Here is a 144179-nt window from a genome sequence, read left to right as displayed (position 1 = left end):
GGAAATGGATTAGAGTTACATACCAGTATGACTTTAGGTTTAGCTTAATACAGATACTGAAGGTTACATATAGTTATATTTATAGATATATGTTTATACACAGGTTGGTATACATGCATATATTATACTTTCTGTCAGCTGAGAGGGTCCACAAGTAATGATAACCCCTAGCAACTAGCATACAATGCACACAAAATTTGCTTTCTAATACCCTAGTCCAAAAAGAAAAAAACAAAAAAACCCAAAGCTTCTTGGATAAAACACTGTTTCTAAGACTAAAGACAGAGCTTAATGGCCAAAGCTAGAAGAGGCAAGAAACAAAATATTTTTATTTTTTTAAGTAGTATTATACCATAACCCAAACTAAAAATAAATATCTATACATTTATACCGATATAAATGAATGATTAAATAAATATAAATAAGAACAAGTAAATCTCTGTGCAGAAGAATTTTCAAAAATTTGTGTAGACACTCCACCCACAAAGAGGGAGAGTGTAACTATATTATAACTGACATATCTGTGTATCTCTTGTATATATATATATATATACACATATATATCCCCAGAGACACACAGTCCTTGGGTCAGTGTCTGGATCATAATAATTACCAATAAAAAGGAATACTTGTGATGATAGGTGACATAATTGAAATATAATCATTAATATTAATTATTTAATAATAATAAATACAGAGGCACTGGTAGAACCACTTGGAAATCTGTTTGATTGTACCTACCAAAGCTAAACATTTGTATAATCTGTACCTCAGCAATCTTATTCCCAGGTAAATCAAAATATAGATGTAAAACCTTCCAAATGTGCATATTTTATCAAATGGCATGTATTAGAATGTTTATAATAATATTATTTATAATAGGCCAAAATTATAACTATCCAAATGCCCATCAACAATAGAATGTATGAATAAATTGTGGTATATTCACAATCCATGGAATAGCATAAAACAATGAGACTGACAATCTACAACTACATGGGACAATACAAACAAATTTCACTAACATAAGTTAAAGAGGCCAAATATAGGGGAAAATATACTATATAATGCCAATGATATAAAATGCAAAAACAGGAAGCAATGCATGTTGTTAGAACTCAGTATTCTAGTTATTATTGAAGGCCGATGGGATTGATAGTGACTAGAAGTAGACATAGGGGAGTTCTGGGTCTCCTGGTCTGGATGCCGATCACATGGATGTGTTCAATGTGTAAAACCCTATCAATCTGCAAACTTAGTAGCATTTTTATATAGTTTTTTTAAAAGATAAAAACATAGAGAGGCACTATGTTGTAATATAAAGGACATTGCACGTATGGAAGATATCACTAAGTAGCTGCAAGAGCCTAAGCAACTTCAATTCTGAAACTGAATTTCTATATTTACAATATGTCACAGGGTTATTGTAAGGATTAAATAAAATCAAAGTACAAAAATTAAATCAGTATTAACCATGACTGACTATGTAATGGCTTTCAGACTGCTGAATTGTATCATTGATGTGGAGAAATGAGTGGTATATTATTCATTTTCAACTACATTCCAATTTTTTTTATCCAGAGAATGATTATGTCAAGCTAAGTCATCCATGCGGTCCTGTACTTATGAACTCATGCCACATGGTATGACTGCCAAGTGAATGTAAGGTGAAATAAGATAAAAATTGCTTCCTTATAGTGTCAAAGGATTCTGATGCTATTTGGGGCACTGTGTCATGGCGAGAGGATTATTATGACTTTCAAGATGACCATGTTAAGATTGCACCTGGAGAACTTAAAAAAAAAAATTGGCAGCTCAGAAGCCTCCAGCAGTACATCAAGTGGTAGGAGGCTTAGGATTCAGTACAAAGAAAGATAACCTATGAAGTTCCATACCTGTAAGAAATAAAGAAGAATGATGGGTTAAAAATGCATACAGTTTTGCTTTGTCAATGAGAATGAGTATAATAGCCCATAAATATCAGAAAAGCATAAATTCTAAAATAAGAGAAGAATAAATAATTACAATCAATTGAATAAGGTATATCTGAGTATTAGAATAGCATCTTTAAGAATATCAATTTATGTTAAACACCAGAAAGAAAAGTCTGAGACTAACAACTGTTCAACTATGGAATATTCATTTAAGGAAGACAGTGTGAGTTCTATTTCTCAAGACAATGCAGACAAAAGCAGGCTAAGCAGCCGGGATGACTTACAGGTAGTAATACTTTGTAAATGAGATGTGGGTTTGGTTTATCATCTAAAATTCTGAAATTTGTCTCGTTTAAACTTATACTAAAAGATACTTAATTTCAGATAATTTAAGGTTTGGTTTTGATTTGTGCGTTTGGTTTTAGCCTGTTTTGTTAACAAATGTTGGTATCTGAGTAGGTGGATAAGAAAGATAAAAGATCTGTTTTATGGAAGATGTTAATGTATCCCTGTAGTGTCATTAAAACCAATGCTACTTTAAAGTGGTTTTTTTTTGTAAAAAGCAGGGTTTTTTTTTTCTATTTCCAACTTTTAAAACAGTACAGGACACCTCGTATATAGACAATAAATATTTTTGGATAAATGATAAAAAGATTGAACTTAGAGAAAAACACACTCCTAAATTAGGCTCATTATTCAATATAAAATGAACAAATTATTATGCCATGCCAAATCCAATTTTCAGCACCATATTGAATCTTAGCTTTTGTTAGGGTATTTAAATGCTGTGGAATAAATCCAATTTTTATATATTTTGAAACCAGTTATTTTGTTTTATTTTGTTCCTTAAAACTCTTTGAAGTTTTTTTAAATATTAGTACAGTATTAAATATTCTATGTGGAAATTAAATTACAATAATAATTTCAAAGTCTACCAGCCTCTACCTACTTAATATTTTGTAAATGTAAGTGACAATAAAGAATAAGACTATATTGGTTAAAATAGACAGGTTGCCATTTTGTTGGAATACCACTTTCCACACAGAGGAAATCTGTTTTGCCAGATTCTTCTGCAATCTCCCTCTATAAGTGAACGTTATGCATATAATGCAAAGTATGATGGCAAGGATGAAGCAGATTTCATCAAAGACATATTAAACCTTAGGGGATAATTCCATTCTCATAAAAGCTGCATTTGTTTACTCTTTTGCTGTCTTCTGGATTATAAATTATCTATTATGTATCATTGATATAAACATTCCCTTAAAATTTATATATTAATAAACAACACATTTTTGTTTTTTATTCAAATACTTCAACCTAAATCGTTATTTCCAGGATTTCTAAGCAAAGTCATTATAGTGGGAGGCAGAGGGAGACATTTTTTTTCTTCCAAAAATTGTTATGGCTAAGACTCCACAAACACAAACACAGGCAACAAAAATTAAAATAGGCAAATGGAACTATATTAAACTAAAAGATCTCTGCATAGCAAAAAAGAAAAGAAAATCAACAAAGTGAAGAGACAACCTGTAGAATGGGAGTAGATATTTGGAACTTATTCAATCCAACAAGGGACTAATATCCAGAATATACAAAGAATTCAAACAACTCAACAACAACAACAAAACCCTCAGTAATCCAATTTAAAACTGGGCAAAAGAAATTCAAAGAAAAAATACAAGTGGCCAACAAATATATGAAACATATATTCAGTATTACTGGTCATCAGGAGATGACAATCAAAGCCAAAATGAGACATCATTTCACCCCAGCTAGAATGGCTATTAGCAAAAGGGGAAAAAAATAAGAAATGCTGGTGGGCATGTAGAGAAAAGGGAACTGTTATACACTGTTGGTGGGAATGTAAATTATTACACCCACTATGGACAATAGTATGGAGGTTTCTTGAAAAATTGAACATAGAACTGCTATATGATACAGCAATCCCATACTGTATATTTATCCAAAGGAAAGGAAATCAGTGTATCAAAGGGATGCCTGCACCCTCATGCTTATTGCACCACTATTCACAATAGCTGATACGTGGAATCAACATAAATGTTCATCAACAGACAAATGGATAAGGAAATTGTGGCAGCTATACACAATGGAATAGTATTCAGCCACAAAAGAATAAAATCGTGTGGAACATCACACACGGGGGCCTGTTGTGGGGTGGGGGGAAGGGGGAGGGATAGCATTAGGGGATATACCTAATGTTAAATGATGAGTTAATGGGTGCAGCACACCAACATGGCACATGTATACATATGTAACAGAACTGCACGTTGTGCACATGTACCCTAAAACTTAAAAGTCTAATAAAAAAAAAGAATAAAATCATGTCACTTACGGCAACATGGATGAAACTGGAGGAATAAGTCAGGCACAGAAAGACAAACACTACATGCTTTCACTCATACTTGGGAGCTAAAAACAATTTTGGGCACAAGAAAGTAGACAGTAGAATTGTGGATACTGGTCACTGGAAAAGATGTGGAGATAGGAGAATGGAGAGAGAATGGTTAGTCAATACGAAATTACAGCTAGAGATAAGGAACAACTTCTGGTGTTCTGCAAAGTTCTAGGGTGAATATGGTTAACTATAATTTATCATATATTTTCCAAAAGCTGGCAGAGAGGATTCTGAATAGTCACAATACAAAGAAATTATAAATGTATGAGGTGATAGATATGCTAATTTCTCTGATTTGATCATTGCACATTGTATACACATATTGAAATATCACTATGTATCCCATAAATTTGTACAATTATTATGTGTCAACTAAAAATCAAAGAATTGTATAAGAGTTTAGGAGAGCATTCACAATGCAAAAAGTTGGAAAATGAGGTTTTTCTTGGCTCATCCTGTTCTCCTTTGAGAAGGTCATCGTCTTAATAAGCCCTCCTCAACCAAGAGTTCCTTAAAAGTTAAGGCCTAAAGCCCTAAGGAATTCATTGTATATAATGAGTTAACTTTTCTCCTATGTTTCTAAATGGTGTTTTCTATAAACCATACCTGGGAGAATTGACAAAATACTCATTTCCTATGGGGCTTAATTCTGATGCCAAACAATGGTAGAGAAAGCGTTCTCTAAATCCATGTGGTTCATTTTAAGCCTATTCCCTGATTGCTCACAGCATCAATTCATCTCTCAGCCATTGAAACCTTTTGATACTTCCAAGAACCTGTACCAGCAATCATACATAACAGTTCCATCAGGTGTCCTTCCAACTCCCTGGGCCCTGCCTAGTTTGTTCAGAGTTTTAATTATGAATGAATATTGAACTTTGTCAGAGGTTTTTTTCTGTAAAGATAAAGATGACTGTGGGTTTTTCCCCCCTTTCATTTTGTTAATGTGGTGTGTAAAGCAAATTAAGTGGAAACCAGACCTTGAAAAATCGCTGATAAGACAAAGCCAGTTAAGCATTGAAATTAACCTTAACCTTGTTTAAATTGCAAACAAAAGTAGAACAACTTGGACCACTATATTAGTCAGGGTTCCCCAGAAGGACAGAACTAAAAGGGTAAATGTATCTATGAAGGAGAGTGTATTAAGGAGTACTGACTCACAGGATCACAAAGTGAAGTCCCACAAAAGGCCATCTGCAAGCTGAGGAGCAAGCAAGTCAATCCAAGTCCCAAAATCTCAAAAGCAGGGACGTGGACGATGCAGCCTTCAGTCTGTGGCTGAAGGCCAGAGAGCCTCTGGAAAACCACTGATGTAAGACCAAGAGTTCAAAAGCTAAAGAACTTGGAGTTCGAAGTCTGAGGGCAGGAAGCATCTAGCACGGGAGAAAGAGGGAGGCCAGAAGACTCAGCAAGTCTCCTCTTTCCACCTTCTTATGCCTGGTTTATTCTAGCTATCCTGGCAGCTGATTAGATGGTGCCCACCCACATTGAGGGTGGGTCTGCCTCTCCCAGTCCCCTAATTCAAATGTTAATCTCCTTTGGCAACACCCTCACAGATACATCCAGGAACAATACTTTGCATCCTTCAGTCCAATAAAGTTGACAATATTAACCATAACAACCACTTTTCATAAATGTTTGTATTGGAGAAAAAGAAAACTTTTCTAGCTCAGCCGATCAGAAGCAGCCAACTAAATTTACAGTTATATAACTAGGTACTTTCTAGCGGGAAAGACAAAATAGGGAAACTTTATAACTGTAACCAATCAAATATCATCTTTGTTTTACTTCTGCATTCATCCCATAAAAGCCTGACTTCCTTCAGTTTTTTTTCTGATTCAGAAATCATCGTTTGCTCAAATAAACTCTTTAAAATGTTTACTGTGCCTCAATTTTCTTTTAACAAATGTTTTCACATTGATTGATTTGTGTATATTGAACCATTCTTGCATCCCAGAGATAAATCCAACTGGTCATGGTTTATAAATCTTTAAATGTGCTGTAAAATTTGGTTTGCTAGTACTTGATTTAGCATTTTTGCATCTATGTTCATCAAGGATATTGGCTTGCAGTTTTTTCTTGCAGTATATTTATCTGCTTTTGATATCAGGGTAATAGTATCAAAACTAAGGAAATTAGTTTGGAAGCATTCTCTTCTACTTTTTCAAGAGTTTAGGAAGTATTGGTATAAATTCTTTGACTGTTTGGTAGAATTCACCCGTATAGCTATCTGGTCCCAGGCTTTTCTTTGTTGGGAGATTCTTGATTACTGATTCAATCTCCTTTTTAATTGTTGTGCAATTCAGGCTTTTTAGTTATCCTTGATTCCACTTTCATAAGTAATATGTTTATAAGCATTTGTCTACTCCTTCTTGATTTCCAATTTGTTGGCATATAATTGAGTATAATAGCCCCTTGTGGTCCTTTTTAGTTCTGAGATAGCCATTATAATATCGCCTCTCATTTCTGATTTCATTTTGAGTTTTCTCTGCCTTTTCCTTTGTCAAGATAACTAGTCTAGTTGATTTTGTTTATTTGTTTCCAAAACTAACTCTTAGTTTTATTGACGTTTTCTAATGTTTTTCTAGTCTCTATGATTTATTACTGCTGAAGTCTATGATTTATTACTGCTAAAGAATAAAGTCTATTATTTCCTCTCTTCTGCTACTTTTGGATCAGTTTCTTCTTTTTTTCTAGTTCTTTGAGGGGTGAGGTTAGGTTATTAGAGATCTTTCTTCTTTTTTAATGTGGATATTTATTGCTCTAAGCTTCCATTTTAGTAGTACTTTTACTGCATCTCATAGGTTTTGGTATGGTGTGTTTTCATTTTTGTTGGTCTCAAGGTATTTTTTAATTTCTCTTTTGATTTTCCATTGACCCAATCGTTCTTCAAGAGTGTGTTGTTTTGAGTCCATGTATTTGTGATTTTTCCCACTTTCTTACTGTAACTGATTGCTAATTTCATTCCATTTTGGTCAGAAAAAAATATTTGAATACATACTGTCATTGTGATACAGAAGTTAAGAAGAAATTACTTAGGCAGATAGTGAGGGTAAGAAGTCTTTGGTAAGGTTTTCCTTTTAGTAAAAAGCAGTCCCAAATTATTTTCCTTTCTAACAAAGAGCAGCCTGTAAAATCGTGCTGCAGGCATAGATGCTGGCAGTTGTACCAATCACGTTCAAGATGGCGACTCCAACTTCCCTTCTCTTTATCAGTCCCATGTGCACTAAGGAGCAGACAAGATGGTGCCAGCCAAGGGGAAAGTTCATTTGCATAATAAAATTAGGGTGACGTGGCCAGCCTTTCCTATGTGCTATGTAAAGAACCAATCTGTGAGCCCTCTGTAAATCAGACATCACCTCCTCAAGTCTGACTCTAAAATCTGGCACATTCACCTCTGGCCGGTCTTTTCCTCTCGTAAGTCTCCTCTCTCTCACTAGAGAGAGGGCTGTTTTTCTTTCTTTTTCTTTCCCTTGCCTATTAAACTTCCACTCCTAAACTCCTTTTGTGTCTATGTCCTAAATTTTCCTGGTGCGAGACGATGAAACCCGGGTATTTATCCCAGACAATGTAGACGCTTCAGTCGGTTAAGACTTTTTTGGAATTAGCATGTGACCTATCCTGGATAATGTCCCATGTGCACTTGAGAAAACTGTGTATTCTTTGTTATTGGGTGGAAAGTTCCGTATATGTCTGTTAGGTCCATTTGGTGTATAGTGTTGTTCAGGCCTGCTATTTTCTTGCTGATTTTGTGTCTGGATTATCTGTTAATCATAGAAAGTGAGTTACTAAAGTCCCCTATCATTGTTGTATTACTATCTATTTCTCTCTTCAGTTTGCTTTAGATGTTTAGGTGTTTATATATTGGGTGCAAATATATTTACAATGTTATACCTTCCTATTGAATTGACTTTTGTATCATTATAGAATAAACTACTTTGTTCCCTGTGACCAAAAAGAAAAAAAAAAAAGAAGCTTTCCTCAGGTTTTGCCTTTACAACCTCCTAGATTTTGCAGCCTGATAACTGGATCCCAAATCTTCCACAAAGGCACTTTTATCTTTGGATGGCTATCAGATCATACTTTAAAAGGACATATGTGAGATGGGAACCTCTTATTCCACCATCTTGCTGACATCACTGTTCTTACAAATGTAATTTTTAAATTTCTTTTTTTAATTTACAAATTTTATTCAATGCAATAAATACTTTTCATGTTAGTAAAATATAATTATATCGACAAGAGTGTAGATTTTAAGCAATTAACTATGATTTCACTGATGTTAATTTAATTCTGGGGGCTCAATATATAGATTATATTGTTACATGACATTGCTCAAATAACTGTGGCAGACTGCACATGCAGGATGGCGATAAGTTTGATTTATTCTTATAGATATGGTTATTTTTTCCAGTTATCAATCACCTGCTGGTATTCTTTAAGGAAAAATTTGAAGCCTATGTCTGAATATGTGTAGTGAACAGTGAAGGAATGGAAGTTAACAATACTTTGGGCTGATTTTCCAAAGTGAATTTTTTAAATTATTATTATGCTTTAAGTTTTAGGGTACATGTGCACAATGTGCAGGTTAGTTACATATGTATATATGTGCCATGCTGGTGTGCTGCACCCATTAACTCGTCATTTAGCATCAGGTATATCTCCTAAAGCTATCCCTCCCCCCTCCCCCCACCCCACAACAGTCCCCAGAGTGTGATGTTCCCCTTCCTGTGTCCATGTGTTCTCATTGTTCAGTTCCCATCTATGAGTCAGAATATGCGGTGTTTGCTTTTTTGTTCTTGGGATAGTTTACTGAGAGTGATGATTTCCAATTTCATCCATGTCCCTACAAAGGACATGAACTCATCCTTTTTTATGGCTGCATAGCACTCCATGGTGTATATGTGCCACATTTTCTTAATCCAGTCTATCATTGTTGGACATTTGGGTTGGTTCCAAGTCTTTGCTATTGTGAATAGTGCCACAATAAACATACGTGTGCATGTGTCTTTATAGCAGCATGATTTATAGTCCTTTGGGTATATACGCAGTAATGGGATGGCTGGGTCAAATGGTATTTCTAGTTCTAGATCCCTGAGGAATCGCCACACTGACTTCCACAATGGTTGAACTAGTTTACAGTCCCACCAACAGTGTAAAAGTGTTCCTATTTCTCCACATCCTCTCCAGCACCTGTTGTTTCCTGACTTTTTAATGATTGCCATTCTAACTGGTGTGAGATGGTATCTCATTGTGGTTTTGATTTGCATTTGTCTGATGGCCAGTGATGGTGAGCATTTTTTCACGTGTTTTCTGGCTGCATAAATATCTTCTTTTGTGAAGTGTCTGTTCATGTCCTTCGCCCACTTTTTGATGGGGTTGTTTGTTTTTTCCTTGTAAATTTGTTTGAGTTCATTGTAGATTCTGGATATTAGCCCTTTGTCAGATGAGTAGGTTGCGAAAATTTTCTCCCATTTTGTAGGTTGCCTGTTCACTCTGATGGTAGTTTCTTTTGCTGTGCAGAAGCTCTTTAGTTTAATTAGATCCCATTTGTCAATTTTGGCTTTTGTTGCCATTGCTTTTGGTGTTTTAGACATGAAGTCCTTGCCCATGCCTATGTCCTGAATGGTAATGCCTAGGTTTTCTTCTGGGGTTTTTATGGTTTTAGGTCTAATGTTTAGGTATTTAATCCATTTTGAGTTGATTTCTGTATAAGGTGTAAGAAAGGGATCCAGTTTCAGCTTTCTACATATGGCTAGCCATTTTTCCCAGCACCATTTATTAAATAGGGAATCCTTTCCCCATTGCTTGTTTTTCTCAGGCTTGTCAAAGATCAGATAGTTGTAGACATGTGGCATTATTTCTGAGGGCTCTGTTCTGTTCCATTGATCTATATCTCTGTTTTGGTACCAGTACCATGCTGTTTTGGCTACTGTAGCCTTGTAGTATAGTTTGAAGTCAGGTAGCATGATGCCTCCAGCTTTGTTCTTTTGGCTTAGGATTGACTTGGCGATGAGGGCTCTTTTTTGGTTCCGTATGAACTTTAAAGTAGTTTTTTCCAATTCTGTGAAGAAAGTCATTGGTAGCTTGATGGGGATGGCATTGAATCTATAAATTACCTTGGGCAGTATGGCCATTTTCATGATATTGATTCTTCCTACCCATGAGTATGGAATGTTCTTCCATTTGTTGGTATCCTCTTTTATTTCCTTGAGCAGTGGTTTGTAGTTCTACTTGAAGAGGTCATTCACGTCCCTTGTAAGTTGGATTCCTAGGTATTTTATTCTCTTTGAAGCAATTGTGAATGGGAGTTCACTCATGATTTGGTTCTCTGTTTGTCTGTTATTGGTGTATAAGAACACTAACATACCAGAATCTCTGGGACACATTCAAAGCAGTGTGTAGAGGGAAATTTATAGCACTAAATGCCCACAAGAGAAAGCAGGAAAGATCCAAAATTGACACCCTAACATCACAATTAAAAGAACTAGAAAAGCAAGAGCAAACACATTCAAAAGCTAGCAGAAAGCAAGAAATAACTAAAATCAGAGCAGAACTGAAGGAAATAGAGACACAAAAAAAACCTTCAAAAAATTAATGAATCCAGGAGCTGGTTTTTTGAAAGGATCAACAAAATTGATAGACCGCTAGCAAGACTAATAAAGAAGAAAAGAGAGAAGAATCAAATAAACGCAATAAAAAATGATAAAGGGAATATCACCACCGATTCCACAGAAATACAAACTACTATCAGAGAATACTACAAACACCTCTAGGCAAATAAACTAGAAAATCTAGAAGAAATGGATAAATTCCTCGACACATACACCCTCCCAAGACTAAACCAGGAAGAAGTTGACTCTCTGAATAGACCAATAACAGGCTCTGAAATTGTGGCAATAATCAATAGCTTACCAACCAAAAAAAGTACAGGACCAGATGGATTCACAGCCGAATTCTACCAGAGGTACAAGGAGGAACTGGTACCATTCCTTCTGAAACTATTCCAATCAATAGAAAAAGAGGGAATCCTCCCTAACTCATTTTATGAGGCCAGCATCATCCTGATACCAAAGCCGGGCAGAGACACAACCAAAAAAAGAGAATTTTAGACCAATATCCTTGATGAACATTGATGCAAAAATCCTCAATAAAATACTGGCAAACCGAATCCAGCAGCACATCAAAAAGCTTATCCACCATGATCAAGTGGGCTTCATCCCTGGGATGCAAGGCTGGTTCAATATATGCAAATCAATCAATGTAATCAAGCACATAAACAGAACCAAAGACAAAAACCACATGATTATCTCAATAGATGCAGACAAGGCCTTTGACAAAATTCAACAACGCTTCATGCTAAAAACTCTCAATAAATTAGGTATTGATGGGATGTATCTCAAAATAATAAGAGCTATCTATGACAAAGCCACAGCCAATATCATACTGAATAGGCAAAAACTGGAAGCATTCCCTTTGAAAACTGGCACAAGACAGGGATGCCTTCTGTCACCACTCCTATTCAACATAATGTTGGAAGTTCTGGCCAGGGCAATTAGGCAGGAGAAGGAAATAAAGGGTATTCGATTAGGAAAAGAGGAAGTCAAATTGTCCCTGTTTGCAGATGACATGTTTGTATATCTAGAAAACCCCATTGTCTCAGCCCAAAATCTCCTTAAGCTAATAAGCAACTTCAGCAAAGTCTCAGGATACAAAATCAATGTACAAAAATCACAAGTATTCTTAAATTTCTTATGATAATGTGAATGCTCTTCAAATTCAAGCTGATTTTTTGGTATCAAATGTTTCCCAATAATGATCTCTAGTTGGAAAACTGCTTGCAACTGGCTTGCATAACACTAAAAGGGCACAAAGGTCACATAATAATTTTCCAGTAAATGGGAAGACAGAGGTTCAGCACTACCCCTAAGATACACCCTCCAGATAATTTTACCTGGCCACCTCCTCCTTTTGTACATTTGACTCTATCACCTTATGGTGCTTCAGTGATTCTTAGTCCCCTTAGCATTCTTTCACAGCCCACTTTTCTCCATGAAGTATGTTTGTAGCTGGTTACTTAAATAGATTCCCAAAAGACAGAGCACCTTCTTGGCAATGCTCAGTACCACAGAGGATAGCAGTAAATACTGGGTAATGCTGAATACTCTGCTGCCTGTGGCGACTGTAGATTGCAACCCACAGTGGGAAGTATCCATCAGTAGGTATGGGAAAGGTGATAAGGTGATGAAAGAGGGTCTTCATTCACACTACACTCCACCCTACAAACCACTGTAAAGACTGAGAAGGCAAATATTTGCTGGCACATGTGTAACACATTGACTATGCTGCAAAGCAATTACACATTAGTACAAATCTTTGCCTTAGGCTATTACAAGAGCCACTCTTCCTAATTATCTCTTGTTCAGTTCTTTGACATGGTTTCAGTGTTTTCAATCCAACACTATATAATAAGAATGCCGTTGAATACTACATATTTTTTTAAAATTCAGATTCTTCGTTGAATGATATTGTCAAAATGCACTTCTCACCACTTCCAATATTGCATTTGTAGTCCAAGACTTGCCTTATAATTGTAGTAGACTCCTATTGCATCTAAACCCACTCCATCTTGCTACAGTTATATCTACAGCCAGCAGATTAGCAGACTGATTTAATTAAAATATAAATCAGATACTACTACTCCTCTTCTCAAAACCCTCTAATCTACCTACTTAGAATTAACTAAAACATTATCATGGTCAAATGGCCTTAAATAATCTAATCTCTGCCTATTAATTCAATCTCATTTTCAACTACTTTCCCCCAAACTCATAAAGTTTCACCCATTTTAGAAATACTCAATACTCCTTTCGGTCCTTTGCCTGCCATCTTTTTTCCTCAATTCTTCCTATGGTTCACACACTCACTTCATTGAATTATCTCTGATCATGTGTCACCTGTTTGATGTTCTATCTAAAATAATCATCCATCACTTCTTCATTCTCATATTTTGGTTTAATTTACTTTGCCATCTGAAATTATATCATAAATTATTTCTTTACTTTTTTGTTGCATGAATCACCCACTGAATGAAAACTGCCTAGGAAACATTTTCTATCTTATGTGTTATCCTCCATTGCTAGAACAGTATCTGCTACATAGTAAGCACTCCATAAATACTACATCTTGCTTATATTCAATATTATTTCATGAATCGGTCTTATCCTGCACTTCTCAGAATACGTTTTTAGGGTCTGAGCCCACTATATCACCCCATTAAGATCTGATGTGTAGGTGTGCATTTACTAATTAGAATAACTCAAAAGAAAAAATATTTTAATCAAACTTGTTTTTGCATTATATAGTATCTATCTCCTAACCTAGGCTTCTCCAAATAAACCTGACCTGCTTATTTAAATTTTCTACAATTGTAGACAATAAAACTGTCAAGTCCATCAATAAAACTACAGCTTTTAAGCACCATTGGCTACGTACAAAGATCTAGACTAAGAACCATTCCTAAGTTATCAGGGAAATGCAAAAGTTTTATTTTTTGGGATTTTGCTAATTGAATATGTAGAAAGTTAAATAAAATAATTATTTGTATCATGTATCAATTACCTGAAAAAAACGTCAATAGTACTTCTGTGTTTCTTATTTACTCTCAGTAGTTGGCATATGTGCTAAGAGAACATAGTATTGGCTGAGCATAAAAAGCTTTCATTGAAATCTGCAGAAACTTTATGAGTATTTAACCCTATGGCATATGATCTAATACAGTTACAGCCTGTCAGTGGAGGAATGAGCTTTAAACATTATTGGATTGTCCATATTCTTTATCCTTCCTTAATGGCAAAAGAATACATATTTTTTTAAAGCTTAAAGATTTCTAATAAAGAAAATTTTTAAAACTTTTCATTTATTTCCCTGGCTTCTTAAACTAGGCAAATTAAACACAATATAACCTTAATTTCCACTCAGCTCTGATTTTTATTTCATGTCTTCTGGTAGCTTTGGGGTTGGTTTGCTCTTTTTTCTCTAGTTCCTTTAGTTGCAACATTAGGTTGTTAATTTGCGATCTTCTAACTTTTTGATGTGGGCATTTAGCACTGAAAAGTTTCCTGTTAACACTGCTTTAGCTGTGTCCCAAAGATTCTAGTATGTTGTATCCTGTTCTCATTAGTTTCAAACAATTTCTTAACTTCTGTCTCAGTTTCATTGCTTACTCAAAAATCATTCAGAAGCAGGTTGTTTAATTTTGATGTAATTATATCGTTTTGAGCAATTTTCTTAGTATTGATTTCTATTTCTGTTGGACTGTGGTCTGCGAGTGTGGTTGGTATGATTTTAGTGTTGTTTAATTTGCTGAGGGTGGTTTTATATTTTATGTGGTAGATCTTAGCGTATGTGTCATGTGAAGTTGAGAGGAATATGTATTCAAAATTTTGAGTAGAGTGTTCTGTAGATGTCTATTAGGTCCATTTAATCAAGTGTCAAGTTCAGGTCCCGAATATCTTTGTCAGTTTTCTGCCTCAATGAAATCTGTAATATAGTCATTAGGATGTTGAGGTCTCCCGCTACAATTTCATGGTTATCTAAGTCTCTTCATAGGTTTCTAAGAACTTGAATGAATCTGGGTTCTCCTATATTGGGTGTATTATATTTAGGATAGTTAGGTTTTCTTGTAGAATTGAACCATTTGCCATTACGTAATGCCTTTCTTTTGTCTTTTTTGACCATTGCTCGTTTAAAGTCTATTTTGTTCAAAATTAGAGTAGCAACCCCTGAATTTTTGTTTGTTTGTTTGTTTGTTTGTTTGAGACAGAGTTTCACTCTTGCTGCCCAGGCTGGAGTGCAATGGCACAAGCTTGGCTCACCACAACCTCCGCCTCCCAGGTTCAAGCAATTCTCCTGCCTCAGCCTCCTGAGTAGCTGGGATTACAGGCATGCACCACCATGCCCAGCTAATTTTGTATTTTTAGTAGAGATGGTGTTTCTCCACGTTGAGGCTGGCCTCAAACTCCTAACCTCAGGTGATCCACCTGCCTCAGCCTCCCAAAGTGCTGGGATTACAGGCGTGAGCCACTGCGCCTGGCCTGAATTTTCTATTTTTTTATTTGCGTGGTAGATTTTTCTCTATCTTTCACTTTGAGCTTATGAGTGTAATTGCGTGTGAGATGAGTCTCTTGAAGACAGCAAACAGTTGGGTCGTTCTTCTTTTTTCAACTTGCCACTCTGTGCCTTTTAATTGGGGCATTTCATTTAAGGTTAATATTGATGTATGCAGATTCGACCTTGTCATCATGTTGTTAGCTGGTTATTATGCAGACTTGTTTGTGTGATTGCTGTATAGTGTCAAGGGTCTATGTACTTAAGTGTGTTTTTGTGTTTTTTTTGTAGTGGCCGGTAACAGTCTTTCCTTTCCTAGTGGTAAAGAATTCCCTTAGCACTTGCTTTTCTGAAAGGAACCTTATTTCTCCTTCAATTATGAAGCTTAGTTTGGACATGAAATTCTTGGTTGGGATTTATTTTTTTTAAGAATGCCCAGCATAGGCCTACAATCTCTTCTGGTTTGTAGGGTTTCTGCTGAAAGATCTACTGTCAGCCTGATGGGGTTCCCTTTGTAGGTAACCTGTCCCTCCTCTCTAGCTGCCTTTAACGTTTTTCTTTCATTTTAAACTTGGAGAATCTGATGGCTATGTGTCTTGGGGATGATTGTCTTGTATAGTATCTCAGAGAGGTTCTCTGTATTCCCTGAATTTGAATGTTAGCCTCTCTGTTAAGACTAGGGAAATTTTCATGTACAATATCCTGAAATATGTTTTCCAAGTGGCTTGCTTTCTCTCTTTCTCTTTCAGGGATGCCAATGTGTTGTAGATTTGGTCTCTGTACATAATCCCGTATTTTTCAGAGGTTTTGTTCATTCTTATTTAGTCTTTTTTGTTTTCTGACTGAGTTATTTCAGAGAACTGGTGTTTGAGCTCTGGGATTCTTTCCTCAGCTTGGTTAGTTCTCCTGTTAATACTTAACAATTGTATCTGAAATTCATAAAGTGAGTTTTCCAGCTTTATCAGATCAGTTTGGCTCTTTCTTAAAATGGCCATTTCATCTTTCACCTCCTGTATTATTTTATTTCTTAGAATGTTTGGATTGGGTTTATACTTTCTCCTGAATCTTGAAGATCTCCCTTCCTATCCATGTTATTAATACTATATCATTTCAGCCATTGTAGCCTAGTTAGGAACCACTGCTGGGGAACTAGGGTAGTTGTTTGGAGGTAAGAAGGCACTCTGGCTCTTTCAGTTGCCAGGGTTCTTTTGCTGGTTCTTTCTCATCTGTGTAGGATGATATTCCTTCAATCTTTGAACTGAAGAAAATTCAGAGTCAAAAGATCAATGAAGCTAGGAGTTTGTTCTTTGAAAGAACAAGTAAGATAGATAGACTGTGAGTTGGACTAATAGAAAAAGAGGGAAGATCCAAATAAACACAATTAGAAATAACAAAGGGATGTTACCACTGATGCTACAGAAATATTTTAAAAAATCAGAGACTACTATGAACATGTATATGCACACAAGCTATAAAACCTAGAAGAAATTGATAAATTCCTGGAAACATGCAACCTCCTAAGATTGAGTCGTGAAGAATTTGAATCCCTGAGCAGACCAATAATGAAACTGAATCAGCAACAAAAAGCCTACCAACCAGAAAAAGCACTGAACCAGATGGAATGACAGCTGAATTTTACAAAATGCATAAAGAACTGGAAACTACTGAAACTATAACAAAAAATCAAGGAGAAGGGACTCCTCCTTAACTCATCCTATGAGGCCTAAATCATTCTGATATCAAAATCTGGCAGAAACACAACAACAAAAGAAAATTTCAGGGCCAATATCCTTGATGAACACCAATACAAAAATCCTCAACAATATACTAGCAAACCAAATCCAAAAGCACATTAAATAATAAGTTCACCTTGATCAAGCAGACTTTATCCCTTGGATGTAAGGTTGGATCAACATATGTAAATCAATAAACATGATCCATCAAATAGAACTAAAAACAAAGAGCACATGATCATCTCAATAGAAGGAGAAAAGGCTTTTAATAATTAGGTCCCTTCGTGTTAAAAATTCATAACAACTAGGCATTCAGGGAATGTACCACAAAATAATAAGAGCCATCTATGAAATACCCATGGCCAACATCATCCTGAGTGGGCAAAAGCTGGAAGCATTCCCCTTGAAAACCAGAGCAAGACAAAAATTTCCTCTCTCACCACCATACTGGAAGTCCTACCCAGAGCGATCAGGCCAGAGGAAGAAATAAAGGGCATTTAACTAGGAAGAGAGGATATCAAACTATCTTTTTGCAGATGATATGATTCTACACCTAGAAATCTCCATAGTCTCTGCCCAAAAGTTCCTTGATCTGATAAACAACTTCACCAAAGCCTCAGGATACAAAATCAATGCACAAAAATCAGTAGCATTCCTATACAACAAGAATTTCCAAGCTGAGAGTCAAATCAAGAATGCAATCCCATTCACAATAGCCACAAAAAGAATAAAATAACTAGGAATACAACTAACCAGAGAGGTGAAACATCTTTAAAACAAGAACTACAAAATTCTGCTCAAAGAAATCAGAGATGACACAAACAAATAAAGAAAAATGTTGCATGTCCATAGATAGAATCAATATTGTTAAAATGGCCATATTGCCCAAAGCAATTTACAGATTCAATGCTGTTTCTATTAAACTACCAATGACATTCTTTATAGAATTAGAAAAAAAAATTAATTCATATGGAACCAAAAATGAGCCCAAAAGCTAAGGCAATCCTAAGCAAAAATAACAAAGCTAAATGCATCATGTTACCCAACTTCAAACTGTAAGTGTTCAGTAACCAAAACAGCATGATACTGGTACTGAAACAGAACATGAACGAATGGAACAGAATAGAGAGTCCAGAAATAATGCCACATACCTACAACTATCTAATGTTTGACAAAGTTAACAAAATCAATCAATGGGGAAAGAACTTTCCATTTAATAAATGATGATGTGATAACTGGCTAGACATATGCAGATTGAAACCAGACCCCCTTCTTACACCGTAAAATTAACGCAAGATGGTTATAAACTTAAATATAAAACCTCAAACTATTAAAACCCTGTAAATACTATTCTGGACATAGAACCTAGCAAAAATTTCATGATGAAGACATCAAAAGCAATTTCAACAAAAACAAAAATTGACAAATGAGACCTCATTAACAAAAGAGCTTCTGCACAACAAAAGAAACTATAAACAGAGTAAACAGACAACCTGTAGAATGAGAGAAAATATTTGCAAAGTATGCATCTGACAAAGGTCTTATATCCAGAATCTATAAGGAACATACACAAATGAAGAAGCAAAAAAACAAACAATCACATTAAAAATTGGGCTGAGTATATGAACAGATACTTTTCAAAAGAAGAGACATAAGCAGCCAACAAGCATATAAAAAAATACTCAAGATAAAAATCAGTAGAGAAATACATATCAAAACTACAATAAGATACTATCTCATACCAGTCAGAATGGCTATTACTAAAATGTCAAAAAATAACTGATGCTGCTAAGGTTGTGGAGAAAAGAGAATGTTTATACACTTCTGGTGGAAATGTAAATAGTTCAGCCATTGTGTAATTCAGTTTGGAGATTTTTCGAAGAACTTAGACATACTCTTTGATCCAGCAATCCCGTTATTGGGTATATGCCCAAAGGAATATAAATTGTTCTACCATAAATACATCTGCATGCATATCTTTATCAACAACACTATTAATAATATTAAAAACATGGAATCTACCTATATATGCCTATCAGTGGTGGACTGGATAAAGCAAATGTGGTACACACACACCATGGAACACTACACAGCCATGAAAAACAATGAGATCATATCCTTTGCATCAACATAGATGGAGCTAGAAGCCATTATCCTAAGTGAACTAACACAGGAACACAAAACCAAATATTGTATGTTCTCACTTATAAATGGAAGACAAAAATTGAGTACACATGGAAACAAAGAAGGGAACAACAGACACCAGCACCTACTTGAGGGTGGATGGTGGAAGGAGGGAAAGGATCAAAAAACTAGCTATTGGGCACTATGCTTATTACCTGGGTGATGAAATAATCTATACAACAAATTCCCGTGATATGCAATTTGCCTGTATAACAAACCTGCACGTGTACCCCTGAACCTATAATAGAAGTTAATAAATAAATATATAAATAAAAATAAAATAAAAAACTAATACAAATTTTAATAATAAAAATAGAAAACTTTAATTTTCAAGCATTATCATTAACTTAAATTTTGAATTACATTTTAATATAATGAAGTTCTCATGAGATATTGAGATTCATAGACATTTTTCCACCAACATTAAACAATTCCAGATTGCTGTGCTTTTTATTTTTTGTTCCGGTTATATGACATTTTTTAATTAAAAATCATGTTTTTTGTTCACAAGTTGAAAAGTACAGAACGTATAAAAGAGAAAAGGAAATTATAATCACCATCTAATGCACTAATGAGTGTGTAACTTCTTACAGTGTTCTTTATATTCATACTGTTAAATAATATGAAGATTATTTTGTTTATATGCATAAATAAAACATGTATGGCTTTAAAAATATTTTTGAATTGTTATAGCTAGATAACATGTGATTTTAAAATGTAAATTTTAATGACTAAATTATTGTATTTTATAGTTTTACCATTCTTTATCTCAACATTTGACTTTAATTGGAAAATTAGGCTGATTTTTATTTTTCTAAATAACACTGTTATACACATTTCTATATTTAAACTCTGAATCATAAATGAAAAAGTGTATTAGAATAAAAATGAGAAAAAATTACTGAGTCAAAGTGTTTACATATTTTTTATACTCTTGATGAAGATTGCTAAATATATATTTTAAATGTTGTTATCATTTACATTTCCAATAGTATTTATGGGAACAACCATTTTACTTTGTCACAACACTAATTATTCTTTTAAAATTCATATTTTTGGTCCAATAAGAGAAGTTGTGACTGATTACACTTTTTGTTTACTACAGAGTCTTATCATTTTCTAACATGTTCACTGGCCATTTTTAATACTTTCTTTGAGTATGAAAATTTCCTGTTCATTATATTTTCCATCAGGTTGTTTTCTTTTGGGTTTGAAATAGCTACTTGTGTGTGAAGAATAAGATTTTGCCATAAATGTCTCAAATTTTTTCAGGTTATAATTTGCCTTTACATTTTGTCTTTAAATGAATAAGTGAAAAAGACAGGGAGGGGAATCATGCCGATTTGAAGTGTTGTAGTTAAATACAAGTAGTTTATAAAATTGAAGTGGATAAAGTATTTTAAAAATAACATGTCTCTTGCTTATTTTTTCATCAATTTCCTTTTTCCTTTTATTTTTCCATATATTTGTACAATAAATGTTTATTAAGTATTTGTTCAGTGAGTCCTAAGTTAGTGTCATCTTAAAATTCTAAACAACATAGGAAAGAAGCTTTGATGTGATATAGCAAGATATGTATCATCTAAATCTCTGCAATATCTGAGATGTGTCCCTGGCCAGATACTTTAGTTGTAAGAAAACTGATTGAACAGGAGGAGGACCCTTGAAACCAAAATTCTGATAACTACAAATTCTCTGTGTACCAATGAAATGAATAAAATCTATTAAATCTTGTGCATGCCCTAAGATAAGCATACAGTTTGAAGGAGATATGAAAAGATGAAAGGTCAGGAATATGACCTTTACTCAATGGTAAACCCTAGAGTGGCAGGAATTAGAAGGCAGTGATAGCAAAGGGGGAGCTATACAAGTAACGCCCCAACTCTATTCATTTTTAAAATGTCTTGTTTATTACAGTTGTTAATTTTTACTGATGTATTTTCAGATTAACTTACTCTTTCTTTTAAACTTACTTTTTCTTTGCCATGTCCTTTTAAGTGTGAATCCCTTCCAGTGTATTTTGTTCTTTGATTTTTTTTTTTAATATCCAAACCTATTTTTAACTTCTAGAATCTCCATTTGGCTATTTTTATTGCTTTTATTACCTGCTAACATTTCCCACTTCTCTGCTGAAATATTAATTGGTTGAAAAAATATTCTGTTTTAATTCATTAAGGATAGTTATAATTACTCTCTTAAAATCTTTATTTGTTAGTTCCAACATGTGGTTTATTTTGTGGTCAGAATCAATATTTTCTCTTGAAAATATTGTCTGTTTTCTTGGTTCATCGTTGAACAATGTTTTATTATGCCTAGGATATTATAAATGTTAAGTTGTGAAGATTCTTGATTCTCTCATTTTTCTCTAGTAAACATAATTTATTTTGTTTTAGCTACTAATTTTCTTGGTTGTGCTGGAACTGCAGATTCTGTTTCTTACGTAGGAATTCTGGTCTCAGTTTATGTCTTCGAGCCAGTTACATACATGTGGAGTGCAGGGGTCTACCAAAGATTGGAGATCTATTCTGTGGTTTCTTCCTTTACAAGTGTTCCCTATTCTCAGAGGCATTGACCGTTGTCCAGATTCAATTTCCTGGTTATCCCAGCCAGAAAGACTCCATGCCATGGCCCTGCCATGGCTGGTTGCATTATACAGCCTGCATCTAGGCCTAGACTGAAAACCACAGAGCTGGGGAGTTACTTGTATAGCTCCCCCTTTACTATCACTGCCTTCTAATTAGAATGGTAAAACTACTTGTTTCATTGTAACTATTGATATGGTCAGGGTTGATCGTATCATCTTGATATTTGTTTTTTATTTGTCTCAACTATTCTTTGTTCTTTTTTTCATTCCTTCTTTAAATCAATATAGTAATGTCTAGTATTCATCTCCATTTTTAGCTAATTTTCTGTGTTTCTTTTTATCATCATTGCTTAGTAGTTGCTCTAGCTTAGGGCTGATAATTGCATCTTTAACTTATCACAACTAATTTGAAATAATATTATAATGTAAGAACCTTACAACCGTCTATCTTATTCTTTCTATTGACTGTGCTATTGCTGTCATAAATTAATTATAAATGTGTTATAAACTCCAAAATATGTTATTATATTCTCTTTTTGCAGCCAATTATTTATTAAATAAATAAGTTGAAAATATTGTTTACAATTACCCATATATGTACCTTTATGATATTCAGCATTCTTTTGTGTAAGTCTAAGTTTTCTTCTGGTATATTTTAATTGTTTGAAAATATTTATTTTAACAACTTTCTTTTTTTTTTTTTTTTTTTTAGAGGTTGTCTCTCTGTGTCACCCAGGCTGGAGTACAGTGACATGATTTCAGCTAACTGCAACCTCCGCCTCCCTGCCTCAGCCTGCCGAGTAGCTGGGATTACAGGCGCCCACCAATACGCCCAGCTAATTGTTGTATTTTTAGTAGAGAAGGGGTTTCACCACGTTGGCCAGGCTGGTTTCAAACTCCTGACCTCAAATGATCCACTCACCTCGGCCTCTCAAAGTGCTGGGATTATAGGAATGAGGCACCACGCCCAGCCAATTTCAACAACTTTTATGGTGTGTATCTTATGTTAGAAAATTCTCTCAGCTTTTTTTAGTCTGAAGAAGTCTGTTTCCCTTGTATTTTTAAGTTATTTTTGCTAGGCATATAATTCTAGATTAATAGGTTTTTGGGTTTTTTTTGGTTTTAAAAAATATTTCATTACTTTAAAATGTTATTCACTTGTTCTCCGGCTTGAATAATTTCATATTAGAAGTCTAGAATTGTTGCCTTCGTTCCTGTCTACCTAATGTGTCCTTTTTCTTTTGGCTGCTTTTAAGTTTTAATCCTTATCATTGGTTTCCAGCACTTTAATTGTGATATGCTTTGGTGAGGTTATCCTATCTGAAATAATTTGTGTATATCCTATGGGTTTGTAGTTTTCACCAAATTTGGAAAATAATTGACCATTATTATCACTTCAAATACTTTTATACAGCCCTGTGGAATTGCACCCTACAATTTTGTGGCTTGGAATTTAGCAACAGGCTCGAGGAATCCTTATGGAGATTTATGGGTCTCTCTTTCTGTGAAATACCCTCATCTTCCTGAAAATTTTGGCTACCTCAATGTCTAAGTCAGTTGGAGCTGCTATAACAACATACCATGGACTGGATGACTTAACAACAAAAACCTACTTTTCACAGTCCTGGAAGCTGAGAAATTCAAGATCAGGGTGCCAGCAGATTTGGTATCTGGTGAGGGCCCACTTGCTGGTCTGCCGTCTTCTCATTGTATCCTCACATGGTAGAGAGTGAACACTAAACTCTTTCTCCTCTTCTAAGAAAACTAATTCCGTCATGGAAGCTCCGCCCTCATGACCTCATCAAACCTAATTACCTCCCAAAGGCCCCACCTCCTAATACCATCACATTGGGGTTTAGGGTTTCAACATCTGAGTGTGGGGAAGGGGGGGAAAAACATGCAATCCACAACACTCAGCCCCCAAGAACTCTGCCATTTTTCTCTGACATTTTGTAAGCCCACCATTCTCTGCCTGGCACCTTTCTTCCTGGATCATTATATGTTAAGGGCCTGTAGTAAGAAAACAAGCACAGCAAACCTTGTTACTCTCTTACCAAGGATCACAGTTCTGTGCTTCCTGCTGTGCAGTATCTGAACACTATTATATTTTGTATGCAGTTGGAGAGGAAGTCCAGTCCAACTTTCTTTAAAATGGCCAGGAGTGGAAATACCCATACATTTCATGAAACATTAGAATTTACTATCAACTATCCGTTTGTTTGCATGTTTACAGGTTATTAATAATCAGAAACTATTTTGAACATACATGAGAAAACGTGCTAAATATAGTATTCAATATGACACTTTCTTTGATTAATTTCCACAAGCACTGAAGTTACTATTGGATACTGACTTCTGAGCTACATTATTACTAAAAGCCAAGAAAAGGCAGAAGATAAATTCAGGTTTTATTATCTCTGTTTCTTGACCATTAAATAAAAAATAAAAACTCCAGATGTGGGCTATTTTTCTGTTTTAGCAAAACTAACTACTCCATCAAATCCTGGGTAGATCCAATATTTTTTAACTACACTGACAAGAGTATTAAATATTAGGTGAACTTCTAGCTAAATGATTGAACTACTAAAAATTTTATGATTTTTCTTTTTCTAATTTTTTGTACTGCATTGGCAATTCAGCCCGGTGCCCATGAACACCATATAAATTTTGCTTATAATAGCTTAGATACATTAAATCAGATCTTAAAATTAATCATTTCACATTTTTAGCTTTTTCAATAACTCTATATTAATGTGGCAGCATGGATGATTTTGTCAACTTACTTTATTATATTAAGACAGGAGACATTAGTGTACTGTCTACCCATTCCTGGATTTTCCTTCATCCAGATACTAAAATTTCCATAATCTAATTTGGGTAAATGGGTGAATGAGAGAACCTCAGAATTCTTGAATATTTACTGGAAGTGCTTAGGTCCTTAAAGTTAGCCACTATAAAGATGTTTTCTTTTATTAAGGCATCTAATAAGAATTATTTTGAGGCTACTCACATTCACTTGTATCATGCATAAGCCAGCAGATGGCAAACTTGAGATTTTTTGTGCTATTGCTCTTGCCAAAGTTGTGGAAATATTGAATTATCTATCAATGGATCTCATGAATAGCTCTTTTGGTGTACTAGGCGTTAGAAAAATCAAATTCAGAAATTGTGGAGCTACTGGTATTTGGATAGTGGTGTGCTTCATATGATCTTTTCTTGATTTACAGTTTTTATCCTATAATTATTTGTCTAGCAAATAACTTGGAGGGATAATTATAATAAGAATCATAAATAATTTGTCAGTTTGAACTCTTTTTTCTTGATTTCTGTATTTAGGAGGAAATTTTAGGTGTATTTGGATTTATCTTAGGAGGATCATTACATGATTTTTAAAAGGCACAAAAAATATCCTTTGTGTCCCAATAAAGATAACGTAATTTTTTTTGAAAATTTTAACACTGATGCTCATGTTTTAAAACACAAAACAGCAGTTTCCTCTATAGAAAATAATTGTTTTTATTTCTAAAAATATTTGTTTTATTGTGAATTATTGTTAGTTACTTATGTGAAGATGAGTCGAATTTCTTCCATATACAATTTAATTTTCAAAAGTTTTGGATTTCTAACCAATAACCCAGAATCAATCAGGATTGGTTTTTATCAGGCATATGATAACCAATCTTATATTCCAAGCCATCACATTCAGAGATAAAATGTTAACCCAAATATATGTTTTGTTTGTTTCTTTTTCTCTGTGAAATTCAACTATTGTTAATACCATCCCTATGTTCTCTACAAAACTTTATTTCCCTTCCTATATGTCTCCATTAATCAATTCATTTTATTACAACTTGTTGTCTTCCTAACAGAGAAGCATTTTTTCCTAAAGAAGTGACTAAACACAAAGCAAAACTTCACCAACATATATGCTGTATTATTTATGCATATAAATTGGATCATTTAGATGACTTCTATAATATTTAAATTAAATAAACTTTACATCATTAAAGCCATACACTAATGAGGTACTTTAGCATGTCTTTGAGGATTTAAAAGTATAGAAATGAATCCACTAATTATCATTCAGTACCAGTGTTTATTTGTACTCCAAATATCACAATAACTGAAGCTCTTTAAGGCCTAACAAATTGTAACTCTTCTTCCTTACATTTGTTTTATTTTTAAGAGAAAAGGACTCAAATTTTTAAATTATAGAATATAAACATATGAAAAAAATTACAGTGTAGAATTGAGTTTAAACTCTAAAAGAAGCCCTTAATCAAATTTAAGAAAACTGAAACTGGCATTTATGTTACAGAACTTATGCTATAGGTCACTGAGCTTTTATGTTCTCATCATGGGAGCTTTAAGAAGCCTCTAATAGAGGCGCCTGCACTGCACTGATCTGCATGTGTATAGAAGTCAACACGCCCTAGTCTTGTGTTATTGTACCCTAACCTCATCTTCCTTTGTTCTATTTTCCTTCTGTCCATCTCGAACTGGAGAACCCAGTTTTTGAGAAAGATGACCCACACCCAAAACCGTCTCTTTATCCCACTTCCTAGATCTCCTTGATAGAATACCTTGAGATTTTTCATAAAACTAGAGTAATGAAAATGGGGTTTAAACACAGCGATCCCTAGACATCTAGAGTCTCATAGGCATCAAAAGACAAGGCAAAAATATCCCAGGCCAAGCTGGACTGGCCCCTGCCCTAAAGATTCTGATGAAAGTAAACTGTCAAAAATAATTGTGCATTAAGCCAGACGTGTTTTTTTTTTAAATAATGCCTGTTCTAATGCATACACATCTCTTGAATTTGGTTGAGAATATATAATCCCAGCTCAGCTGGGTCTAGCTATGCATCCCAGAACGTGTGGTCACGCTCCTAGGGGAAAGCAAGGGTCTGTGGCTGGAGAGGAACAAAATCACCGTGGAGGTGTGGCCCCCATCAACTGCTTCTTCGCCCTACGACACGGAAGGTGACAGGCTGTGATAGCCGGGAGTGGACATTCCTGGTAAGCAGGCTTGAATCTAGCTCTCCTAGACAGGGGAGTTCCTTGGTGAGGGGGCTTGAGAGTCCTAGTGACATTAGGAGTCTGGCTTTTTCCACCCCCCTGGGGTTTCCGTCTTTCTTTGCTCACTGCTCCCCCTACCCCGCGTACAAGCTAAAGAAAGTTTTTCTCAGAATGAGCCCGCGTTGACGTAGGCATCGCCTCCCCTCTCCGCTGGATAGAAGCCCAGAAAGGAGCCACGGGGAGAAGCGGAGGTAGGGGTCGCCTGGATTTCTGTTGCTGCGGTCCGGGGGCGGGGCGGATCAAAGGCCAGCCAAGAGTATTGGTCCCGGATCTACAAATACATTAGGCTTTTTCCTCCTCCGTCAACCTCCTAAACCCCAATGAGGTCATAGCAATGAAAGAGAATCAGCTCGAGAGAAAGGGGGAGGAAGAGGACGACGACGAGGGAGAAGAAACCCAGACGGAAAGAGGCCATCAGACAAGGTCGCTTTTTCTGGCGACATAGCAACTGCAAGGAGCGTGGTGCTGAATATCATCCGCCCGCTCTGCCTGGGGACCCAGAGACTTGCAGAAGCACTTCGCATTGCCACGAAAACAAAGGAAAGGTGACGAACGGGAGAGGGAGAGAGAAACTCGGAGCGGTTCCCTTTGGATCTCCGGGAAGCAAAGCTCCTCTCCTCGGCAATAAAACAGAAGGGACCGTGTGAAAGGGTCTAGTAGGCTGAGGAGGGCGCGGGTTTCCCTGCGGAGATTTGGGACGCGGCAGAACTCTGGACAGCTCCTGGGGAGCAAGGCTCGGAGCTCCCTGGGCTCCTCCAGGTTTCCGGCTGCTTAAAAGCCCCGGTACCGGTGTGCAATCTTCGCACCACCAAACCCAGGAAGATCATTCTACGATCCCTATCTCAACGTGCCAGGGGGTGGAGCAGCTCCTTTGCCTCTGGCCCAGCCAGGGAAGGTCTTCGTTTCTGGAAATCCAGCCCTAGTGGATAATGCCTCGCTCTTGAAGAAAGAAAAGTTTTGGGATCTGGTAGGGGGTGGAAGGGGTAAGGAGGATAGTGGAAGAAAAAAAGGTAGATGGTTGATTTCCCTCTCTGATCTGGAAGGAAGATGACCGAGGAAGGATGTGCACCAGCGGTCAGATTATTGGGAGCCTCTTGGTGCTCTCCGTGCTGGAGATAGGGCTGGGGGTGTCCAGCGTGGCCGTGGGGGCGGTCAGCTTCAGCCTGGCCCTCCGAGAGCACAAGCCGCAGCTCGGAGACTCGTCCCCGGTATGGAGCGGGGTGTGTGTACGTTGAGCCATTTCACTCTCTCTTTACCTCTTTACGGTGATGGTCAGGGTGCGCGCATTAGTCACTCCCTCCCTGGGAAACAAAATCATAAATCTCTGGCTTGCATGTAGGTTCATGCTGACAAGCTATGCTTCTTTATATTGTCCTTTATTCGTTTTCTGTTTTGTTTTGTTTTGTTTTGTTTCTTACTTGGGCTTAAGACCAAATTAAATGGCTTTGTTTAAAGGTGGGGGTGGGGGGTTAGTTTCCACTGGCTGATTCTACAAAAGGCTGCTTTGCCCAGTGGGGCAGTTTGGGAGGCGAGGGGAGGGGGGTGTCACACCTGTCAAGGGCAGGCTCACTTAATCTTTTGTTCCTTCTACAAGGAAAATCAAAATAAGAGTGTTCCATCATTTTTTTGTATCAGGGAACAAGCAGGGATAGTTATGCATTTATCCCTGGGCAATAATGCCCAAGGTACACCAGAGGCAACACCAATAACAAAAAGAGAATTGTGGTGTGAGTGTGAAAGGAAGTTTGTGGGTGCATTTCATTCCAGAAAACATTGCTCTTAATTTTCCTTTGCTACATTTCTGATATTTCACCTCTGAAAACGCTTTTGTAAGTTCTAGACAGTAAGTTAGAAAAACATCAGATGGTAAGACGTGTAATAACATTCTAAATGGAGAATAATTCTGCTTACAGAGTACCTAACTGCTCAGAGAAACTGTCATAGTTATCCCTAGGTCAGATGTCGGACTCAACACTTCTTTTTTACTAGGATGAATCTCCAAGAAAGCCTTAGAGACCCATTTCTTCCACCAAGATTCAATAAAATAACTCAGCACCATTCCTGATGTGAATCTAATTGTGAAAACCAGTTTTTTCCTTCCTTCAAGCTATATATGTGTCATATACTTCTGGATGTCTAGCTTGATCCTACTTTTCAAGATAATTCAATAGAAAGTATTCTGTCACTGATAATCTGTAGCCTGTTTAACCATCATGGCTTAATCACTTGAGCTTTAAGTCACTAAAAGAAAATGATTATTATGGAGTTCAAGAAAAATTATTCAAAAGTAATTCATTTTTGAAAGATGCTGTAACTTTTTTTGAAACTGGCAAAATTTTGCTTTGGATAATTAGTTTTTATATATTTTTTCAGGTGAGATAAATGTTTTTAAATTGCAGAACTACAAAAAAGAAAAATAGTGTTCAATCCTAACATTGAATTCATCCAAGAATCCTTACTTTGAATTCAATAATAAGTTACTATCAGCCTCCAAATAATTATCTTGTTCTTTGTCATGTAATTTTTGTCAATGTATATATTAAATTTGAGTTTGAAAGGACAAAGATATCTTAAATCTGATAATTGTTCATTTTATATGTGGCAGTAATTATTTGGAGAGTTGTAGTTATTGTTCTTGTTTTTGTTGTTATCATATAAACAGAAATAACGCTTTAAAACTTCATTGAACAACTGTCAAAATGAAGTGTAATGTCAACACTTAGGGAAAGAGGGAGAAAAGGTGATCTTATGATATCTTAATGGGGAGAAGCCTTAAATACTCTACAGCTCAATCCCCCCCCTTGAAATTCAACAAATTGAGTCAATTAAATTAGGTTTTCCCTAGATAATATCAAAGTATCCAGTTTATCTTTGAGAATTAAACAATGGTTATGTTAGCTTAGTATCATGTAAGAAAAAAAGATTAAATATTTTTTCTTTTTCTCAGACTATTTACTCTTATCTAGATGTGTATGTATAGAAAATGAAAATTTTGAATCACCTCATGGAAAAGCAAATAAGTCAGACATATCTACATAGTCACTATAAGAAAGAATTATTTCCTTTTTTAACTGGTTGTTTAGAGTGAGCAAAATTCATTTGGGTTTCTAGAACAATAGTTTTGAATTCTGTTGTCTGATTCAGTAAAATCAAACAATACATCTGACTGAATGAATGGGTTTGACACCAGAATGCCCAAACAGTTGCTCACTTTTATAAACCCATTTAAAAAGTGAAATTTGTGAAGAAACAAATACCCAGTTGCGATCATTGTGTTTATTGAGTGACAGACTGGCTAAGTAGTTTCTAAATTATTTTTTGGAAGTCATTTATGGTACAGTCTCAACTACCTCAGTTTCTTCAATGATGAATTTATGTAGCCAATATTTGTACAGGGCTTAGCATGTGAAAGGCATTTTACCATTTACGACCAATACTATAAAGATGAATCAGAGCACTGTCTTAAAAAAACTACTCCATAGTGGAGGAAACAAAATGGTACATTACTAACTTTGCCAGCAATGAGAAATTAGAATGTGACTTCAGAGAGATACAGAGGCAAAAAAGGGGGAGAAAGATTGGGATGGTCAATGAAATATCCATGAAAGAAGTATTATTTTATTCTTGATCTTGGGAGTTTATCAAGACTTAGAATCAATGTACTGCAGTGTTAACTAATGCTTCACAGTGTAAGATCTGAAGCCATACTACTTGGTTGCAAATCCCAGATCTACCACTTACTTAGCTGGGTGACTAGCCCAAGTTTCCTTATCTATAAAATGGGGTCATTAAAAGGAACAAATTAAATAGAGTTGGCCCTCCCTATTCATAGGGGAGTGGTTCCAGGGAGCTTCTGGTTACCAAAATCTGAGGATGCTGATGTCCCTTATGTAAAATAGTGCAGTATTTGCAATAACCTAGGCACATCTTCCAATATACCTTACATCATCTCTAGATTACTTATAATACCTAAAACAATGTAAATGCTATGTAAATAGTTGTTATACTATATTTCCTTTGTATTATTATTGTTGTTGTATTTTTTTCCCCAAATATTTTCAATCAGAAGTTGGTTTGTATTCATGGATGCAGGACTTGGGAATATAAAGGGCTGATTGTAATGTTCTTAGTAAATTGAATGGACTGTAGTAAGCACTGAGTAAATATGAGCAGCTAATACTGAGTGCACAGGCTGGCAGTGGAGGGCATGAGAAGAGAGAGTCTTTCAGTCAGCATAGATGAAGGCAAAAAACTGGGACAGGTTGGGTTGTGGTCCAGGAAGAGTAGGCTGTTCTATTTTTCTGGGGCTTAGGTGTGTAAGAGGAATATAAGGATAGAAAAAATGATTGGGGCAAGACCATAGGAGACTGTGTGCCAGTTTGAGGTGACAGAATTACTTTCTCATATTTTGAAGAATAATAATAATAATACCCATTCTTACTTCCCCTTCCCAAAGTGATACTAAGGAAATGCAGAAGAAAGCTAGATAGAAAATTATTCATCTCTTTGCTAAATTACGAATTAAAAATCTGGATTATTTATAAATGCCAAATAAGATTTTACAATAATTAACCTGTCACAATACATGTAGTCTACAATCAAACTATATTTTGATTAGTGCTGTAAAACTCCTTTCAACACATTAATATCATTACTATGAGATTGCTGAATTAAATTTAAAAGTCAGTGGAAGTAAAAGCTGCACTATAAAAGGATTATTTTTATATAGAGAGACCCTAAAATCATAAGCTTTTTATCTAGGACAAGTGCATTAAGGTTTTAAGCAACTGCTGCATTTTGATTTTTTGGCCCTGAATATGGAAATACAAAAACCCGAAAGATGGCTTAAAAATAAAGATAAGGGCTTAAAATGTATGAGAAGGATGCTTACACAGATTATTTCCAGGCACTATTTCATCTGATTAATCAGGCAGGGATGCTTCCTGTGATAAATTTTTAAATATGGGCAATTAGAAGGAAAAATCAGTTAACTATAATTTCATAGAGAAAGAAAGCTATAGGTGTCACTATAGCATTTTTGTTTCTTCTTGATTCTTTGTTATAGCTGATATGGTCATCTACAATGAAAGCACAAAATCAGAGGCATAACTGTTAGATAACAATTAATAAACTATTGAGTAAAATGCCTTGGAAAAGATATAGTCATGTGAATTATAACTGATGTATCAGATTTATAGACAGGAAGTAAAATGGACAGAGCTCTGTTTCCAAGTTGCTGTGTGAAAGTCACTCTTCTCAGCCTCCAGTGCATCATCTATAATGGGAATGGACTAGGTTTAGTAGCACACAGATTTATAAATCCCTGAGAATTTTATTGCTGTAGGTTGAGATTTGGAAATCTAAAGATTCAAATGATGGTATCCAGAACAAAATATGATGCTAAGTTGTATTTTATATATATTATGCTAAAATTCCATCCATCTATTAACATATCTGATAATATCCTGTAAAACTTAATTTATTAAACAAACTTTTCTAAGCCTAGTTCTCCCACATGTAAACCATGAGGTAGTATTTTTAAATATTTAAAAGTTTTCTTATCTAAATCATTTAATGTTTACAGGTTTTATTGTTTATTTTTCTGGAGCATATTTCATTTATCTATTATATCTTTATCTGCTTAATAAATCTGATATTTTGCTTCAGCGAAATTTACAGCATAGCCAACACACATACCTTTTATGTAGACTCTTGGTTTACCATGGCAACAACTCAGCCAGTTGTAGGATTTTGTTGAAATTCACCTCTGTGCATTCTGATCTATATTATAGCAATCCAAATGAGATGCTGTATATAAATTATAGCTGCTCCAAAGTATTATTTTTAATATTTAAGCTTTTTAAATATATTTAATAAAAAAGAAATAAAATAAAGTGAAAGAAACCTCTCAGTTACTGCAAATGTACACAATTTGAAACTAGTGTGTCTCTAACCAGGTAATACATCATTTTTTCTCCCACATCAAGTACTTAACATAAGGGATTCATATGCTTTAGCATAAGATGAAAATGCTGCTCCTATCCCCCCCAAAAAATTACAAACGTATTTTTATGCCCCATTTTAAAATTAACTGAAATTATACAAGTAATTTATAAATACATTCAAAATGTTGTTCAAAGTTATAACTAAAGTCCTTTTCCCTACTCCCTCATCAAAATCAGGCACCATTATATTATTATAGTTTCACAGACATTTCTCCATGTAGAAAAAATAGTTTTGTTCTGGGCATATAAACCAATTTTCATCAAATTTTTGCATATAATAAAGTCCACTAACAGAGTCTGTAGAGCCCAGGTAAAGAATCTCTCTCTTATATGATTCATACTCTCATTTGCAAATGCTACTGATTATCCACTGGGCATAAGCAGTTGGATGATTGACAATCAGATAAGTTAGGCAAGCCAAACTACTGGGAAATATAGTTATTATTCAGGGGGCCATACCATGCGTCAAAAGAGATGTAAATATGTGTTTATTTCTGGTGTAAATTGATAGTGGTATAATAGAAAATTTGGTGAGTTTTGTCACATTTTTATTTATTTCATGAATTTCTTAGTCTAGATTCTGTTCACATGTAAATCGCACATACTGGAATTTCTATCCAAAGTCCATGACAAAATCTGCTTTGAGATTTTTGTTCTTATTCAAGGGTATAACTGGTCTTGAAGTCTTTGTCCTAGAAACATTAAGAGATAACTAATAATATTTGCATCAGTCACCTACTAATTGACAGTTTGCTTGATAGAAACATCTGAATAAATTCAAACCTTTTAATTTGGACATTTTTGCCTAAAATATATCTTAGTTGGGTCTCTGTATTGCCTTAATCATGAGCCAGATTATCCAATGTGTACTTTGAATAGAACCAAACTATCTAACATTTTTGTATATTCATTTGGTTTTCATGCAACAATTAATCATATTGGTAGATTAATCCACCCTGAAATGTCTCTCCTTGGCTTCAATAAAAGCTATAATAGATTTTGATGTGTGTGTGTGTGTACGCACTTGCATACACACACATGCAAACCAAAGGTGACCAAAGGTGAGAGAAACTGCAACAGTTTTTGGGTCTGAACCATCATTTTACTTGTGAAGTGAACCAAATTTCATTTCACTACTGCATTAAAAAAGTTATATATATGTGTGTATATGATCCTATATTTATCATATATAATATATATGATCCTATATATTTTATATATATATATACATACACACATGAGATCCTATTCACGCAAATGGAACTTCTTTACCTAAATAACTAGGTCCAGCATTGGTCTAAATATTTAAATTTGTCTTAGTAATCTAGAGAAATTTTCTTGCGGCCACTCTACAGATAGATGTTTCAACATGCGAAATGGACAATGCCTTGATAATTAGACTCTCATTGAGCATATTTCTAGAAAAGAGAAAGAGAGAAGAAACTGTGTGACTACTTTCCCCTGTAATGTACAAAGCCATGCAGTCCTTATAACTGCAGATCTAATCTATATATACTTCATTAAAATTAAATGACAATCAGATTAGATTGATACATCTCGCTCAATATAACGGTGTCAGTGGAAAAGTTTTATTTCTTCACCAAATCACAGTCTCATTATTCCTAAAAGGAGGAAAATATTAGTACCTATTTCATGGAGTTCTTGTGAATCTCAGAAAACAATGTTTCTAAAGCTGCTAGTTCTGGGCCTGGCATAGAGTAAGAGATCAGTGAGCATCAGCTGCTGCTTTCTGTCTGCTGGCCTGTGCTGCTCTTTGCCTGCCTGCGACCTAGAGTCCACTAGTGATGCTCTGGCTCTCAATATTTCTCCCACACCTTTCATCAACCCTAGTTTGACCCATTCTTTTTGTTTTCGTTGTTCCTGAATAGTACGTATCCAGTTAGGTTTTGATTTAATTAGGATATTTACATTAGCAACTATGAAAATGTACCAAAATATCTATATTAGAAAAGTTTTGTAAATATTTAGTCTAAAACTGAATGAGGAAACATAAAACACCTCTTCTTTTGTTTTTCTTTTGGAGTGAGAGAGGGTGGTAGAAACTATCATAAAGCTATTTGGTAATCAGATTAACAAGATAATTATATAAATTAGGCAAATCGAATAGTGTGAATATGGTGACCATTATTTATGCCATAAAACAAAGTATTCAAAAAACATTTAGAACGATGTAAATACTTGTTGAAAAGTGAAAGTACAAATTAACACATCTAATAAAGATACTTAATATCTTAGAAACTTGAACTGCCTGAATAGTAGCTTCACAAGCCACGTTTATTACATGATGTATTATTCACAGATACCTCAATTAAATACCTAGATTTCAATAATGACTATTATAACCCTAACTGGTGCCCATGATTTATTAGTACCAATAGTAAAACTCCCAAGAAGCAACTCTAAGTTCTGTTAGTTCGTAATCTATTGTTAAATATTGAATAAAATCATGTGGTCAGGGCAAAAAGAAAATATTAATGGTTAAATAAATAGATCAACTTGGGAGATAGAGTGCCCTGATCTATTTACCCTATAGAAATAATTCTAGACATGATTTATTAATAGTTAACTAATGTCCAGATGCTTCCATATGTATTATTATTTCTAATTTTAACAACTTTATGAAAAATGTGGTATTTTATAAAGTTTAAGTAGAAAAAGGAACTTACCTAGGGTCCACTGTTATTTAATCAGCTTAGTCAGTACTTTAAGTCAGAGCAATATTGTTTCAAAGTCTGTACTTTTTCTATTGTGTTGTGTGGAACTTTGGAAATTTTCATGAAAAAGTCTTTCGCTGAGGCCTGACGTCATTATTTGCTCCCCACCCTTGAATACGTGGACCAGGCAGGATGTCTTAAAGGCTAAGTCCCAATCATTCTTTTTATCTATTTTCCAGAAGAGACTAGCACAGTCAATCAATCAACAAGCACAACCCCCATGTTACCAGAATTTTGCATCTAAGATATTGGACCTAAATCGTTCCTGCCATTAAAGCTTAAGCCTTAGTGTTGAATTATGAATCTCAAACTATCCTTAAATAGTATGACGGCTGGTCAGTATAGCACATGACAACAAATTTAAACAGAGTTCATAATAAAAGGTATAAGCAAGAGATCACTTTCTCTTCATCTAAGCCTTGGAGACAGAATAGGTTTCCAGTGGGCAGAGGAGGAAAAGTGTGCAAAGCAAAACTATTAACATTTGTAAAGTCATGGAGAAGAGGTAAAGGCAATGAAATGGAGTCTTTGTGGGGCACTGAGGATATCAGCCTTGTTAGGGCGAGACATGTTCATGTAAAAACTGCAAAATGAAGATCTGCCTCAACTAAAAAAGACGGTACCAGTCTTGAAAAGGTCCTGAAAGAATGCCAAGACTGGTCTGCTCTTGATACCCTACTAGGCTTGGAGAGCTCTACAGGGCAGAACTTGACAATCCTGAGTTCAAGGCAGTTAAGCCCAGGCAATGCTGCTCAATTTCAAGGCAGAATGCCAGCTGGGTTCTGAGATGTACATCCTGGATCAAAAGAAAGACTTGAGGAAATTCTTGAAATTGAGGAAAATGTAAATTTACCATCACAAATCTAACCACATTTTCAAGTGTCACTCCTGTTGATGGTAGATTTTTAAACTTGTAAGTTTCTTATCTTCAGTGAATCTCACAGCTGGCTGGCATATAAAAATAGAAATTTGTGCATTTAATTGGAGATATTGGCATAATACAAAGAAGTGAGAATAGGTTTGGAAGCTATTAAGATCTGGGTTCGTATTCTACCTCTAGCACTTTGTAATTGTTTAGGCTTCAGTGAGTTACATTATCTCACTGAACAATCAGTTAATTCATCTGCAAAATAGAAATACTACCACTTATCTCATGGAGTTGTTCTAAAAATTAAATGTGATATTTATATTATTCAATATACATATTAGTGAAAAACCAAGTCTGACCCACAACAATGGGATGCATATTTTTGTCATTTTTTCTGGAAAATCTATAATCTGTGTGTGGTTTCTATTTGTCGTTTATAGACATATTTATTTTTATACATTTATGAAGAGGATCTTGCTGTAAGACCATTGATGAAATTGACCTTGGACTCTAGGCTTGCTAACATTTAGGTCACATACCCTCTCTTAGAAACTGTTTACTCTACATAACTGATTTTGTTCCTTAGTAATAGTTGTGATTTGGTGTGCGTGTTCCAGAGTCCCAGGAATAATTGTTTTAGATCAATGTTGGAATACCAAGGTATAATTTTTGTTTGTTCTACCAAACAGAGACATATGTTTGATTTTCTTGTTATATTTGGCAGGGTTTTTGGAATTCTTAGTTGCCTTCTTTTTAAATTTGTACCCTGCCAATTATTTTTCCATATGGATTATTCTGAGGAATTAAAATAATATCAATGATGTTGATAACAGCAATAGCAGCTTATGTTTATAATAAACCACATTGCCCAAGAAATCCAACTGCTTTCATTACACCATTTATCCCAGCAGATAAATTTATTCACTTAAGGGATGAGAGACTAAAGGATTTAGGCTTTAGTGATTTAAGATCAGAAAGTGAAACCAGTAACAGAAGTAGGATAAAAATCAAAATCACCTAAAGAGAGAAATATGTGTAGGAGTCTGTGTGTGCACACCCAGGCACAGAGAAGGTAAAAAGATAATCAATTCCTAAGAAAAAGTTGGTAATTGTCATAGATATACAATTTAAGCTGCATTTAGGCTGCTATTACCCTGACGTGGGGGCAAGTTCCTAATGCCATGACCTTCTGTGCAGCTATGTTTGTTTCCATAACTGGCTAGCTTTCGGAAACCGCTATGCATGTTGGATGAACATTCATCTGTTGTGTTGGCAATTCTTGGGAAGAACATAACTTCCACTCTTTAATCCCCTAGGGTCACTGGCTATTTTCAAATACGTAAGAGCAGGTCACAAATCAGACTCAAAGCTGGCACAACTCAAGGGAGTATTTTTTTTTCTTTCTCCTTCACTAAATTCATCATCTACATTTTAAACCCTATTATAGTTTCCACATGTTTCAAGTTGTGAGCCTTATATCTGAATGTTGTCCTAAGCTATATCCAAGTACATTTTAGTCATATTTGATGTGAAAGAATCTTAAACATAAAATATAAACAAAATGATGTAAATTGGAATAACCTACATTAATATAAAACTACTTTAAGTTACATAAATACACTAATTAAATTGTTATTATGAACTATATAATACAGAGAGTCTGCACAAGTATATAAAAAGTTTAAGTTACTGCAGTAACTAGAATATTATTGATAACATTATCCATACATTGGTGCTTATTTACTTCCCTCTAGAAGTAATCACTATTATAATGGTTTACATGAATTTAATTTTAAAATTTATTTATTTGTTATATTTGACTAAGATAACACAAATTTGAACTCCAAAGAGAAACTCTTCCGGTTTTTTTACTACTATCTATGAGATGGGTTTTCTTTTGTTTTAAGAGCCTATGTGAATAATGACTATAACTACGATTTATTTAGAAAAATGACATTTAAATATACTGCAAATTCAAAGTTCCCCTTATATAAAATTCACAAGTTTGGTTATGATTTTTCTGTCACTTTTGAAGCAGAAACAGCTCTAACACCTAAAAGCCTTATTTACTTAGCATGCTCAAAATATTCAAGAGATAATTTTTTAAAAAAGAAAAAACTATCACAAAACAGAATTGGAACAGAACACAATGCATAATGCATTAAAAACAAGAAAGATTCATTACATGAACACTGAGGGGGAGATGTGAAGAAATTGCGTTCTGAGAATTAAGGCTGATCTGTTCTATGCACTGAAAGATTTGGGTCCTGGGCCAGTTTGAAATTTCTGAGATTTTTTTGGACTTGGATTTATTTAGAAGTGTGTGCATGCCTGTTAGCTACATGCTATGTCTGGTGATTTCTTCCGAAATTTATTCTTAAGTTCATCTTTCTTTCAGTTACTTTAGTCTCTGAAAAGGTTTCTGTCGCTACCTGATGTGCATCCTCATTTAACACCATGAAACTATTCTTTCCATCTCTCTCTTGAGTGCTTCTGGTTTAATTTCTGTTTGCTATAGTTGCATCTTATCTCACCTGGTCTGCTAAGCCACCAAGATGGCTGCCGTTAATGGAGGAACACCTTATCACATAAACGCGCCTGTTGTACATTTTATCATCTTGGGATTTTATTTTTCTATGAAGTTGATTACATGTGTGAGAGGTTATGTCTCTTTTGATAAAAGATGTACATTAGCCTTTTCCAGTTAAACTGATGGTGAAATTTTCTGTAGTGGAAGAAACACGGTGTATGGAACTATATTCTTTACATTATTTCAGTCCTTCATTATAGTTTAAAAAATAAGAAATTAGTTTGAGCTTAAGGAAAAAAGAACATTGCATAATTAGCAGGGTTTTCCATCGACTAAGAAAAGAAAGAAATATAAATAGGAAGATGGAAAGTGGCTTCTTTTGAAGATGTACACTATGCTAAAATTGCAGAACTGGGAGAGGGGAAAGCTGAAAGCCAAGACCACTGAGGAGATCTGTAAGTCTAATAAAGGCAAGGAAGGCTCAGGGATCTGGATTGTGAGCCAAGGGAGTGGGACCTGCAGGGATTAGGCTTATGAAGATGGGGCCAAGTCAACGTTGAGGTCAATGGCAATAACACTTGATGGGCCTTAACTCTGTAGTCCACACTGGGTTGGGATGAGACAAAAGAGGAAAAGACAGCGTGGTGTGGAAGAAAGCTCTGCGGGACTCCGGGAGCACAAGCTTCTGTTATGACTCTCATGAGCCACCCGCTTACTCTCCTCGCTTCTCTTTCTTGTTAGATTTAGTGAACAAATATTGATTCCACGGCTACTGTGTTTTATGTTGTGATTTTGTCCTGAGGGTCTAGCAGTAAATAAAATAACCATAATCCCTGATCTTCTGCTGCTTAATTAAAAAAGAAATATAGACAATGAGTAAATAATACACAAATTAAAATTAAAGATTGTGCTATGTGAAACAGGAAAATAGGCCGGGCGCAGTGGCTCACGCCTATAATCCCAGCATTTTGGGAGGCCGAGACAGGCAGATTGTTTGAGGTTGGGAGTTTGAGACCAGCCTGGCTGACATGATGAAACCTCGTCTCTACTAAAAATACAAAAATTAGCCGGGCGTGGTGGCATATGTCTGTAATCCCGGCTACTTGGGAGACTGAGGAAGGAGAATCGCTTGAACCCAGGAGGCAGAGGTTGCATTGAGCCAAGATCATGTCACTGCACTCCAGCCTGGGCAATAGAGTGAGACTTCATCTCAAAAAAAAAAAAAAAAAAGGAAAATATATAGGCTTATGAAGAATATAAAATAACTTTCTTAACAGTGGGAAAATCAGGAAAGCATCTCTGAGGAAGCAATATTTTCTCAGGAATGATGAGGCGTTACTCAGACATATAGAGGGAAGAGCATTGTTTCATGCAGAGGAAGAGAGTGAGTAAAGACGCTGAGATAGGAAAGCTTTGGTGTGTTTCAGAAACTGAATGAAGTCCAGGGTGACTGAAGTATGACCTGAGGGGGAGGAGGTAGAAGGCATTGAGTGAGATAGTGAGCCTAATAGGGGTAAAAATTAGAACTTTATATACGTGCCACAACATTTAGATTTTTCCCCAATTATAAAAGGATCTATGGAAAACTTTGGAGCAGGAAATGGACAAGATTATAAAGGTCACTCTGGTTTTCAGTTTAGAAAATATATTGATGTCACACAGGAAGTCACAGGTGTAATTAGGAGGCTACTAAGATGTATGATACAATGGTTACTGCAATGAAAGCAGAGGTGGTAAAAAATAGAAGCACAGATATTTACTTGATAAGACCTTGTGTTTTGTGTTCAATTTTATGCCATTATAGAGGGGATGTATTAAGAATAATTACCAGATTTTGAAATCAAGCAAATGATAGAATCGAGTTTCTGTTTAGTCTTTTGAGAAGTAGATAATTAGAAAAAAACTCTGTGTGAATGTGTGTGTGTGCCTGCGTGTGTGTGCGTGCATGTGTGTGTGTGTCTGGTGTAGGATGGGAGATCAAGAATCTGTTTGTGACCTGTGAAAGTAGAGATGCTTGTGAGATCAATATAGAGAGATGCTGTGGACTGTTAGATAAATAAGTCTAGAGTTCAGAAGAAAGGGCTGTGCTAGAAATTTCAGTGTGGGAGTAATTAGTAAATACAAAATATTTTTAAGGTCATATGTTTGGTTGACACCACCGAAATAAAGCTTTTAGTTACTGTAATATTTAGAGAATGGATAGAAATGAGCAACCAGAAAAAAGGTACTGAGAAGTTTGGCCAGAGAGATATGCTGAGGACCAGAAGAGTGGTGTAAGAAAACACCGAAGGGGAGACTTCCTTGTAAAATGAAGGCTGAAACATGGCTGTCATTGTTTGCTTTTGCAAGAGTAGCTGAAGTAAGGTAATGGGAATATAGGCCAGGCCAATGTGTGCTGAAAATACAATGAGAATTAAGAATCTAGACATTGTAAACAAGAGGCTTAGTGGTGAAGGGAGATGCGTTCTGTGTAGCGATAGAGCAACAGACTTTGGAGTCAAGGAAGTTTTTGTTTTTAGGGGAGATTTTGGAACATGTTTACATGCCAATGTGAATAATGGGGTACAAAGGGAAAAAATAAATATGTAAAGAGAAAAAGTCTTTGAGTAGGTGAAGGGTAATTGGATTTAGAGCTAAAGGGGGAGTTTTTTTATTAATTCTCATCTTTGTCTATTGTAAAAAAAGAGAGAGCAAGTCAAGTATGAGTGAAGATACAGGCTAAAGTATGACTAAGTCAAGTATGAGTGAAGATGCACATTAAATGGCCAATGCAGAGATGAGTCTTGGACAGCTTCTGCTTTTTTGTGTAGCCTGAGACTCTAGCAGTCAATAGCTGAGGGTAAAGAAGAGAAAGAATTCTGAGTACATGTGCACTGAAAGCATCATTAAAATGTCTTCTCTTCCTATTGGTTGAGAATTATAATTGAGTCATGCAATGAACTAGAGATTTAGAAATAATTTATTCTAAATTCATCATTTCACAAATAAGTAAACTTAAGTCCAGAGAATCAGCATAGCTGGCTAGCTGTAGAACTAGGACCAGAGTCCAAATCATCTGTTTTTTTATTCAAACATTATTTCTACAGATGACTCAAAATATTAACTATCCTTAAAATAATCTTTCAACCAAAAGGAAAATGCAGTTATCTGGCCACTACCGAAAACTGAACAGGAATGATCCCAAATTATCAGCAGTGCTAAACCAAAATGGAAATATAATTAGTATGTTAACAGATTTCAGAGGTTTCTACCTGTTTGGAAGTTTCAAACAAATGGCTTTCTACACCAATTTTGGCATCTTTTCCATGGTGCTTTTCCAGACCAACTGAGAAATGGAAGCTAATTTTTAGAAGCTAATATTTTCCAAACCAACAAGAGCTACTGATCAATATGGATAAGTAAGTGAATTGCCTTCAAGAAGGTTTTTTTAAAAACAGAGTCCAAAGCTCATTTATCAAGCAGTGAACATTCAAAACTTTGGACTGGAAATGTCAAAGTCATTAGGCTATTAACATTTGCTATCTGAGCATTTTCTTTTTAATTCAAATATATATGAATTAAAATTTATAAATTTACTACACCATTTGCCTGGGGTTCTTAGTAAAAAAAAAAAGTATATATATAAAAATGGTTTCATTCAACACTATTGTAAAACATAAATGCCTCTTAATCATCCTATATGTTTAAAAAGGTAACCTTTTTAATGCTTTTATTTTTAACCATGATAGAGTACAGCATATTTACTAGTGATGGAGTGGGCTGTTTTCTAATATGAAAGTAAGAAACTAAAATGTCATTATAAAAGACAAGCAATATTAATTAATTTTATATGCCAATCACTTATAATTAAAGTAAAATATTTTCTCAAAGGATCAGTTACTTTGGAATAAAAAAAAAGGAGTAACTTTAACTCATGATTTTGCTAATGTCTTTTCAGCTCCAGCCAAGCTATCTCACTAAACCTCTTAGATCCTCAGACCTTCAGAATAGTCTTTTAGAGGGGACATGAGGGTTTATAAAACACTAAGATGAAAGCACTGACTGGGCGTCATGGCTCATGCTTGTAATCCCAGCACTTGGGAGGCCAAGGCGGGTGGATCAATTGAGGTTAGGAGTTCGAGACTAGCCTGGTCAAGTGACTAGGTTAGGAGTTCAAGACTAGCCTGGTCAACATGGTGAAACCCCATCTCAATTGGTGAAACCCCATCTCAACTAAAAATACAAAAAAAAATAAAAAATAGCTGGATGTGGTGACACACACCTATAGTCCCAGTTACTTGGGTGGCTGAGATAAGAGAATCGCTTGAACCTTGGAGGCGGAGGTTGCAGTGAGCCAAGATTGCGCCACTGCACTCCAGCCTGGGTGACAAAGTGAGACTTCATCTCAAAAAAAAAAAAAAAAAAGTATCTATTGCAATATAAGATGCAAGTTTTGGGGATATTACACTATAGGTTATCAGAAAACTTATGCAGGTAAAAACCAAACTGCCTTTAGAGCTAATTTAGGAAAACATTGTATTTTCTGAGTGATAAGATATTTGGGAAGAAACTTGTCTTTTCTTAACTTGTAGCCGTTACTAGAACTGTGCCTCATCTAGACTTGCATGGTAAAATGTAGTAGCTAATAGCCACATGTGGCTATTGAGCACTTGAAATGTAGCTAGTGTGAATTAAGATGTGCTTTACACTATTCACAATAACAAAGACATGGAATTAACCTAATTGCCCATCAATGATAGACTGGATAAAGAAAATGCGGTTCATATATACCTGGGATACTATGCAGACATAAAAAGGAATAAGATCAGGTCTTTTGCAGGACATGGATGGAGCTGGAGGCCATTATCCTCAGCAAACTAACGCAGGAACAGAAAACCAAATACCACATGTTCTCACTTATAAGTGAGCTAATGTCTTTTAATAAGAACTTTTAATAAGAGCTCACTTTTAAAGTGAGCTAATAAGACATTAGCTCACTTATAAGAGAGCTAAATGATAAGAACATATGGACTCATAGAGGGGAACAACACACACTGGGGCCTTTCAGAGGGTGGACGATGGGAGGAGGGAGAGGATCAGGAAAAATAACTAATGAATCTAGGCTTAATACTTGGTTGAGGAAATAATTTATACCAGAAACCACCATGACACAAGTTTACCCATATAACGAACCTGCAGATGTACTCCTACATACGTAACTTTTAAAATAAAAGTTTAAAAAACAAAGATGTGCTACAGGTAAAAAACACACTAGATTTCAAAGACTGAGTATGGAAAAAAGAATGTACAATGTCTCAAGTCGTTTTACGTTGATTACATGGAAAAATGACAATACTTTTTATATATTAGATTAAATAAACTACATTGCTGAAATCCCCCTTTTGATCTTTTAATATACTACTAAAAAGAATAGTGATATATGTGGTTTGCATTTGTGGCTTACATTAGATTTCTAATGCATAGCTTTTGTCTGAATACATTTTTTTTTTTTTTTGATCAAAAGAAATGAGTAGTTGGTCAGGAAACTTCATGCTTTTTTTTTTTTTTTTTAATAGAGTCTCACTCTGCTGTCCAGGCTGGAGGCTGGAGTACAGTGGCACAATCTTGACTCACTGCAACTTCTTCCCACCAGGTTCAAGCGATTCTTGTGCCTCAGCCTCCTGAGTAGCTGGGATTACAGGCATATGCCAGCATGCCTGGTTAATTTTTATATTTTTAGTGGAGACAGGATTTTGCCATGTGGGCCAGGCTGGTCTCAAACTACTGGCCGCAAGTGATCTGCCTGCCTCAGCCTCCCAAAGTGCTGGAATATAGGCATGAGCCACCACGCCTGGCCTCACATTTTGTTTTGCTAAGACATTAACAATAGATGAGGAAAGTCTTTAAGACAATTTGTGTTATTTTTTGGCATATTCATAAACTGGAAAGGCAGAATTGGCTTATTTGCCTTGTAGTGACACCAGAAACAGGTGTTACAGTACAGCATTTCTCAAAATGAACCCTTAAATTATTTGTACCCATGACACAATACTTTCAATCTTATTTTTTTACTAGTAAAATCAAAGTCTCTCTGTTACTTTTTATTAGTGGGATTTCAAGTATAGTATAATCTGGCAAGTACCAAAAGTGTTCCAGGCAAGGGAAGACTATTTCCCACTTCTCCCACTGAACTGAAATTCTTTCACTCATCGATCTATTCATCACCAAATATTCACTGAAATTTTTGTATGTGCAGGTCTCATGTTAGTGATAAAGGTTTAATATATATTTTAATAGCAGTCGACCAGGAGGAGTTTAAAACCTTTTGCAATGACAGATATATAATTAATAATTACCAAAAAGTATGATTAGGACATCAGTGTTAAAATATGCATTAAAACAATATTTTGTTAGGTTTTGCCTAAGAACAAGTAGAAAGGTTAAAGAAAGCATCACAAATAAAGTTAATAATTGCACTGAATCTTGATGTTCAAAAAGAAATTTTTCACATGGAAGGAGGAAGATAAACATTTATTAACATCTGCCATGTACCATAACCCAAGATTGAGCACTTTCGCATGAATTGTCCCTTTAAGACCATAGTTACATGATATTACCATTAGTCTCCTTATTCTTATAAAAAGAATGGAGAGAATCATTTCATTATAAATAATATGTGCTGTATCAGCTGTGATTTTCATCATGGTAGACACCGAAGAAATGCCTGCTAAAAATGAGTGGGAAAAAATAGGGTTATATAGATTCGTGATCAGAAAATGTCAGAGCTGGGAGAGATTCACAATTTCATGTGATCCAACTGCCTCTTTTTGAAGATGAAGCCCAGAGAATTAATTGACTTGCTTAAGGTAAATAAATAACAAAGGAAGACAGAGTCGCCACCTAGGGGTTCTGCTCTGAATTGCATAACTTTTTTTTTCTTTTTCTTTTTCTTTTTTTTTTTTTTCTTATAGTTCATGGCCACAAGTAGTTAGTTGACAAGCTTTTAGCCCATGACTACAGAAAAGAATTTCATCAAAACCTGCACTCTGGCAACAACACACTTCAAACAATGCTCATGATTTATTGCAAGCTTTCAGATTACTTGTAAAAGATTCCCGTCTGTATTCTACTGATTAGAGTTGTCATTATAATATTAACATTTAATCATATTCTCTTTTTGGAAATTCTGATGATTTTTTTCATCTGCTTCCCTAAATATTGGTTTCTTTAACAGGACTGATATCATCACGGTACTTCTGGTAATACAAAGCTTTGATATATACTGGACCCTAGAGCTCTCCAGTGAATCAATTTGACAAATAATTATTGGGCTAACTTTGAATGAAGCACTTGGCTGAGAATTTGAAGATAAATAATAGACTGGACTCTGGATCCAAGGGCTTTAGAGTTGTTAGAAGAAATACCTGCAAACAATAATAGATAGCGAGCAGTTGAATTCTTCCAAGTGACTTATACCTACAATTTTATTTAACATTTACAGCTATTCTATGAGGTGTACACTGTTATGCATCTCAGTAAAGAGGAAACTGTGGAAAAATAAGTAACTTTCTCAAAGCCACACAGCCAGAAAATGGCAGAGCCATGATGCAAACCCAGTCAGTATGACTCCAGAGTAGTCATTCTTTATCACTAAGCTACACTACCTCCTACTCAATCCACATAAATATAGTTCAATACACAATAAAGTGCATGCACATCCTGTGGATGCACAAGGAAGGTGAAGAGGGTCACAGATGACTTCATGAAAGATGTGCCTTCGGTGGCAAACCTGGAAAAACGAAGCAGGGAGAGCTTGAAAAGAGAGGAGGAGAGATATTCCAAACTCGTGGAGGCAAGGCCTCTGAGAGCTTGAGAATGGCAAAGAGAACGTTGGTTTCTAAGCACAGAATGAACAGAAAGAAGGGAGCTTGAAGAGGTAGGCTTGGTCCAACTATAAGGAACCTGAGTATTAGACTATAGGATTTGAAGCCTGCTTCTTTAGAAATGAACAGGTACAAAAAATGTTGTAAAAGGTTTTGAGGATAAGGGTGACTAGAATCAATTTATTTTAAGAATAATCACCTAGGGAATAGTGTGAAGAATTAGAGGCAGGGGGATTGTGTATGCCTTTAATATTAAAATTAAGAGTCAGAATGAAGGGAACACCAAGAGCAATGGAATTATGTGAAAAATTATAGATGCAGATTCAACAAGACTTCATGGGAGTCACGCTTTTAAAAACATGGGTTGAAAAGATTGGCAATTAAGTCGGACTTTCTGCCTGGGTTAAAGAGAATGAACATGTGCTGAGATCAGAAAAACAAAAATGAAGGCAGGTTTGGGAAGGGGTAAGAAAATGAGTTTAGATAAGTTGTACCTCTGATTTATTCTGAGTGGGAGTAGGGTGCTGGTGGTGGTTATAACATAGAATAAAAAATAGACTCCTCTTTAAAGTGCTTAAGGGGTAGTAACAGAGATAATAAACATATAAATATTTATGAGTCAAAACGTAGTAAGCCCCATAAAAAAGGTACTCTGAGAATTAGGAAAAAAAGATGGGATTTTATCTGAGCAGAGAATTTCAGATGGACCCTGGAGAATAGTAAGAATAAGAATAAAACTGTCCAAGAAGAGAAGTAGAATATGCAAAAAGGGATAAACTGAGAGTGTACAGAATAATTTAAGTGCACTTTGGCTGTAGAAGATCCACAGTAGACCAGTTGTCAAATTGGCTTGGAACCACCCATTTGGGCCCTGATGCCAGGCCAAGAAATTTGGGGAGACATTGATTTTAAAAATTGAACAAAAAGGCCGGGCGGGTGGCTCATGCTTGTAATCCCAGCACTTTGGGAGGCTGAGGTGGGTGGATCACAAGGTCAGGAGTTCGAGACCAGCTTGACCAACATGGTGAAACCCTGTCTCTACTAAAAATACAAAAATTAGCCAGGCGTAGTGGTGCGCGCCTGTAGTCCCAGCTACTCGGGAGGCTGAGGCAGGAGAATCGCTTGAATCTGGGAGGCGGAGGTTGCAGTAAGCCAAGATCGGGCCACTGCACTCCAGCCTGGGTGACAGAGCGAGACTCCATCTCAAAAAAAAAAAAATAAAGATGGAAATACATAAAATTAAATTTAAAAAAATTGAACGAAAAAATAAGGCACTAATAAGGCGCTAAAAATCATACTAGAAATGAACTTAGAGTGAGTGATATTAGAGAAACTAAAGGCAGGGGGACTCGCTCAAAAGCCCTTAAATAATCCAGTTAAGGGCTGGTGAGGCCTTGAATAAAAGCAAAATTTCACTGTGGATATAAAAGTAATGGCACACTGTAATTAATGTGATGAAAATGACATAGGAGGACAGGGGAATCAATAGTGTCTTTGAGTTTTGAGAGAACAGTAATAAGAGTAATAGACATAGGAAAAGTGGTGAGTGGAAACAGGATTGAGATTCATGTTTTGAGTCTGAAGCTGACAATGTAAGTCTAGATCTCTTTCATTAACTGCTGTGCATCTGGCTACATGCACATTGAATTGCAAAATGATTGTAGGCTGAGCCAAAACTAGACATAAGCTTTTATGATGACCAACATCTTATGTTATTCTTTAGTTTCTTGGAGCATCGACCCAATCTGAATATAACATTATGCTTTAAAACATGACATTCAGAAACAAATATGATTGGTAGCATTTCGAAGACTTCCTTTGGAGTAAATAGAAATTAATACACAATTATTTTCCAGAAGACAGTCCACTTACAATCCTTGAAATCTTGTTAATTGTAGCTTAGTGTATTAGGGCCAGAGGTTGCAGAGAACAATGGTACTCAAATCCCTGAGTATATATATTGGTGTGATGTAGGAAAATCTGCCTCCATGGATGAGGAAACATGAGTATTCTGAAGCAAACATACACACAGTTTTGGTACAAGGGAAGATCCTGTAGATAAGAAAAATAAAAGTATAAAATATTCTTTATAATTCTGTTAGGAATTCTGACACTGCTCTGTACCCATCAGATGCTCAAAAGTTATAAAATTTTAATAATAATTATTAACAGCTCCATTTATTTATAGTTTATTGGACATTAGAAATATACCAAAAATATCATAAGCATTATCACATTAATATTTTTAACAGCACTTTTAGATAAGTATCAGCATACTTGCAGGAGTACATCCATTTTGCCAATGGGAAAATTGAGAGTCAGAGACTTTAATTAGCTGCCATAAGTCCCACTTGTGTGTGACACAGCCAAATTTACAGCACATGTCTGTCTGACTCCGAAGTCTGTACTCTTAACCATTGTGTCATACTCCATTGGTTTCTTTCAAGCCTTGGTTCTAAAGAGCAGTGCTGGTTTTATATTCCAGACCTTCGCGGACAGCACCTGTCAATTAACCTTTTCCCAGAGTGAAAAATGTCCTGGAGCATAAATACGGTTCCACTAGTGCTTCAGAAACTAGCAGCTCAACGTGAAAAGCCATTGCAGATACCTCTCTCCCCTGTATAGTTGCATTCTGTTAGCTGATACAGAATCATCATGCTATCTATCTTGTCAAGGGAGAGGAATTATTTTATCTTCCAACATTTACATTTCTTCTTCATATGGTTTAGTGGAAAACTCATGCCATTCTGCATCTTCCTATTTCTGCTCTAACAAGAAATATATAAAATAAAAATAATCATGACATCCTTTATTTCTAATCAGAGAGTCTTTCTAGTCTTTCCTCAACAATGAGGGAGAAACTTTGAATGCATTACATTTTTAACCATTCCTCTTAACTTGATCCACATATTACAGTTACTCCTTTACAGATACCTTTGGAAACAAAACACTTTTCAAGGAAATAGCATTGGGGAATTACAACCTTTAAAACCAATATTTTAAAAGATATAATATACAATTGTTCTTTTTCAGATATTCTGAAGGTATATTGTTGGTGTAGATTGTGCAAGATTCACTCTATTTCTGAAGGAATTATGTTATTTTTATTGAGTTCTGTAAAACGATAGAACTGCCTATAAAGGAAATAAATTGCATAATGATTGGTACTTGTTTATAGACTGCTAAGCATTGTAGACCCCATATATTTTAATCTCTGTTGTCCTATTTGGGAGTAGAAAATGGCCTGGTCTCGGTAAAGAGCACCAGAGGACCACTGCTTAAAAGTATTTACAACCCCAGAGCAACTTTTCACCAGCTTAAGGCTGACATGTGTTAAGGAGTTCTTGTGAGATACGAATATCTGTAAGGACATAATAATGATTAAATACCTCAACTACTTGGAAATTTGCTAAAAAAAAATCCTCTTCTGACTAACAGAAAAAGGTCTTCCAATTTATTCATTTGCATTGTAGTTTCATTTTTAACTGCCAAATAATAATTGTATATATTTATGGCTACAACATGATGTTTTGATTGTTTTGATATATGCTTACATTGTGGCATAATTAAATCAAACTAAGTAAGATATCCATCACTTTGCATACTTATCTTTTGTGTGTGTGACAAGAACATTTAAAATCTACTCTTTTAGAGGAATGGGAAGTTTTGCTGACTCTTAAAGAGAGAGAAAGACAACAGAACGTTTTGGAGAGAATGATCATGAAAATGGCTGAGAAGCTAGGGCATGTTTTTCCCAGGGGAAGTTCCAGGGTTAATGGTGCTCTTGTCTTAATGTGTAGACAATGGGTAGACATGCTGGGTATAAAATCTTCAGGCTTAATGAGAGAAAGAACTTTCTAACAATCAAAGTCATTTAGGATATAAAAGGCTGCCTTTGTTAATGGAAGAGATTGATCCTAAACTGTGAAAACTTGTCAAGCAAGGAATGAGAGTAGTGTAGTTATGCCAGACGAGTTACGATTGCAGGCAAGTTAAGATTGCATGACTCACTGACACTCTAATTTCCACTGCAGCAGGCTGAGCTTAGCCTCAATATGTAGGAAAATTGTTTGTGAGTGTCGTGTATTTGGAGGTACGAATTGTGAGTGAGGGAAATAAAGGAGAGAACAAAAATAGATGAGAAAAATCTGGAGAAGTTGTTAATGAATACAAGGCTAACTTACAAAAGGCCTTGTTCTCTCCTTGCATTGAAAGAGATGATGGATATGTTCATTTGTTTCACTATGGTAACCATTTTATTATCTATAGGTATCCCATAACATCATGTTCTATACATTTAAATATACACACAAAAAATTATTTTTAAAAAAAACAGAACTTTCCAGGACATTTAGCATTGCTCTGGGTTATTACCAAGGGTTTGTGACATGCACACAAAGCAAGATGAAGGTGTTTTCCCACTTGGATACTAATTTTGTGAATGCAAATCCCACCCACTTTATAGGTTACATGCTAAATGGATGGCTTTTGGGGAATCTGTGACTTGATTCGAATGAATCATTCACACAGTAGGAACTTAAGCCAAGAGAGGGAGATATTTTGATTGGCTCTCTCCGTATCACGTGTTATAAGTAGGTCTTCCTCCACTTCTAAGAAGGGTGGCATCTCTTGGTTTATTTTTATCTTGTTCGTATATTAACTCCTATAAATGTAAAAGCCATAGACCAATGGCCTAAATAAAGTTATCAGGACAAATTTCTGGAAATATTATACTTAGTAGCCTATTATTTTTTACAAGTTTACTGTAGAAAATTGGAAAAATACAAAATAGCAAAATGACTTAAAATTGCCAATAATCCTACCACTCAGAGACAATCACTGTTTACATTGATTCATAATAATTTTCTAGTTTAAGAATAAAATGTGCATAAAATGTTATATTCCAATATTTTATTAAATTGAAAATAGTCATATAAACATTTTATTGTGACCTAACATATTCTAAGAAAACATGATTTTAAGGAATAGTAATTTTTTATTCTACTCTTCTGCTATCAATTTCATATAATTATTTAAGGCAAATATTGTCTCTACCTCCTAAAAAACTTTCTGCCTTATCTCATTCTAGTAGACCACTCCAAATTTCCATTTGCCTTTTAGCTAAGCAAAACGTATCTTGATCACTATGAACTCATTTCTTTTACTTGTCTTTACATTGGAGAGTTCAGCATTCTTAGAATTTTGATATTCCCTCCTGAAGTCTTTCTGTACATATCTTCCCTTAGGCATAGTACTACCATCATCAGACGGAGCATGACACAGAGGAGGGTGGACATGTTTATGTCAGACGACTGGATTTGTGTCCTGCTTCTGCCATTTATGAGCTGTATACACTGCGTTTAAGCGGACAGAATCACCTAAATTTCTCTGAGCCTGTTTTTTGTTCTATAAAATGGACTGGTTGTGTGTATAGAGACAACACACTTAAAGTTCCTTGATTATTGTAAATGCATAGTAATAAGTTAATGCTAAATGATTATAAGGTCTCTTCTAATTCTGGTTTGATAAGCTCTCATTCTTTCTAAATTCTGTCATTGCCCTGTGTTTTTTTTTGGACAGCCACAGTGAACATCTCTGAATCTATAAGATTGAATGAAGGAAACCTTTATATTGTCATTATGTATACACTTTGTTATAAAGGAAAACGCAAGGATTTTAACTTAGGAGATGCAGGATAGCATTGTAAGCAATGCCCCAGAAAATCATAATCATAATAAATAATAAATAAATATGCATGGGAGAAACCAGTGGAAATACATGTATTACATGGAAAAATTAATTAATTGAAGGAAGTAATCCTTTTTACAAATCACTCCCAGTTAGAGGTAACGATCAATAGTTTAGTTGTTAATTAATTGGGAGCTACTGCCACCAAGTGGTAGGAAAGTACTTCTTCGGAGACTAGAATCCAATAACCTTTAGGGAGAAAAGCTCCCTCACCATACTGTGGACCCAAATGTATTCCATCCTATCCCATTGCATCACAATGACCCAAGATCTAATCTTCATTAAATAACCAGCAGCTGTCTTTGGTTTCTGTTACTACACTAACAAAATATTTTTCTGTCAAGAGACAAAACTGAAGTTTAGTTCTAATAGAGGAAAATAAAACAACCAAATACTGAGAGAGTTCAGGTAAAATCATAATTGAAAAATTCCAAATTAGGTTAGCCTCTAGAGTTAAAAAGGCTGAAGTTCAAACACCAACTCTGCCACTTGCCTGCTGTATGATATGGAAAAAATGTATCTGAGGGTCAGTTTTCTCAGCTGAAATATAGAGGTTCATTTAGATGATGTGTGCAAAATGTTTAGCCTAGAGGCTGTTATCTAGCAAGTGCTGGATAAACATTACTCCATTCCTTTTTATTATTATAACTATAGATTGTGTTCCTCTTCCCTAAACCTAAATACATATTTAGTTCATTAAAATTATGACATATAATCAACTCAACTGTAAAGAGGTTTAACCTAAGAGAGTAAAAATCACCACAAACATAATAGGGATTTTCTGTGATTTACCTAATTCCAAAGAAAGAACTACAGTGAAAAGACAGAAATGAAAAAACCTCATACGTTCTAAATCTAGATCAGGCAGTAATAATTCCTTCCTGCTGAGGTTCTGAGCAAGGCAATTAAGCCCCCTTGAACCTCGTCTAACTCAGGCAATGCTATAAAATATACAAATCAATTAATTATTTTTGAAGGTGGCCCAAAATACAAAATTTGTATGTGGATGCCAATTATAATTTTATGCAATACAAACCATAAAGAGTTATCTACTATGATCTTTAATCAAAAGAAAAGTAAAAATAGTGTGGTTGGTTGTTTGGTTATAGTAAACTGTTACCTGGAATTCTGGATTCAGTAGCCTTAATTAACCAATTCATGCATATATTTATGACTTCAGTAATTTATATTCACAACAATAAATATCCCAGGACACTGAAATAGCCTAAAATGACTTGTTTTATCAAAGATGAATTACACAGTGCCACATATACGTCACTGAACTCCAATTCTTCGAAAATTGAGCATCTACATTTCTTTGAAAATTAAGTATCTAGCCACTTGGTAAATTACAATTAAAAAGAGAGTCGGTATATTTCATAGGATTCTACTTCAACTTCTTGCCAGATTTGTACCAATCTTATCCTCTGTACTCCCACGTGGTACTCACTTACTGACTCCCTAAACATTTCCCGTTTAAGGGACCTCATTTATGTTATGAGGAACCTTAAGCTATGTTGTGGACAGATCTATTGATTAGAAATTATTTACTGATGATCGGTTAAAATCTTCCTCTATATAACTCCTTTCCATTGTTCTCGGAGCTAGCATTTAGATTCAGAAATAATAGGTAACGTTTTAGACTACCCCAATTTCCCAGGTAGGTCAAAGAACAGAACTATTAGTAGTATTAGCTTCAACCTATGAATGTGCATGTCCTGCAGCACAAAATGTAGTTCTTCTGTGTATCTCACCTTTCAGCAATCATGTATTTTTATGACTTAGCACTTTAAAATAAATAAAATATAGGTCCTCTGAGTTATTTGATTTTTTAAAATCTGGATATCAATCAGAACAAAATGCCAAAAGATCATCATTTTTATTAAAATAACCCATAGAATATGCCAATGGATAATTTCAATTAGGAGCAGATGACCATGGAAGTGGTCTTTGTCTCCTAAGGTTTGATGTCCTCTCAGCATCCCCAGTACTGGGTCACTGGGTGCCTCCAACAGGATGTGGGATGGAACAGGGCCGGCATATTAGATGAATTATGCACCAGGAAGAAGATTTGTGCTTTAATTTTCCTCTTGTACTTCTTTATTTTCTAGCCATGTCTCTTTGAAAATATTAACTTATTTTAGCTGTGTTAATAGATAAATGGAAATAAATTTATTCTAGCTGTGTTAGGCTTTATCCCCAGCTGGGCAAGAGATACAGTGGGAAGCCTAAGTGTGATAGTGATTGTGAGGGAAAAAAAGAATCTTCAGGGAAAGGTGAAAATTAAGGTGACAGGCATACTCATTATCAACCCTTCCCTCCCAGTAAAAATCTTTTTACTGGGAGCAATTTATAATTGATCTATTAAATAGAGTATTTTGTGACAAGGTGTTTCCAATATACTTAGTGCTAATGTGAAACCAAGAATAGTTGGCCCTCCCTATGCGCAGGTTCTGCATCCACCAATTCAACCAACTGCAGATTTTTTAAAAATTGAGAAAAATGATAAAAATAAGAGTACAACAATAAAAATAATACACATAGAAAAACAATATAGTAAAACAACTATTTACATAGTAGCATTTATATTGTCTTTGTATTAAAAGTAATTTAGAGATAATTTAAAGTATATAGAAGAGTGTAGGAAGATGATATGCAAATAGTGTGCCTTGTTACATAAGGGACTTGTGCATCATCAAGTTTCAGGATCTACGGTGGTCCCAAAACCAATCTCCTGCACATATGGAGAGATGACTGTAATGGGCACGATAAGGAATAATTAGGAAATCCCAAGCTTCAATTGTCATTAAAATTCTGCCACTGATTTGCTGTTTTGTTGTTGTTGGCTTTTTTTGTTTTGCATCTTTATTTCTCTACACACAAAATAAAAACACTTAAAGAATGTTCTTTTCAGTATTCCCAGAAACATTGGGAGAGAGAACTCAGGTAGTCAGTGCTACAAACTTTTGAAAAAAGTAAACTATTGAAATTTGAGAATTTATTCCAAAAGAATATTCAGAAATGTTTCCATTTGGGGTCATTATTGATTTAACAGCAAAGTAAAGGAACTGGATGATGAGGGCAAAGTTTCATCGCTAGACATCTTATAAATTTTTTTTTGGTAAGGCTGAGAACTGTACCCCTAAGGGATATTGATAGAGTGCAGTGTTTAATATTTTCTCCAAAACCCAAAACCCACATGTTTTTTATGCTCCCAAATTATTTCTTTTTGCTACACTATTATTTCTTGCTGCAACCTTTGTGGGTATTTCAGTAAAAGCACACTGTTACTCCAGGAAACAAAATCTGTCAGGCTTAATCTTTTTGCTTCTTTAAGAACCAGCACCCATTGTCTGGCTCTGTAGAGAGTATAAGTTATTTTTTATTCCCCGTAGAATCATCTTATAATACTACAAAGACATACAAGCGTTAAATCTTGTATGCAACTGCACAGGCCTAAGAAAATTGCTGAGTAATGAATAAATGAATCAGTGAAAGGCTAGAAAAAGAGTTAAAATTATTTTATGATGGTCCTGTTTATCCAGAGAAAGCTGAAAGCTGTTACATTAACAATCAACGAGGCTCAGAAACCACCATTCATAACTATTCTTAAATAATTCAGAAACTCAGCATCTTCCCTGGGTCTTTTATTAGCTTAAGTTTATAAATCACCTAGACCATTATTGTACTTCAATTATAACGCTTTCTTCCACAATCTAGTCCTTAAAAACCTCACCCTCCATGTTCATTTACCAGAATCTTCTATCTGATTCGGATCAGACAAGATTCTGATTCATGTTCTTGTAAGATCTTATTTTAGATTTTTTGAGACAATGAGAAATGTATAATTACTTTTCAATTATATAAGTCTCCAATATTTCCTTTTGAGATTTGATTTAAAAGTCTCCCTATTTGCCTTGTCAAGATTTTAGGACTCTGTGGCAAATCAAATTGAACCAGGTACTGGAAAGATGTAATTCATGTTTGCTTTCCTTTAAAACCAGTTTGAAGTTAACAAACTAGGTATGTGGAGAGATGAGATATTTCTCCCTCAGGAAATTTCAAGTGAGTTATAAATAGTGCTCTTTAACTCGTTGATTTCCCATAGAGTTTGGAAACAGCTCATTCTAGCTTACTATTTCCAACCCCTTCGTTTTCACAGTCCAATTATATATACTGATGACCTCTGGCATAAATGTATTCAGGAAGAAAATCATACTTTTATACCTGATCCAAAATATTTATTATAAAATCGATACAAACAGAGAGAGCATGGCTAAGTAATATAGACTATGATACTGACTCACAGAGTGAGAGTAAAATTCTTCCCTGTGTTTATTTCAAAGGCCTCAAATCAACTGCTCTAGAATCTCTGAAAAGAGAGAGTGAAACAGAGAAAGACAGAAAAAGTTGGGTGAGACAACTACTTTTGTTAATACCTCTTGAAGAGGCCATTCTCTCATTCCTTAGGGGCTCTATCTGGGATGATAGCTCCACCTTCCCTTCAATCCAGGTAGTCTGATCCCCAGAAATGATCCCTCATCATGAGAAACAGAAAAACAAATAAAGCTAAAAGAACTTAAAAGCCCAGATATACCACCAGTTCTTTGATGGGGGAAATGAGCCTCTCAAAGACAAACTACACAAAACTTCCCATGCAAAGTCATAAAAGGTCAACAGGATCTAGAGAAAGCAACAGTAATCTCCTCTCCCCATAGCTAATGGAGATAAGTATGAACAAGACACTGACTCCTGAGAAGGTGCTTCTGACAACTGTCTTAACACCTGGGAATGGAAAGACAAGTGTTCTCTATGAGAGTCCATACCTTTTAGGAAAGAGAAGAACCTTGTCCTTCTCTTAGGGAGCTTAGGGAGTCCTTAGAGTATATGAGACATCAATTGCTGCTCCCTTCAGGACTCTTACATGAGTCTGCATTTCTAAAAAGTATCCCCATGTCATTCCAGTATAATGATCTATGGAAGTCATTATTTGAAAAATTATTGTGGATGCTTTGGAACTCAGATTATTCTGACTAAAGTGGGTCCAGTTGTTAAGACAGCCAAAACTGAGTCCTCACAAACTACCTGTGGAGAAGAAATAGGCAAATAGCATCGGCAGCTTTTATACGCTGCCTCATTCCCAAGAGTGTTGACACTGGATAGATGCACATTCAGATAGGATTATTGAATAAAACATATGTCGTCAAATGGAGCGATGTCTCTTTACTTTCAGTGATATCTTACAAAGGATTTCAAGCAGAGTCATAAAGTCAGGATTGTTATTAATATGACGTAAGCCCTGGGGTTTAAGGAAGTTCCTCTGAGGGCACCCTACTCTCCCTGTGAGAGCATACTCTTTTTCCTCAGAAAGGACAAACAAAAAAGATGGCAACAGCTTTGGTTACAGTCCTTCGAAGACCAGTCATTGTTTTCAATCGGAAAGTGAGATGCCTCTCTCCTTTACGAATTGTGTTTTAGATAGGCATGGCATGAAAAGCATAGTACCTGATGGGTTAAAATAACCATAAAATAACAAAGAAATTGACCCTATTTAAAAATGTATTCTGATATTTTAATGTCCTGAGACATTTTCTAATATATTTTGACTGTTCATACGTTATCTGATCTTGACTGAATGAAAAGTATCTGGATTTCGTCCAGATGCAAGATTCTAGATGATATTAGGATAGTGTGTGCATCAAGGCTAAAAAGGGGTCTAAAGAGGAGATTGAACTACAATCACTCAGAACAGTGAACCAGTCAATAGCAGGTAATAGCATCTCAGCATTCAGATGAAAGTGCTAAGACGTTGTCCAACTTCCAGTTTCGCCAAAAGGGAAAAGCTATTCTGTATATATTCTGAAGCCAAACCTGGTGTTTGAGAGAAAGTGAATCAACTACTGGAATATATTCTCTTAGGTAAATTTCGCAAATCATTTTCTGTCTTAACAATTAAGAACAGAGTCTTTTCTAGTTTGGGAAATTACTTCTCATCTCTAAAAAATATTTTTGCAATCATCAGTGCAAAAGTACTGTCTTTTTCAGTGACTTTTATGTAGAAAAGTCTATTTGTATTGACATCTCAACAACATCTGAGGACTGAGAAAGAACTTTCTGAAACACACAGTGTTATGACTGTGACATGTGGAAGGTCAACACCATCCAAGTTATTTTCAAATGCTACCATTCAGAAAAGAATTAATCTATCATGACTAACCATAACTGTTTTCAAATGTTTAAATTAACTGGATTTGATTCAGTGACGATTAATTGCACCCAGTTATGTGCCTTAAAATTGGCTGAAATTGATTAATTTTTGTACCTCCCCATGGATACTGTAAATACACTCATCAATGCATTTACTGATTCATTCATTTCATCTGAAGTTCCATTATGTCATCTAGAAATATTTCAACAGCACAGCTTTGTCGGAGAGGCTATGGCAAAGCTGGATATAACAAGTAGATGATCTGTCACTCTAACAATGCCAGTAATTGCAAACGAAATAACACATTGAATTCCATTGTTTATATGGAGATTCATATGAGGTTTGAAATGGTTTCTTAGATCCATGATTTATTTTCTTCATAAACTCGCCCGTCACAGAGCAAAATTCCTTTTTCAATCCATCTGTTTTTTCTACAGGGTCGAGAGACTATCAAAATGCTTTACAAAATAAAGATTTTATTTCAGCAACTGTTATGAATGTGTGGGAACTACAAGATACTTTCTAAATAAAGATGAAATATGTTAGTTATTGAAGGTGGAGGCTGCATCTACTTCAACATGTAGTGGTTTATCCTTCATTATATTTAAGAAGAAAACTACGCTCAGCCTTCAACCTCAATCTTCCATGATAGGCTTAATTGATTTCTGTACTCAATTCTTATAAACTACTCTATGGAACTTTTGAGTTTGTTCCTGAAATACCTGACCCTCCAGACTCTGAATTCATTTCAATTCCACATGCAAAACCAGCCTTGGATATAGGCAGGCAAAACAATGACCTCGGGGGTTGTGGTTGAAAAAACGCTAGCAGAGCTCCTTGGTCCACCCCGAAAAGGGGTGCCACCCTCTCATTCCAAATACACATTCTGAGTATGTACAGATTGGGGAGTTTTTGTTAGTATTTTTTAAATACCCATGGAGAACACAAAACTGAATAACAATGAATCTTGATGGGCTATTTTTTCTTAATATTTACATCATAATTTTGCCTTGAGCAAATAGGAGTCAACTTATTTAACTTTTTGAATAAGTAACTCCTAAAAATGGTTCAAATGTAAATAAAACCAAAAGCATTCAACAAAAGTTCAGTCCCCTTGATCAGGTTGCCATCACTCCTCTAACCCAAATAATCACAGCCATCTGTTTCTTGTTTTTCCAGAGTTACTTTACACATGTATGAGCAAACTTGTATATAGATAATTATATATTTCTTGCCTTTCTACACAAAAGGTAGTATATTACATACACAATTTTACACCTTGCTTTTTTCCCTTAACTATATGTGTTGGAGAACTCTCCATATCAGTGAATAGTAATCTTTCTCATATATTTTTAATAGATGCAAAGAATGCCTTTAAATTTAACCAGTTATCTACTGACTGACATTTGGGACTGCTCTTCTTGTGTTATTACTAATAGTGCTAAAATAAATAATATGGCACATGGATCAGTTTGTACACTTGCAGCTAAATCTGTTGGATAACTTCTCACTTGTGGGACTGCTGAGGCAAAGGAGATATATGTGTGCACACACACACACAAAACACACCTGTATAATTTTGATAATTGTTGCTGAATTCCTTTCAGTAATCAATTTATCTATAAGCAATGTATGATTCTCTAGTTCTCTACATCTTTGCCAAGATTATCGAACAGTAAAGAACAGAATCAAAGGATTTCTGCCAATCTGATAAGTGAAGAAACATATTTGAGTTAGTTTGAAATTGCATTTCTCTTATTACTGATGAGGTTGAGCATACTTATGTTTAGAAGTCATTTGTATTTCAGGGAAGTATCTGTTCATATCTTTTGTGTATGTTTCCATTGAATCGTTTATCTTTTCCTTATTAGTTTTTAGGAGTTCATTTACATTAGGGAAATTAGTCTTTTGCTTATTGTTGCAAATATTTTCCCCAGGCTGCCCAGAGATTCAGTGTCTGTTGAGGGTCCACTCTTTGATTCAAAGATGGCAACTTCTAGCTGTGTCTTCAGGTAACTGCAGAGACGGACAAGCTCTCTGAGGCCTCCTTTATAAGGTCACTAATCCCATTCACAAATATTCAGACTATAGCAATTATGTTTCATGTATTTTCATTCGTAAAAATCTATAATGTTCTTCATTAATGTTTTTAAGTTTTCCCCTTATTTATATTTATATTACACAATTTATTTTTAGGAATTTTGTCACTTGCATATATGAATATTACTACTTTCTAATATTAATTTGTGCCTTGCTACCTTTCTATATTACCATGTAGAGTTGATTCTCTTGGGAATTTCATATATCAATTATATTGTCTACAAATAATGATAGTTTCACTTCCACCTTTGCAATTTTAATACTTTTAATTTCTTTCTATCGCCTATTTGAATTGTCTACTGGCTCTGCTCCAATGTATAACACAAGTGGTAAAAGTGGGCATCCTTGCCATTTTCATCACATTGTATGAAGGATATGTACCATCAACACGATTTATCACTGTTGGTATTGACCTTGGTCACCTGATTGCGGTGGTGTTTGTTCAGTCTCTCCACCCTAAAGTTACTCTTTTTTCTCCTTTCCCATATGGTACTTTTTGGAAGAAAATCATTACGTGTGGCTCACACTTAGATAGTGGGAAGTTATGCTCCACTTCTTTGAGAGCAAAATATCTACATAAGTTATTTGAAATTTTTCTGTACAGTAGATTTTTCTCTTCTCTCCATTTACTGATTTAGTGTATCATTCATTTTTATGGCCTCAAGGATATTTATTGTACACATCGGGTCATAATCCCATGCTGTTTTATTTTGGTGCTTGAATTGCTCCAGCTTTAGTCATTGGAAGCTATTTCAGTTGGCTCCTTTGTCCCTTTGACAAACCTCAATGTGGGTTTTGTTTGTTTGTATGCTCCATGTTCATCTTATATATTTCCTGCCCCAGTCCAAAATTCAGCCATTTCTCCAAGGATGCATGGTTCCTTTTATAGGAGAAGGTATTAGAAACCAAGATCTGGGTGATAGGTGTGCTCATTGATACTGGGATGTTGCTCCTTCTGGGACTTGTCAGTTAACAGAGCAAAGAAATATATGTATGAGTATATGCCAATGTGTGTATAGACATCTATATAAATAGTTATATATGTAACCATCTGTATCTATATTAAACTAAAAATTGCTTAATACTGATACCTACAACTCCAATCCCTTACGATGTGGATCATTCTAGACTCTTACCCTGACTTATCTCTGAACTCTCACTCTAACAGTAAGAAATCTGGCTTTTACCTTCTATACATTTACTTAATTGTTCGATTTCAGTATACATGTATAGTGGTGTCAAAATTGTTAAGCAGTAACCCTGTAGGAAACAACTTTGTGAAATAGAGTATAATGCTTATATACCATTTCCTTTTTGTCTTTTCTTCAGTTTTACAGATTCCACTTATTTCTAAAGTTACATCTCAGGTCAGCATTTTCTCCCTGACCCCTTTCAATGAAATTGTCTTATACATTTTATTATAGTTATATAGTATGGTTACATTCTACATTCTATTCTGGGATTCCCTAACCCCCTAATTTTTTTAATTTTTAACAAAATTAATTTTAAAAAATTGTTTAGACATTAAGATTTTTTGTGTTATAAAGTTCTATGTGTTTTGACAAAACGATAGTATCATGTGTCGACAATTGCAATATCATACAGAATAGTTTTATTTCCTTAAATATATACCCCATGCTTTGCCTTTTCTTTTTTTTTTTTTTTTTTTTTGAGACAGAGTCTCGCTCTGTCGCCCAGGCTGGAGTGCAGTGGCGCGATGTCGGCTCACTGTAAGCTCCGCCTCCCGGGTTCACGCCATTCTCCTGCCTCAGCCTCCCGCGTAGCTGGGACTACAGGCGCCCGCCACCACGCCCGGCTAATTTTTTGTATTTTTTAGTAGAGACGGGGTTTCACTGTGTTAGCCAGGATGGTCTCGATCTCCTGACCTCGTGATCCGCCCGCCTCGGCCTCCCAAAGTGCCATGCTTTGCCTTTTCAACCCCCTTTACCTCCCTCAAACCCTAGCATGTACTTTTTTTTACTGTCTCTATTATTTACTTTTTCCAAAAGTTTACAGAATTGGAATCATACAGTGAACAGCCTTCTCAGACAGGCTTTTTTATATAGAAGTATGCATTTACATTCTACCCATGTCTTTGAGTGTCTTGGTATCTCACTTTTTTTTATATCAGTGAATGGTATTGCATTGTATGAATACACCACAGTTTATCCATCTATCTATGAAAAAACATCTTTATTGTTCCTAGGTTTACAAATCATTTCAAATTAGTTAGGCAAATACCTAAAAGCACAATTGTTGGGCCACATGGGAAGACTATGTTTAGCTTTTTAAGAAACTGCCATCTTGTTTTACATAGTGGCTACACCATTTTCTATTCCTATATGTAGCAAATGAAAATTCCTGCTGCTTCACATCGCAAGCAATTGATAACATCAATTGTTTGTTTAATTTTAGCCATTCTAACAGATTCGTCTTGGTATTTCACTGTTGTTTAAATTTATAATTTTAATGACAAACAATGTTGACTATCTTTTTTTATGTTTATTTGCCATCTGTGTATCTTCTTTGTTCAGTTGTCTGTTCAGATCTTTCACCCATATTTTAATTCAGTTGTTTGTTTTCTTATTCTTGATCTTGTTTAATTTCAGTTTATTTCCCTTCAGTATTTTTCTACAGTGGTGTTTATTTGTATAGGTGCCTTTCTTTTGCCTATTTCTCAATTCTCAATAAAAAACTGGCCCGATTTACCCAGATAATAGTGTACCATGCCAAATTCTAGGTCTAGTTAACTAAAACAAAACAGAAAGTTTGAAAAAAATTTAGAAAAGATTAGAGACTTGGGGAAAAAATATGTATTAGCAATGATGAAAGGCTCTGAGTGAAATACAGGATGATAAAATAATGATCTCTATGTCTAAGACCTATTACAAACCAAACAACTCTCACTCTTTGACCTTATGTTTTGAACGTTGACTCCATGTTTCTCCCTAGAAGAGCGGTTTATCTGGTCTTCATGTTTATTGATATCTCACTGAGAGTAGTAAAGGAGAATTTCAGTGCTGAAGTGAAGAGCCCTAAAATGAATAGGTCTATTGGTAAAGCACTGCTGAAAACACTGCATGTGATTCCCAGGGAAATGGATTCTGTACCTTGACTGTACACTAGAATTACCTGGGAAGATTTAAAAATAATGATGCCTGAGTCCTACCCTGGATACTCTGATTTTTAATTGGTTAAAATATCAAGAATTATGAAAGCTAATATGCGCCAAATTTGAAAACCAGTGCTTTCAGGCAGGCTTTCCAACTTGATAAGATTTCTCCATTTTACAGAGATAATTTACATATTTATATATATATATATAATAGGAACCACCAGAAAAGTGGGATCTCAAATGAAACGAAGCCCATAACAAGGGAGGCATCCTTATGAGTTGAGCCAGGATATGATGTAAGAAAAACACAATCATCAGCACAATATCAAGAAAACTATGAAATGCTTTTTATGTGCATTTTGTGTGTTGAACCATGAAATAACCTTTCTAAGAGCTTCCAGAGTTATTCTTTAATTAAAAGGTGAGTGAAGTACAGTAAAACTATTCAAGAACTAGTGGTCTCAAAATAAGTCTTTCAACTTTTAATCCAGGTACAGGATAAATACGTCTTTTAGCCAGAACTAGATTCTTTCTAAACAATTTTTAAACATTTAACATTTGTCTGTGTGTTTTCCTGATGATTTTTCTATGCATTTTAAAGAAACGAACTAATGTTATGAAATTAAAGGTTATCAAAGTATTAAATTCAATTTGTGGTTCAGCTCATTATCTTGTGGGTAAAAAAAGTAGTGTTTCTATTTTCTAATGAGTATATCTCCTCTAATAACTAGAGAATTTCAGTGAAAATTATTTCATCTGAAGTAGTTAAGAATTATGTGGGAAAAATTTTTAATGAGCTGTGTTAAAATAGGATTGGCCTGTCATCTTTTATAATCCTATCAGTTCAACTTTGCCTGCTCTCCCTCAACCTTGCCTGCTCTCCCTGCTAGCTAATAGAACCATTGCTTATATCTGCTTCCACAGTAATCATGGTTCCAAAATTTTCCATTACATAATTCAAACTGGGAAATTCTACCATTGCCTTTTTTACTCTTAGTTGCTCTTTCCCAAAATAAACTTTCTTGTACAGAAAAGAGTAGTAATAAGGAACTCATTAACTAGCACCTAGGCCAGTGCAAGAGAAAGAGAGACAGAAAAAGAAAGAGAGGGAGACAGAGAAGAGAGACAAACTAGCAGGGAAAGAAAAGGGTTTTACTCATTTTAGAGAAATTCTAACAGAGTAATTTTCTGGTCTCCATTTTTCCTCTTGCTAAGAAAATTGAAAACATTCACATTTAGTCTTATTGCTTACTTTATTAGAATTATTTACACCAATTTATTGCATAGTTTCACTTTTTAAATTTTTTTCTAACTTTCCAAATACCTGTTGGTTTAATCTTCATTGTCATTGTATCTTTTTAAAAAAAATTTCTCTTTTAGTTTTCTGATCTATAATTTAATGTACAAATTTAAAGTTTGACTTTTTAATCAATATCTAAATCTAGTTAGGATCTCTTTATTCAGTTAAGTAATATAAGAATGTTACAAATTTTACTTACATCATCTTTACTCCCACTCAACACTTCATAGCTTATGCCAAAATCGCCTGGGGTATTGGCAGATATTAATTTTTTCAATAATGTATTTTCCATACATTTACTGTTTTTTATTTTGTGCTTTTGTTATTTCATTCCTTTCCTGTCTCATATCTTTCCCTATTTATTGTCCGGAATACAATTTCCAGTAATTCTTTTAGTTTTATGTGGAATAATGTTTTTGAGCCTGTATTAGTTTCCTGTTGCTTCTGTAACAACTTTCTGCAAATTTCATGGCTTAAAACAACGGAAATTAGTTTTCTCACAGTTCTGAGAGGCAGAAGTCTAAAATTAGTCTTTAGGGCTACATTCTTTCTGGAGGCTCCAGGGAAAATCAAATTCCTTGTCCTCTCCAGTGCCCAGAGGTCACCTACATCCTTTGCCTCATAGCCCCCTTCCTTGCCTCTCTTCAAAGCAAACAGTGTAGCATCTTCAAATTTATTCTCCTGTCTCTTTGTTTCCGTCAACACATAGGCTTCTGCTTCTTTTGACCTTGCCTACCTCTTAAATGACCCTTGTGATTACATTTAAGGCATCCCTGGATAATCTGCAATAATCTCCCCATCTCAAGAAACTTAATTTAATCACATTGGCAAAGCCTTTTTTACCCTATAATATTCATGGGTTATGGGGGTTCGAAGATGGATATATTTGGAGGGCCGTAATTCAGTCTACCACCATGCCCTTGGCCAAGTGAACATGTCGTTCTTATAATCTCTTACTTAAGTAAGAGTTTGGCTGGATATACATTGCAAAGTTTGAAAGTCATTTTTTTTCAGAATTTTGTATTTTATCTTAATATCTACTTTTAGGCTGTTAGTGTGAGAAGTGGAGTCAGTCTGGTGTCAGGAACTAAATGTTGTTTGGCTGTGATTATCTGTGGTGCAAAATAGTCTTCACATTCCTCTAGTGGTGGGCTGAAGTTGCCTTGTGCTTATGTGCTGGAAATTTTTTTTGATGTGAGCGCCCCACCTTCAGCTTGAGCCCCTGTTCATCTTCATCACAGGGTTGGGGTGGAGGGTCTCCTCCCATGCTGTTGTCTCCCCCTCATTGGTAGACTGCTGTCAGTTGTTACTCCCAACTGCTAACTCATGGTGAGTAAAGGTGGGGCTGAAAGAGAAAGTGTTTTGTTGTTGTCAACCAGTTTCAGTTTAGGAAGTCCCTGTGTGCCCGATCTCAGGTGTGGGGCCTTCTCAGTATTCTGTACCTTCCTCCCTGAGACAATTAAACTTAGCCTTATATCTGGGGTTGATCTTGGGCAAGAGGCTCCTGCCTCTTCTCCAATGGTCAATGTCCTCTACTTAGTATAGGCATAGGATGCCAGGCCTAAGATGAATTCCTGCCTCTCCCTCTGTATTTAAAAAAAAAAAAAAAAAAAAAAAAGGATCTTCTACTTTTCCTCCAGTTAGAGTGGCAATCTATATTTGAATAGGCCCTGAAAATGAGAAGTTTTGCTACCCTTCTGCCAGAAGTCTAAGCCTTTTGCTTCATAAAAAAGAAGGTCTAGGGAAGGAGCAGGGCTTTATACCTCCCTCAACACACACAAATGTGTGATGACCAGTGTCTCTTCCTCCCTTACTCTGCAACAGGTGACATAGTGTCAGACCTTTCTTGGAGAAGATTTCCCTCTTTGAATTGAAGTTATCTCATTGTCTTGGAATCTCAACCAGCTCTCTGATGGGCTCTAAAATATCATTTCCTTACTGTAAGAGTGGAAATGACATCTTTGCATCTTTCTGTGTCCTAAACAAAAGCAGAAACCTCCAAGGACTTTACATAAAGAAAATCCATTCAAAGTGTAAAATACTGTCTTCATAATCATGTCATTTCGTCCAACAAGTCACAATCTTAGTTTTCGATTGAATATAATCTAAATTGGAATCAAATGAAGTTCGCTTGGAGGATGAACTAATTTTATTTTATAGTGTAGCACGTGATGCCTTATCATTAGATTGCTACATTTATATTATTTCACAGTAAGATCAACGCAAATAACCCTCCCTGGATTTAAACATCCCATCTTCTCAGAAATAAAATCATATTTTCTCATGGTTCAGGCTTTACACATATGCACATACATACAGCTATCAGCTTTACTTTTTTAGCTAATTTGTTTTTTACTTGCTTGATAATTGCCATGATGTGGGTAAGTGCTTTGCATCCTGGATAAAGTTATGTTGAACAAAAAAAAAATGTATTTTGAAATATTATAACAAATTCCTTTATAAAATAAGATGCATTTAATTTTAGAATGTAACACAATTGACTGATGTTCTTATTATTTTTATTATATCAGAAGTTATATCATAAATGAACAATGGTCTTGCAGTTGTAGGTGAGTAGGTATTCATTGAACACTTCTAGTTGGATTTGCTAGTGTAACCTACACTGAACTAACACCAAAAAAAAAAACTCGTTAAAAATCACTTCCATTCCTTTTTTTTGTTTGTTTGTTTTTGAGATGGAGTCTTGATCTGTCACCCAGGCTGGAGTGCAGTGATGCGATCTCGGCTCACTGCAAGCTCCGCCTCCTGGGTTCAACTGATTCTGCTTCCTCCACCTCCAGAGTAGCTGCGACTACAGGTGACTGCAACCACGCCCGGCTAATTTTTGTATTTTTGGTAGAGACGGGGTTTCACCATATTGGCCAGGCTGGTCTCAAACTCCTGACCTTGTGATCCGCCCACCACAGCCTCCCAACATGCTGGGATTACAGGTGTGAGCCGCCACGCCCAGCCCATTATATTATTAAAAACAAATTAATTTAGACACTTAATAAAGTCTTAAATTAGATGTGTGATTTCTGACCTTGATGTGTTACCTTGAGGAAGTCACTAACTCTCTGGACCTCTCTGGACCATGTCCCCACGTGTAAACTTCGAGGGATTAATTAAATCATCTTTTAAGATCTCTTCCAGTATTATGACTTGGGGTAAATAAAGATAGCCAATGAAATAAAATATCAATTTACTACTTTGGGGGCCACTTTTTCTCTTTTCTATAAACTGTGGTGGCTAAACTTCAACCAAGATCTTTTAGATCCTCCTAATAAATCCCATGATTTCATATACTTCCTGTTACATGTGTCCACTTTTTCTCAGGTTACAGCTTTTCTCTAGGACATGTGATTTTGGATACTCTAACAGAAGTAACAGTTGGAGAGTATGTACATTCTTCTGCTGAAAGTAGAAAAAATATTGAGTGATTCCTCCCCTACTCTCCCTTCCCTCTCCCAATCCTTGAATTCATATTTCTTAGCTCCATCCAATTGAAGTGAGATAATACAAAATAGCAAATCTATTGCCACCTAGATGTTCCAACCAAATGGTTGGATGGAGAACTCTGCTTATGCTCCTGACCACCTCTTGGGTTTTACTGTAAATGAATAATGGCAGTGTTTACACATTTCAAAACAGATGCAGGGAACACAAAACTACACTGCTTTCAAATTCTTTTCCAATGAGTCCTGGATAAATGGGACTTTCAGGATGAAAATGGGGTAGTCAGGGAAACTTAAGGAGAAGAGTATGCTTGAGCTTTGATCTGAAGCTTGAAGCACTGAAAGGTACAGAATTGGTCCAAACTGGATTTTCTTGAGCACTGCCTTGAAAAATGTGAGATGAAATTAGTAACAGAAAGAGTCCATAAGAGGACATGATCATCTACACTTAGGACACAGTGGGTGGTGAGAAACGGTCACTCTGAAATAGCTTTTTAAGGCTACTGAAAATTACGCAAGTATTCAGGTTTTATAAAGTTCTGAGTTTCTATCTTCTCATGGTTTTATAATACTAAAAATATTTTATTAGACCTATTTCTAAAGTATGTTAACTATTTGGCTATCATATACTTTCCAAATATAATCCCAGCATTTTTTGCCTTTGAGTGTTATGTTTTCGACCATCAAAATTAAATTTTTTCTATTAATAAGTACTTTCTACTTTGGTTTATTACTTTGGTGCTACATTCAGAAAATCCTTCCCAGTCCTCTAAAATTATATAAATATTTAATTTGTCTCCCAATGCATTGAAGCATTTTTGTATAAATACTCAATTTTACATTAATTTTGGTGTATGTTAGGGAATGTTAACACATTATTCTAGTTCTATTTATTGGGCAAATAATCCTTTCCTTTCCATTAATATGAAAGGTCATCTAAATTATATACCAAATTCTTATATATTCTGTGTTTCCTATTTCTTCTTGCTGCCCCACTGCCTGCATAATAACCATTCTGCTCCCTTATAGGAAAAGTTTCCTTGCAATAACTTCCCTTACTTATTGCTTTTTAACAAATTTTCCTGGTACTTCTCACATGCATATTATCTCAGATGATCCTTAGTATATTTTGATACGTATTTGGAAATAAACCTATCCAGTTGTCAAATATTTAGTAAAACAAGCTATATTGTTAGTTCTGACTTCAGATAATTAAACAACAACAACAACAATGAAAACTAGTTCTCTTTGCGAATAAAAATTTTCTTTACAAATCTGAAGTCCTTTAGTGGACTTCTTACTTCTTAATGAATATTTTATATAGCTATTTCAAGTTAGAAGTATGTGAAAACTTGCATTCAAATGGAACTGTTTCTATTCAAATTAAACTATTTATCATTTTATGATTACCAAAATATCTAATAGTCTCTCCTTGGTAGATAATCTGATGTGACTGCCTTTGCAAAGCAATTATGTCAACAATGTTTTATTTACAAGAAATAATATGCTATCAATTGCTTTATCCCTTTGTGTTCTTTTTTTTTTTTTTTCTTTTTTGAGACGGAGTCTTGCTCTGTCACCCAGGCTGGAATGCAGTGGCGCGATCTTGGCTCACTGCAAGCCTCGCCTCCCAGGTTCACGCCATTCTCCTGCCTCAGCCTCCAGAATAGCTGGGATCATAGGTGCCTGCCACCACGCCCGGCTAATTTTTTGTATTTTTAGTAGAGACGGGGTTTCACCGTGTTAGCCATGATGGTCTCGATCTCCTGACCTTGTGATCCGTCCACCATGACCTCCCAAAGTACTGGGATTACACGCATGAGCCACCACGCCCAGCCTATCCCTTTGTGTTCTTCTGACATATTCATAAGGCCAGTTTCTTGTAGAATAAGGAGGTTGTCATTGTACCAACTGGAGTGGTACAAAGAGTATCTCTATAGAGAATCATCTCCTTGTCTGATGCATTATCTTTTGATTTGTGCAGATTCTTTCCTGTAGTATAACTTACTGATTTCTAGTTGTTAAGTGTGAATGAATGTATCACACCACTTTTCTCCCTGAGAAAGTAGAAAGGAATCAGACGGTGAAAGGAAATGGGAGAAACAAAGCTCTAAATTCATTTACTTAATAATTTTACCTGATGCTAAAACTGATTCAATTACCTCTAACAATCTAGCAAAAAATAAATTTTTATTAGGGTTTATACTTTTATCCTTTACTATTCTAGAATGAGATCTTATCCTCTCCAGGTTTTGAAGGAAATTTAAAATGTTCTATCTTCCCTGGAGAAACTGTCATGAGTGAACTACAAGCTAAAATCTAGGGGTCCTCATGTCTTTGGATAAGGAGTAATTGTTCTTCTTTTCCTTTTCAGTTTCTTCTTTGTGGCATTTGTGGAATATTGTGCGCCAAAAAAAAATCAGGACTTGTCGTAAGTGTTTGATTTGTTTGTATTGTGCATTGAGGTGTACGAAATGTAAATTTCTAAAATAGAAATGATGACTAGCAAGTTTTCATATACTGAATATTGCTAGTTTGAAGCAAAAAAAAAACTGGCAAATAAATCCTGCCTTTTCTGTTTTCAAAGTAAACCATCAAAATTATTAGAAACTATGACAAAAGCCCACTGATGTAAAAAAACTTTAATAAACTCTTTAAATATCTGAATATGTAACCTTTAATGACTGCTACGGATGACAGTCTCTAGTTTTCCAATCTGGAGACTGCCGGACAATCGCCTGAATCCTTCAGTAAGCTCAAGCAGATAAAGCTTCAGCCCATGAGAAATGTCACCATTTAAATATGGAACTGGGCCTAAGGATTATTGGCTTTCTTTGACTGTGAAGCAAGTTTTGCGAAGCAGCAAGACAGCTGTGTTGCTATGGTTACAGTTTAATTCTCAGAGATTTATTTTAATTTCTTTTATTACTGTGAATGCACACGTAAGTGTTTTCAGATGTTTTGTGGTACTATAGTGGGTTTCTGGGGTATGGAACACACTCCCAGTTAGCTCTGATATTGGCTGGAGGAGACACTGCATGCTGAAGTGTGGATTCCCCATCGCCTTTCATGATTTTTCATAAGGGTTTGGAAATAAGGAAAAAGTGTGGTTTATTTTACCAAGTATTATGGGAAAGAACATAGACACAAATTGGCAAAATTAATACTACACGGGGACCCTAGGAAGTACCCTTTGAGCCTAAAAAGAGTTTTCCAAGGTGAGGCCAGTTATCTGAGCAGATCAGGGAATGGGAAGCATTGCAGTTATTTTTATTTGACCTCTTTTTCTAATCACATCTTTCTTTGTGAGAACATCTATTATGACAAAAAGGCTAAAGCCCTCACTGCTTTAGACAGCAATTTTAGATGTAATTTTTAAAAATTACGTAAAGGGAAAAATGAAACCTTTAGAAAAAAATGTATTTTTTCAGGCTTGTAACTTGCATTTATGATTCTCCCATCATTCTTTAGACATGGTCTTCATTCTTCTTATGCCCATCCTCTACGAAGACTCTTTATGACTATGTAGGAACAACTCCTTGGGAGAAAACAAGTAAACAAGCAAGGCAGCATGACAAAAAGAAAGAGAAAGAGAAAAAAGAGAGAGAGAAAGAAAGAGGAGGGAGGGAAGGAAAAAATAAAAAAGGAAGGATGAGGCTTTTTGTTGTTGTTTTGTACAAAGGCAATAGTGGCACTTCTCTGTCTTTCTCTTATAAATTACAAGGAAAAAAATGACGCAATCTGATTTTTTTAAGAAACTACCACCCAGGTGGTAGCTGTACCTACTATTAGGAGGTACATTATCCTCTGTACTTTCTAAGGTCCCCACTGATGGCATTTAACTATCAAGATTTTCTACATTTTAATGAAATTGAAAAAAAAATTTCACTCCAAATATATCTGCAGTCTAGAGTCTCCAACCTGGTGAAATTTGAAAATAGTATATGGTTGCAGATTTAAACATTTTAATTCCTGGATAAGATTGTTTTGTTAACACATGTTAATGAGGTGTCATGCCTTTAGAGAATTAATCAGAATGACATCAGCAAAGACGTGGGCTTTCCTGCGATAGAAAACTGAAGGTATTGTCTACTTTCTCTATAACAATAATTAATTATTTGAAGCTAGATTGTAGTATCTTTCCGTATTTTCAGAGAATGAGTAAACACCAAAATGTATCCCCAAAGAACAGCATGACATCCAAATCTACTTTAAAATAAAATATAATTGGTTAATTCTACTAGGCATCTTGAGCTACAAGTTTACACTTAGTAGGATGATTTAATTATTTGGTAACTGATCTTCAGTATTATATTTAATCAAGTATAAAAAGATTTTACCCATTCATTATTGGATTTTTAGCTCTGATGATATTTACAGATGTAATAAGGAATGCTGAATTAAGTTGAAGAAATGAAATTAACTACTTGTAGTTACTGACATGACATATTCGCAAGAAAGCCTTCTCCAAAATTCTTGGCTGGGCTAAATTCTTCTCCTCCCTACTCCTAGGGCAACCCATATATCCCTTTCTTAATATTTATCATGCCATGTTAAAATTCTGGATCTTCTCTTTCACAAGATTTAACTATTCTCAAGAGGAATTATTATGAATGATTGATTGTAATGCCAGCAGCTGCTGCACTCAGGGGCTAACAGATGCTAAGTGCTCAATAAGTGCAGGCTAAACTCAACCGTCAATGAAAAATAATATCTGATAAAATAAAATTAAATGTTAAAGTGAGTTACAAAGCTGTTTGACCTGGGGAATTACAACAAAGGAGGAGATCAATAAAGTCCAAGTTAGGACTTAATTTGTGCCTTTCATCCAGGAGTCTAAGGAAGAAGCAAAATTATTTCCAGGAAATGAAAAATGTCACTGATGTGGGAATGAGTAACCCATATTGAAGGACAAGAGAGGTGACTGGAATAAGCCTGTGTTCCAGAGAAGAATGGAAATTAGATTGCATAATTCAATTAGTATCATAGTATAAAGTATCATGAAAGCCCATAGAAGAATTTAGACCAGATGCAAAAAGAAAATATAATTATTAAAGTTATTTGACTAGTTAATTAAATTTATTAAATATTCACAAAATATTTACTTCTCAGAAAGCATTATTCTTGGTTCTGCCAGGGATCCTATGATAGTTGTTGATTAAACCCCCTTAGCTCTATTAATAGACACCAAGATCCAACCAATAGTAGGACCAAAAGCAAAGCCACATCATCTGTTTCTCTAAAACAAACAAACAAACAGTATTTTTGGAACTCCTATTGTATATTCTTCAGTGATGATAGTGCCACAAAGTAATAAAATATTTGTAATATATAGGGGTCAGTTCATAGGAGTCCCTAAAGTACTTGCTTAGGAAATACATGCACAATGATATATGAGTGAACTTTTTTTTTAAAAAAGAGATTTAACTAAATTTCCTAAGCTCACATAGGTAGGAAGATATAAAGATTTGAAGTTAGGTGGAACTAATGACAATCCAAAGAGAAGCTATTGAGATATTTTTGAAGGACTGACACAGTGAAAGTAGATTTGGAATCAGAAAAATCTGGGTTTGGTGCCTAAATTTAGTGTTAGCTATTGACCATTCATTTTTCTAAAACGTATGTTACTATCTCAGAGGCTTGCTGGGAGTGTCAGTTGAGATGATATATGTTAAAGTTCCTAGCATAGTAGCACACGGTAGATGTTAAATAAATATTTAAATCTGAATCTACCTAGACGATAAATTTTGTTTGCTTCAGAGTTTTCATAAGCTATATCCTTGGCTTTAATATAGTCAGCTACCAATTTCTGAAACACTGTGGTATACTCCCTCTGTCTACTGTGAGTCAGAGTGAACAGAAACATGGCAAAAATAAAATAAAATAAAAAATCTCCTGTCCTCTGTGAAGCACCAAAACCGCTTATTCTTCTTTATTGTAGGTTAGTCATCCTTGACGTGCAGCCGGACAGGGCAACTGTGTTCTGGTCAGGTTTGCCTTTTCAACTTTAACGCTGCCTTTCTTTTTCTTATCAGATGATCCTCTTTTCAGCCTGCTGTATCTGTGGACTCATTGGGGGCATCCTGAATTTTCAGTTCCTCCGGGCCGTCACAAAGAAAACTTCCTCCCTATACCCTCTGCACCTTGCCTCCATGTCTCTCGCGTGCATTGGGATCGGGGGCTGCACTCTCTCTTCCTGGCTCACTTGTCGACTAGCCAGTTATGAACAGAGGAGGATGTTCTCAGAAAGGGAGCATTCCCTGCATCACTCTCATGAAATGGCTGAGAAAGTGAGTTTTGTACCTTTTCCTCTCACTGCTAGCACATGATGAAGACTGAAGTCCACTCTGGGTGAATCAACTTGAAACTTTAGATCACAATTTGAGGAATCAGATTTTATACATTTGGCTCTATTGGGTCAAGAATAGAAATTTTATTTTATTTTCCTCTGCAATTCATGGGTACACCTATTTTCAACAAAATTTTGTAGTGTGTCTATTAAAAAACACAGTGCTTAAAATAGTATTTCATAAAATATTGAATACCTTATAAATATGGATTTTTATGTATTATACTGAGGAAAAACACAGATACTAAATACACTCTCCACTCAATAATGCCAGTTTTAGAAATTGCATGAATTCCCTTTTCTAGCTCTTCCCTTGTTCTATTAAGGAGTTGCATTTGATTATGTAAATTTGATCTTCAAGTATAAAGGGGCTTTTTAATAAGCTGACAAAAAGTCTTGTCTATCAGTGCAGATATTACAGTCCATATAAAGCTTCATTTAATTCTCATCTAAACTTATGCATATTTGGATAGCTTTGCCTGTATTTTAAACAGTTGTCCTTGCATAATTGTTTCATGAAACCCATATAAATAGGAAGTTAAATTAATTGTATAAAAGGACAAATGGTATAGTATGATGTCTGTGTTTCTATTACATTTTGCACACATTCCTTAATTCGGTTTCTCCTACTGGATCTAGTAGAGAAGAGAGGAAACATTTGTAAAATAAACTCACTAAGGTAATGGCCACATTATATTTTGCTTCATATCATGGAAATAAAATTGCATAAGCACAGAGGAGAAGTGATAATAGCAAGACTTACTGCACATCTCTTTATAATGTTATTTTGAAGGAAAAATATTTATTCTGTAGCGTTTTCATTTTGTGTACAATCTATACATTCAAATAAGGAGAGCAAGTGTTCTCAAATTGACTCAAGAAAGCAATTTTAAACAGAACTATGCATGTCCTTCATGAAAAATTAATAATATACATAGCAAGACTCCAGTAATTTAAAGAAATGATTGTTAAAAATAGATGACCATTTTATATGTATATATGAACAGTGGCTCTTTTGTGCTTTATTTTATATTAGTCTGATTTAGTTTTCTGTATATATTTGTGCAATATTTATTGTATGATTGTTATATTTACATTAGAGATTGAGGGCTATTGAAATAACCGACTTGCCCAGCTGCCCGGTGGTGCCCCCGACACCAGAGTTACCTACAAGGTACGCTGCTTTCTAGGGAGTTACCATGTTGTAATGTCGCTGCAGAAAGCACTTCCCCTTCCAGAAAGCCATGATGTCAACAGATCAGTCTGAACTGATGTTGTTTAATGTTGTTTCTCAAAGTATCGCTTTCGTAAGCGCTTACTTTGCAGAGCTGACATAAACCTACATGGCCGAGTCTTGCAGCTTGAAAGTTGGTTGAGTATTTAAAATACTCAGCCCGCCTATAAGCATCCAAACACATTTCTGCTTGGATGATTCATGACTCCTTTTATTGTCTGCTACTTCATGGTTCTGACTTAGTATAATCATTCATGGGCCAGAGTTTTGTTTTTAATAATAGATATGTCTGGATAAAGACAAACTGTGTATTTTCCTCATGCTAAAATTGCATGAGAAGATGGCCAAAGTTGGACATTAATACAGTAAAATTTTGGTATGAAAAGATTCTTCTTGTAAAATTATCTTATGTGATACATTTTAAATTTAGTTCCCATGTTTCAAATTGCTAAAAATAAACAGTAATGGTTCTTGGTTTGCTCAGACAAAGTAATTGGACATACAGAAAGTCACATGGATACTATGGCCCATTTGCAGAAAGCCCATTTGCAAATAGTCACATTGGTCCAGCCCAAATTTCAACCACAATCTTCCTATTAAATTAAGCATGCCTATTTGCAAATTTTTTTGCAAACTGGAGACTCACTCATTTTAAAACGAATTTTCACTCTTCTTTCCTATCAGTGATTTTACTGTGTTTATGGTAGAGTTAATTCAGTTAAGAAAATTCTTTTTTTGTAAAATTTTAAAAAATTGTTTTACTAAATTCTGCAATAAAAGATTAATATAACAGATTCACTTTTTATCATTTCTAAGCAGTTTTTGAGTGGAAAGTCATTGTAGAAGGAGAAAAGGCACCTAACGGGTTTATGTAAATTTATTAGAAATTTGATTTTTCTCCTAGTAGGTAAAACAGGAAAAGTAAATTTTGTTGAAGATCATTGGGGGTGGGGGGTGATTCTACCTATTTTGCCATCAATGGTGAGTTCCTCAATGAAGCCTCAAATCAGATTTCTGAGCTATAAACTTAACTCCAGCACATAACCCTAATATATTTTCAGATTTTTCATCACATACCTCTCTAGGAGAATTTCACCATGTACGTCTCTAGCAGATCCTCCAAACAGAGCTAGATAGAAATAGATATAGAAATAAAATAATTAAGAAAATAATTTCCACTTGTAATTTTTTTTTCTGCTCTGTTGCAAATAGGCTTGTTCAAGCATGGAAAGATGCTGCCAATTTATTTTTAGATAATTTTATCAACATAATTTTAGTATGGTGCTCTAACCACTAAAATATGAATGGGCTTCATATCCTATCACTTTTTATTGTGTTGGGAAGGGTTTAATATTTAACAAAACATATGAATTAAAAGCATCAAAATTTTTCATAATGTATTTCATATAATCGAAAATGAAACTTTCAATGCTAGTTTGTCCTTTGCATCTATATTTTCAGTGCTTTTCTATATAGTTTTACTTATTAACTTTTTAGTAAGTGATCCATTAAAAACATGTTAAGAGACTTCACTGTTTTTGCTTCTTACTGGAAGAGTGATAGTGTCATGAAAAACAATCTTTCCCAGTATGATTTTTTTAGTGACCCATAGTTACAAATGAGCAATGACGCCCTCGTAGGCCTTTTTCTGTTCTTAGCAAAAAGGCCACACATTTTCCTGTAGAATAAAGGTCACCTCTTGAATGCATTGGCACTTTGTTGACATGCTCAGCAGAGTCTACACATTAGAAAAACTTGCGCATTTAACCATCTTCTTCTTTCTAGGCGAGGTGTTTCCAAAATTGAGTTGAAGACAGAAAGAGGAAACTCAGGAAACTGGGGAGAGAATGGACCGTTGTTGTGGATAGGATATTTTGGTCTAACTGACTCTTACTTCGGCATTTTCATGTGCTGCAAGATGCCATGAAATTTTATTTCCTCAAATATAACAGCAATATCCTTGTCTTTCCCCAAAACTTAGCAAGTTTTTCAATGGATTGAAATTTCTGTTTTGCAAACTCATTAACCAAAACAATGTCTTACTCCGAAAGCTAATTTTAATTAATCATGTCATTTTTCTAACAGGAAATGACAGACAACATGAGCAATGGAGGACCACAGCTGATATTTAATGGAAGAGTATAATCAGTGTTTTAAAGAATTGAACCCTTTTTAGGATTTTCATGAGGCAATGAGACACCAAAGGACTAGAAAATAAAACAGTTTTTGCATTTGCATTTATCTCTCCTGAGCATCCACTAAAATTATTCTTCCTAAAAAATATATTGCCTCAATGGTTTCTCCACCCTTTTTTATGGGGTAAAAAACTTTCCAGAAACATTCTAGTACAATAATTTCAAGAGGCTTTCCAGATTGTTCTAAAGAAGACTTTTCAGGAAAAGGAGATAATAAAACAGAAATAAAATGCATATTCTATACAAACACTATTTGACTAGCATGATTATTATATTTGTAATGACATATTTCATATGAGTAATTGAAAAGTGCAAATATCAAGAAATAAAAATAACTTATTGATGTCTTTGTTTTGAAAGACAGATGGCTTCAAGGATGCTACAATTCAAAACCTCAGTAATGCCTTGTTATAAAAACATTGTACTTATTTTCAACTTGTGAATGAAATATATTTCATAATTTATTTGTAAATGACAAAAAACCTCAAGCATAAAAAAGAGACTTTTTAGAGAGAGAGAATACTAATCTATATGGTATTTTTGCATTTTTGCACAAAGAGTGAAAAGTCATATGTGAATATCATTTAAGAAAATAAACATGTTCTGATCATACTGTGCAGATTGATCTGCATGTTCATGAATGAGCCTAAGAATAAAGTATGTGTGTGAATGTGTGAATATATACTGTAAATATAGAACATGTATACAGCATATGTTATAGCATACATGAATGTAAATAGGTATTAGAAAAGAAATTGTGATGCTGTGGGGGTATTATTAAGATTCTACTCCAATAGAAATGGGAAGGCAATTGCTCAAGGCTCTTCTATGCCCACAAAATCATGTTTAATTTCTACTAAAATTGCCCATTTTTCTTCTTTTAATTAGGTTTCGTGTAAATATCATTGTGGGTGATATTTATGAAGATGAGTGATCTGAATAGTGTAGTATACAGATAGACTACTTATTTGACTATTTCACTATGATTATAGTATTTATGTATAGCAATTAAAATTAATTTATAAACGAACATGACTTTAATGACATACTTCCATATTTATAAAGACATCATGACTTAAAATTATTGATGATATTGATATTTCAAACATCTTGCAGTCCAATTAAATGATACAAGAGGGCAGATGATGTAACCCCCCAACAATGAAGTTATAATTACCTTTGCTATAATCTAATTTAGGTGTTTTGTTTTACAATTCTCATGAAATAATATAGGCAGTCCATATATAAGAAAGCCTATATCCAAAGATCCTGAAAGAATTCTTTGAGGAAAAAGTGAAAAGATAGGCTAACATTTATATAGCTAGATTCAATCCTTTTCTCTAATAATGGAATGTTAAAATAGCAAACAAGAACAACACATATAAGTGAAAAAACAACATATATCTGAATCTATTTATCAGAATATAACCTCTGGCAACAGACAAAGAAATCTATCATTTTTAAATACATAACTCTCACTATATTGTATACTTTTCTTTTTCCCCAAATCTAATCAATTTTCAGGTCATTTTTTATGAGTTACTTGTTGAACCATAGGTAAATTAAAATATTTAGTGTTCAGTATGAGAATATAATTTATAAACAAAACATGAGTTTTAATTGTGCTAACACAGTAATGATAATTCAAGTTAATGAAAATTTGAAGGTCTTTTATAGCAACATGATCATCATTTAACCTATTTAAATCAGCTCACTTAAAATTCTGGCTGTCATCTATTCAACAGAAATAACTGAACTCTGCTTGTTTGGTGCACTTTTTGAAGTCTCCCAATTCCTTTGGATAACTTCATTGCCTAGTAGATTACAGAAGTTGTCCATAAATGCAACCTCATATAGTGAATCAACATCATAACTATTCATTCAATGCCACAAACAGGCATGATCTTTGCCAATGAAAATCTAAGTTACATCATGAAGATATTTGTGTGTGTATGGTCCTCCTGAATTCATGCAAGGATGTAGTTTTGTACTGAAAGAATAAACACTGACTCTAATTTTCAGTAGCGTTTCTCTATAAACATGCTTGTTCAATACAAAATTATAATACATCAGAAAAATGTTGTAATGCCTTTTGAACTGATCTATAACATAACACATTAAAGGACAAAAGGAGGCATATCACTGCTTTGATGTATAGTTAAAAAGAGATGCCATCATCACAATTATTCAAATAGTTTACAGTATATGTTTAACCAAGTATAGATATATTTTTAAATATGATTATTTCTACCTAGTATTTTCAGAATTGAGTTTAGAATGATTTACTTGGGATGTGCAGCGATTCTTTTTTAGATAAGTGGGGGATGTTAGGAAGACATTGTTCAAGTGCTTGAAACTTTAATTTGGACAATACATTGAACCACATGCTGGAATGTTTTAAGTGACTACCTTATAGTTTTAGTATGAGCCTACCATTGGAAGAAAGTAAGGTGATACTAAATTAGAAAAACTATGTGAAACTGGAGTGGTGGTATACTTTGGACCATATCAAATAGGTAGAGTATTATAAGCATAAAAGAATAAAATTGGGCTCGCTTTGGAAATTTTAAACATATATGTGTATGTGTGTATATATATGCATATACATACACATATGTGTATATATACACACACACAATGGTTTGGAAGTGGAACATGAAATGATAACTCTACTGACATGTCTATAATAAAATGATGTGCTTTGAAACTATATATGGTGTTGGCTTTCTTTTCATTATAATACAGAAATACCTTCCCCAATAGCTACATGAATAAATGTGCTATTCTGAGAGTGGCAAGGGATGGCCTGCTGTGAATGAGGGGAAAGAGACAGTCACAGATGAAGGATATAGAATTAAATAAGAATATTATTTGAGATACAAAAGCTAGAATATGTTCAAGTATAGAGAGAGACTGGTTGAAGCCATCAAACACAATGATTATCATAAGAATGCGAAGTCCCTGAGGGCATGAGAAAATAAGACATAGATCATATGAGACAGAATTTACTATGGTAGGACAGAGACTGCAGGTGATGTCACAAATTAAACCACAATATTTAGAGAACCCTGAAGGCCTACTTGAGTTTGTCAAATTGGTTGTTACTGGCATTTGGGCTGGATAATAACTTATTATGCAGACTGTCCCACACATTTCAGGCCATTTAGCATCTCTCATCTCTACCCACTAAATCCCAGGAGGACACTCTTATCATTTTAATAACCAAAAATATCCTAACAAATGTTTACCTGTTTCTTTGGTAGGGAGATATTAGTCAGTTAAGAACGACTGAGGAAATCCTTTGAACATAATCCAGAGCAGCCAATTTTAATGCTACCTATAAGTGAAGACTTGAATTGCTCAAGGTCATAAACTCACTGTTCTGAGGTCTACCTACACTGTCTAATATGGTAGCCACTATCCACATGTGACTATTTAAATCTAAATATAAATTAATTAAAACAAAAGAATATTTTTGTTTTTCAGTTCCTCCATCAAACTAGCCATATTCAAAGTGTCAAACAGACATATATGGGCAACAGTTACACAATATCCCCATCATTTCAGAAAGATCCATTAGATAATGCTAGTCAAAAGCACATAGAGAGGAACTTCCCATTTCCTTCAGTCCTTGTACAAGTTCTTGCACAATTAACCAATTATCATTACAATTGAAAATATGAAAAGAGTTAGTAAATACTCCATGGAATTTGAAAGGTGATGCACCAATTATAAATCCATGAACTGGGCAGGGCGTGGTGGCTTACGCCTGTAATCTCAGCACCTTGGGAGGCTGAGGTGAGTGAATCACAAGGTCAAGAAATAGAGACCATCCTGGCCAACATGGTGAAATAATTTTATTAAAGCTATAGCTTGGTTTTTAAGCAATATATTACTTGTGAAATGCATTTGCATTCCTAGTAAAGGACTCTTGTATTCAATAAATTGTTTTCCTGGCAAAGGGAGTAAAAAAGAATGGTGAAACCCCATCTCTACTAAAAATACAAAAATTAGCTGGGCGTGGTGGCATGCGCCTGTAGTCCCCCCTACTCGGGAGGCTGAGGCAGCATAATCACTTGAACCTGGGAAGTGGAGGTTGCAGTGAGACAAGACAGCACCACTGCACTCCAGCCTGGTGACAGAGCGAGTCTCTGTCTGAAAAAAAAAAAAAAATCCATAAACTGAGCAAAACCTGTAAAAACTAGCAAATGTGGTAGAACAACCCATAATAAAGTAGAAATTTTTTTAGAGATTTCACATTTAAAAAGTTCTGCTCAGAAAAATTCCACTAAACTATTAAATATTATATGCTTGACAAGCAAAATGAGATGTTGTGTAACCCCTATTTTTGAATATTTTTACTCGACCTATTACATGTGTCAAAGGATACCCTGCATTTCTTGTGTTTAGGGATGTGACAATAACAAATACATGGTCCTCCACTTTATTCTTTGACTTAGTTCAAAAATGGTGTATTTAAAAACCTTATGTCCCAAACTATTTTCAAAGATTATTTAGCAAACATATTTCAGAAACTTAGAGGAGCATCTTAAATATCATTTAGTTAGAACACTGTTTCCAAATAAAATGTCAGAAGTTGGCATCACTTCACTCTTTTCTTCTTTTAGTCTTTTTTTTCTGGAAACATATATAATACTTCTTACTCAAAGTGTATGACAGCCAAGAAATTCAATTATTCCAAATCCATAAATCACAGGTTGTCAGTTACTCATAGCAAGGGAAACCAATTCAGAAATTGCTGGAAATGTGGATGCCTAGCAAAATTATACAGAGGAATTTCTTTTTTACTCCCTTTGCCAGGAAAACAATTTATTGAATACAAGAGTCCTTTACTAGGAATGTAAATGCATTTCACAAGTAATATATTGCTTAAAAACCAAGCTATAGCTTTAATAAAATTATTTCAATATTTTAACACTTCAATATTATTTACATCAACAAATTACAGTGAAAAGAGACTCCTTCATTTTAGGCAGAAGGCCTTCATTTAGTTGGAAATCTTGCCATCTTTGCCTTTCTCCACATCAACTAGGGACTATTGTTTTCACAAGATTTTCTTCACTGAAAGGCTCCACCTTCTTCAGCCACACAATAAATCGCAAGCCTTTCCCCAAAGCTGAAAGTCATTATGCCACTGAAAATTGCCAAGAAGACTCTACAACTTGCCTGAAACTTCACAGAAAAATCTAAAATGTTGTTAAAATTTCACCAAGTGTTGTATTAGCTGCAAGTAATCTCATGACTGCTCCTTAGTATCCAATCAGGGTGTTGATCTCCACCTAATCATTCTACAGCATCCATCCCGGGGGTTGGAGTTGGAGTTGGGGGGTGTGGTGCACTAAAAGAAATCCCTTGAAATAGCTAGGGTCATTGCCCAGGAAAGAAAAGCTACTGATACCTTTGGGGGTGGCTCTATTAGCCAACACTACCCCTCACTCTGAACTATAAGTCAGCCCAAGGATGAGATAACACTCAACTGTGTAATATAAAAGTACTCTAAGGGCTTGTTTAGATAGCAGTCTAAATGTCCACTCCTTTCATTACTATCCAAAAAGGCTTCTGAAACCCAGACTTCTCTTTCTATCTTCTAAGTATATTAGTATTCTTCTATCACCCTCTCAAAAAGCAAAATAAAAGCCTCAATGTTCTCTGTAATAAAATGAATTGCTGGAGAGAAGGTCAAGTTTTCAAGTCTCAATGTACTTAGTAGTGGTAATATTAGCCTATTGCCATTTACCAGCAAAAAGGATGGTGACACAGCAGGTGAAAATAAGCATTTGTCAAGCTCTATTTAGCAAATGCTATTATAATATACATTATCTATAAAGGTGAATATCCCTCTATGATATTAACACCACTTATTTAACATGAAATAAGAAATAGAATAAATAAGAAAAAGGTGGGTAGACATCATTTTACCTGAAAAGTGAAGTCATTTCTGATGGTACTCCTGAATCTTAAAGCCATTCAGCCAAATCATATAACATGTATGTGTGTGTATATATATATATATATATATATATATACACACACACACACACACTCTCATGCTTAGGTCCATAAAACAAACCAATTCTATATGAACCATTCTCCTTTATTTAATCTACTTCTTTTGATTTTAGATTCAAATTTCTGGTCCTGTGATGCTGCCTTGATTTCAGTTTCTGGTCCCTGCACTTGAACCTGAGACTTCATCTCTCCAGTTGTCAAGCTTTGACAGCTACCTTCAGTCATTTCACTCTAGGCACTTGTGTTTGTTTAACAAAACTCCCTACTCCTGAATCAGCCAATTGAAATCCAGCTTGAGTCACTGAGGCAGCAGCAGCTAGTGAGAGAAGCGACTGTTTTAGTCACCTGGCCAACAAGTATGTATGCAGATTGAAAATAGGAATTCAAAGAAAGGATTTCAGCCAACTGAAAGAAAACTTGAGCTCCATAAACCTTGAATATAAAGAGGCTGGAAAATCTAGGAGGTCATTGGAGACAGGCAGAAAGCTGTAACTGAGAAACGGAAACAAGATCACTTTTCCCCTAGGCTTTATTGATAAGGTGCTTGGACCTGTAGGCTACAGAGAAAACTAATTTGGTCACGAAAAAAATTATGCCCTTATATTAAAGACATGTTCATTTCTGGTAGGATCTGTTTTTTTTTCCCTACTTTTAAACATCCAGTTTAGTCTATTCGACTGTGCCAAAGATTTCAGGAGAAAAGGTTTTATTCAAGCTGGAGTTAATACTGTCAGTATCACCCTAAAGCCAATATGGTACAAGACACCAGGAATCACAACAAAGAATATCAAGGCAAAGTGAGACACAAAGAAATCGAGTAGCTTTCTTTTATTCATTAGTCTTTCATTTTATTTATTAGTCTATCCTACTCAGTGCAAATTTTGGACTTTCAGATATTTTACTAACAACTGTGGCCTTAAAGTAATGACTTAATTTGTAAATTCCTGCAGGGCATTTTTTCACAACTGGGCAAGTTCACTTTGCCATTGGACAACGATAAATTCACAACTATAATAATTTCCAAAACATAGGTGTATTAAGCACCCTGTAGCTGTAACGGGAAGTCTAGAATATGATACATTAATATAAATTGTGTTTGGTCACTTCAGAGTAAATTGTGTATCAAAAGGCACTGCATCTAATTTTCATTTTTTTAATTACCACCCTCAAACTTTCCATACCACATTCTTTGGAACTATTTAATGTCAAGAATCTTGGAGTTCACATCTACACAGTTTCTGCAGTCAGCAAGTGCTTTATTAAACTACAGCATTAAAGTAATCTTCAAAATATAAAAAAGAAAACTGTTTTCTATTTCTGTTCTGCACTGAGCAAAAGACAGGTGGAAGTAAATGAGAATTTCCACAGGCACCCTTGCAAGCATCACAGCCAATTGTATTAGCCTAATTCATTGGATTTGAAAACCTTGGAAGGAGGACGTTGAAATTCGATTGCAGAAAGGTCTGATTAGAGAGGAAATAGGGCTTAGAAGAAATACTAACACTAGTTTTTGTAAGAGGACAATAAATACAGATGGCATCTTGTCATCCTAAAGCAGACTCACCCCCTTGAGATACCTTGTTTACCTCTTCCCAACCTCTAGAAGCAGTCATCAGTGCTCACATCTACATGTATGCAGACTCGTGGACATCCACACACCTCAAATTTATTTTATTATTTAAGCCAATCCTTTTTAGCTGACATCTTTCATCCAAAGTGCTAGGCAGTTGCCTTCTTGGCTTTTACCTAGATAGATAATTGTAACATCAGGAGCTAAAAAATTGGCATGACTTTATTTAGGTCCATATTTTAAAGCTCAGGTTTATACCATATGTATGTGTGTGTGTGTGTGTGTGTGTGTGTGTGTGTGTGTGTATGTAATACAATGTGCTCTGTTAATATATTTCCTCATTCTCTGTAGGCACATGTGTATCATGTAGTGTCAACAATCTAACAAGCAAGTAGAAGGAGACTTCAGAGTCAAAAATTTATCCTAAGTTCTCTTTTGAATAAGGATTGTAGATAAAAACAAGCCATCAATAGTTTCCCTTCACTTTTACAGTCCTTAAGCTAAAACAAAACTTTACAAATTTAAGCTCATTTTTGCCATCTGCTGGAAAATTTGTGAAATACAAGTGGTCTGCATCAACAAACATTTGGTTGATATGCCCTGTATTATATATATTTCGGCTAAAACTGGTGCTTGTTTGACACCTTTCCAATCCTACCAAAATGTTAATATTTACCAATTTGGTCAAATATCTTACCTTAGCATTTTTTTAGGCAGAGACTAAATAAAATAAACCATCAATTTTTACAATTTCCTTCTTCATCAGTTTTTGTTATAGACATAGAAAAAGTGAGGATCTTTAGTGATTGAAAGCATAAGTTGTGGGATGACTCATGCCTGGGTTAGATTTCTTTATTGATAAACAGCTGGGTATTCTTGGGAAAGTCATTCGTTCATTCACTCAAGGACTATGCATTAGGCCCTGGGCATATGACTGTTAGCAATACAGAGAGGATAGCTACCATCACGAGGCTGACATTTCTTTTAGAATACAGGCTCCTCGCTTGTAAATATATGTCATTATTGTAATCAATTCATAAAGATTATCTGTCAGTGATTTACCTAGGGCACTTGGCATAGCATCTGGCAGGTTTGTAGTAAAGTTTACCTGTGATAATGTTGGTCATTGTGATGTTGACACTCATCATTCATTCCACCAATTTGATATAAACAGTCATATAAGTGTGATTAAATCCTTCCTGTCAGTACTAGTATTGCTCTTTATCCAGGGTGGGCATTCCTAGGGACTTATATACCCCTGATATATGACAGAAGAAGCTTCTGAGCCTCTCTGAGGCAAAGAACAAAGTACATGAGATCAGATGTACCCCATACATTGGATTGACATTGTGGAAGTTCTAGAGTCCAGACAGAAGGTCTTGTGTGCTTCCTGCTCTATCTTGGAAACCTGCATAGCTGCCAGGAAAGCAAGCTCACTCTAGCCTGCTGGAACACCAGACACATGGGGCCACACATGAGGACAGATGCACAAGTGAACCCAACTGAGTGCTGCCCAAATTTGTACCCATAGAATTATGAGTTAAATTAATAGTTTTATTTAAAGCCACTACATTTGAGGATAGTTTGTTATGCAGCAAAAGCTAACTGATACAATGACATTTTTCATGGAATGCTCTTTATAGGAATTTTTTATGCAAACCATTACATATAGTCAAAAATTCCTGTCTGATTCCATCTTCACATAATCCCACTGTAATAATTTTAGCTTTTTGAAAAATGAAAGAAATTTGCCTAACATCACACATCTAGTAAGTGACAGAGCCAGGATCTGAACTCAAGCAATGTGACTTTAGCATCTAGGTAGGCTCTTCTCTTTGTATTAAGGCTGGTGCAAAAGTAAGTGTCATTTTTCCCACTAAGAGTAATTGTGGGCAAAACCCACAATTACTTTTGCACCAACCAACACTATTAAATCATCTAAAACTAGAGTATTTCCTGTAACAACTTAAATCTTCTGATTAAGTTTCTGATTTTTTTCTGTATAAAACATTAAAATAATATATAAAAATTCACAAAAATAAAAGGAAAGCATAAATTCACACTCAAGAGATGACTAACATTAACATATGGTATAGACATGTGTCGCTTAATGACAAGGATACATTCTGAGAAATGCATAATGAGGCAATTTCATCATTGCATGAACATCATAGTTGCATAAATCCAGATGACATACCTTACTACACACTTACGCTATATGATGTGCTATGCTAATCTCCTCCTTTATCAGCTTTGGTCATGTACATAGAAGATGTGAACATCTTTAGTAATTGAAAGGATAAGTTATGGCATAAGTCATGCCTGGGTTAGATTCCTTGACTGATAAATAGCCTATTGCTATTTAGCTGGTTGATAAATAGCCTGTAGCCTATTGCTCCTGGTCTACAAACCTGGACAGCCTGTTACTGTACTGAATACTGTAGGAAACTGTAACACAGTGGCAAGTATTTGTGCAACTAAGTATATCTAAACATAGAAAAGATACAGTAAAAAGACATGGCATTATAAACTCACAGGGCCACCATCATATAGGTCAGCTGTTGTTGACCTAGATGCATGAATACAATCACGTGCCCCATGATTTTTTTCTAAGCATATAAGTGTGCATGTGTTCTGTAACAATCAGAGCATATGGCACATATTACTTTGTAACCACCATTATTTATTTCAGCAAACCACCAATTTTTGCACATTTATGTTGCTCCAGGGATTATCTGATTGTGAGGAATAGAAACACACTAATATAATAAGGCATATGTGTGTGCATGCTGGAGGTGGCAAGGTCAGTGATAAAATAATACAGACAATTGCACAGGAAATTTTCTCTCTCTTCCTCTGAGGCCATTGGTCATGGGGTCAAAATTATTTCTAACTTTCTTTCTCCTCCTTGTAGAATGAAGATCTTCTCAGCACATTGCCTTTGACTTGACAGAGCTTTTCATGAGACAGGGACCACCACTGCCTTACTTTTTGTGGAACTTGGACAAATTTTAGAGAAAAATAAAATGGTTCAGTTCAACTACAGGTCTTTGAACAAATAAACTTTGTATATGTCTGCAGGAAAGGGTAGGTAGGAGGAACTCATGGTATTTCTGTTTTCTTCCCTGTGTCGAAGGTGGAGCAGGTTAATTTGTAAAGTAACCCCATAATGGTGAACACTGGCATGCAGGCAGAATCACCTTGTTCGCTCCCAAATCATGCAGAGCATGGATAGCAGCTAATGATCAAGTCAGAATTTTTGAAACTGAAAATGAGAAAATCAGTTTCAAAATTAAACAAGCAAACTTCTAACTGCAACTGGACACACCTAGGGTTACAAAACTACTGCATGGGTGCACTACATTTACTAGTTGTGAAAGATTATTACTGGAATATTTGATTTCAGGTAACGTTTTGTTTTGGTCAAATTGTCATGATGTCCAGCTTGTTTTTTACTAAATTCTTTCTTGGCCAAATTGTTTTCATTCAAATCACTTACAGCCAGTCTAGATCCATCTTGTTTGTAAGGTGTAGTCACTGGGAGAGGTTTTGATTGAATTGGTCTGTGATGTCATCCGGGCATCAGGAGTTCTTAAAGCTCCTCACCTTAGGTGACTTCATTGTTTAGCCAAGTTTGAGCACATTGAACAAAAGGGTCCTGCACAGGGGTATCACAGGACTTTGCAACAAAATGAAGGTAAAGGCCATTATGTTTCCCATTTATGGACTTAAAAGTGTCTACTGTTAGGTTTTGGGGGCAGTTTCATCCCACTATCATCTCATGCTGAGTTTGCAGTTATTTAAGGAATATTAAAGAAAATGCTTTTTATTTATCTTGTTTGACCCTCCTATCATCTCTCTAAGGTAGCAGGGCAAGTATTATTTTTCCTATTTTACAAGTCAGAAATCAGGTTTAGAGAGGCTAAGAGGCTTTTTGCAGTATTTAGGAGATGAGGGAGTATATTAATACTCACATCACTGCTATACATTTCTCTTGGCACTTATCCAGCATAACCTGTTATATGTTTATGTTTAGATCCCACTTCCACTTAGGCTGTGAGCTCTTTATCACTTATTATTTATTAACTCACTATCAGGTTATTCATTCAGGATGTATTGGTTGGGTTTTTCTCGGTTTCGTTTCTTTGGAGGAGGGATAAATTGTGGGGGGCTACTGTAGTGAACAATACAGATATTATGGTCCCCACTTTAGTGAGTGTAGGAATCTATTGATGGAACAGGCAAGCAAAGGGACAGTTAATAAAAAATTAACATAAAAACCAATATAGATGGGTAACTACCTAATCCTTATAGAGAAAGAGGAGTGGGGTGCTTGAAAACTCTTTGCAAAGATATAGAATGTAAAATATAAGCTAGAAATTCATACACGAGTAGAATTTACCCTTGTGAAAAATGCTATTATATTCCCTGGTGGAAGGAACAGCGTGAGACTGCACAAAGAGAGACCTGAAAGAGGATCAACGAGCCAATATGATAATATTAGGGTGGGGAGTGTGACAAATGAAGCTGAAAAGAGAGGCTGTGTGCCCACGCAGATCACAAAATGGCCTTGTAACTTATAAGCCATTTTCAGGAGTTTGTGTTGTCCGAGAGAAAATGGGGTGCCCATGTAGGGCTTAAACAGGGCACAATACGATCATATGTATTTCAGGGAAGATCTGGCTGCCCCAGAGTGTCCTCCTGACCATTGAGCTAGGCTTCCACAGGCAGGGAGTCCTGCGGTTTTGGCGGCAGGGAAAGAGAATAGTGTTCAAATAGAAAGATATTTCCACTTTGGGCAATACAGGCCTTCAGGCTGATTTCATATTTGGGGATACAAAAGAGGATCCGAGGCTGACAGCTTGGCTGTTTGATTCCCTGATTTAGCAGTTGCATAATGAGAAGAGAAGCGGGACAGGAGAGAACTAGTGGGTTCGTTTTCATATGTGTTGCATTAGAGTTATCAGGCCTGCTTCTTAGGATTCCGTGTACTGCATAAAATATACTCCATAAATATTTTGATTTTTTATTGTACAGTCCAAGCTTGTAAAATTCTACCAAATCCACCTTACTACTGGAAATGATCAAAGTGAGAACCCCCCTTTTTAAGCTACCTATTTAATCCAATAAGCTTCTGTGCGAAAACACACATTTGCCTGCCCTTAAAAGAGCAGTCGGTTGGCTTTCCTGCATGCTCAATGCATTTCCGAGGCTCTAAGCTCCCGTTCTCGAAGCGCGAAAACGCGGTTCCCCCTGCTGGTCAGGGCTGCGTAATGCAGCGAAAGCAGGGGAAATTCCTAGGGGCGTGGTAGTTGGTGGATGGCGTAAAACGAGCGTCGGGGACAGGGGATTGTGCTTGCGTCAACGGCGCGCGCCGTGGGAACCTTGCAAGCAGCATGGCTGCAGGTTGTTCAGAGGCGCCGCGGCCAGCGGCGGCTTCTAATGGGTCTCTGGTAGGGCAGGCTGGCGTCCTGCCTTGTCTAGAGTTGCCGACTTATGCCGCTGCTTGTGCGCTGGTGAACAGTCGCTACTCATGCCTGGTGGCCGGGCCGCACCAAAGGCACATCGCGCTGTCGCCCCGCTACCTTAACAGGAAACGCACCGGCATTCGAGAACAGCTTGATGCGGAGCTCCTTCGCTATTCTGAGAGGTACCGATCTCGTTGCCTGTTCCTTCTTTTGTGCACGGGAAGTAAAGCAGGTGGATGTGCTGACGACGCAGCAGAAAGGGGCAAATGGCAAAGGTCGCATTGCCCCCCCCCCCCCCCACCCCAGAGCTTAGCCCCGTGGATTTCTAGAGTCGCGATCCGTCCCTCAAGGCCAGTACCGCTCTGGTAAAGATCTATACAGGGTCCCTTTCATAGATAGAGAAGAAAACTTAAAGATGAAGTTCAGGTGTGGGCGGAGGGAGTGGAGATTCTTGCTCCAGAACCCTGGTGTAGGGGTAGGAAAAGACCAGGGATCTGGAGACCTAGTGGGCCCAGTTCTGTTTGGCATTCAACGTTTCATTTATCCCCTTACGGGTGATGTTTTCTCATTTGACAATAAAAATTTGGTTTGCAGTGCTTGAGTAGATTCTCATTCCATAGAAGATAGCATATGAAGCATTAGTACAACCGTTCTATTTGTAAAACATGAAGGACCTTTTTTGTGTTGGATTTCGCTGTGGTAATTGCCCCATTTTCTCTTCTCTTGGGCCTGATCTGGGGATTATGAAAATGCCATTAGTTTAGCGGGATTTTGTTGTTTTTAAGATTTATTCAGTCGAACTAGTGAGCCTGTTGCTTTTGGGAGAGAAAAAACCAAAACGTATGCATTTATATTACGGTATTCAAAAGTGACTTGAAAACTTAGAATTACAGAGGTGTGGGGCGGGGGGCGCGGGCATGTGCTTTAGTATTCCTCTGGACTGTACTTTGGTTCAAAAGCGGGGTTCTAAAACTAGAGTGAATGGATCCCCTAGGGATTCATGATTGCCCTTCAGGAATTCCTATGTGAAGTTCCTTGGGCACTGCATCAGAAGTTTTTATCAGTTTCTTAAGGGATCCTGGACCTCCACGCATGTCTAGAATCTACAGATTCTTCCAAGCACCAATATACACTTCTTGTATGTTTATATTATATACCGAACACTTGAAATACAAAAACAAAAAATCTCTGTTTCAAGGAGCTTTAAGCTGTAGTAGAGATACAAATACAAGCCAATAAATAGTAAAGTGTTAAAATTTGACAGAAATCTAATAAGATAAGGAGTGTAGAATTTGGATCTTGGGACCTTTGAGAACAACTTGATTGAAGAGGATACTTTAACATGGTAACATTCCAGGCAAAGAGAGAGGCATAAACAAACGGATACTGGATGTGAACTGCTATGCTTTGCCCAGAGAACTGTATCTATTATATAAGTAGAATAAGGTTTATGTCAGGGGAAAGGCATTGGATGCCATTGGAGAGGAGGGCAGGGGGTCAAAGATGACTCAGAGAGGATGGCCATTTTGCTTTTCCCTTCCTGCCATTGCCAGTTTTTGTTATTTTGGGGGTAAGGTGGGGTTGTTGTTGTTTTTCCTTTTGTGTTTCTGTTTTCTTAAGCAGGGTTAGTGCTCCGTCCTCTCAGTCCTTTTAACCCTGAGACTTGGCACACTTTTGAGAAAGTAGTACTTCTCTGCAGTCCCTGGCATATCAGATTTGCAGTTTAAGAAACAACATTGACTTAATGGTTAGCTACCAAATAGGATGAGAAAGTGGACAAGGAGAGGAATTAAGATAATGTTATAATTGTCCAAGAGAAAATGATTAGAGAGGATGGATTTGAGAGATTGAAGGATATACAAAGTAGTCATAACATTTGGAAACACAAGCAACTATCTTGTTTTCTGTAACCAGTACTGCCTGCACTTGACAGGCTAGGGGGGAAATCACGCAGAGTGGCTCTGAACAGATCTGGACACCACTCCTTCCATATTACTTGGGTATGCTGTTTATTCAGGTGCAAATCAGGCACCACACTTTGAACTATGCATTACTAATAAGGGACAAAACATTGAACATATAGTATTAAAGAACTGAAGTGAGGCTACCACCTTGCCCTGATACCTATTTAGGATGGTATCTGAAAAACAAAAGTGAAGGAGGAAAAAGTATATAGTGTTGGGTGCCTGTGTTCACATATCTGATGACTTTTAACAAAATCCCCCTTGAATTTATATACTGCTAAGTTCCTGAAAATTTTAATATATATTAAAACTGTGCAAAGATGACTTTGTGTTGATGTGTTTTAAGAGTTAAATTAGGTGCCTAGCTATTTGTAAATAGATTTGTCCTTTTATTCAAAAGTCAGAGCGAAGGACATTTCCTCATTGTATCAGACTGTCCTGTACATGACAGACTCTTTTTTTCCCTGGCTTCTGCAAAGTTTGTGATAACCATGACTAGTATCACAAATTTCCAAATGTCCCCCCTCCCACCAGGGGACCACAGCCCTCCTTCCACTTGAGAATCACTCTCTGATACTTGTGAGACAAGGCTTTGATTAGAGGAAATAAAGTCTTGATAATTTGTTTTTCTGTCTAGTATAGCAGTTAATTTTTCTTCCTATTTTCTGTCTTCTGTGTCCCTAACATTGTCTTAGTGATAGGATGATTCCAGCTTAGGAATGTCACATGTGGAAATTAAAACCTCAGAAGATTGCTTTCCCGAGTAAGTCTCTGAGTTAGGATTTTCCTAATTTGGTAGTTCTTAAAGTGTATTTTCTGTGGCTTCTGGCTGTTTTACTAAACAACATCTATTAGGGATAAATTCTTTCCCTTATTTTATGTGAATTGTTAGAAGTTTGAGTTCAACAAAAAATATTCTTTGCTATCAAAGGCCTTAGAGTCATGTGTGAAATTCAAACATATATACAGATAGGTTCAATACAATTAGATTAAGAACAGTGAGAAAGTTGGCCTATAGGAGTAGAGGAATGATTTCAGCTTTGCCTGGGGGAGTCAGGGAAGTTTTCTCCAACAAGTAGTGGGTGTGGTAATGAAGCCACCAGGTTTTGTTTGTTTTGTTGTTTTTTTGTTCCTTTGTTTGAGATGGAGTCTCCCTCTGTCGCTCAGGCTGGAGTGCAGTGCTGAGATCTCAGCTCACCACACCCTCCGCCTCCCACCACTAGGTCTTTCTCCTTAATAGTTATAATTCCTTAAAAACTAAGAAATAACAGTTTGAAAAATAGTTGTCCCTTAATCCTGACTGTTACATTTGTAGACTAAAGTGTCAGTCAGTTCCTAAATAATGTAGTTGTATTAACATTTGCATTTACTATCGACAGTTGAAGTTTGGGATTTTCTCTATTAAGTCATTGACTTTAAAATTCAGGGGCTTCAGCTTTAACCGTAATGCTTCCCTTGTTATACGCCATCAAGTACTGAAATTCAGTAATGGTGAATAATACCAAAATTGCCTCTTATTCAGTCATGTCCACAGAGATACACATTTTCTTTGCTAAGTCCCTTCTTTCTATCCTAGTATAACGTGAAGAATTCAAATAGTCATGCTAGGATAGAAAGAATGGGACTTGGCCAGGGCAGAAGAGTTGATTTACTGCTAATGCATTAATTGAGCATTTTGTTTTTGTGTATCTTGAGTCATCATTTTAACTTAGCCAACACATCAGAATCCATTGGTGAAATGGGACTACCTTGTTACAGACTAATCATATACTATTGTTTTTGACATAGGTGGTGTATTTAGGAGATGCGTAAGTTTTGGATAGAATATCTAATCAGTATGAAAATGGCCTGGTTTGAAAGAGTGCAGTGGTGCACACCTATAATCTCAGCACTTTGGGAGGCTGAGGCAGAAGGATCAATTGAGTCCAGGAGGTCGAGGCTGCAGTGAGCCCTGTTCATGTCACTGCACCCTATCCTGGGTGACAGAGCAAGACCCTGTCTCCAAAAAAATAAATAAATAAAAGACGATAAAAGATATCATTTTCAACTTTTTCTTTTTACAGCCTTTTAGGTGTCCCTATTGCATATGATAACATCAAAGTTGTGGGAGAGCTTGGAGATATTTATGATGATCAAGGACACATTCATCTTAACATTGAAGCCGATTTTGTTATTTTTTGCCCTGAACCGGGGCAAAAGCTTATGGTATGTGTATCACTTTTTTCTAGCTCCCTTTGTATAATTCTATAATTATGTAACTTGGAACATTTTAAGAGATAATATATACCTTGGGACTCAAATAAATTGCTATTGTGAGTAAATATTATTTTTAAGGAAAAATTAATTTGTATCATTCAAACGTAGGTAAGTTTTTGAATATCCTCCTAAAACACATACATGCACACAATATATGTCCCATCCACTTTATTCTTTTCATAGTAGCAGAATGATTTTAAGGACAAAAAAATCAATTATCATTATTATTTCAAAAGTTCTCAATTCTACACAAATACTATTTCTTTATAAAGGATTCAAAGAATATAGCAGTATATGAAACATAAATTCAAATGGGCCAGGCAGTAATGAAAATTTATCAATGACAGAGGACAGGGCAGCCAGTCTGTGCCTTGGAAATGGAAGCTCTGTGGGAAAGGTCTTCCAGTTTTTCATAAGCTGGAAATGCAGATATTGATACGAAATCTGCTGAAATAGATCCTTTTTTACTCTTTACTTTCTCCTCTCTTCCTCCAGCAGTTCTCTGTGTGTATACACATGTTCGTATGTATACTTGTATGTGTGTGTATACGTTCTTTTCCTTAGCTGATAAATATTTTAATAGATCAGAACTGTTAACTAACCCTTGATATTGTTCATAAAAATATAGATCAATTTAACCATGACAAAACCCACAAGGCGCTTCCAATTTTTTTCATTTTTCAATATCAAATTAATACAAGTAGTATCCTTTGCCTGTTAAACTGGAATCTTATAACTGGACTACTAAAGTTGGCAGTAGATTTGTATTTGGAAATTAACAAACTTAACTTTCATCTACTTTGTGTAAATTATTATTTTAAATATAAACACGTAGGCCAGGCACAGTGGCTCACACCTACAATCACAGCATTTTGGGAAGCTGAGGCAGGAGGATCACTTGAGGCCAGGAGTTTAAGACCAACCTGGGCAACATAGTGAGACCTCATCTCTACACAAAATAAAAAATTAGCCAGTCATGGTGACATGCATCTGTAGTCCCAGTTACTCAGGAGGCTGGGGTAGGAGGATCACCTGAGCCCAGGGGTTCAAGGCTGCAGTGAGCTATGATTGCGCCAATGCATTCCAGCCTAGGCAACAGTGAGACCCTGTCTGTAAAAATACACACACACATACACGGAAATAATATATATACATGTACATGGAAATAACAGATTGTAGAAAAAGTATGAAATGAAAAATATCCCTTTTAATCTATCTACTACAAGATCCAGTCCTCAAATATTTCTGACCACCCACTTTTTCTTCAATTATTATTATTAATATTTGGTGAGACAAAATTTACATATAATAAAATGCACAGATCATATTGTTCAGTTCAGTGAATTTTGTCAGGTCTGTATACCATTCCATCTCCTTAGAAAGGATCTTCATGCCCTTTCCTGGCCCAATTCCCTCTCTTTATTGCAGATATAATTACTCTTCTGATTTTATCATAAGTTGGTTTTGCTTATTCTATAATTCCATATTAATGGAATTATTCATTATACATTCTTAACATCTGCCTTCTTTTGATCAGCATGTTTTTGAGTTTCATCCATGCTGTTGTGTGTATTGGTAGTTTGTTCCTTTTTATTGCTCATGGTATTCAGTTATATGACTATATCACAATATAATTATCTGTCTTCATTGATGGATTGATTCCAGGCTGGGGCTTTTATGAATAAAGCTATTGAAAACATATATTTTCAGACATATGAATGAAAACATATATTTTCAGACATATGAATGAAAACATACATTTTCATTTCTCTTAAGTAAATAACTAGAAGTAGAAGAGCTAGTTCACGGGGTATTTATATAAAACCATTGTCAGACTGATTTCCCATTCAATACTTCCATTTACTCTGTATCATTATTAACATTTGCTGTTGTCCTTTAATTGTACTGATGGGCATATAGTAGTATCTCATTATGGTTTTAATTTGCATTTCCGTTTCCCTCATAAGCAATTTTCATATATTTCAGTAAGAAGGGCCTGTTCAAGTATTTTGCCCATTTTTAATTGGGTTTTTGTATTTTCATTATTGACTTACAGCAGTTCTTTTTAATCTTAAAATGAATTCTTTTCAGATAAGTATTTTGAATATTTTCTTCCAATCTGTGACTTGTCTGTTAACTTGTAATGGTATTATTTGATGAACAGTTACTTTTAATTTTGATGAGGTCCAATTTATCATTTTATATGTTTATGACTATTGCTTTCTGGACCCTATCAAAGAAATTTGTCTGCCAAAAAGTTGTGCAGATACTGTTCTGTCGACTTCTACAAGCTTTTAGTTTTAGCTTTTCTATTTAAGTCTGTGATCATTCTCAAATAATTTTTGTGTGTAGTGTGAGGTAGGCCTTGAGATCCACTCTGTCCTTCGTGTAGCTTTCCCGTTGTTCTGGATTCATATATTAAAAAACCTTTTCTTTCATTGATTTTCTGAAATCGATATATTTTTAACAGCAGTTTTAGGTTTCCAGAAAAATTGGAGAGTATAGAGTTCCCATATAACCACCCCCTTTCCCCTATTATCAACATTAACTTGCATTAGTATGGTGCATTTGTTACAATTTTTGTGCCAATATTGATACATTATTATCAAGTAAAGTCTGTAGTTTACATTAGAGTTCAGTCTTTGTGTTGTACATTCTATGAGTTTCCACAAATGTGTCATGGCATTTATTGAGGTATTGCTCCTCACAAGAGGGCATTAGCTGCGGGGGTCTGCCTGCAGACCTTGACCTAAAAGATGGATGAATGAAACGTACACTGACACACAGATATTCTGTTTTGCCAGTACTGCTGAGTGTCCGACTGCCTACATACCAAGAGGTTTGTCACTGCCGCTGGCCCTGAGCAGTTCACACTCCAGGCATTTATTTAGTATACAATTAACAACAGAAGCTCTGAGTCCACACACTTGTGGATAATTAACATGGTTAAGCGAGTAGTTCTATGAGTGATTAAAGCTCAGGTACCGAGGTTTAAAGTAAATATCACTGGGGGCAATATCCCTGGTCGACCTCCCCCTGCCCCCGCAGAGGGCCATCTGACTTAAAGGTTAGTTAACGGAGGTAGGGTAAACAGACTTAACTGGGGAAGCCTCTATTGTCCCTAGTATTTACTCTAAACTTAATGCTCTAAGGTAAGAACCGGCTGTCTTCGGCCTGTTCAGCTATTACAAGCTATGTAACCTTTTGGCCTTCCAAAAAGGTATGTGACTATTCCCTATAACTTTCCCTAATATTTCCCTTTAATATTTCTGCCACTATCCTGAGTGAATCCCAACAACTTATCTTCCATTATAGTATGATACAGAAGTTTTCCTCTCCTAAAAACCGCTTGTGCTCCACCTATTCATTTCTCCCTTCTTCCCTCCGTTCCCTGTAATCCCTGGCAACCACTGATCTTTTTACTGTTTCCGTAGTTTTGCCTTTTTAAAGAAGAAGAATAGAGTATGTATCCTTTTCAAATTGATTTCTTTCACTTAGCAATATGCATTTAAGGTTTCGCTATGTCTTTCTATGGTGAGAACTTATTTATCTTTATTACTGAATAATCTTTTATTTTATAGCTGTACCAGTTTGTTTATCTAGACCATCTGGAAACTACCAGTGGGAACACTAGACTTCTGATCATACCAGATAGGGAAGTTTTATTCTGTCACATGCGTAAAGGGTTGCTGATGTTAAACAGCATTGTATACACGTCAGCATTATTTGCAGTTTTATAATTCAGAAAATGTGAATTTTTAATATTTCTGAGTCTCATTTATATGCTTTGTATATATTGACCCTGAGAAGAAAAATAAGTTTTATACAAAGTCTCATCTTAAAATCATATAGCACATACTTTTGTTTTAGTTTTAAAGCTTCTAATAATACTTTCGTGATTTAGCCAAAAAATAGTCATGGTCAATATTTACATTTGAAGGGTAAGCCGTCTTCTAATGGAATGCTTGCATCATGCTAAATTAAATAATTAAAGAATGCATTTTTAAGCTTTGAAATTTGGTCTATTTACAGAAACGTAACATGGATCCCAGTTATAAAACGCATATGAGGTCTTTTTAGAGGTTATATGGGGTTTGCTTGGTTTCAATGTAGCTAAAGAGTAATAATCTCCTCCCTAAGGAATCCTGCAGTGCGGAGTTTAGATGGTTTTTTTCTTGGACAGGGTGGCGGGGGCAGGTTAGTTTATCCAGTTAGAAAGTTAATATGCCCAGTTAGACAGTTAATGTGCAATTACTTATATAATAAAGTTTGAGCTTTCTCAAAACCCAGTGGTATTCTAAAGTGATGTTTTGGCATGACATGTGGTAAGTTTTAATTGAGGTAAACTTTTTCCATATTAAATTAGACCATTAATTTGATGTTTGTTCTTTGAAGATTATTTGAAGCTTGTAAAGTTTGGTTCACCTTTTAACTTTGTGGATGTGTTCTTTATGTTACGCTCTTTCTTCCTTCTTCTTCCCAGGGTATAGTTAATAAAGTGTCTTCTAGCCACATTGGCTGTTTAGTACATGGGTGTTTCAATGCCTCCATTCCTAAACCTGAGCAGTTGTCAGCTGAGCAGTGGCAAACCATGGAGATAAACATGGGTGATGAACTAGAATTTGAAGTATTTCGTTTAGACTCAGATGCTGCTGGAGTATTCTGCATTCGGGGAAAACTAAATATCACAAGGTTAGTTTATCATTACGTAATTATCACTAGGTACTTAATTTCTATTTAATTCTGAATTTTAAAGAGATTTTATTTTAATTTTAAAGAGAATAAGCCTCTCTAAAAATACCTGTTTATAGGAATATTCATGCTTTCAAACCATAAAGTCAATATAAACAATACTCTTAAGTAATCTGTAACAGTGCATCATATAAATATTCTGAAACACAGACTAGCTAACTGGTCTGTATTTTAATATTTAATAGCTCAATTTTGCTGAGTATTTTCTATTTTGTTAACTTTTTTTTAAAAGTTGACCCCTAAACTTGAAACTACTGAAAGCACAATTACCTTCCCAACTATTGGCCTGCTTTGTTTTTACACACAAAAAATTGTGTTGATTATTATCTTCTGTGCCAGATATTTTAATTTCTGTATTATTCTGTATAGAAATTATTATAAGAATTAACTCTGATCTTGAGCTTGATTCCATGGGAGCCAAGTTTAAAGAAGAAGGAGAGAGACAACTCTTAAAATGCTGCTATTGCTAATAATTTTTTCTGTGTTTTGCCTTAAAGTTACAAGAGTATGGGTTGAAGTTCTGGAACAGCTGTTCAATTTCTGTAATGACAGAAATACAGTTTATATACATAATACAGCAGCCTCACTATTGAGCATTGAAATATGACTAAGTCTGACTGAGGAACTGAATTTCTAAAGTTATGTTTTTGGTATTGATTAGGTACATGTGCCTAGTGCTACTATATAAGACTGAAGTTCTGGAGAGAGAGCTACTTCATTGATCCATGTTTTATTTTAGTGGTGTAAAATAATTCACAATGTTAAAGTAATACTATCTTAGTATCAGCTACGTAGAACAATGGACTATTATTTGAAACAAGATTAAAATAGTAGACTGGAAACTCCATTGCTTTGATAAATACCAGATCATATTTTCTATTAGATGTCAGTGGTTTGGTTAATAAGCCTAGGTATTGTGGTGTTTAATGTTCAGTGACCAAATTTTTCTGAAACAACCCAAAACTTGGAAGACATGTTTTGACAAGATTTTTATGTCATTTTTATGTGTGGAAACAGTCTGGGAGAAATTATTCATAAAGAAAGAATTTAACATTTTTCAATTTAACATTCAGCAGCCCATACATATTTTAGTGGGTTGAGGGATAACAGGATAGAATATTTGGAATTTATGCCATGGTTATGTGTCTTGTACTGGAGTCATTATTTAGAAAATCTTAGCCTGTTGGGATATCTTGATCTCAATTTGTTCTTTGTTTTTTGCTTATTGTTCTGTTAATTTTTTTAACTGTTAATTTATAGTTTACAGTTCAAGCGCTCTGAAGTTTCTGAAGAAGTTACAGAAAATGGCACTGAGGAAGCTACTAAAAAACCTAATAAGAAGAAAAAGAAGAAAGACCCAGAGACATATGAAGTGGACAGTGGTACCACAAAGCTAGCGGATGATGCAGATGACACTCCAATGGAAGAGTCAGCCCTGCAGAATACTAATAATGTGAATGGCATCTGGGAGGAGGAGCCAAAGAAAAAGAAGAAGAAGAAAAAGCACCAGGAAGTTCAGGACCAGGACCCTGTTTTCCAAGGCAGTGACTCCAGTGGTTACCAAAGTGACCATAAAAAGAAAAAAAAGAAAAGAAAACACAGTGAAGAGGCCGAATTTACCCCACCTTTGAAATGCTCACCAAAAAGAAAAGGGAAAAGTAATTTTCTTTAGTGTATTTTAAACACGATTCAGTTTTTAAAAGATCGATCTACATACAATTGATGAATAAATGTTTTCAGTGATATGAAAAGGTTAAGTATGCCAGTAGTTTACAAAACAGAAAATACTTAACTAGGAGTAGGAGGCTCTATATGCTAAAAATGATAAAACTGACTGTAAATTAATTTGAGGAAAACCAGTATTGTTAAAGTACCATTTTATACAAAATAAAAAGCTGCTCTCACTGTCAGCTCTCATATTCTTCCAGGTTTTGCACTCTACATAAAATTATTTCTACAATGTAAAGACTAGCCAAAGGACTTTATAATACAATATTATATTACTAAAGAATGAGTTAAGTTTGAGATTTTGATGATTTGATTTTATATGTGTTTTTAATAGGCTTCACCTTAGTACATGCTATTTTATTTTGCTTTTTTAAAAACTCAGGACATTAACTAATTTTAGGTTTTCCTTTATCATGGCTTCTACAGTATTTCTATTGTTTAACATAAAATGGTTTGCCAAAGAAGTTTCTGAAGTCTTCACAGCTCTTAAAAGCCAGGCCAGTACTGACTGTGTGGTGGTAAATGCTATTCATTATTCTTTTCTTCCAAGTGCATGTGTGTCCTTGTCTTCTTAAGTCTGAGAGGTTGCTGGAAAGGACTGTTTTCTTGTACTTGTCCATTTGTGCCTCAGCCATTCTAGTTTTGTTGTGTGTTGGAGGACAGTCTAATGAAGACAGGATAAATGTGATTCTGACTAGTGGGAAATTTCAGATTACTTTTTAATGATTGGAATGGGCTATAAGATATTGTGCTGAAGAGAAAACAGTTGTTCTGTTCACTGCTTTCATTGAGAAAATGTGGAATGTCTCTTGACTAATTGACAAAGTGTAATGAAATGACAAGCTGGTTGAAGCTGGTAATCAATGCATGGCCATATGTATTCATTTTCCACACACTTGACCATCTACTTTGTATAAAACATTCTGCTAAGGCCCAGGGATACAATGGCAAACAAGATGTAGTTCCTTCCCTTGTGGCATGTCATAAGAGAAACAGATGTGCATATACACACAATAAATAAGAAAATTAATAATTGTATTAAGTGGTATGAAAAAAAGGGGGAGGATTGTTCACTCACTGTTACCTGTGTTAGTATCTGCAAATGGATGAATGGTTGAACTCCCATGTCAGCATTTTTGTTGCCATTTATTTAGTACCAGACATAGTGCTGGTCTCACAGCTTAATATTTGGTAATGAATAAATTCTGCTAGTGGTATATGTTGATCTGAACTTACAATGATGGGATATAGAATTGGCAGAGTGGCAGATGTTCACAATTGTCTACAAGTAGATGTGCTAGACAATGGAAGGATGCAGGCCAACCTCCTTGATTACAATTGAGATTCATGTGACTATTGAGCCCTGGAAATGTAGCTTGTCCAAATTGAGATGTGCTGTCAGTATAAAATACATACCAGATTTTGAAGATGTACCAAAAAATGTAAACTATCTCAATTTTTATATTGGTGAAATCAGTATGTTTTGGTATAGTGGCTTAAATCAAACAATTTTAGCCTTTCTCAGTTTATTTTTCTACAAAAAGATTAAAAATTGTACATGAAGCTCATGTTAACTTTCTTTTGGTCAGTGCTATTTTAAAGGAAGTATGAGTTGAAAAAAATTTGAAATAAACTATATCATATTACCAGGACTTAATATAGTGGCATACCCAGGAAATGCTTAATAAGTGTTCCCTTCACATTTTAAAATTTGAGTATACAATCATGTTTGACAATATAGAAATTTAATTTTTAGTGAAACAATTCTAAACCCCTTTTCCATAGACACTAAGAAAGATGCCAAATTTATGCTATTCCTGGAAAAATACATTGTGGCTTAGCAAATAAGCAAGTTCCCACGTTACTTTTGTTTTGCTTCAAGTAATACTTCTGCCAGTTGTGTTTTATGAATTAAACAGGGAGCGGCATGCTGAACTTGAAACTAGATTTGTTCCTGCTTTTTGCACAATGTGAGTAGTTTTGAAAAGTCAGATCTGGCCATTTGTCTTTCCTAGAATAGCATAACTTTGTTCATTGTTTTTTTGTTTGTCTTTCTTTCTGACACAGAAAGACTGATGATGGTGTCCACTATGTATTCTTCAAAACATTTGTCACATGCTGCACTAACCTAGTCTATCTTTTCTATCTTGGAATTTGCTCATACAAACCCTATAGCCTAGACTAGATCCCTTACCCTCTCTCCAGTTCCTATCATTCACCCATTTCACTGTGCAAGACACCTCACTAGTCACCAGTGATAAAGAAATGACTTTTAAGCAGTTTCTGCTCTTAAGGGCTTACCGTTTTGTCTATAAGATACACAAGTATAAATGATAAGTACAAATAACAATGAATGTTTAATGCTTTATGGTTAGTGTTTAAGCTTGTTGTTGGAAGAGCAGCATTTTGACCCTTGGAGAAGAAAAACTAGCTGTGGCATTCCAGGTGGAGAACCTGACAGAGGACTAAGAAGTTATCTAATGTAAAAGACCTCAGGCACCACCTTCGCATAAACTTTTTCCAGACGAGACTAAATGTGCATGCTTCATAACCATAATTCTTATTTTTCTTTAATAAATATTTTTCTACTTGTAACACTGTGCATTATTTCAAACTGTTTACCTGTTTGTAAAGCTTGTCTCTTAATCAAATTTGTCTTGACCAAATAAGTTTCCTGAGGGCTGGAATTATGCCTTAACTATATCTGTCGTATTTAACAGTGAATCCTTTGTATAATGAAAGCATCAACAGATAATTTTAAATTGATAAATAAAAAGCACAGTTTCAAATGGTATCACTTTGCCTCTGATGTGATATTATTATTTTCACTTGTTTCAATAAATGCATCTTTTTTTTTTTTTTGCCTATATGTAATGTGGTTTTTAAGCACTTTTATCACTTTAGTATGTCAGGGATAGAATACTTAAAAATGACAGAAATTTGATCTCTTTTGTTTTATACATTCACCACATGGGTCATCTTTGCCTTTTTTTCCCAAAAAGTAGATATTTTGTTACAAAATCAATATATATTTGTTTAAAAATTCATATAGTAAAAGTATATACATCTTCCTACTCTACCAGTCATTGATCTCCCTCCCTATTCCTCCCCACACCACACACACCCACTTGGCAATTCTGCTTCCAGAAATAACCACTATTGTCAATTCCATGTGTAATTTTAGAGATTTTTAAGTAGTGAATTTTAAAATGTTTTAAGACATATGGAATCAAACTACCTGCACTTTTTGGGTCTACCCTATTTTATAGTAAATGTCTTCCCATATGAATATATAGAGGTCTTCCTATTTTTAATGTTTGCAGAATTTCAGTGTATAATTTATTTCATTTCCCAAGGATAGATATTTAGGTTTGTATTTTCCCTCTTAAAAGGGTATTGTTAACATTTCTAAAAGCTTTCATTGTTTTAGTTTAATTGCTTATTTCCAGCTGTATTGTACATTGTGACTTCCAAAGGTAAGCTCTGATTCCTACCTTTGGAAATGGAGGTATTTCAGGGGGCCAGTACATAGTTCAGTTTTAAAAAATATTCTTAAAAAATATTCTTCAGGCACTTGAAATGAATAGTTATTTTTTAAGTAGAAAAACACTTTTAAAATAGATTTTATATATCATACAGTGAGAACAAAATTGAAAAATAATGGATAATTCTGCACATTATGTGACTTTTTGTGGTATTTTTCCTGGACAATTCATGGAAAAGTTCAACCCATCTTCAACTCAGAATATCACTGGCTCTCCTTACTAAACAAAGATCTTCAGATGTTTGGTCTAAACTCTTTTCTCATCCAAATCTCCGCTTGGGCAGTAGGAACTAACTTCATGGCATTATTTTGTCTTCTACTTCTTTGAAATAAATATTTGGTACACTGAATCACCTTAAAGCCCAGTTGTTTTATCTGAATGCTAGACTTGTTCCTACTTATTCACATTGATTTGATAACTCGTCCTGAATATGTTTGAAAATTTTTAGTAAGACAACAATTTAGTAAGTTATAAAATTGGAGTAATTAGGGGGGAAAAGGCAGAATCAACAAACCTAAGTCTACAACCAGGATTTCAATAGCAAATAAGCTGCAGTCTGTATAGTTGTAGGTAATTAGTTCCACATTCATTGGCTATAATTAATTAGAAAATGCTCCGGCACTTAATGAGTCACAGAAAAACAAGGACACATGAAATACTTCGTCCTTTCTTAGTAAACAGCTGGAAATAGAAGCTAAAAGAGCCGTCAAAGAGGACCATAATTTAGCATTTAAAAGTAGAATGCATTAGTAATTAAAATGACCTACAACTTTATGAGATTATGGACAAGGAAGAGCTAAATACAATGTATCTAATACAGGAGAGAAGTTCCTGCTAATTCTGCATCCCACCATAACTTGTTACAGTCTAATGTCTCAAATTTGGTTGCCTATAGACAAGATCACCAGTTGCAGAAGATTCTTATAGGCATCAAATATACCATATTTTGTGTGTAATTATGCCTATGTGCAAGGGAGCCTGAAAGAATACCAACTCTCTGAAATGAATGATTAAACAAAAATATTTAAGTGCGTAGTGTTCTAAGATATTCACACCCAATTTTTATTTCTTACTTTTAAAATTTACATGGTAAATGACAGTGATTTAACCCCATTGGGTGGAGTTTTTTTAAACAATTTTATTGACCTCTCTAAGCTGTGTTTCTTTACCTATAAAATGAGAACACTGAATTGGAAACCAGATTATCTAAAAGTTCCTTTCACTTAGAGAATCCTGAGTATCACTGATACTGCTATCTATTGAAGGAAAGAGCTGTGAAGAGTCTAAGATTTCATCCAACTTGCAAACTAATAAGTTACTCTGCCACAGCTTCATGGATGCTAGCTTAAGACAAAAGACTCCTAAATCAGAGACAAAAGGACTTTAATTATTACTCACTGCACCTCAATAAGCTCCATGTTTGTACCAGCCAGTTCCCATTTGCACCCCAAGTCCTATAGGAACAATGCAGAGTCCTAGGGAGCTACTGTGCATGAAGGGAGTTTGTGTCACAGCTGAGAAACTCCATGCTTAGGGAACCCCAGTGATTTATATAAAACGGACTGTAATCATTTTATATAAATATAAAATGCCCAATCTTTGCCCCAGAGGAAGATATCTTTATTACACTGGAAAGTAAACAAATCTTTTTGTTTACTTCTGTTTGTTCTCTTCTGCTCTAGAAGCGGCACTGTTTTTTATTTCCCAAGGCTTTAACTATCTAAACATTCTTGAAAAGTTAGTCTGGAACAAAATCTGTGAGTACCTCTGTTCACAAGGTTTGCAGAAATTCAAGAGACTTGTGCAATATTGTCTCAGCATCACCTCACCCAAAGGATAAAGTCAGTTAACATCATTTAAGTAATGCATACGTATACTAAATATCACTACAGATTGTTATAATTTATGCAAATATACATAATGATAGTTTCATATTGAGAGGTGACAATGTGCTAGCAGCCCCCGCTCGCTCTCGGCCTCGGCATCCACTCTGGCCGCGCTTGAGGAGCCCTTCAGCCCACTGCTGCACTGTGGGAGCCCCTCTCTGGACTGGCCAAGGCCGGAGCCGGCTCCCTCTGCTTGCAGGGAGGTGTGAAGGGAGAGGTGCGGGAGGGAACTGAGGCTGTGCTAGCAAGAGTTCTGGGTGGGCACAGGCTCGGTGGTCTCCGCACTCGGAGCAGCCGGCCGGTGCCCCCGGCCCAGGGCAGTGAGGGGCTTAGCACCTGGGCCAGCAGCTGTGGAGGGTGCACTGGGTCCCCCAACACCGCCGGTCTGCCCACGCCGCGTTCGATTTCTCACCAGGCCTCAGCTGCCTACCCACGGGGCAGGGCTCAGGACCTGCAGCCTGCCATGCCTGAGCCTCCCCCACACTGTGGGCTCCCACTCGGGCCGAGCCTCCCCGACGGGCGCCACCCCCTGCTCCGCAGCCCCTGGTCCCATCGACCACCCAAGGGCTGAGAAGTGTGGGTGCGCGGTGCGGGACTGGCAGGCAGCTCTGCCCACAGCCCCTGTGTGGGATCCACTAGGTGAAGCCAGCTGAGCTCCTGAGTCAGGTGGGGACTTGGAGAACTTTTATGTCTAGCTGGAGGATTATAAATGCACCAGTCAACACTCTGTGTCTAGCTCGGGGTTCATGGATGCACCAATCAGCACTCTGTATCTAGCTAATCTGGTGGGGACTTAGAGAACTTTTGTGTCTGGCTAGAGGATTGTAAATGCACCAATCAGCACTCTGTGTCTAGCTCAGGGATTGTAAACACACCACTCAGCACCTTGTCGAAACAGACCAATCAGCTCTCTGTGAAATGGACCAATCAGCTCTCTGTAAAATGGACCAATCAGCAGGACGTGGGTGGGGCCAGATAAGGGAATAAAAGCAGGCTGCCTGAGCCAGCAGGGACAACCTGCTGGGGTCCCCTTCCACGCAGTGGAAGTTTTGTTCGTTCACTCTTCGCAATAACTCTTGCTGCTGCTCATTCTTTGGGTCTGCACTGCCTTTATGAGCTGTAACACTCACCGAGAAGGTCTGCAGCTTCACTCCTGAAGCCAGCAGGACCACAAACCCACCAGGAGAGACGAACAACTCTGGACAGGAGGAACAAATGACTCTAGACTGTAACACTCACTACAAAGATCTGCAGCTTCACTCATGAAGACAGTGAGACCATGAACCCACTAGAAGGAAGAAACTCCAGACACATCTGAACATCTGAAGGAACAAACTCCGCACACACCATCTTTAAGAACGGTAACACTCACCGCGAAGGTCTGCGGCTTCATTCTTGAAGTCAGCGAGACCAAGAACCCAGCAATTCCAGATGCAATATATAATTATGAAAACCATTATTTCAACTTTAATATCAAACTATTAATGCTTTTAGTTTTGAGTTTCTTATTAGAAAACTATCAAGTTACTTATTGTTTATGTATTTTTTCTTTTAAAACATATGTTCATTGTAAAATACACTATTAACACCTTGTTATACTACACACATGTACATGCAATTTGTATGTATATACACTCACATACTAGTGGATATCTGCTAATTTTTTTGTCTAAAAAATTGGGTATGAATAGCTTAGAACACTAGGTAGTGAAATATTTTTGTTTAATCATTCATTTCAGAGAGTATTCTGTGAGGATCTCTCACACATGTGCAGAAATACACACAAAATATGGTGTATTTGATGCCTATAAGAATCTCTCTTAGAATCCATCTCTCCTCTACTACGTGGATTCATATGGGAAAGTACAATTATGGGATCCAGTCTTGGGTCCACTTGTGACCTCAATTCATGAGTCATATGTCCTAAAATAACCAAGTGATTAAACAAATGTCAGGGTGACTTTTCAGAATAATTTTGATCCTGCAGGAAGGAAGGTTTTATTGTCTCTTGGACCATGTGACAGCCATGAGAATGCACCTCACAGACCTTCAAAGTGAAGCTTAACTGGCTATGAGCTCTAGCTGCTGTGCTCTGAAATCCATCACCACATCTGCATCGAAGCCATGCTTCCTACTGCCGCTCCCAGCCAATGCTGGCTTGCAGCACAGATATGAAGCCAGACCCATTTCTGGGACACACAGGACTCTTATAGCAGCCAACTTTGACTTGACTCCCTGATGGTCCTGCCTGGAATCTTCTGTAAATTACATAGCAGCCTATAATGCTTCCACCTTTCTTTTCCTTTCTATTTCCTTCTGGGTCAAACTTATACTGTGTTCTGACAGCTTACCCTGTCTGTCCCAGTGCCTTTCCCATTTTCTCCCACAAGCATTTTCTCTAATAAAATCCTTGCACGTTTAATCACATTTAGGTGTCTGCTTTTCAGAGGACCTAACATAGATCACTGGCTCTTAGTAGGATCTAGAAGTTCTGGTGACTATTTTGGCTGTCAGGTTTTCCCATCATGGAAACACAGAGGACAATAGCGGCAGAGAGATGAAGTCAATGGATAATATTTGTTGAATTCCTACAGTCAGAGAACCTGAAGCCAGAACCATCTTCTTGGACTTCCATAGTACAAAAACCATGACATCCCCTTCCTCTTCTTTTTCCTGTCTCTTCTCCTCCATGAGAGCAGGAACTCTGCCCATCTCCCTTTGTGAGAGTAGGATCAGAATTGGTCCAGATTGCCTCTGAATAATACCAGTGCTGGTACAGTGCTGGTAACATAGTAGATACTCCACACATATTTGTTGAATAAATAAAATTTAAGAACATTCTAATTCTCCTTGTAACTTCTAACCACTCTAAGGCTGAATTATTACAGAAGTACAAAGGATGTCCATGGAACCAAGTATACTTCCTTACTCCCAGGAATCCAATGGGCAGAACCTTTGTTATGTACCCTTTCAAATGCAGGCAAAAGGTCTGCACAATCCACCCTTGGAAGAGAGGAGAACTTCTCAAATCTATTTTAAATAAGAAAAGCTCTAATTTTGCTGACTTTCAAGCTACATGTCAATTATATACAACTCTATTTTTTGTTCTGTTTTGTTTTGCTTTTTTTTTTTTTTTTTAGAGCCACATTCTCTTCTTGTTCCATTCAATTAGCACTTCCAACTGGATAGGCACTGTTGGAGCAAACAAGAATCTCCCACAAAATAATTTATCTTCTCCTAATACAACATTTTAATTTAGAATTATTTGTTCCCAAACAAATAAAACCTACCAGAATTTACTAAAGCTAAAAACCAAACTAATGAACTAAGAAAAAACAGCATGAGAGTTGCTATGAAAATTCAAGGTGCCATAGGAATTCTGGGACCAGCATGCAGCTAGACCTCACTGCGCTTTTCCAACGGGCTTAAAAAACGGCGCACCACAAAATTATATCCCGCACCTGGCTCGGAGGGTCCTACGCCCACGGAGTCTCACTGATTGCTAGCACAGCAGTCTGAGATCAAACTGCAAGGCAGCAGCGAGGCTGGGGGAGGGGCGCCCACCATTGCCCAGGCTTGATTAGGTAAACAACGCAGCCGGGAAGCTCGAACTGGATGGAGGCCACCACAGCTCAAGGAGGCCTGCCTACCTCTGTAGGCTCCACCTCTGGGGGCAGGGCACAGACAAACAAAAAGACAGCAGTAACCTCTGCAGACTTAAATGTCACTGTCTGACAGCTTTGAAGAGAGCAGTGGTTCTCCCAGCACACAGCTGGAGATCTGAGAACAGGCAGACTGCCTCCTCAAGTGGGTCCCTGACACCTGACCCCCGAGCAGCCTAACTGGGAGGCACCCCCCAGCAGGGGCACACTGACACCTCACACGGCAGGGTACTCCAACATACCTACAGCTGAGGGTCCTCTCTGTTAGAAGGAAAACTAACAAACAGAAAGGACATCCACACCAAAAACCCATCTGTACATCACCATCATCAAAGACCAAAAGTAGATAAAACCACAAAGATGGGGAAAAAACAGAACAGAAAAACTGGAAACTCTAAAAAGCAGAGCGCCTCTCCTCCTCCAAAGGAACGCAGTTCCTCACCAGCAACGGAACAAAGCTGGATGGAGAATGACTTTGACGAGCTGAGAGAAGAAGGCTTCAGATGATCAAATTACTCTGAGCTACGGGAGGACATTCAAACCAAAGGCAAAGAAGTTGAAAACTTTGAAAAAAATTTAGAAGAATGTATAACTAGAATAACCAATACAGAGAAGTGCTTAAAGGAGCTGATGGAGCTGAAAACCAAGGCTCGAGAACTACGTGAAGAATGCAGAAGCCTCAGGAGCCGATGCAATCAACTGGAAGAAAGGGTATCAGCGATGGAAGATTAAATGAATGAAATGAAGCGAGAAGGGAAGTTTAGACAAAAAAGAATAAAAAGAAATGAGCAAAGCCTCCAAGAAGTATGGGACTATGTGAAAAGACCAAATCTACGTCTGATTGGTGTACCTGAAAGTGATGGGGAGAATGGAACCAAGTTGGAAAACACTCTGCAGGATATTATCCAGGAGAACTTCCCCAATCTAGCAAGGCAGGCCAATGTTCAGATTCAGGAAAGACAGAGAATGCCACAAAGATACTCCTCGAGAAGAGCAACTCCAAGACACATCATTGTCAGATTCACCAAAGTTGAAATGAATGAAAAAATGTTAAGGGCAGCCAGAGAGAAAGGTCGGGTTACCCTCAAAGGGAAGCCCATCAGACTAACAGTGGATCTCTCGGCAGAAACCCTACAAGCCAGAAGAGAGTGGGGGCCAATATTCGACACTCTTAAAGAAAAGAATTTTCAACCCAGAATTTCGTATCCAGCCAAATTAAGCTTCATAAGTGAAGGAGAAATAAAATCCTTTACAGACAAGCAAATGCTGAGAGATTTTGTCACCACCAGGCCTGCCTTACAAGAGCTCCTGAAGGAAGCACTAAACATGGAAAGGAACAACCGGTACCAGCCGCTGCAAAATCATGCCAGAATGTAAAGACCATCAAGACTAGGAAGAAACTGCATCAACTAACGAACAAAATCACCAGCTAACATCATAATGACAGGATCAAATTCACATATAACAATATTAACTTTGAATGTAAATGGACTAAATGCTCCAATTAAAAGACACAGACTGGCAAATTGGATAAAGAGTCAAGACCCATCAGTGTGCTGTATTCAGGAAACCCATCTCACATGCAGAGACACACATAGGCTCAAAATAAAAGGATGGAGGGAGATCTACCAAACCAATGGAAAACAAAAAAAGGCAGGGGTTGCAATCCTAGTCTCTGATAAAACAAACTTTAAACCAACAAAGATCAAAAGAGACAAAGAAGGCCATTACATAATGGTAAAGGGATCAATTCAACAAGAAGAGCTAACTATCCTAAATATATATGCACCCAATACAGGAGCACACAGATTCATAAAGCAAGTCCTGAGTGACCTACAAAGAGACTTAGACTCCCACACATTAATAATGGGAGACTTTAATACCCCACTGTCAACATTAGACAGATCAACGAGACAGAAAGTCAACAAGGATATCCAGGAATTGAACTCAGCTCTGCATCAAGCAGACCTAATAGACACCTACAGAACTCTCCACTCCAAATCAACGGAATATACATTTTTTTCAGCACCACACCACACCTATACCAAAAATGACCACATACTTGGAAGTAAAGCTCTCCTCAGCAAATGTAAAAGAACAGAAATTATAACAAACTATCTCTCAGACCACAGTGCAATCAAACTAGAACTCAGGATTAAGAATCTCACTCAAAACTGCTCAACTACATGGAAACTGAACAACCTGCTCCTGAATGACTACTGGGTACATAACGAAATGAAGGCAGAAATAAAGATGTTCTTTGAAACTAATGAGAACAAAGACACAACATACCAGAATCTCTGGGAGACATTCAAAGCAGTGTGTAGAGGGAAATTTATAGCACTAAACGCCCACAAGAGAGAGCAGGAAAGATCCAAAATTGACACCCTAACATCACAATTAAAAGAACTAGAAAAGCAAGAGCAAACACATTCAAAAGCTAGCAGAAGGCAAGAAATAACTAAAATCAGAGCAGAACTGAAGGAAATAGAGACACAAAAAACCCTTCAAAAAATTAATGAATCCAGGAGCTGGTTTTTTGAAAGGATCAACAAAATCGATAGACCGCTAGCAAGACTAATAAAGAAAAAAAGAGAGAAGAATCAAATAGACGCAATAAAAAATGATAAAGGGGATATCATCACCAATCCCACAGAAATACAAACTACCATCAGGGAATACTACAAACACCTCTACACAAATAAACTTGAAAATCTAGAAGAAATGGATAAATTCCTGGACACATACACTCTCCCAAGACTAAACCAGGAAGAAGTTGAATCTCTGAATAGACCAATAACAGGAGCTGAAATTGTGGCAATAATCAATAGCTTACCAACCAAAAAGAGTCCAGGACCAGATGGATCCACAGCCGAATTCTACCAGAGGTACAAGGAGGAACTGGTACCATTCCTTCTGAAACTATTCCAATCAATAGAAAAAGAGGGAATCCTCCCTAACTCATTTTATGAGGCCAGCATCATTCTGATACCAAAGCCGGGCAGAGACACAACCAAAAAAGAGAATTTTAGACCAATATCCTTGATGAACATTGATGCAAAAATCCTCAATAAAATACTGGCAAACCGAATCCAGCAGCACATCGAAAAGCTTATCCGCCAAGATCAAGTGGGCTTCATCCCTGGGATGCAAGGCTGGTTCAATATACACAAATCAATAAATGTAATCCAGCATATAAACAGAGCCAAAGACAAAAACCACATGATTATCTCAATAGATGCAGAAAAAGCCTTTGACAAAATTCAACAACCCTTCATGCTAAAAGCTCTCAATAAATTAGGTATTGATGGGACGTATTTCAAAATAATAAGAGCTATCTATGACAAACCCACAACCAATATCATACTGAATGGGCAAAAACTGGAAGCATTCCCTTTGAAAACTGGCACAACACAGGGATGCCCTCTCTCACCACTCCTATTCAACATAGTGTTGGAAGTTCTGACCAGGGCAAGTAGGCAGGAGAAGGAAATAAAGGGTATTCAATTAGGAAAAGAGGAAGTCAAATTGTCCCTGTTTGTAGACGACATGATTGTATATCTAGAAAACCCCATTGTCTCAGCCCAAAATCTCCTTAAGCTGATAAGCAACTTCAGCAAAGTCTCAGGATACAAAATCAATGTACAAAAATCACAAGCATTCTTACACACCAATAACAGACAAACAGAGAGCCAAATCATGAGTGAACTCCCATTCACAATTGCTTCAAAGAGAATAAAATACCTAGGAATCCAACTCACAAGGGATGTGAAGGACCTCTTCAAGGAGAACTACAAACCACTGCTCAAGGAAATAAAAGAGGATACAAACAAATGGAAGAACATTCCATGCTCATGGGTAGGAAGAATCAATATCGTGAAAATGGCCATACTGCCCAAGGTAATTTACAGATTCAATGCCATCCCCATCAAGCTACCAATGACTTTGTTCACAGAGTTGGAAAAAACTACTTTAAAGTTCATATGGAACCAAAAAAGAGCCCGCATCGCCAAGTCAATCCTAAGCCAAAAGAAGAAAGATGGAGGCATCACACTACCTGACTTCAAACTATACTACAAGGCTACAGTAACCAAAACAGCATGGTACTGGTACCAAAACAGAGATATAGATCAATGGAACAGAACAGAGCCCTCAGAAATAATGCTGCATATCTACACTATCTGATCTTTGACAAACCTGACAAAAACAAGCAATGGGGAAAGGATTCCCTATTTAATAAATGGTGCTGGGAAAACTGGCTAGCCATATGTAGAAAGCTGAAACTGGATCCCTTCCTTACACCTTATACAAAAATCAATTCAAGATGGATTAAAGACTGAAACGTTAGACCTAAAACCATAAAAACCCTAGAAGAAAACCTAGGCATTACCATTCAGGATACAGGCATGGGCAAGGACTTCATGTCTAAAACACCAAAAGCAATGGCAACAAAAGCCAAAATTGACAAATGGGATCTAATTAAACTAAAGAGCTTCTGCACAGCAAAAGAAACTACCATCAGAGTGAACAGGCAACCTACAAAATGGGAGAAAATTTTCGCAACCTACTCATCTGACAAAGGGCTAATATCCAGAATCTACAATGAACTCAAACAAATTTACGAGAAAAAAACAAACAACCCCATCAAAAAGTGGGCAAAGGACATGAACAGACACTTCTCAAAAGAAGACATTTATGCAGCCAAAAAACACATGAAAAAATGCTCATCATCACTGGCCATCAGAGAAATGCAAATCAAAACCACAATGAGATACCATCTCACACCAGTTAGAATAGCAATCATTAAAAAGTCAGGAAACAACAGGTGCTGGAGAGGATGTGAAGAAACAGGAACACTTTTACACTGTTGGTGGGACTGTAAACTAGTTCAACCATTGTGGAAGTCAGTGTGGCGATTCCTCAGGGATCTAGAACTAGAAATACCATTTGATCCAGCCATCCCATTACTGGGTATATACCCAAAGGACTATAAATCATGCTGCTATAAAGACACACTCACACGTATGTTTATTGCGGCACTATTCACAATAGCAAAGACTTGGAACCAACCCAAATGTCCAACAATGATAGACTGGATTAAGAAAATGTGGCACATATACACCATGGAATACTATGCAGCCATAAAAAATGATGAGTTCATGTCCTTTGTAGGGACATGGGTGAAATTGGAAATCATCATTCTCAGTAAATTATCGCAAGAACAAAAAACCAAACACTGCATATTCTCACTCATAGGTGGGAATTGAACAATGAGAACACATGGACCCAGGAAGGGGAATATCACACTCTGGGGACTGTTGTGGGGTGGGGGGAGGGGGGAGGGATAGCATCGGGAGATATACCTAATGCTAGATGACGAGTTAGTGGGTGCAGCGCACCAGCATGGCACATGTATACATATGTAACTAACCTGCACAATGTGCACATGTACCCTAAAACTTAAAGTATAATTTTAAAAAAAAAGAGTTATTGGAAAGCATCAATAGTTTCTCTCAGTCTTTCATATGTGTTCCACACAGTCACTTTGCAGTTCCAATCACATGGAAATTAATTCTTTGGCTCTCAGTACCAATTGCAGATCCCCAGGAGGGAGAATCCAGGCCAATTTGGGGATGGATTCACTGCTCGTATTACTAAGATGACTGTCTGATATCCAGATTTATGAAAGAGGGGTTAAAAGGTGAGAACAATTCCCCCACAAAAAAGGAATTATTATTACCTGGAACACATTCCAAAACATGACTTCTAACCCAGGTACCAAATATACTTATTATTTTCATCCTAATAATCATTTTGAAATGATGAAATTTTCTTTTTGTGTGTTTTCTTTCTTCATAGGGTTCTTGACTGAGTTACATCTTCCATTGAGCGAGAAAAGGCACAAGATAGTAGTAGGAACATTATAGAGTAATGGAAAGTCATCCTACTCCATGTAAATATAGCACCAGAATCTACCAGCAAATTGCAAGCTGAGGCTGTTGCTCAATGTATCAGTCAAGTTGGGAACATCAACTTGACTGATGTATGTTCTGTTTTCATGACCTAAAGGTAATATGTTCAAGGGGTCGTAACTGGTGGGAGGACTGGGAGAGGCATTTATAAACTTATTTATAGTGATAGAAGTTTGTATTTTATAATATGAAATACATGATCATCCATTTCCTCCTTTTAAAAATCATAAATTAAAAAACATGGGAAGGAAGCTGTATTCGTTTGTTTTCATGCTGCAGATAAAGACAAACCGAGACCATGCAATTACAAAAGAAAGCTGTTTATTGAACTTACAGTTCCCTATAGATGGGGAGGCCTCACAATCATGGTGGAAGGCAAGGAGGAGCAAGTGACATCTTACATAGATGGCAGCAGGCAAAGAGAGAGACAGCTTGTGCAGGGAAACTCCCATTTCTATATAACCATCAAATTTCATGAGACTTATTCACTATCATGAGAACAGCATGAGAAAGACCTGCCCCTATGATTCAATTACCTCCCACCAGGTCCCTCCCACAACAAGTGGGAATTCAGGATGAGATCTGAGTGGGGATTCAGCCAAACCATATCAGAAGCCATTTATTTATTTATTTATTTATTTAAAGACAGAGTCTCACACTGTTGCTCAGGCTGGAGTGCAGTGGCCCCATCTCAGCTCACTGCAATCTCTCTGCCTCCTGGGTTCAAGCGATTCTCCTGCCTCAGCCTCCTGAGTAGCTGGGACTACAGGTGCCCACCACCACGCTCAGCTAATTTTTGTATTTTTAGTAGAGATGGGGTTTCACCATGTTGGCCAGGCTGGTCTTGAACTCCTGACCTCAGGATGCGCCTGCCTCGGCCTCCCAAAGTGCTGGGATTACAGACTTGAGCCACCCTGCCCGGCCAGAAGCCATTTATTTTTTAAATCACTGATTAATTATTGCCAGCCCTGAGGCAGCAAAGTTTATTCTAGTCTCCGATCCAATTGTTTAAATTACCATAGATGCTATAGCTTGGGGTACTGGCACACTGTTTATTGCTCCATACAATACAAACAAATGAAAACAAAGGGTGCTGCCAAAGTGCCTGAGTTGTGGGTGCAGTCAGATCTTTAAAAAAGCTGAGGTATTTTTTCCTCCAGCCAAGCATTAGAGATTGTATACATTTTACCAATCCATGTGACAGCAAAAAAGAAATAATATGTGCTCATAGCCTAAATTTGGGTTTCTTTGTTAACTGTCTCTACATTTTAGTTTATTTCAAAATTTATAAAACCTGTACTGCCAACACATTTGAAAAAACGAATGGTGAAAACTTCTCCTTAGTTTCCAAAACGTCCAAAATTATTAACACTTCAAAGGCAGGCAGACTTGAACTAGAGGTGATCTAAGCACGAATTTTAAAAAAGAAGAAGAAAAAGAAAAGACTAAGACCAACTTTATTTCTGACATGTTTTTTAATGTCTTGAAAGTGATTATGTAGTAAGACTTACATTTTAAAATGTATTTTGTATGTATTTTTTTTCCTCCTCAATCTATTAGTTGTAAGACCACCTATGACTTGAGAAGAGAGAAGATTGGAGGAGTAAGTAAAATCTCTTCACGTGCATTCCAAAGTGAGCTTTGCATTTTTCCCAAATAGTTTATAGACAGAAACAACTAAAGTCATAAAACTGACTGCTCTAACCTCAAACAGAGAACATTATGGTTCTACAAATCATAACTGAAGAGTTTCTATCCATTTTTCCTTGAGACATCTTTATAATTCTGATAAAATGAAAGAGCTTTGCTTGTAATTTATCGTGTTCATATGTATAGCTTTTAAAACTTAAAAATTTATTTTCTGTTAATTTTGGTTTCAGGCTACACAGCCTATTTGATGTCACATGATAATGTACATTAAGGCCTAGACTTAATAGTCTCTGGTGGCCCCAAGTTATTTTGTGAGGTAAATGTGAATGTACCCTCACATTAAAGAGCCATTTGCTTTGTGATTGTTGGAGATTTTTGTTTTTTCGTTTGTGTTTTCTTTTTCTTCTGAGCCATTCAGTCATGCAATCAATATTTATTGGATGTCAACTATGTGATAAACTCTGATTTGAGCACTTATTAGGGAAACAAAACAGACAACATTGCCTGTCGATGCAGCATATATTCTAGAAGCAGGAGGAGAACAAAAAAGAACCAAATAGGTAGTATGCCAGATGATGATAAATGCTGTGGAGGCAAAAAAAAAAAAAAAAAAAAAAAAAAAAGTGGCAAAAGATGTGTCAGTGTGGTGAGGGTAACAATTGCAATTGTAAAAATGGTAGTGAGTAAAGACCTCACTAGAAGGTGAAATCAGAGCAAATACTTGAAAGATAGATTCTAGAGGAAGAGAATTTCAAAGTGAGGACACAGTCAATGAAGAGGCTCAAAGACATGAGGAGTGGCCTGGGTTTCATATTTCTGAAAGATAACAAGAGCAACAATAATTTTTGTGTGACTATAGCAGAGAGAGCAAGACAGAGAATGAGATATGATGAGTTCAGAGCAAGTTGATTTCATTTTATGTCTTTGTACCTTTGGCATTATTCAGCCATGTCCAATAATCTAAAGAAACTATTTTGAAAGAATTACTGTTGTTTGCTTAATAATTATTTGATGATCAATTATATCAAGGATAACTGAAGACTTAATTAGAAAACAGTATTTTAAATGTTTGTGTATTAAGTGGCACATGTAATATGCCTTATCTATTTTGGTTTCAAATTACAAAAAAGAGTATATTCATAGGTTTTCAACTCATATGCCATAATGAGATCAAATAATATTATTCCTGTTTGACAGATGATGTAGTAGTTTCCAGATGTTAATTTTTGGTTATTTTATCTTCCAGTGAGTTTAAATCATTGATTCCAGGTGTGCTTTCTTTTTATTCTCAGACATATATAATACTAAAAAATCTCTAAAAATACCTAGCCTGGAAGTCCAGTATTGCAATAAAAGCACGTGAGTTAGTAGCATAAGGTAATGTGTGTGTGTGTAATTTAAAATCCTCATTACTGGTAAGTGGCAAGAGAAATGCACTTTAGATGTAACTAGAAATGAAATTCCTCTCTTAGCATTTACATCCTTTTTAACCCAGTTCTGGCCCATAGTCCTAAGAAGGGCAACCTTTGTATCATACAACTACAGTTTTCTAGTCGTATTGATATGATCATGGATGAACAATGACCCAAGCTGGAATAACCATGTTCTCTTTCCAAAAATGTTGGGATATAAAAACATAGACTGAAACACCATGTTATATTTCTGTTGGAAATTGGAACTGTAAATTTATGGAGAGAAGACAGAATGTCAGAAAAAGAGCCAACCAGATTCTTCTGGTGCAATCTACAATCACTAAACAGTAAAATCTAGAACTTTGCAAGACAGCATCTTCTATGAGAAAATGATACATTGTACCTTTTCACAAGGATAGAGTGTGAGAGGCTAACTGCCAGGCAAACATCTACTTCATTGAAGGCCTAGCAATATTGCTTGCTGTTGTGTTCCATGAGCCCATTTTTCTCTTTGTGATAAACATCCTAATAACTTGGGCCTTTTTGAAGGGGTTCCATTTCTTTCAACCAAAGAGCTCTTTACTATTACTAATGACTGGATATAGTAAAGACTTGACATGCTGATGAAGTAAGCTTGTTGAATTGTTTAAGCAGGCTTTCAAAATATTGTTGTAAGTATGATAGAAAGTTGCTCAGATTTCTGATAGATATGCACAGCCAGAATAAGTAAGATACCACTCTTCTCCCTCATTTGAACAAGGCTGAATTTAGTGATTACTCAGCTGCATATGGGCACTGTGAAGATACACTTGTGAGTATGTAGCATGTTCACTATTTGAGGAGAATATTTAGACTTATACCTACCTTGTTCTAGATGTGAATGGATCTTATTTATTCAGTAATTTGAAACTATAACATCTTTCCTACCTCTTGTTTTTTCTTTTCCCTATTTTATAACACAGTGGCCAAGTTAAATGGATGATTTTGATGAGAGAAGAAGGTTTGTATTACATTTTATTTTTAAACTTTAAAAACTGTGCATTGGCCAGGTGCGGTGTTGCACGCCTGTAATCCCAGCACTTTGGGAGGCCGAGGCAGGTGGATCACCTGAGGTCAGGAGTTCGAGACCAGCCTGGCCAACATGGTGAAACCCTATCTCTACTAAAAATACAAAAATTAGCCAGGCATGCTGGTGGGCGCCTCTAACCCCAGCTACGCAGGAGGCTTAGGCAGGAGAGTCACTTGAACTCGGGAGGTGGAGGTTGCAGTGAGCCGAGATTGTGCTATTGCACTCCAGCCTGGGCAACAAGAGCAAAATCCCATCTCAAACAAACTAACTAAAAACAAAAAAAAAACTGTGCATTAAATGCCTACTATTTGCAGGTGTTCTGTTGAGTGCCAAGAAGGCTATAAGTATGATTAACGGATGGTCCTTACATTGTCTCCTCCCCTATAAAGAAACTCTTGAACTAAAGAAAATCTTTTGAGCAATGGTCCATTTTGCTCACCACAATGGCCAAATTATGCAGATTGGTTCACTTTCCCTCATAGTAGAGATCCATCTTTGGACAGCTGATTATGTCACCTTTCTCACAAAATGGGCAAGATTTTTTAGAGTAAATCTGGAAGTCACTATGATGTTACTTTCACAAAATATTTAATACATTTCTCAAAGAACCTAAGGAACTCTACCTTAGTAAGATTTAGGTTAGTCTTTTAAATACCAAACCCAAAAAACACATAAAACAGGTATGTATATGGAACGGGGAGCAGATGAACAATGGTTTTTATTATGAATTAGTCAGCAATTGAGTTAGTAAATATTATAAAAATACAGTAGTCCCCATGAGGGATATATTCCAAAGCTCCCAGTGAATGCCTGAAATTGTGGATACTGCCAAACCCTATATATATATATATATATATATATATATATATATATATATATATACTATGTATTTTCCTATACATACATGCCTATGATAAAGTTCAATTTGTAATAAGAGTACTGTAATAAGGGTTATATAAATATGGTGTCTCCCTCAACATATCTTATTGTACTGCACTTCCCTCTAGTTTTTTGTTCGTTTTTGTTTGTTTCCTTGTTTAAGAGAGAGGGTCTTGCTCTATTACCCAGGCTGGAGTGCAGGGATGTGATCATAGCTCAAAGCAGCCTGGAACTCCTGGGCTCAAGCGATCCTCCAGTGTTGGCTTTCCAAATTGCTGGAATTAGAAGCATGAGCCACTGCACATGGCCTACCCTTCTTGGGATTAAGAAAAGACAGAACAGAACACTGTGAGATTTCATCAAGCTACTCAAAATGGTGCACAATTTAAAACTTATGAAGTATTTATTACTGAAATTTTCCATACAATGTTTTCAGACTGGTTGACCACAAGTAACTGAAATCAGATAAAGCAAAACCACAGATAAAAGGGGACTACTATATTTTATGCTTTCTAAAGTGAAGGATAAATGAGTTATTTCGAAAGAGGAAACAGTGTTTATAGTTGTATTCTTCCTCACTCTATTTTAACACTGTAGGACAGCTGGTCTGTTACATTATTATATTTCAGTCCCAATTATTTGTCATTCAAATTCTAAATGTGTGATATAATGAATGTGGAAGAGAGAGGTATTATGGCCAATGTTTTTTGGCAACTGTGTTCATGGTTTTTCTAATGCAAACTATGTCCAATCCTAAAAGTCAATAAGGAAAATATCTTTAAAACTTTCAAGTACTTATTATAGTTAAAAGTAAAAGCCATGCTATTATGGCAAAAAGTATAATAGTATATACAAAACTATGGGCCTAGCTGACAGATTGAAGATTATTTTGAGAAGAGAAATAAGTAAGGACCAGAGAGATTTAAGCAAGATTAAAGTAATGTAATAACTCAATAATAGGACTTCATGACTGTTAAGTGGATGGCAAAGTAACCTCAGAATAACTTGAAGATATAAAAATTAAGGCAGAGTAAAATTGATTATAATAGTATAAAATTGAGCAAAAAGTGTACATAGATCATTACATAAAAACACAAGGATAAACGTAATTGGATTAAAGTTATCTCACAGAAGAAGTGATTTTATTTGTAATAAGTCAACTGCATTTTTATCCTTTTTAAAATCTGAAATAAACTTAATAAGACATCATATAATTTTTTCTAGAGGTAACCAGGTAACAAGTTCTAATAGCTCAAGTTTTCTATGAATAGAATGAGACTAAAGAAAGGAAAGTATCCTGGGCCTTCTTAATGTTACTAATGAATGGAAATAAGAGAACATTAATGAGGAACTTTAATTTCTCATATCCCCATTTAGAAAAATGTATTCATTATTTTTTATTTTAATTTTTTGCTCCTGTAGAGAATTAAAATAAACATTCCAATTTTACAATCCACACAGGGAGTAATAATAATATCTTTCTCATGGTTCTTGTCTCCTAACTCCTCTTACTTTTTCATATCTTCTTTTTTAAGTTCAGGGGTATGAGTGCAGGTTTGTTACATGGGTGAACTTGTGTCTTAGAGGTTTGTTGTACAGATTATTTTGTCACCCAGGTATTAAGCCTGGTACCCATTAGTTATTTTTCCTGATCCTCCCCCTCCTTCCACCCTTCACCCACTGACAGGCCCCAGTGTGTGCTGTTCCCCTCTATGCGTCTATGTGTTGTCACCATTTACCTCACCCTTATAAGTGAGAGCATGTGGTGTTTGGTTTTCTGTTCCTGCATTAGTTTGCTAAGGATAATGGTCTGGAGCTCCATCCATGTCACTGCAAAGGCCATGATGTCATTCTTTTTTATGGCTGCATAGTAGTCCATGGTGCATATGTATCACATTTTCTTTATTCTATCATTGATGGGCATTTAGGTTGATTCCATGTCTTTGCTATTATGAATAGTGCTACAATGAACATACACATCTGTGTGTCTTTATAATAGAATTTTTTATATTCCTTTGGGTATATATCCATTAATGGGATTGCTGGGTCGAATGGTGTTTCTGTAGGTCTTTAAGGAATAGCCACACTGTCTTCCACAATGGTTGAAATAATTTATGATACTGTCTCTTTTTTAGTCAAATTAACTTTTCCACATCATTCCCATGTACATGTACCATTTTACCTTCTCTTCTTCTTGCTTGCATCTTTTGTATATTATATAATATAAACAGTCATTCCTATAGCAGAATAATCAAAAGAACTTTAAAAATAACAAATATAAATGCTAATATGTTTGATGAGAGCTTCCTACCCTTTCTGATTTTTATTTGGAAACTCAGTTCTTCAATTGTTTGATGCTATTTTGTTTCAATTAGTGTTTCTACCTATAAATCATAGATCAATTGATTTATTTTATTAATATTTCATTGCTAAGTTCTTAATATATTTGGAAATTCAGTGCAATATTTTTTGCTCGGAAAATAATTATCCCTTCCACCTTATGTCTGTCTAATTCCATTTCATTCCTAGAGTTATCACACAGATAAAGGAGCTCTTGAAGTACACTCCAAAGTCTTTCACAATATACATTAACTAAAATGCTATCACATGAAAAATAATTACATTTAATACTTTTTAGAGGTGCTTCTGGTTATTGTCAACCAGTGAAGTGGGGGAAGGAAACTAGAAAGTAATACACCATACAACCAATAGTGAGTTTCTCATTTTCTTCCCCCAGGATCTTCTGACCTAAACTTAAAAGCAGTCAAGAAATGTACACTGGGTGCAGACAGAAAGAGTTCCAAAGGAACCTATCTCTAGGCCATCCGATGAGCAGGAAAGGAGGCCCCTGTGAGTCAGTGAGAGTGGGACAATTTTCTTCTTTTTTGTGTGTGTGTTACTTTTGGTGCCACCTTCCAAGTAATCCTGTAGCAGCAATGGCAGCAACAGTATCAGTGAGTAGTCAACAGCCTAAAACTTAGAGAGTGGCATTTTATCAATGACCAGAGAATCTGATCTCAAGAGGGTAGAATGTCCAATAATTTATTTTTCTCTCTCTACCCTCTCACCACTTGGCTCTGGATGCAGACACATTTTCAGGAATGCATGACACAGTAGGAAACTAAAGCCACAGCTTTTTACGAAGAGGATCAGTGAGAGGGGCCTCTGGGAGTTAGAAACCACTGGGAGAGTATAGAGAGGAGAGAGCTCAAGATAGCAATACTCTAAAGTTTCGTATTTGCTTTTGTCCTTGCCCTGTAACTATTTTCAAATTTGACTCTAATCAGTGTGTAAAAGGATTCAAGAACTGAACTATGAATTTAGACTGCCATCCAGGTCTCATAGTAGCTATTGTGTTGCATTTGAAATTGAACTAACATTGAAACTACGGCCCACAGAAAGCAGGTATAAACTTGCTGCTTTAATCTCACAAGCCAATTTCATGCCCAAACAAACAAGCAAGTAAATAAATAAATATTTTTCCATAGGATTAAAATAAAACCAGAGTCATATAATATTCAAAAGACCCAAGATATAATCCAAAATTGTTCAATATATAAGAACCAGGAAAATCTCAGCATGTTGCTAGGTAAAATACAATAAATACCAACACATAGCAATTGAAATTACTAGACTAGGATTGTAAAATAGCTGTTATAGCCATGTTCCAAAAAGTAAGTACATTGAACACACCTGAAATGAATGGAAAGCTGGAAAGTCTCAGCAGAGAAAGATATAGAAAGAAACCAAATGGACATTTTGGAACTGAAAATTACAAGTGAAAACAATTTCACTGTATGCTTGACAGCAGAATGAAGATGACAGAGGAAATCAGTACACTTAAAAACAGATTAATATAAATGATCTAATCTGAACAAGAGGAAAAAGATTTTAAAATATTGAAAGATAAATAAACACCTTCTCAGATTGAGAGAAGCTGAGGGAATTTGTTAAGAGCAGACTTACTCTTAAAGAAATACTAAAAGGTCTTTAGATGAAAGGGAATTGCTACTAGAGAGAAAGACAGAATTTTAAGAATAAAGGAAGAACAATGAAAATGGCAAACATCGGGGTAAATACGATAGATAATATTTCTCCTCTAAAGTTCTATAAAATATATATGATGGTGTTTCAGTGTATATATGTGCAACACTTATGACACCTGCAAGACAAATGAGGCAGAGTAAAGGGACCTATCTATAAGATAAGGTTTCCACATTCCCTTTAAATTAAAATATTAATTCAGAGTAGATGATGAAAAGTTAACCATGTCTATTTTAATTCCTAGAGCAACCACTATGAAAAACTATTCGAAGAGATATAGCTTAAGTGGAATATTAAAAATTATTCAAATAATTCAAAATAAGGCAGAAGCTAGGAAACAGAGAAACAAAGAATAAAGAGAACAAATGGTAAAGAAATACTAAGATGACAGAGCTACTGTTACATTCTAAATTTCATCCTAGGAGTCCTATGACCTCTTAAATAATTTTTAAAGAAATTTGCATATTTAAGCCTCTCTTATTGCTGTAAAGTTCTGTGAGTTTTGACAAACACATAGTATTTTGTATCCATCATTATGGTGTCATAAAAATAGTGACATTGCTCAAAAAAATGCATAGTGCTTCACTTACTTAACTCTTCCTCTTGTTCTAAGCCTCTCTTAGTCACTAATATTTTTGTCATATCTACAGTTTTGACAGTTCATGAATGGCAAATAACTAAATCATACAATATACATAGCCTTTCAGAATGCTTTCTTTTATTTAGCAATATGCATTTAAAATGAATACATGTATTTTCATGGCTTGATAGCTTATTCCTTTTTATTGCTGAGTACTATTCTACTGAATGGAAGTTTATTTCACCTTTTGAAGGAGATTTGGCTCCTTTCAGTTTGGCAATTATGAATAAAGCTCCTAACAACATTTCAAATCAATTGACTAAATACCTAGAAGAAAACTGCTAAATTGCATAGCAAGACTACATTTTACTTTGTAAGAAACTGTCAAGCTGTCTTCCAAATTTGTTGTACCATTTTACATTCACATCAGCAATGGACTTTCTGTTGCTCTGCAACCTTATCAGCAATTAGTATTGTCAGGGTTTTTATTTTATTTTATTTTAGACATTTTAATGTGTGCAGTCATATCTCATGGTTGTTTTAATTTGTATATCCCTAATGTATATTGAGTATCTTTTCATAAGCTTATTTGCCATCCGTCTATCTCTTTGGAGAGGTGTCTGTTTAGATCTTTTGCCCAATTTGTTCATTGAGAGACTTTTAAAAAAATCTTAACTTGATGGGAATTTTATTAGAATTCCATTAAATGAAGATTTAACATCTCAGTAATATTACACCTTCAAATTCATTAATATAGAATATCTCTCAATTTACTTATATCTATGATTTCGTCATTCAATGTTTTGCAGTTGCTGCATTCAGATGGTATTCATACTTAGTTAGAATTATATCTACAAGTATTTCATTTCAGGCACTATTGTAAATGTATTGTTTAATTTTAAGTTCCAATGTTCATTGATGGTGTATAGATAAGAAAGTGGCTTTTATATATTCACTTTATAATCTGTGACCTTGCTCTATTAACCTATTGGTTGCAGAAATTATTGCGTAGATTATTTGAAATTTCTGCATAGGCAATCATGTAATTTCCAAATAAAAACAGCTTTTTTCAATAAGCATACCTTTTTTTTCTTATTTTAGTGCTCTAAATAGAGCTTCCCTTATGACGCTATGACTACTGTGAAAGGACATCCTTACATTTTCCCAAACTTAGGGAAAAAGCATCCAGTCTTTCAACATTAAGTATTAATTGTTTCAAAAAGAGGCTTGTTTCAGAATGGTGGTATGTAGATTTTTTTTTTGCATAACTCTTATTTTTTCTAGCAAAAAATTTTTAGAAAATTTTCTCTATGCTTAGTTTGCTTAAAAATTTTATTATGAATTGGATTTTTTTCAAACGATTTTCCTTTGAAATATAATGTATGATTATATCCTTTTTCTTTTATATCCTTTGACATGTCAGATTATGTTGAATGGTTTTTAATGTTGAACAAGGCTTGTCCACACTGAATAAATCCCACTTCATCCAGGTGTATCTTTTTATATTATTAGATTCAACTTGCTAATATTTAGTTGAAGATTTTTGAGTATATGTTCATTAGAGATTCTGGTCTGTAGTTTTTCTATTATGTTAGGTCTCTATCTGGCTTTGAAATTAGGGTAACACTGGCCTTATAGAATAAGAGTATTCGTTATGCTTATTTTTTATGGAAGACATTGTGGAGAATTAGTATTATTTCTGACTAAATGTTTGTTAAAATTCACCAGTGAAACCAACTGGGCCTGGTACTTTATTTTGGAAGGTTATTGATTATTGGTTAAATTTCCTTAATATACTTAGGGCTTCTGAGGTTATCGCTTTCTCTTTGGGTATGTTTTTCAAGAAATTTATTCATTTCATTTAAGCTATCAAATGTATGGACATAGAGTGTTCATAGTATAACTTTGTTATAATTTTAATGTCAGTGAAATCTGTAGTGGTGACCCTTCTTTCATTTCTGAGACTAACTGCAGCATTTCCAAACAATTTTCTTGAAGCCCTGACCCCTATTGACTATGTCTTCTCCCCTCTCTTTGGTGAGACAGGAAGCCTGGAAGGAGGGCTGAAGTGGGAATAATACCCCGGGGTAAACTACAGCCCAGTCTTTTCTCCCAGAGATTAGGCCTTTATTATGGAGAAGGTTCTCAGAATACTTCAGAATGATTAATACTTCCTTTCTCTGCTAGAGCCACAAGGAATCTTTCTTGGATCTTCATCATATAAACATGCTGTGATTCCTGGAGGCTGCCCTATGACTATGACCTCCAGTAGTTTCTCATATCACACCAGTCCACACTCCATCTCCAGCAATTCATTAAAATGACCATAAAATATTTCTGTCAGATTATGACTCCAAGGTAAGCAGATCTTGGCTGTGTCTCTCTGGATGTGTCTGTCTCTCCAGATTTCAGGGTGGAGGTTTGTCCTACAACCTCAGTTGTCTGATGGGTCCAAGGAAAGTCTTGATTTTCAGTTTATCCTTCTTTTTCACGATGTAAGGATAGGAGTGACAACTTTCAAGCTCTATATATGTCAGGGTTGAAACTGGAAGTCTACTAGTTGATTTAAGTTGCAAAGACATTTCAATAAAGTAAGGACTGTCCTTTGAACACATGGTATTGGAACAATTTTATATAAATCAGTCAGAACACCTCAATGTAAATCTCACACCCTATACAAAATATTAACTCAAAATAGATACATCTAAACAAAAAATTTCAAACTATAAATTTTTTGAATAAAACATAAGTGAACATTTTCCTGACATTGATTTAAGCAGTGTTTTTATGTATGGCACTAAAAGCTTGATCCATAGAGAAAATAAAACCTAAGCTGGATTTTATGAGAATTTAAAACTTTCTTGTAAATTTTTAAATTTGCTTTCTGAAAGACATTTTTCAGAGAATGATAAGACAAGCTCTAGACTGGGAGAAAGCACAGTTGCTTCTTGTTATTTGCACTGGTTATGTGCTATAAAGTACCGTGAACAATGAATTGGTGAGTACCGAATAATTGCTTCTGGAGGAAATACGTGGTTAATTCTCTGGTCACAATATTTTCATTAACTGATCAATACACATCCTTGTTATATGTTTGTTTCTGTTTAAATATGCCTTATTTAATAAGTATTGTTTGCTCTTTAACATTGAATTCACGGCCAACAGCTCTAAAGTCACGCCTGAATGAACCTTGTCTAACTCATAACATTTTTTCTGTAAGGCACATCACAGCCTTCTTGTGCTTGAGATCACTAGACGGCATTTCAGCACTATGTTCAGGGCCATTCTAAATGACTGAATTCCAAAAAAGAAAAAAGAGTGAAAAATATGTAATTAAGTACGCTGCAAAAAGGATGCTTTACTATGAGAGCTGAAGCAAGAAAGCAAAGTGTCACCTTATTCAACCTTGGTGAGGAATGCTAGGCAACACAAATGTTTTACCACTCTTTGCATGCCTGTGAATTACTGCAAAAAGATGGTGAGAGTATTAACTTGGAGTTATTATTAAGTTTTAGTGAGCAGACAAATGTGCACTATGGAATCTGCAAATAACGTTCAGGTATATTTTAAAATCATATATCCACCAAAGTACTTACATTCTGAATATGTAACAGTCAAACTCCACAGTAAAAAAAAAAAAAAAAAAAAATGCAATAAAAAACGGGTAGCAGGCAAACATTTTCAACAGACACTTTACCAGAAGAGATGTAGGGATGGCAAATAAGCACATGAAAAGATGCTCAATATTATATTAGCATTAGAGTAATGCCAGTTAAAAGCACAGTGACACACCAAGTCCTATGACATACCTAGTAGAACCGCTAAAACAAACAAACAAAATAAAACTGACAAAACCAAGTGCTAGCAAGGATTCAGAACATGTAGATATTTCACACATTGCTAGTGCAAATGAAAAATGTACAGCCATTCAGGAAAACAGATTGATGGTTTTAGGTAAACTTAAAATTATACTTACCATTTGAGTCAACAAATCGATTCCTTATTATTTACCCTGGAGATACAAAAACTTAGGTTTGGAAACCTGTACATGAATGTTTATAGCAACTCTATTAATAATCATTAGAAATTAAAAACAGTCCAAAGGTATTCCAATGGATAAGTGCATCATACAAACTCTGATCCATAGATACATCCATACAATGGAATACTGCTTAGCTATAAAAAAAAAATCATCAACACATGCAACAATATGGATGAATCTCAAAGGCAGTTTGTGTTGAATGAAGGAAGCCAGTCTCGAACAGTTACATACTATATGATTTTACTTAATAACATTCTGGGAAAGAGAAATCTGTAAAGACAGGGACAAGATCAGTAGTTGCTAGATTGAGTAACGGAGAGATGGTTTGACTACAAAAAAAAAAAGCAGAAGAAAAAGTTTTGCGGTGTAATAGAACTAGTCTGTATTTTGATTGTGGTGTTATATCAATATAAATGCATTAAAATACAATTGTGCACCAAAAAAATCCTTTTCACAGTATTTAACTTAAAAATATGGGGGTCATAAACATTCAATTGTTAGAAACATTAAATTCAATATATTCTTCTTATAAGTTTTATTCTTTCTCTTTTCTCATGCACTACTTTAAAAAATAATAAAATACACAGTGTTTTAACACATCCAAATTCTCCATCAGTGAGAAAATGAATGAATGTATGTTGTGCATATATATGTACAATAAAGAAAATTTTGGTAATTGCTCCCAGTTCTCGTGACCATTTTCTGCACCATTAGGTACTCAAAGAAATGTAGTTAAGTCTAGTGCCTAATTTTACAGGCTCAAGCACACTTCTTTCAAGCTCTGAAATCACTTTCCAAATAGTACAATATTATATTAGTTCTTTCTTGCACTGTTATAAAGAAATACCTGAGACTGGGTAATTTACAAAGAAAAGAGGTTTAATTGGCTCACGGTTCTGCAGGCTGTACAGGAAGCATTGTGGCTTCTGCTTCTGCGGAGGCTGGAGGAAACTTCCAGTCATGGTGAAAGGCAAACGGGGAGCAAGGCACTTCAGAAGGAAAAGGCTGGAGCAGAAGGAAGAGAGAAATGGGAGAAGATGCTAGACACTTTTAAGCAACCAGATCTCATGAGAACTCACTCACTATCAGGAGAACAGCACTAAGCAGGATGGTGTTAAATCATTCATGAGAAACTACCCCCATGAACCAATCACCTCCCACCAGGCCTCACTGCCAACATTGAGGATTATAATTCTACACGAGATTTGGGCGAGGACACAGATCAAAACCATATCAAATGGTCTTAAATTCATCTAGATTAGGAAAATCTTCACTCTTCCTGAATTTCAAAAAGTTTTTCAAAATAATTCAGTCATTATTTCTTTCCTTATGTTTAGTTTGAACTCTTAGAAAATGCCATTTAATTTTTCCTCCAGTTTGAATTTTATTTTTTAATTTTTTTGAGATGGAGTCTCACTCTGTTGCCCAGGATGGAGTGCAGTGGTGCTATCTCGGCTCACTGCAACCTCTGCCTCCCGGGTTCAAGCGATTCTCTTGCCTCAGCCTCCCGAATAGCTGGGATTACGTGCCCATGCCACCAGTCCCGGCTAATTTTTGTATTTTTAGTAGATACAGGTTTTCGCCATGTTGGCCCGGCTGGTCTCAAACTTCTGACCTCAGGTGATTTGCCTGCCTCAGCCTCCCAAAGTTCTGGCATTACAGGCATAAGCCACCATGCCTGGCCCAGTTTGAATTTTAAATGTAAGGATGGTTTTCCTAACAAAATGTCTTATGTACTATACTCTGTATGAATGCATTGTTAATTAAAAGAGGACTTGATACCAGCTCTTTGAGATGGGACCCAGAAGATCCCAAGGTTGCTGATCATAGCTTTCCTCATTTATAGCAAGATTCTTTCTACTTGGACAAGCTACTTTAAAGTAGAGGTGGCAATTTTGATTTTTTTTTTGTTTGTTTTTACAAACTGTTTAGATCATCTCCAAAGCGATTTTCAGTTTTCCTAAAAATAGCAACTTTCGGGAAATTGTGAAATCATGATGCTTTCCTAAAAGGAGATATTCTACATTCCATATCACATCTTTCAGACATGTTTGAAAATTTCGATAAATATGTCATTAACTGATCCATTAAGTAAAGTTATTTTCCACCCTTCAGCTTTTCCTCTAAGGGGTTGTCAAGATAGTCCATTTAGGTTAAGCAAGTACTTGTCAGGTAAGTCAGGGTGTAATAACTAAGTATTTTTAGCCCAGGAGAGTCCCACTGGATCTTACTCAATTTGTTCATCTTGGTTTTTATTACGACATTTAAAATCAGACCTAATATTTTTTACAAGGCTAATTTATACTGACCTAAGATAAAGCTTACCTTTTAATTCTTGCATTGTTAAACTCATTGTTAGACTCAGACACTTACATATATACATACATAGTCCAAGTGTTTTTAAAACTTCATTAATAACAGCAATATCAGCTTAATCATTCAAAATGTCATTTCTCATTTGTTTGTTAAAAAAATTAGTCCTTCTCAGATAGTTTTTAAAATGTGCTTAGTTTTGTAAATAAGACACTTTGTCCTTGCTATGCAAATGGAAAGATTGTATGAAGGAGTGCATGAGTGTGAGCCTTGGCAGAATTAGGTTCAAACCTTTGGGTGGATTACTTAATTCTGAACCTCTGTTTTCTCATCTCTCAAATGCGGACAATAATATTTGTAGGGATGTTAAAGTTCCAGAAATAGTATAAGAAAAGGAATCAGTCAGTGGCTGGCAGTAGTTGTTGGCCCACAATTAATGGCAATAATTTGAAACCAATAACTTCTACAACCCACAGATTTAATTTTTTTCCCTGAAAGAAAACTCACCTCTCTTAACAGGTATTCTTTCTTTAGTCTAGCATCCAAGAAAAATTTGTTTATGCAGTACATATTTATGTTAGAGATTGTATTCCTTAAAAAGAAAAAACAAAACAAAATAATAATTGATATTTATAAAAACACCCTTAAAACTTCTAGATATTTTTACTATTAAATTAAAAATGATTAATATCAGATTTTAAAATGGTAATGGCTATCAACATTTCAAGAATAACTTTTTCTTCCACTTTTCTTTTAAATATTGGATTTCTTTTCACTGTAAACATAATACCATTGTTATCAAGTACGTTTTTCCTTATGGTGTATAAAATTATTTATATTATATGATATATACATATATATTTAGTTTTTAATTTGAAATTTTCTAAGATTTCTTCTAGTCTATGCCTTGGTTTTCCTTAGAGAAAACTAACCCAGCACTTTTGTTTTTAATTTAAAATGTATTTTTAATCAAAATATGCATATTAAAATCAGTCCATGATATTACCTAGTATCAGTGTTTTATTCTCAAAGTTTTTTTTTTCTTCAAATTAGGTGAAATTTTGCTCTTGAGTAATCAATAGTTGAGAAGTCATTATTTAAAAATCAATACATTTTCTGGTATTTCTTCAAAGAGAGAAAGTCAAGGAAAAGCTTCTATTTCAGAGTCAATAGATTTGTAATCATTTATTTGTTGTTGAAGGAATTTCTATGCATTTTTCATACTCTACCACAAGGTGGAGTATTGCTTTAAATATTGGACCTTTTTACCCCATGTGTTCCTAACTAGACTAATTCTATTATGTAGGTAAACAGTGAAATAAAATTTTGGTGAATGTTAACAGAACTTTGGGCAGTAAAATTTTGATCACTAAAGGATTCACCTGATTACTACTAAGGTATATTAAGAAAAAAAGCCATAAATATTGCATTCAACGGCCCTCAACAGAAGAAAGCAAATTTATTCCAGTGTAGGGACTTTATGACATAAGTCTTGAAATGATATTTAACTTTCATATATCTTTTTCCTCAAAGGCAGGAGTGTCATAGCCTACTGTTTAGATAATTTACTTCTATTTTGTATATATGCATTAATTGTGATAATGTAGTCTGTGCTGAAGAGTATTCATTGAATTCCATTACATTGTTTTGAAATGACGGCTGTGCTAGTGAATTGCTTTAGAATCATCATGCTGAAAACTTAGCAGAACAAAATTTTTTATTGAGACTAAATAATTTCTAGCTGAGGTACAGTCAAAGGAAATCCTTCAATTACTCGATGCTGCTTTTAATTCAGAGCAAGCAGATGATCTCCCCAGAAGCTAAGGCTACTTGCAGGAATTTTTATGGATTTAACGGTCATGAGATTACATCTCTCTGACATCTCTCTGCCTTACCACTCTTGTTTGTAACTCTACAGGCTAATGGCAGGGGCTATGATAGGTAGCAACATAGATATAACAGAATCACAAATGACAGTTATTTATGAATATGAAGAATGCATGCTTAAATAGTATCCAGTGGCTCACCTCTCAGACCTCTATGAGAAGACAAACGAAATGTTTGAAGTGCTGCACATGACTTAGACCAAAATGTCTCATATTCTCATTCAGACATATCTATTTTTTTAAAAAAAATTTCAACTTTTGAACATTGGATGAAGAAGTAAAAAAGAAAAAGAGGACTTTTCCTAGCTCCTCAGCCCACCCCCAGCATGTATATAAAGCTAAGATTAAGACAATAAAAAGACAAATTCCAATTTGGAAAGGTAAGGATGACATTTAAAGCCATTATTTCAAAATCAAAGAGATGTTTAATTTTTTTTTATAATTGCTGAATAGTAAGACACCAAACAGTTTATGTTTAGACCAAATTGTATTTTTTCACTGATGTGCAGTTCAAATAACATACAGTAAACCATTTTAAGGTGTACAATGCAGTGGCATTTAGTGCATTTGAAATGTTTTCCAACTACTTCCTCTTTCAGTTTCAAAACATTACCACCTCAAAAAACACCTTGTAGCCATTACATGATCACTCAATATTCTCTGCTTTCTCTGTCCCCTAGCAACCAGAAATCTGCTTTCTGTCTGCATGAATTTGCCTCTTTGGTATATTTCATTAAAAAGACATAATATATAACCTTTCATATCTGGCTTCTTTCATTTAGCATAATGTTTTCAAGGTTCATGCATGTTGTAGCATGTGCCAGAATTTCATTCCTTTAAGGCTGAATAATATTCTATTGTATGTATATTACCACATTTTGTTTATATTCGTCTGCTAATGGACATTTGGCTTGCTTCCACCTTTTGTCTATTGTAAATAATGTGGCAATGAACATTGGCAAACAAAAACCTGTATCCTAGAAGTGGAATTGCTAGATCATATAGTAATGTTATATTTAGATTTTTGAGGAACAGCCAAATCGTTTTGTACAATGGTTGCTTCATTTTACATGTCTACCAGGAGTGTATGAGGATCCCAATATCTCTGTATCTTTGTCAATACTTATCTTCTGTTAAAAAATTATATCATTCCTAATAGTTGTGAAGTGGTATCTCATTATGGTTTTGTGTTTTCTTAATGACTAATTATGTTGAACGTTGTTTCATGTGCTATTGGTCATTTGTATTCTTCCTTGAAGAAATGTCTGTTCAAGTCATTTGTTCTGTTTTTAATTAGATTGTCTTTTTGTTGCTGAGTGTTAGGAATTCTTTGCATATACTGGATATTAAACCCTAATCAGATATATGATTTGCAAATATTTTCTCCAATTCCGGAGGTTGTCTTTTCACTTTCTTGGAACTGTCCTTTGATGCACACAATTTTTTATTTTTATGAAATCCAACTTATCTTTTGTTGTTGTTGTTGCTTGTGCTCTTGGTGTTAAATCTATGAATTCCTTGCCAATTAGAAGTCATCAATAATTACTCCCAATGTTTTCTTCTAATAGTTTTAGAGTTTTGGCTCTTGCATTTTGGTTGTTTTTCCATTTTGAGTTTGCATATGAAGTAAGGTAGGAGTCTAACTTAATTCTATAACATGTGGTTGCCCTGTTGTCTCATCACCTTATGGCAAGGAACTATTCTTTCCTCATTGAATGATCTTGGCAACTTTGTTAAAAATCAATTGTCCATAGATGTTCAGGTTTTCCTTGGGACTTTCAATTCTAGTCCATTGATGTAGATTTGTATCCTTATGCCAATATCACATTGTTTTGAATACTGTAACTTTGTAGTAAGTTTTAAATCAGGAAGTGTGAATTCTTCAAGTCTGTTTTTCCCTTTATATATCATTTTGGCTATTTGGGGGTCCCTTGAAATTTCATGTGATTTTTGGAATTGGCTTTTCCATTTCTGCAAAAAAAAGGCAATAGGAATTTTGATAGAGATTGCATTGAATCTCTGTATCACTTTGTGGATATCTGTTGCCATCTTAACTGAATTAAGTCTTTCAGTCCATGAACACAGGGTGTCTTTCCATTTATTTAGGTCTTTAATTTCTTTCAGGAATATTTTGTCATTTTCAGTATAAAAATCTTGCACCCCATTGTTTAAATTTCTTCTTTGGTATTCTTTTGGATGCTAATGTAAATAATATTATTTTCTTTATTTGATCTCAGATTGTTTATTGTAGGTGTAAAGAAACACACTGATTTTTTAATAATGATCTTATAACACAACTTTGCTGAATTTATTAGCTCTAATAGGTTTTTTAAGGGGTTCTTTGGGATTTTCTATTTATTTCATCATCAAATAGTTTATTCATTCTTTTTTACTTGGATATCTTTTATTTATTTTTCTTGCCTAACTGGCAAGACTGGCCAGAACTTCCAGTATAATGTTGAAGGGCAGTGGTAAGAGTGGACATCCTGATGTTATTTCTAATCTTAAAGAAAAGCTTTCCATCATTCACCATCGAATATGATGTTAGCTGTGGGTTTTTTATAAATGCCTTTACCATGTTGAGGAAGTTTCTTGCTGTTCCTAGTTTGCTGAGTGTTGTTATCATTAAGGAGTGTCAGATTTTGTCAAATGCTGTTTTTGTGCCTATTGAAATGACCACAGGTTTTGCAGTCTTTTTCCCCCCTTGGTTTTATAAATATGTTGCTTTTTATTGGCTGATTTTCATATGTTTGACCACTCTTTTATTTCTTGGAAAAATCAAACTTGGTGATGGTATACAAACATTTTAATGTACTGTTAAATTCAGTTTGCTAGTATTTTGTTGAAGATTTTTGGCTGTATTTTACTAATGGGTATTGGTCTATTTTTTTCTTTTCTTGTAATGTCTTTGCCTCATTTTAGAATCAGAGTAATGCTGGAATCATAGGATGTGCTAGAAAGTGTTTCCTCCTCTTCTATTTAGAAAGAGTTTGAGTAGGATGGGTGTTACTTCTCCATATATTTGGCAGAATATATCAGCAGAAGTTATCTGACTATGGACTTTCTTTGTTGTGAGATTTTTGATTACTTACTGATTCAATCTTTTACTTGTTGGAGCAGTGTTAAGATTTTCTGTTCTTTCTGAAGTCAATTTTGATAATTTGTGTGTTTCTAGAAATTTGTCCCGTTCACCCATTTATAAAATTGTTTAGCCTACAATTGTTCATAGTATCCTCTTAAAATATTTTTAATTTCTTAAGGTCAATAGTAATATCCCTACTTTTATTTCTAATTTGAGTTATTTATGTATTCTGTTTATTTTTCTTAGTTTGACTAAGAAATGCCAATTTTGTTGATCTTTTTAAAAAACCAACTTCTGGGTTTGTTGATTCTTTCTATTGTTTTTCTGTTCTTTATTCCATTTATCTCTGCTCAAATCTTTATTGCTGCTTGTTTGGGCTTTAGTTTTCCTTATTTTTTAAAGCTCCTTAAGGTGTAAAGTTGGGTTGTTGATTTCAGCTCTTTCTTCTTTGTTAATGTGGATATTCATAGCTATATACTCCTCTATAGGCTTTGCTTTTGCTACATCCTCTGTTTTGATTTTTGTGTTTTAATTTCCATTTTCATTTATTTCCAAGTATATTCTAATTTTCCTAATGACTTTTTTTGACCCATTGGTAGTTTAAGAGCATGTTGTTTAATTTTCATTTATTTGAGAATTTTCATTTTCCTTCTGTTATTTATTTCCATCTTCACTCCACTGTACTTGGATAAGATACTTAACATAAATTCAATCTTTTAACATTTACTGAGAATATATTATAGCGTAAATATTTATAGCCTGTAGAATGTTTTATGTGAACTCTGCTTTCATTGTGTGGTGTGTTTCTGTATACAGCTGTTAGGTTTAATTGGCCTATGAGGTTTAATTGGCCTATGGTGTTGTTCAAGCCTTCTACTGTTGATTTTATTTACAGATATTCTATCCATTCTTGAAAGTGGAGTGTTGAAGATTCCAACTATTATTGTCAAATTATCTATTTTTTAAATTCAATTCTGTCAGTGTTTGTAAAATGGACCAATCAGCTGGACATGGGTGGGGACAAATAAGGGAATAAAAGCTGGCCACTCCAGCCAGCAGCAGCAACCCATTCATGTCCACTTCCATGCCATGGAAGCTTTGTTCTTTTGCCCTTCAAAATAAATCTTGCTGCTGCTCACTCTTTGGGTCTGTGCCACCTTTAAGAGTTGTAACACTCACCACAGAGGTCTGTGGCTTCATTCTTGAAGTCAGCGAGACCAAGAACCCACTGGAAGGAACTAACTCTGGACACATCTTGGTGACCATGAAAGAAGCATCACCAACTGGTGAGTACCATCGGACCTCTTTCGCTTGCTATTCTGTCCTATTTTTCCTTAGAATTCAGGGGCTAAACTCCAGGCACCTTTCAGCCAGTTAAAAGCAACTAGCGCAGCCAGCAGACTAAAGACACAGGTGTCAGGCTTTCTGGGAAAGGGCTCTCTAACAATCCCCGACTCTTTGGAGTTGGAAGTGTTGGTTTGCCTGGAACCAGCTTTCGCTTTTCCTGTACTTCTGGGCTGAGCTGAGTGTTGACAGAGAGGAAAACTATTCAGCTCCAGGGTCCCGACAAAACGTTGGTTGACCCTGCAGACATGAGCAGAACTCTCAAAGTCACGTTGCCCAGGTGAGACTCTCCCATCTATCCTATCTTTCCTGACCCTTGCCTCCTGGGTCCTAATGCCTTCAGACAAATTTCCTTTCACTTCTCTTCTCCAAGGCTATTTCCACTTCTAAAAACCACTCCTTGTCTCTGGTGCTTTTCTAGTTTCTCCTAGAAGAATGATTTCTAGTATAAATTTTGGGACTCTGTTCCTTTCTTCAGGCACCCAGGCTCACCAATCAGAAAGACATAATTTTTGCCCAAAGCCCCATCGGTGGGAGACTATCTGGAATTTTAGGACGCCTCCTCACACAAGCAGGCCTAACAAAGGCTATTCCTGAAGTTAGGATACGGGGAGCCTCAGAAACGATATCCTTCCTATCCATAAGATGAAAAGTGAGGACAAAACGCATCACTCTTCCAACCCTAGAGATCTCTTCCCTCCCTCAGGGTGTGGCCCTCCACTCCATTTTGAGGCATAACATCTTTATAGGACAGGAGTAAGGTCCCAATACTAACAGGAGAAAACGCTTAGGACTCTAACAGGTTTCAGAGACTGTGTCGGTAAGGGCCACTAAATCCGATTTTTCTTGGTCCTCTTCATGGTCTAAGAGGAAAGGCAAGGGTGCAGCTTTTCAAGAATGCATTGCTAAGGGCCACTAAATCCGACCTTCCTCAGTCCTCTTTGTGGTCTAGGAGGAAAACTAGTATTTCTGCTGCTGCATCAGTAAGTGCAACTATTCTGATCAGCAAGGTTCAGGGACCGTCGTGGGTTCTTGGGCAAGAGGGGATCTGCTGCTGCGTTGGTGAGTGCAACTATTCTGATCAGCAGGGTCCAGGGACTGTTGTGGGTTCTTGGGCAAGAGGGGGATCTGCTGCTGCATTGGTGAGTGCAACTATTCCCATCAGCAGGGTCCAGGGACCCTTGCGAGTTCTAGGGCAAGGGGGGAATAACAAACCAAAACCGCAGGTGATTTTTTCTTTTAGATAGGAAACACTCAGGCATCAACAGGCTCACCCTTGAAATGCATCCTAAGCCATTGGGACCAATTTGACCCGCAAACCCTGAAAAAGAGGCAGCTCACTTTTTTCTGCACTACAGCCTGGCCCCAATATTCTCTCTCTGATGGGGAAAAATGGCTACCTGAGGGGAGTATAAATTACAATACTATCCTGCAGCTTGACCTTTTCTGTAAGAGGGAGGGCAAATGGGGTGAAATACCTTACGTCCAAGCTTTCTTTTCATTGAGGAGAATGCACAACTATGTAAAGCTTGCAATTTATATCCCACAGGAGGACCTCTCAGCTTACCCCCATATCCTAGCCTTCCTATTAATGATAAGTCTCCTCTAATCTCCCCTGCCCAGAAGGAAATAAGCAAAGAAATCTCCAAAGGACAACAAAAAACCTCTGGCTATCAGTTATGTCCCCTTCAAGCGGTAGCGGGAGGGGAATTTGGCCCAACCCAGGTACATATCCCTTTCTCCCTCTCTGATTTAAAGCAGATCCAGGCAGACCTGGGGAAGTTTTCAGATGTTCCTGATAGGTACATAGATGTCCTACAGGGTCTAGAGCAAACCTTTAATCTCATTTGGAGAGATGTCATGCTATTGTTACATCAAACCCTGGCCTTTAATAAAAAGAATGTGTCTATAGCTGCAGTCTGAGAGTTTGGAGTTACCTGGTATCTTAGTCAAGTAAGTGATAGAATGACAGTCAAAGAAAGGGGCACATTCCCTACTGGTCAGCAAGCCGTTCCCAGTATGGATCTCCACTGGGACCTAGACTCAGATCTTGGAGACTGGAGTCATAAATATCAGTGGACCTGTGTCCTAGAAAGACTAAGGAGAATTAGGAAAAAGTCCACGAATTATTCAATGATGTCCACCATAACTCAGGGAAAGGAAGAAAATCCTTCTGCCTTCCTCAAGCAGCTATGGGAGGCCTTAAGAATATATACTCCCTTGTCGTCCAACTCACTTGAAGGTCCATTGGTCCTAAAGACAAGTTTATTACCCAATCAGCAATAGATATCAGGAGAAAGCTCCAAAAGCGAGCCCTGGGCCCTGAACAAAATCTGAAGGCATTATTAAACCTGGCAACCTTGGTGTTCTATAATAGGGACCAAGAGGAACAGGCAGAAAAGGAAAAGCAAGATCAGAGAAAGGCTGCAGCCTTAGTCATGGCCCTCAGACAAACAAACCTTGGTGGTTCAGAGAGAACAGAAAATGGAGCAGGCCGGTCACCTGGTAGGGCTTGTTATCAGTGTGGTTTGCAAGGACACTTTAAAAAAGATTGTCCAGTGAGAAACAAGCTGCCCCCTCGCCCATGTCCACTGACATGGCAAGGCAATCACTGGAAGGCGTACTGCCCCAGAGGACAAAGTTTCTCTGGGCCCGAAGCCCCCAACCAGATGATCCAACAACAGGACTGAGGGTGCCCGGGGCAAGCGCCAACTCATGTCATCACCCTCACTGAGCCCCAGGTACATTTAACCTTTGAGGGCCAAGAAATTGACTTCCTCCTGGACACTGGCATGGCTTTCTCAGTGTTAATCTCCTGTCTCAGACAGCTATCCTCAAAGTCCGTTACCATCCGAGGAATCCTGGGACAGCCTGTGACCAGGTATGTCTCCCACCTCCTCAGTTGAAATTGGGAGACTTTGCTTTTTTCACATTCCTTTCTTGTTATGCCTGAAAGTCCCACACCCTTATTAGGGAGGGACATATTAGCCAAAGCTGAAGCTATTATCTACGTGAATATGGGAACAAGTTACCCATTTGTTGTCCCCTGCTTAAGGATGGAATCAATTCTGAAGTCTGGGCATTGGAAGGACAATTCAGAAGGGCAAAAATGCCTGCCCAGTCCAAATCAGGTTAAAAGACCCCACCACTTTTCCTTATCAAAGGCAATATCCCTTAAGGTCTGAAGCTCATAAAGGATTACAGGATATTGTTAGACACTTAAAAGCTCAAGGCTTAATAAGAAAATGCAGCAGTCCCAGCAACAAATTCTAGGAGTACAAAAACTGAACAGTCAGTGGAGACTAGCGCAAGATTTTAGACTCATCAATGAGGCAGTAATTCCTCTATATCCAGTTGTACCCAACCCCTATACCCTGCTCTCTCAAATACCAGAGGAAGCAGAATTGTTCACTGTTCTGGACCTCAAGGATGCCTTCTTCTGTATTCCCCTGCACTCTGACTCCCAGTTTCTCTTTGCCTTTGAGGATCCCGCAGACCACAACTCCCAACTTACATGGATGGTCTTGCCCCAGGGGTTTAGGGATAGCCCTCATCTGTTTGGTCAGGCACAGGCCCAAGATCTAGTTCACTTCTCAAGTCCAGGCACTCTGGTTGTTCAGTATATGGATGATTTACTTTTGGCTTCCAGTTCAGAAGCCTCATGCCAGCAGGCTACTCTAGATCTCAAACTTTCTAGCTAATCAAGGGTGCAAGGTGTCTAAATTGAAGGCCCAACTCTGCCTATAATAAGTCAAATATCTAGGCCTAATCTTAGCCAGAGGAACCAGGGCCCTCAGCAAGGAATGAATACAGCCTATACTGTCTTATCCTTGCCCTAAGACATTAAAACAGTTGTGGGTGATCCTTGGAATCACTGGCCTTTGCCAACTATGGATCCCCGGATACAGCAAGTTAGCTAGGCCCCTCTACACTCTAATCAAGGAGACCCAGAGGGCAAATACTCATCTAGTAGAATGGGAACCACAGGCAAAACAGCCTTCAAAACCTAAAAGTAGGCTCTAGTACAAGCTCCAGCCTTAAGCCTTCCCACAGGACAAAACTTCTCTTTATACGTCACAAAGAGAGTGGGAATAGCTCTTGGAGTCCTTACTCAGACTCATGGGACAACCCCACAACCAGTGGCATACCTAAGTAAGGAAATTGATGTAGTAGCAAAAGGTTGGCCTCACTGTTTACAGGTAGTTGCGGCAGTGGCTATCTTAGTATCCGAGGCTATCAAAATAATACAAGGAAAGGATCTCACAGTCTGGACTATTCATGATGTAAATGGCATTCTAGG

At 36.0% G+C, this 144179-nt stretch overlaps 2 protein-coding genes across 5 annotated transcripts; both read left to right on the top strand.

The window, feature by feature from the left end:
• The first annotated feature begins 26969 nt into the window (after positions 1-26969).
• TMEM196 (transmembrane protein 196) lies at positions 26970-81455 on the top strand. 4 transcript variants are annotated; one of them, XM_031012656.2, is made up of 5 exons: positions 26970-28249; positions 71342-71398; positions 75003-75257; positions 76417-76490; positions 78636-81455. In XM_031012656.2, the coding sequence occupies exons 1-5, from the start codon at positions 28103-28105 to the stop codon at positions 78640-78642; spliced, it is 540 nt and encodes a 179-aa protein (XP_030868516.1). In that variant the 5' UTR covers positions 26970-28102; the 3' UTR covers positions 78643-81455. The 4 variants fall into 4 exon arrangements, with proteins under 4 accessions (XP_030868516.1, XP_018886137.1, XP_004045194.1 ...); XM_019030592.3 differs by having other exon boundaries at positions 26970-28267; XM_004045146.4 differs by lacking the exon at positions 76417-76490.
• Positions 81456-91675: 10220 nt separating this feature from the next.
• POLR1F (RNA polymerase I subunit F) lies at positions 91676-105307 on the top strand. The gene is made up of 4 exons (XM_004045145.5): positions 91676-91995; positions 95841-95982; positions 100517-100725; positions 102046-105307. Exons 1-4 carry the CDS (start codon positions 91742-91744, stop codon positions 102455-102457), a joined length of 1017 nt encoding a protein of 338 aa, XP_004045193.1. The 5' UTR covers positions 91676-91741; the 3' UTR covers positions 102458-105307.
• The last annotated feature ends 38872 nt before the right edge of the window (positions 105308-144179 follow it).

Source organism: Gorilla gorilla, chromosome 6 (genome assembly GCF_029281585.2).
Source record: "Gorilla gorilla gorilla isolate KB3781 chromosome 6, NHGRI_mGorGor1-v2.1_pri, whole genome shotgun sequence".
Lineage (NCBI taxonomy): Eukaryota > Metazoa > Chordata > Mammalia > Primates > Hominidae > Gorilla > Gorilla gorilla.
This window is presented reverse-complemented; position numbering and strand designations above follow the sequence as displayed.

Bases quoted from the DNA above. Each gene is read 5' to 3' on its own strand.
- TMEM196 (XM_019030592.3), top strand. From the start codon at position 28,103: ATGTGCACCAGCGGTCAGATTATTGGGAGCCTCTTGGTGCTCTCCGTG. The intron at 28,268-71,341 runs GTACGTTGAGCC...TTTCCTTTTCAG, and splicing joins CGGTATGGAGCGGGGTGTGT to TTTCTTCTTTGTGGCATTTG. The intron at 71,399-75,002 runs GTAAGTGTTTGA...TTTTCTTATCAG, and splicing joins AAAAAAAATCAGGACTTGTC to ATGATCCTCTTTTCAGCCTG.
- POLR1F (XM_004045145.5), top strand. From the start codon at position 91,742: ATGGCTGCAGGTTGTTCAGAGGCGCCGCGGCCAGCGGCGGCTTCTAAT. The intron at 91,996-95,840 runs GTACCGATCTCG...TTCTTTTTACAG, and splicing joins CTCCTTCGCTATTCTGAGAG to CCTTTTAGGTGTCCCTATTG. The intron at 95,983-100,516 runs GTATGTGTATCA...TCTTCTTCCCAG, and splicing joins AACCGGGGCAAAAGCTTATG to GGTATAGTTAATAAAGTGTC.